This window comes from Parambassis ranga, chromosome 24, assembly GCF_900634625.1.
Source record: "Parambassis ranga chromosome 24, fParRan2.1, whole genome shotgun sequence".
In the NCBI taxonomy this organism is placed as follows: domain Eukaryota; kingdom Metazoa; phylum Chordata; class Actinopteri; family Ambassidae; genus Parambassis; species Parambassis ranga.
The window spans coordinates 11672466-11816061 of record NC_041043.1 but is presented as its reverse complement, the minus strand read 5'-3'; the positions used below and the strand labels follow the sequence as shown (position 1 = coordinate 11816061).

At 41.7% G+C, this 143596-nt stretch overlaps 7 protein-coding genes across 10 annotated transcripts; 2 read left to right on the top strand and 5 right to left on the bottom strand.

The window, feature by feature from the left end:
• Positions 1–22361: 22361 nt before the first annotated feature.
• Positions 22362–28877, bottom strand: scml4 (Scm polycomb group protein like 4). 2 transcript variants are annotated; one of them, XM_028397320.1, is made up of 6 exons: positions 28780–28877; positions 27818–28014; positions 26387–26516; positions 24290–24499; positions 23983–24128; positions 22362–23789 (listed from the first exon to the last, which is right to left on the bottom strand). In XM_028397320.1, exons 2-6 carry the CDS (start codon positions 28007–28009, stop codon positions 23664–23666), a joined length of 804 nt encoding a protein of 267 aa, XP_028253121.1. In that variant the 5' UTR covers positions 28010–28014; positions 28780–28877; the 3' UTR covers positions 22362–23663. The 2 variants fall into 2 exon arrangements, with proteins under 2 accessions (XP_028253121.1, XP_028253122.1); XM_028397321.1 differs by lacking the exon at positions 28780–28877 and adding an exon at positions 28109–28138.
• Positions 28878–36944: 8067 nt separating this feature from the next.
• Positions 36945–48325, bottom strand: sec63 (SEC63 homolog, protein translocation regulator). Of its 2 annotated transcripts, XM_028397500.1 has the most exons (21): positions 48063–48186; positions 47187–47286; positions 44877–44991; positions 44653–44765; positions 44482–44543; positions 44158–44216; positions 43975–44025; positions 43792–43900; positions 43539–43633; positions 43233–43365; positions 42777–42869; positions 42485–42630; positions 42257–42404; positions 42088–42170; positions 41880–41948; positions 41644–41799; positions 41377–41559; positions 41078–41278; positions 40037–40141; positions 39179–39362; positions 36945–39142 (listed from the first exon to the last, which is right to left on the bottom strand). In XM_028397500.1, exons 1-20 carry the CDS (start codon positions 48184–48186, stop codon positions 39225–39227), a joined length of 2283 nt encoding a protein of 760 aa, XP_028253301.1. In that variant the 3' UTR covers positions 36945–39142; positions 39179–39224. The 2 variants fall into 2 exon arrangements, with proteins under 2 accessions (XP_028253301.1, XP_028253302.1); XM_028397501.1 differs by having other exon boundaries at positions 36945–39362; positions 48063–48325.
• Positions 48326–48617: 292 nt separating this feature from the next.
• iyd (iodotyrosine deiodinase) lies at positions 48618–50378 on the bottom strand. The gene is made up of 5 exons (XM_028397502.1): positions 49931–50378; positions 49425–49622; positions 49160–49319; positions 48930–49086; positions 48618–48843 (listed from the first exon to the last, which is right to left on the bottom strand). The coding sequence occupies exons 1-5, from the start codon at positions 50118–50120 to the stop codon at positions 48661–48663; spliced, it is 888 nt and encodes a 295-aa protein (XP_028253303.1). The 5' UTR covers positions 50121–50378; the 3' UTR covers positions 48618–48660.
• Positions 50379–51304: 926 nt separating this feature from the next.
• ppp1r14c (protein phosphatase 1, regulatory (inhibitor) subunit 14C) lies at positions 51305–70952 on the top strand. Its single transcript, XM_028397824.1, has 4 exons — positions 51305–51648; positions 65529–65612; positions 66413–66445; positions 68493–70952. The coding sequence occupies exons 1-4, from the start codon at positions 51415–51417 to the stop codon at positions 68565–68567; spliced, it is 426 nt and encodes a 141-aa protein (XP_028253625.1). The 5' UTR covers positions 51305–51414; the 3' UTR covers positions 68568–70952.
• A 12011-nt stretch (positions 70953–82963) lies between these two features.
• tdh (L-threonine dehydrogenase) lies at positions 82964–87708 on the bottom strand. Of its 2 annotated transcripts, none has more exons than XM_028397681.1 (9): positions 87553–87708; positions 85906–86100; positions 85577–85619; positions 85328–85398; positions 84864–85013; positions 84607–84779; positions 84388–84478; positions 83900–84169; positions 82964–83807 (listed from the first exon to the last, which is right to left on the bottom strand). In XM_028397681.1, the coding sequence occupies exons 2-9, from the start codon at positions 86090–86092 to the stop codon at positions 83668–83670; spliced, it is 1125 nt and encodes a 374-aa protein (XP_028253482.1). In that variant the 5' UTR covers positions 86093–86100; positions 87553–87708; the 3' UTR covers positions 82964–83667. The 2 variants fall into 2 exon arrangements, with proteins under 2 accessions (XP_028253482.1, XP_028253483.1); XM_028397682.1 differs by lacking the exon at positions 87553–87708 and adding an exon at positions 86673–86756.
• Positions 87709–91781: 4073 nt separating this feature from the next.
• On the bottom strand, positions 91782–97474 carry mtmr9 (myotubularin related protein 9). Its single transcript, XM_028398091.1, has 11 exons — positions 97424–97474; positions 96834–97018; positions 96334–96442; positions 96123–96248; positions 95848–96021; positions 95521–95738; positions 95248–95409; positions 94998–95139; positions 94552–94772; positions 94272–94423; positions 91782–92042 (listed from the first exon to the last, which is right to left on the bottom strand). The coding sequence occupies exons 2-11, from the start codon at positions 97013–97015 to the stop codon at positions 91879–91881; spliced, it is 1650 nt and encodes a 549-aa protein (XP_028253892.1). The 5' UTR covers positions 97016–97018; positions 97424–97474; the 3' UTR covers positions 91782–91878.
• A 4115-nt stretch (positions 97475–101589) lies between these two features.
• Positions 101590–141160, top strand: xkr6b (XK, Kell blood group complex subunit-related family, member 6b). Its single transcript, XM_028397604.1, has 3 exons — positions 101590–102158; positions 139306–139502; positions 140190–141160. The coding sequence occupies exons 1-3, from the start codon at positions 101590–101592 to the stop codon at positions 141158–141160; spliced, it is 1737 nt and encodes a 578-aa protein (XP_028253405.1).
• The last annotated feature ends 2436 nt before the right edge of the window (positions 141161–143596 follow it).

Below are 143596 nucleotides of genomic sequence, written 5' to 3'. Positions count from 1 at the left end.
CATCTTAGGATGTTGTGTGTGTGGCGGTTCATCTTCAGCAAATAAAGCCCCCGTGCGTGCTGTTGTTTGTGTGAGTTTGCGTGGGTATTTGTGGTGTTTTGTAAGCGCGAGAAGGATCACAAATTCCTCTCAAAAGCTTCCCTCCCTCTTTTCTTTAGCAGTCTCATTTTGGCGCCGAATGCCAGCGCTGCCAACAGATCCTCTTTGTACTGTATGTCTTTGTGTAGAAACCCACACCCTGCATTTGCCCATTACACTCCAACTTCAATGCACTGCGTGTAGCGCATTTGTCCAAAATTCGGTAAACAAGGAAACCCCCGTGTTTCGTGGCTGCTTCCATCCTGTGGACTGCAGGAGACTCATTTAAATAGCTTTGACACAAATAGATGCTTGGATGGCCTTCGTGATATTTTCCTGATTTCTTGACCTTTCTTGATTTTTGGTTCAGCATTTTCTTCTTATTTTGCTGCTTATTAAATGAGTCAGCCCGCTGTTATGCTCTGTATAAATGTACTCTGATCTGTCAAACACCTGTAGACAGGTTGACTCATAGGTAGTCGTGCAGAATACAAAGTATTGTGTAGGCACATAAAAAGATGGAAAATCCAGCTGTGACAATAAGTGTGGAATTAAACACAGAGGAGGATTCAAACGTATTCAATGTTCTCTGCACTGTCGTCTGTCGTCTGTCTGTTGGGCTGTGTTCTGGATATTTCTGAGTTTCTGGGCGGGATGTTAGGGTTAAAGGACTCTTAGTGATGAGGTCGCATCACTGTCTCAGTCTCCGTCCTGACAGCTGGATCAAGTGCGTACTTCGGCTGTAGTCACACAATATTTGGTAATTTGGGGTTGTATGCCAGTGTGCTCATGTTATTTATGCATGAGTTTAGAACAGATGGTTTCTGATGCTGAACTCCCACGCTAGAAAGAAAAAAAATGGAAAGTCTCACTGCAAGGTTCTTCTTACGTTATAGCAACAAGATATTTTCATATGTTATAACAATACACTCTATTGTTCTACACTATTATCACAGTATAATGTGAGCCATTTTATGTTATAACAATAAATTATTACTTTATAGCCCAACACATGAGGCGGTGACGGAGGCGGAGTCACAATGTTTAATGTTATTAAATGAGTAATGATAGATGAAGTCTTGAGTGGAGGGCCAGAGGTGGACTACACTCATCCTAGAGCTGGCGCTTATCCTTGTTCTCATCACTTAGCCTTTATTTTAACCAAGAGAGACTCCCATGAATAGCATGGGAGTTCAGTGTGCTCACATACAGTGGAGTACCAAGGCCTACTTTGCAAAACGTTACTGAACTGCATAATCACAGAAAGAAAGAGAGAGAGAGAGAGAGAGAGAGAGAGAGAAATTAAACCTTTACTCTCGGTTTACTCTCACCTGAGAAAATACAAATGATCAACATTGGCTATTTCGGGCATGAGCATACTGTGACTGTGAATACATACAGATGTATGTAGGCTCTGTTCACAGGTGGCTGCATAGGTTATGTGTGTGTGTGTGTGCACACATTTTTTTAACGTGCAGTCATACATGTGCTGCATAAACAACCCCATTCTCTCCCATTTGTTTGATGTAGCTTATCGGATTGGCGTTGCTGCAGCACTGCTGAGAGAGGCTGACTTTGTTCGGGGGAATGACAGCATGCATTTATCACAAGTCTCTGCAAATTAGCATGCTAGCGTGCGTCGAGGCAGCTAGCGCTTGCTCCTGGGGCACCTGAGTTGTTATTGTGCATTGAGCGAAGGCATTATCACTGCCCTGACTTGGCGCTCTGACACAGGTTAGGGCTAATCATCCCCTCCGGGAGAATCAATAGCCAACGCAATTCACTGGGAAGGGTCGGCAGGGAGAGAAGAAAGCAAAGAGAGAAGAGGAGAGGTGGATAAAAAGGGATTTATCACGAAGCTTTGTTAAAGCATGCTGTTTATTACTACTGACATTTTTCCAAAACACATTTTTATAATGATTTCTGCACTGTCAGACAGCAGTTTGTTTGCCTTTGAATACAGAAAAAAACATCAACTTGCTGAGAAACATATTCAGGTTGTTCATCTTTATTGATGCTGTCATGTTGCTGGGATTCCTTAGTGGTGCATTCAAAGACTGCAAGGCAGCACCTTTAACAATATCCAATTCAAGCAAAACAAAAAAACCTTAAACTTCAACATTTTATCCAAAAGTCAAGCACTTTTGAAACCTTTAAAACTCAACATTCAAAGCATTTTTCAAAGATTTCAAGGTGTGGATAATCTGATGTATAATCTATAATCCATGTATTAACCTGTAATCTGGTGTTTCTGGTGACAGTGAACCCAAAAACCACTTAAAACAACAGTTTGTATACATGCAAAGGAATTTTACAGTGTAGCAACATGGTTAAATATAGTTAGTGATGGATTAACTCTCTCTTCAAGGTTTGTGCTAGTGGCCCAATCACATTATCATGAAAGAAATTAGTCATAGTTATGCACCTAAAACAATATAAACGTGTTTTTTTATTCCTGCATCTGGTGTTAATGTGTGGATACTAAAAAAAACACCATTACATTACATCCATATAAAAACATACTGGAGTTTGACGATCATAATCGTGGTGTAACTGCATGTGGAAAAGCTATTATTTATTATCAGATTCAAAGGAAAAGGATGAGAGTCCTCATATAAATAAAGATTTTCCTGATATTAAACGTGACACGGTGTTTGTTCGAGGGAAGATTTATCAGGAGGACACTTCTGTCTCCCACACAGGTGTGTTGCCTCAGCGGCTAATTAATAGCTAATCAGATTTGCCCATGTGTGATGTCAGCTCCGACAACACGCTCTCTAACTGCATACATCCTAATCTGTCAAAACGCCAGTCGTCTTACAGCCTATTAGTCTGCCTCCTTACAATATGGATAACGGTAATTCTGAATATTTTTATTCAAAAACTGATTTAATCAGATGATCAAATGATTTATTGATACCTAAGTGCGCACCCTGCCACACTATCCACTCTGTGGTCACTCTTGTTGTCCAAAGATCTCCGACCAGCAAGAAGTGGTATCGCTTTAGTCAGAGCAGAACAAACACCCAAACACCAAACTAAAAGCCCATGCAGGGACCAACAAAGGACTGGCAGTTAAGGGTGGACCTGGAAAAACAACTCTGATTCCCTGAAGACATCATGGAGAGATATTGTGTTGGTATTCCTTAAAGGAAGTGGCCATGCTGGAGGTAATGCTGCCCTAGTTAGAGCATATGACAAACATAAGAAGGAGGAAACCTGCTGAACGGGTGGAGTGGCGCAGACGGGGGTTAGCATGCTTGGTATCTGTCCAAGGAGGCTTTGCAGGAAGGCCTCCACTCCCTACTGGGCATCACTTGGGCACCCAAAAGACATCAGCAGAACTTCAGTGGCTGCAGAAAGAGCCTCAGGATGGCTGTGGATCAGGAGGGAGAAACCAAGGTCTAATGCTGGGAATGGATCCCTTCCAGTCAGCTTGCCAGAATAAGGGGAAGGTCTGAAGTTGAAAGGCCTGAATCCCTAGACGACGCCTGGTGCTTTCACTGATGATGTGTCTAAGTGGATTAGAAGATGTGTGCACATACTAGAAACTACATATGGCAGTTGAGATTGTTAACAGCTTTTTCCAGCAGTCTTCACCCGTAAAGTGTAACATGATGTCAATGATGTCAGTTCATGTGTGCATATTTCTCTGCATCACTATGTGTTCATTAGGGCGGGGTCTCCTAATGAGTGCAACTAAAAATGGTTACCATGTGATTGGGGTGTTTTTCCATGTAAAATGTGTCCATTGTTAAGCATTTGTGTGTCTTAAGATAATATGCCCTGAGCCCTTACACTGTGTACACTGTGTACTTCAGGTGAAATATGGTACAAATTGTGGTAATGCTAGCAGCTACATATGCTTTACTCTTATATAAGCCCCATAGGTCGTCATTCCTGCCTTCCACCATCAGAATCTTTAATTCATCTGTCTCTGTAAGAGCTGTGCTCACTGAGCTGGACTAATTAAAATAATCCTAATCTTAATCTTAATCTCTAAACAATAGTATAGTTGCATATGTGCTCTGATAAAATACTCTGCTTCTTGTTGGATACAAGCTAGCTATGTAACTTCCCTCAACAGTTGTTGTGTCATAGGCTAGTGCATACTGCTACTATACTAGGTATATGTCCCATCACAAATAGTAATTTAATGTAATCTATTGTTTTGTGCACATTCATCCACTTATTTTGTGAAATTTGTCACATTTGTTTCTTTGTTAAGGGGTTAGGGTAGAAGGGACTACAGATGGCTCTGATCCACAGTAGACCTTCACCCAGGATTTCTGGGTTCACATCCAGCCTGTTGTACTGTTGCTTTATTTTGGTGAAGTACTTCAGGACTGTTGCCACCACCAAAAAAAAGATACATTGAATTATGTCAATTTTTTACAGGAGAAAGTGCAGTGAAGGTAATTAAAAAAAAGAAAATGTGTCTATTTGACATTATGGGATGAGACCGGGTTTTCCGGCAATACATGTCACCAGGAAGTTCACCCCGCCTCCTTTTATAACTGTGTTGACAGGCAGTGCAGCAGGCACTCTAAACAGGCCGCCATTAATGCTGTAATTCAGCCAAATGGTTTTTTTCTTCTTTTGACAATAAAAGAAATCATTTTTTACTCCCTAATTAAATGAAATTTAAAAATGGTCTCGCGCTGTGGCTTTTGGGAAGGCCAATTATGCAAATGTATGATTTTTTTGGTTTCTTTCTTTTAATTATAACTTGCCCAATTTTTTTTGTTTTTCCCCTCAAGTTATTTTATTCAGAAGAACAGTGTACATAAATCTGTTTCAATCAAACAGAAACAGCACAAATCTAGAAGGTGCGGTCAGTGAGGCATAGCTGCTGTGCGCTTTTTTTTTTCAATAAAGCAAATTAAAGCAGACCACAGTGAATCTATATATATATATATATAAACATTCTATTGGCAGTGACAGAAACAAAACACACAGACCGGATAGCCAATCCTATCCCTCTGTCTATCTAACTGCATTTTTTTGGGCAACGTGCCTGAACCACCACAAATTAATTAGGCAAACAAAGTGCATGCTGGGGGAAAATTAGACCTCCATTTCTGCAGTGCATTCATCATTATTTTTCTCTTTTGTCTGTCTCTTTGGAGGTGCTGCTCCAGTGCTTGATGTTGCAGGCGACAGCCCCCATCTCCAGGGAGAAGAATAGTGCGCTGCGTGTTGGTGAATATTTTGTTCTGCCTCATCAGTACAATTTGTTTGTGTAAAGTTGAAAAGTGCCTATTGATGTGTTAGATATTTTTTTTTAAAAAATACTCAGAAAAGACAAAAAAAAAATTGCATCTGATGGGAACTTTAACGATTTCATCATTTAAAATAACTTTTCTTCCTGATTTCAATAATTTGGCCAATTGACTGGAACGGTTAAAGTCTTTTCAACTTGAGGCTGAGAAATAAAACGTTCATATGGGCAATTTCTGGCTGGCGCTCCGTCTTTGTCGAGAGGAACGTTCCTTGCATGTTGATGACCTCCATCAAATAAACTTGCCTGGGAAAAAAAACAAATTTGTCCTCATTTTCTGCATCATCACTGTTCATGATTTCGCCTTCACTGACACACACAAATACAACCGTAGTGTGTCGGTGTAAGACAGCAAACAACCTGAATGTGACAGCTAATAGAAGGTTTTTATATTAGACTGTAAAGACATGCTGGTAAATCCTGGTTTGGCAAGCCTCAGAGCAAACCAATCTGGTTCCAGCAGGGCCAGGACCCTTTAACGCTCCTGTCAATATTGAAATAGAAATGTAGAAAAAAATATATATATATATAATTAAATAAATAAATGAACATATGATAAAGGACGCACTGAGCACTATAATTACCATGCATAGCACCAACACAAAATCCCAGTGGGCAATGGTATTTGATGTTTTCACATATCAGCTGTGTGTGTGTGCATGTGTGTGTGTGTGCGTGTCAGCCATAATAACAGCTCCTCTTCATACCTGCTCACTAAATTATTCTATTTGTGATTAGCCTTCTCAATGAGTCACTCGCAGCACAAATTAATATAAACAAACACAGCGAGGGGAGAAAAAAAGGCAAAAAAGAGCCAATTAAAGGAATTTAAGAGCCAAAATCAGAAAAATATGGAAGCTGATGAAGCGTGAGGAAAGTGAAAAATGAACAACAGATTGTCTTCAGAAAGTAAATCGATAGTTTAGCTTTTCTCCTCATTTAACCTCAAATACAGCCAATATTATTATCATTATTGTTTTTTGTTTGGAGGATAGATTAGGACTCTTATTCATACTTACCAGCAGCACACCACCCTCAGAAAACAACAGACAAAAACAGGTGAAATGTGTTTATTGATATGAATCTATGATCTTTACCTAACCGCTGTTTTTAATGCTGTTTAAATATCCTGACCCCTCTTTCTGTCGGTGCTGTTTTCATTTGGTTCTTTGGCTTTTCTGCCTATTTTTTTGTATATTTGTATTTTCCTGCTTTATTTTGAAAGTCTAGTTTCTTGTGTATCTGTGTGTGTTTTCCTCCTTTGTGATTGCCTTCCAGTGTTTTTCACCTGTGTCTTGTTATCTTGTGTAGTTTAGTCTTGTGATCTCCTTTAGTCTTTGTCAGTTCATCCTGTTTGCTAGCTGTGGTGGTTCTGTCAATGTTCCTGTGTTGCTCCCGTGTTTTCCTTTTTTTCTCTAGTGACTCCCGTGTTATAGGTTTGTTCCTTTGTTCAGTTGCTCGCTCAGTTCTTTGTTTAGTTTTGCTTACTCCTGCTGCCTTAGTGGCTTTTGTATTATTTCAGTCCTGTTTATTTATTTATTTATTTTGAAGGATTTCTTCAGCTCGCTTTAGTCTGCATTTGGGTCCTAATTAAAACCTAACATTAACTGTCTAACCAGTAGTTTTGTTTTTTGTTTGTTTGTTTTTTCCAACCATGATTAAATTTTAAACCTTAACCACAGACAAAAACAAAACCAGCGGATGAAAGCAAAGCAGCTTGTGGTGTCAGGGGGACTAGAACCATGGATTCCTGAGTAAAGCCGGGCATACACTGTGCGGTTTTTTTTTTTTCTGATTTTGACCTGAATTTTGAGTTGTACGATTTTTTTGGCTCGGGCTGAATTTCAGCTTTGTCGTACATCTCTAATCGCACAGTGTACTGGGACTCTGAAAAAGTGATTAATGTCGCATGAATGGTGATCGGATGATCGGTGGAATTTCTGTTTGAAATTTTTGTCGCCCCTCCAGAGAGTATCCCACAATTTAAGCAGGAATGCGGCCCGAAGTCTGTGTGAGCAATGACATCTCAGCCGACCATTGCACCATCATGAGCTTTGACTTGACATGGCATGTGTTTTATTCGTACTGTGTGAGTTGGTGTTAAACACAGACTTCCCCAAAATCGCACAGTGTATTGGAGGCTTTAGTCTGCCCTGTCGCCATCTCTATTGGTTCTAAGATCAGATGACATCATGCATACGTCCCTTTAGCATAAACATAACCATGTATCATATCTGGCGGATGTGATATTAATAAAATATGGCTTTTTTCGTGAGGAGGTGTCTCTGACAGATAAGGAATAGACCAATGGATAAACAGAACCGCCCACTTGGCCAGCACAGAACAACACCAGTTCACAGCCAAGCTCTTTGTTTCATTGAGACTTGCGGAAGTGTCGCCATCTCTGAGACTTTAACTCACTATATTTTAATACATGTTTTTATGGGGGCCCTTGATCTTTAAGGATCAGTCAACTGGCTTTCATATTGATTGCATCACATAAATTAATGTGCATGGCTATGGTATATGCGTATGAAAATATACGATGGAGATGAGGAGTGTGGGAATGAAAGGCTCTCAAGTTTGTCTCGTTAAAGTTATAGCACTTTGGTAAATTAAGGATATTAAAACAGATTTGAATCATCAAAATATCTGCAGATGTGTGAGATACTTGAAACATTTCAACACATTCAGCTTCTGTCTTCAACACCTTTAACAGCTTTTCTCTTTCCAATAGATACCGCATTTAAGAAGAAGAAAACATCCACCTAATAGGCCGATGTTGCCAATTAAAATGAAAAAAATAGTTGGTATCGGTTGCTAATTTAATCAAATATTTAACTGTTAAATGGCTTTAGATAATGGTGACTGGAAGAGAACAGCAACAGATGTGCTCGACATGAAGAGACGTGACGCGGTATTCCCTGAGGAAAACAAAAACCCAGCTCGACTTATCACACTCTAACACCTTTAAGCTCCTCAAAACAAAATGTCTGCTGCTCAAGTGACAGTGTAGATAAGCATGCCTAAGCTCACCTACTCCCTTACAAAAAAAAAATAACTGTAATAGTCTGCGCTATTAAGCCGACAGCCTTAACTTTAGGGAGTTCTGGCGTATCATCTGTCTTCATTTGATTATCCAGACAGCCAGAAAGAGACACGCATTGTTATTGGGACATGCTGGGCTGAGGCTCGCCGACTTTTCAGGGAAGGAGGATGCGTTGTTTGCTGGAGTAATATGATGCCATATCAAAGCTGAAACATCATGAAACTAATGCAATCGGAGTAACAAGCAGCCTTTGATGCCCCGTTTGATGGCAAGCAGATGTTCTGCAGATGATAGCTCCGTGTGTGTGTGCACCGTACTCGTGCGTGTGTGTGCATGCCGCTACCTTTTTTTTTTTTTAACTAAAAGCCTAACACTTTCTGCCTCCTTTCTTTGTCTACAGCTGTAAGTGCTGCAGAAGGACGGGGATCGGGAAGTCAGAAAATGTAAGATCAAAGGTAAAAAGGGAAAGAGGGACACAAGATGAAAGAGGCCAATAAGGCAGGATACAGTTAAAATGAGTGGGTTTGTGCTTTTGCTTTCTGCCACAGCGAGGAAGCATTATCAACTTTTAGCTTCCGTGTCCCTCATAATACAGCCGAGATGTGAAAGCATCCATCATTTTTTAAAAACACCATTAAGAGTTGTGTGCAAATTATTTAAAATAATAATAATAATAACATCCAGGGTGGGTGCAAAGTGTGTTCATCCTCCCGGCAAACACAATAACGTCTGAGTGTGATTACACATCTGATTAATCTGCAACTTTGTCAAATTTGAAGATAAATGCACAGGGCTGATTATGATCAACCTTTTATCTCTTCTAAATGGGTCGCCCTCAAGGTTCAAGCTGAGATAGGTTTAGCTTTACAAATTGGCTGACTGCAAAAAAAAATGTACTTGAGTGGTGTTCCTTCCTGAATTCCTGAATGCTGGGCCAGGTACCCACACAAGGGATACAAAGTAGTTTTGTAAGAAATTTCATTATGCTGCCATTATTCATCACTCTCTCAAATGTATCCTTGCTCAAAGTCATCTTTGCCTAATTCCCTCAGCAGAACTGAGAAGGCTTTATTTTATTACAATCAGGACCATCAGAGGGTTCACTCAGTGAAGTGGTTTGGGATGGAAAAATACCTTTTTAAAAGGTTGATTAAATCATTAAATGAAGAACTGATTAAACTGTCGGTACTGTGGTGAAACGGAGAGCAGGACAAAAGGGGGAGGAGAATGCCAAAATCCATTTATTTACCCAGAGGCTCATTAATTCTATTCTCCCCTTTCTGTATGCACCACTGATCCAACTAAACAGTGGCTAAAACAAGTGGCAAGACAAAACAAGGCAATGGGATCTGGAGGGTAAACAAAGGAAATGAAATTAAAGGAGCAGAGAGGCTGTGTTAATATTGTGTATTATCACTGTAACCCATACATTCTGCACACTGGCCCTTTAAATAAATCAAAGGCCAAACTGGAAAATGTCTAATTAACACATAAGAGCTTGTTTTTGTTTAAAACTGATTTCTTGGCGACAACTTTTCGAAGTGCAGAATCTAATTTACTTCTTTGTTAGAATGAATCAATGTGAACAATGTTTTGATCTGTTGTTGCCTATAGCACCAATAGACTCTGCTACTGCAGCAAAAGCTGGCTGACATCCTCCCTCTAACTCATTTGTCGATGCTTATGGAGAAGTAACTCCATTTTGTTTTCTGTGAATTAGTTACATAGAATGGTAGCATGATCTTAACACTTTGATGAAGACATGATGGGTGTACTATGGGCACTGCAGGGTCAGATGTGTGGACAACATCTGATCCTATAATGTGTTTTTTTGGTGAGTATTCTACTCACATGGAATCTTAGATGAAGTATTAGGAGTTTAAAAAGGTTTGGAGAATGATGTCTGAAGTCTTGTCTGATCATGGACTGTACATAACTATGGACAGAATTCATGTGACATCACCCATCAGAAGTACAGGAATACAGGCAAAGAGGTGGAGCATGAGTGGAGCTGAGGTACAGCTGGGCTGCAGCAGACTGAATCAGTTCAATCAGATCAGACCTGATGAAGCTTCTTGGAGGAGCAGTGAATTGTCCAGTTGCCCTGCTTCAACCCTCTGAACACAAGGTTGAACTGATCACAATTAGGTGGTCAAAGGTCAAAGGTCACTGTGGCCATAGATAAAGAATTTTTACTCTAAAAAAAAAGCCAAAACACACACACAAAAAAACATTTTCTAAGTTTAGCATGAAAATGTTATGCAAAAGTGTCTGCTCTTTGTGTGTTACTTCTGCCTGTTAATGTAACCGAATAGAGCCAGGCTCTTGAAAGACAGTAAAATACTCGTTGCTGCATAGGCCTATAACATGTCCTATCTGCTTCAGTGTAGCCTGCCAAATGTATTGCTTATCCCAAATTTTAGTGTTAGCATACTTTTGTTCACTGTTGCAAAGTTCACCTCAGCATGATGATACTGCAGGTGCAATAAGATGGTCACAAACTGACTTATGGCCTGAATGATAAAAACAGCATATTTCAGAAGACAATAATCTTAGTCAGATCTTATAGTGGTCCTTTTGGGTGGTTTTGAAAGGGGAATTTCCTAAATTATTAAGGTAAAATTAATATATATATATATATATATATACATCCAAATGTCTGAGGTTATAAAGTTTAGAGCTGCAGTGATATGTGGCCCAGAGCTCCTGGATACGCAGCTTGAGAATGGTAAATATAATATAAAACACCAAAACCCCTTTTGTCCTTTGCAAGGGTAAGATCAGATATTGACAGGAACACTTTCTTTTAGGTTTCTTTCCCTCCTTTCTAAAAAAAATGAAGCAGACTTCCTTAAGTATTAATAATCATAACACAATACTATATTGATCCATGCTGAGAAATTCTCTTTTAGCCATCCCAAAGCTTTGAGCGAAAGAAAAGCAAAGAGTAAAAGAGAATAATGCTTCTCTGACTGGGCCAAGGATGACACTAAGATGCTCATTCAAAGACACTTGACAGTTCTGAGTGCTGGGGAAAAAAAGGGAAGAGAAATCCAGCCCTTTGATTAGCTGTTTGTGTGCTTGTGTGAAGCAAAGCAGGAGTGACATAGATTATTTACTCGGAGGAAAAAAAAACCATAGAGCGCAATTATGTATCTCTGTGAAGTGGCATTATGAGAAACGCGGTATAGAAATGTTATTTGTTCTCACTGCAATTGCTGGGGTGTTTAATATGATTGCAGGCATTTACTTTCACCATGCAGACCAACAGGAGGACTGTGTGTGCGTGCACGCTTGTACAGACATGTGTGTGTGTGTGTTTTATTTTTTCGAACACAATTAGGATGCACTTTAGATTCATTTTAGACTCACAAATTGCTGCGAGGTGAGAGTTGTGGGTCGCTTCAGCAAGTTAGACATGTAAACCCATCCCATCTCTCAATTCATGGTGCAGAACTCAATAATGACAATATGCAAAAAGCCTCAGAATCTAATTTCTCCTCTATCCATCTGAATTACAATGCCATCATTATTATTCCAATGTTGGAATTATACACTCCATCAGCTGGAATAAGCAGTTTCCACTGACGAGCTGACTTTGTGTATGCATATTACCCTTGTTAAAACTCTGGGTGTGTGTGTGTGTTCATGACACACAAACACAAGCATTCACACTCTCTCAATATAAAAGGTTAATTTCTAGGTTTGCAGTAATTATACAAAGGTCACTCTCCATGTCAACACGCATCTCTCTCAAAAAAACATTTAACAAATGTGCAAAAAAAGATGTTATGTGACACAATATATATGCAAGGAGTGGTGGAAACACAGAGTTTTCTTAGGTGTTAAAAACTGCAGTTCACTCCACAGCCTCTAGGGGCTGGCTCCAATAGTGAGTCAATCCCATAGACTCCCATGTCCCCAAAAGGCCAACTTTAAAACAAAAATCAACATGTTTACAGCCTGGTTTAAAACATGGTTTGGGTCTCTATTGACTTTTTGTGACAACTCTTTTAGAATTTTATGAGGACCTATTCTGATGCATAATTATGGGGTGACCTGATTGAGTGACAGACGAATGCCAACTCCATTCACGCTCCGCCTCTTTGCCTGCAATAGGGGTTTAGGCAGACTATGGCACTACAAACATGGTGACATTGTCACAGCCTTCCACAGGGAGTCATAACAGCTACAGTTGATGTCACAGAACCGTTATTCATTACAGTACCATGTCATAATTTTACCATCTGTTCCATAAATAACAGAAACAGGAGGTGACAATGCAACAAATCGTGGTGTTGTAAAACATCAGGTTTTCAGTGTGGCCACTGATTAGAGTGAAATGCCAGATGCATGTTCTGAGTTTACATTTTAGCAAAGGCTGTTGTAGTCTTGTAGGTGGAAATGAGCTAACTGGTGTGTGAGTGGGCTGTGAAACTCATCTCCTTGTAAGCTCATTGTAAGACTAAAGTTTCAGTTCCCTGTCATGACAACGAGACAAGGAGACAGAATGCCAGGGTGACAGAAAGACTCCAGGGAATCACTGCACCCAGCCGGGAAGTATGCCACCACATAAAACTACCGTACAATATATTTTTTTAACCCTTCAGCTCTCATAGAAATGATGATGACATAAATCAGCAAGCTCGGCAGGTAGATGATGAGATGACATGAGATGAGATGAGATGAGATGAGATGAGATGAGATGAGATGAGATGAGATGAGATGAGATGAGATGATGAGCACCAGAATGGGATTCAGCTTACTAAATACAGTAAAACTATTCACAACATGATACCTTACCACAGAAATGTGCAGGAGGAGCAGCACATTACATCATGTAAGTGCTCATATAGGGGACCATAAGGCTGCCTATAGCTGTAAAGGTCCAGCAGTGGGTGCTTCACTGCCACAAAATATAAATTAGCTGGCCTTATTTTTAAACAATAGAATAAAGCTTCTCATCTAATAGAAAAAAGAAGATGTACATTCCCTGAAATGTCAAACACTTTCTTTGACCTTTAAGTTGTTTTTTTGTTGCTGAACTGTAGCAGGATTCATCATTATGACCATCAGACTCGTGTACTGCACCAGCCGCTGTATTATTTTTGAAAAGGAATTTTAAAATGAACAAAAGCTTGTGATGTTTTACTTTACATTTGCTTGCATTTTTTGACGAGACTCCTGAAACTCTGTGTCCTTCAATAGCTCTTGGTTCTTGTATAATAATTCATTGTTGTCTGCTTTTTAGTACTATCTGGTCTGCTTTGTCAGGTCTGCATTTGCTTAATGGGTTTTACAGATGAACATGTTTGTTCCTCAGAGTGGAACACAGCCTCAGTCCAAGCTATTAGACTGAAAAAGGGACTGCATGGGCTCTGACTGAAATTCAACACAACAAGTGCTTCATTGCTATGACCTTAAAATGTATGGATTTTTCAAAAACGCAACACATTTATTGGAAGCATACTATGGTCAACACATTTGGAAACACGCTGTAATACACTGTGCTTCTTGATGTGGTGGTTCATGCTTTAAAGTCTGTAAAAGCACATGGCTCTCAAAGTGTTTTTACCTTATAACAGAAGGCCATAAGCAACAAACACTCTCTTAAGTGTGTCCAAATTGTTCAAGAGTACTCAGAACTAAAACCTCAGAGAGAGAGAAATGGGCGGATGTGAGCGGAGTGGACAGCCTGTACCATAAACAGTATATTTAATGCCACATCTGTCATTTGTTTGGTGCTTTTATCTTAGAGCATTTTGAGTGCATCCATTTAGTGTTTCCCTGAAGTGCCGGATGCTTTCCATTACACCGCCGGACGACATCTCAAAACAGCAAATTGACAGGAGAGAAAAAGATCCAGCTCATAAGTGAGGTGTGAATCATCCTGCATGTGGGAATCCAGCGAAGGTGAATCATCTGTTGATTAAAATGATTAAAGTTCTATTTGTAAGAGGTGTCTTATGTTCTTTAGTTCATGTTGCACTGTAGTAGACTCTCTGGTCTATAGAAGCTCTTCTTGTATGGATAGGCAAGACATTGTCTATAGAAAATATATTAAAATATTAAGCTAAAAAATTGACCAAGATGATAAGTTCCACCATATGTATGCATCAAAAATGATGTCAGCCTGCTACTGAGTGTATAACACGGACATGAATGTCTTCGATGTGAAGGTTTTTAATGTTAGAAACTGCTAGAAAAGCTGCTTTTCAATACTACATATAAAGTTTATTACTCAACTTTATATGTTTAACTCACATTAGGGATGGATTTTCTCTGTAATTACATGGAGGAATATGCAAATATATACATCAGTATCTGCATCACCTATTGGCCAAAATGAGCTGACCATTATTAGCATATCAGAAATTGTCAAAAAACAAACAAATAAATTACCTGCTTGTTAGCATCTGTGATGTCATTGTCGTATCTTTGTTTATTCATATAAATCAAAGATGTCTTCTTGGACAAAACCACCAAACATTAAGCATTAACTAACAACATATTAATTAGGGCCTATAAAGCCTCTCATTATTAGAAAGTTGTAATGAAATAACACAAAAACTACTTCTTGGTGTATTTCTTCAATGTCTGCAGCAGGATGCTCCACATGTTCTCCCAGTCTGTCATGGCGAGCACCATCTTCTTTGCTGAGGTGTGCTGGGGAACAGGCATTAAAGCAAAGGACGGCAACAGACTGGACAGACTCATCAAAAAGGCGGGGTCTGTTGTTGGTTTTAAGTTGGTGGCGAGGTGGCGAAGGAAAGAGTGCTGGCTAAACTGCTGTCAATCATGCACAGTCCCTCCCACCCTCTCCACAACACTGTGGGCAGACTGAGAAACAGCTTCAGCAACAGACTCCTGCTGCCCTGCTGCTCCAAGGAACGGTACAGGAAGTCATTCCTGCCGTCCGCCATCAGACTCTATAACTCATCTGTGACTGGCAGAGCTGTGTTCACAAACTTGGACTAAAGCATCATCACAGGTGTGTGTATGTGTATATATTTTTCTTGTATATATTTTATTTATTGTTCATTGATATGCCACTACTACAACTTAATTGTCCCCATGTGGATTAATGATATATTTCTTCAGGGGCAGCAGTGGCTCAGTGGTAGAGCAGGGTTGTCCAATAACTGGAAGGTTGGTGGTTCAATCCCTAGTCTTTGTTGTGTGTCCTTGAGCAAGGCACTTTACACACATTGCCTCCAGTGCACTCAACGGTGTGGTGCTCCTTGCTGGTCATTGTATGACACTGCTTGGCAGCAGCCTTAAGCAATTTCCCTTCTGGGATTATTAAAGTTTTCAAAATTAAATAATCTTAATTTGTACTTTAAATTACATTAGCAATGATTATTCTCTGTATCACTTTGTAAAACATCTTATTGAATTTGATGCTGCTCTCTCTCTCTCTCTCCCTTTTTCCTTCTTTTTTACATGAAAGCTTTCTGCAAACGGTGTTAGCAACTAAGCCCATACCAAATAAAGTGAGACATAATCTCATCACAATTTAAATGAAAAACCTTTGCAGCATATTATTCCAATCCACAGTTATTAATGTGAGCGTGGCCCTAGTCATCCATAAACATGTAAACACTCAGAGGTGTATTGGATTGACACTTGCTAAAGCCTGGAAGCTCCAGTGTTTGTTTGTGGTTTAACATTTATATACAGTATGTATGAGCTTGAAAAGCATTAGAGTGAGGTGTGTGTTTTTCTTTTGCTTTTACACATAAATACGCAAATCTCTGATAAAAAAAAAAAAATTTCAGACAAAATGTTGCAGATTGTGGGTGAATGTTTCACGTAGTTCTTATTCTTCTTATTAGTTTAGTCCTGGCTCAATTAGTTTAGAAGGATTGTCATGATTTTGTTATGTGATCCCTGAAGGAGAAGAAGACTCACATCAGGCCTACATCTAGTTTCTTAAAAGCACCACAGCTTGCTGTTTCTCTGCTCCACTGTCTATAGACTGTACAAATCCGCTCTTCCTCCTCCTCCTCCTCCTCCTCCTCCTCCTATTGCTTTGCAGTCACACGATGGCCAGAGGGCACAATCACACAACCAGAAAGTCAATCAGGAATCTTATTAAACATGACACTCACTGAGCACACTCAATATAGACGAAGGACATAGGCTCATAAGGTCTACGTGCCAATTAGGAAAATCAGATCAATCATAGAAGTCAACGTGAACTCTCTCTCACTCTTCCCCGCTCATCTCTTATTGCCTCTGTTTTATCTCCTCAAACCGCTAAACCCTCTCGTCTGCTTTGAAAATACTTCTTGGTTACACAGCGTGCTCCAAGATAAACAAGGAAAGCACAGTCGACATCCACACACACACACACACACACTCTGGCAACCTATTCATCACAATTTAGCCTCAGCATTGAGAGACAACAACAGCTTCAGAATACCATCCAAAACACAGAAAGCTACACACTTCTCCTCCCATGACACTCATTTAACCTCCATTTATCAGTGAGCTCTCTTTCACTTTTAAATCCGGCTAAGCTGTCGTCTGTCCTTTTTTTCCTTATTAAAATGTGACTCAGATATTCAAGTCAACAGCCTGAGAGTGTATTTTTGTAATAATAACCCATAAATTACTCCAGATTCTGCACAGAATGCATTGAGTATTCATCTGTTTATATATTGGCTGTGTTGTTTTTGATGCATTTCTAAAAATAACAATATTGTGTGTCCTAATCCTAATGGAAATGTCACACAGGAGGTGGTCTCAGATTAGAATCTTACTGTGTGTGTGTGTGAGTGTACAGTTCTCAGGCATTTTCACACAGTTTAGTGTAAAACCTTTGCATTAACGTCACAGAATTTGACCCAAAGTATGGAATGTTAAGTTAACTTTTAGTTTTCCTGCATCATCTTGCAAAAAAGGGCATCTGAATTCCAAAATCTTTGGATGGGTTTGAAACTCAGTAAAGATTAGTTACACACACACACACACAGCCTAACCTCTCCTGAAACCCCTTCAGCACCCTCTCCGCCCTCTTTCTCATCAAGCCGCTGATGGAGTGCCACAGGAAAAAAGGACTTTTTCAGGTCTTGTCAAAAGCTTGTTGAGACATAGTAATAGACCTGAGTGATGAAAAAAAGAGAGATTTGCTCACAAGATCTAATTTCAGAGCCAGTGACTAGAATGCTTTAGGCAAAAAGTTTGTGAGCATGAAGTATTGAAGAGCACCAGCGCCACCTATAGACAAGATGCGATGGTGTGCAGCAAAAATAAACACCAATAATTGTATATGAATCTGTATTTAAAACAACCCATGCAGCAAAAAAAAAGTTTTTACTTGTTTTTATATATGATATGTGGATTTATATGATCCACTGTGTAAAAACCTAATGTGAAATGTCAATAACTGGAGTAGACATTTTCTTGGAAGTAAGTACAAGTAACTTAAAACTATATCTAAAGTACCTGAGCATATTTTCTTTTGATCATATTTAAGAGCATGATTCTCTGTTGAGACATCTAATGCTGCTTAGATAAGCGTAGGTTGTGATTCTTTCTTTGAACCAGCAGATGGTGCAATAACACAAAACAAGACCTGTACAGTGTCCTGCTATTTAATTGCCATTCTAACACTAAATAGGCACCCATTACTTAACCCTCACATACTGTTCAGGTCAAGCTTGACCCATTTTGACATTTGACAGACAGTACAGTACAAAATGTTTGGGGACACTACAACAAGCAAATCATTCCTTAAATTATTCAGGGATTATTTAAGGAATGATTTAGCTTTTTATGTCTTTGTAAATATTCTAAATTAATATTATGATAGAGTAAACACACCTGATCCTGTCACTGTGAAATAAAAATAATCAAGAGTATAGTTTGAATAGTTTTATCATGACATTTGCATGACATCACAGTTTTCGCCACTAGGAGGCAGTATAGTTTATTTTAATTTATGTATTTTATTGTTATAATATTATTTTGTCTTTTTTAGTTAATACATTGAATATATGTATTAGTGAAATATTATTTTATTTTTTCTTAAATGTTAATTAAATGTCATTACTTTGTTTCATTTTGAATTATAATTTATCTTTCTTATTTTCCTGCCCATTTCGCCTGATGATGGGATCAATAACAAATGACTTTTTGATCATTTTATTTTATTTCTGTTTTTTTCAGACCCAGAAGTGAAAAGGACACACAGATTATACTACGTCGTTTGTGATTGTATGTTTCACATTGTTCTATCGTTCAATAATAATAATTTTTTTTTAAAAAAGTCCCGGATGTTGGGCGCACATCGCACCCAACGTCATCGCGTTGTATACGTTTGGCCGTGCTGCGCTGATGTGATGCTAGCTAGCTAGCAGCACTCCTCCCTCACAGGTGCTGCGCGTTCTGTTGGTGTACGCCTCCTGAAACAAGGCCAAGCCACGTAGTTTCGCACACATTTCGCACGTCAGTGGAGCTGACAGCGTCTGTGATGTACAAAGTAAGATTCTGGCATTTATATTAAACTAGTTTCCAGGAGCTCCACACATCTTTGCGGGTTTCTCTCCACCACAGGTGAGGACATCAGACACTCCACGCTGCGAGAAGTTTGTACACGGCAGAATCATTCAGTCCAATCTGCAAACAGAAGCTGGAACTCTTAGATAAAGGTTAGCGATGCCCTAATTGTGAGCTACGATAGCGGCTACTGCTAATTAACCATGCTTAATTGTGGTCAAGTGCGTTTGTGTGTAAGGCTAGTATAAGGCTTGTGTCATAAATGGTGGCCTAGTTGTTGACTTTTGTACCGTTGTATAATGCCAGAAGCCTGGTTCATACTAGTACATCATCGACTCTGTACCCCAGCAGATTCCCCCATGTAGCAGTATAAACCAGGCTTTTGGCCTACCTTAAACCTCACTGAATGAGAACTTCAGTGTTGTAGCTTAAATTGCTATAAAAGCTAGATAACGAATTAGCACAACTGGAAAATTTATAATACTATTTTTTTAATAATGTAATCTAAAAGTAAGGCTACAAATTGACATGACATTACAGACAACATAGACCCTGACCCGGTTTTAATAAAGTAGGCAAATTAAACTCCTCCTTCAGGTTCGAGTCTTGCCAACAACGGTGGTTTTTATCTTAGAGACAGATTATCCTGTCACCATTTATCAGACATCCACATATCTTAATCACTTAGTGGTTAATTCTAGAAAAAGAACTCGGGTCTCTTTTCTCTACCTCCTCCATGTAGAGGTAGACCACTATAGGTACGACAGGTGACTCCATCGTAGAGCAGAGCTTCTGCCTGTAAAGATTTTCATTGTACTTTGATTTATCACTGCTTGGAAGGCAGCTATGATCACATACTACACCACAACCAGTGCTAGTGCACTCAGTGCAGACACTTTGTCACTGCACAGAACACTGACTGGAAAATGTTATCAGTGCATTGTTTTTACAGGTGCTAAAGAAAATGTACCATTACTGCATTACACTGCCATCTTTTGGCCAAAAACTGGGACTAAAACTTAACTTGAGCCCAAGTTGTTAAAGAAAATATACAATTTGTATTTTAGTAACCGAGTGTTTGATGATTAAAACATCTGTGGTAACGCTGCTATATGCTGTATTTTTCATGCAGTGCTGGGTTGGTGCAGTGGATTGTTGTACAAGTCACAACTCACAAGTCACAACTCACAAGTCTTTGTCCTTAAGTCCTAAACTTTGAATTTTGAGTCCTTTTACATGTATTAAATAGTTATATGTACAGTTATAGTGCATTAAATTTAAATGATAAACCATATATACTTTTTAAATCTGCATTTTATTTATCAAAACTTCTTTGACAAAATAAGTTGCAAGTGAACTGAATGAAAAGTTGACAGCTCTGCTGAACTGACACATACAGTCTTGGTACCTGAAGAATAGCTTCCAAACACTGAAAAAGAAACGCAAACATTTATTTGACCAAATATGACCAAGAGAGGCTTGTCGGAGCATAAAACCACAGAAGAAGACAGATCCCCAAACGTCTTTCATATTAGTGTCTTTAGGCAAATCAGGGTCTGCTGAGAGTTTCATCTTCTTTCATGGAGATAAAACTTCATATGCACAGGGTGGCAGGTAGTGCAGCACACAGGAGGGCAACGTCCTCCTCTCCACAGTGACAGACATGTAGGACACCCAGGATCCAGCAGTGTAACAAAGTCCCAAACCTGAAAGGACACATGAGATTAATACAGGATTATAAACACAAACAGGATAACGTGGTCTTATTTCTTTAACAATATCGCCTACTAATTCAGTTAAAGGCTCTCCAAATACTTACAGACCTGAACTACACTCATTAACTAATGTGTTAATACAAGTTTGACGTTACCGTTCAAGCTAAATCCAGCTTCTTCTGTGTTTCTGACAGTTTGTCCTGCAGCCGTTTCTTCCTCCAGTCCAGAAACTTCCTCCTCATTCTGTTAGCCTGCCACCCGGCAACGAAGCCGGCAGCGAACGAAACCACCACGGCGACTTGTAGCGTCCTCTCCGAGAAGTCTGCCATGTTCACCTCTGGCTGACAGATGCACACGTTTGTGCGACAGCCGCAGGAAAATTATGGGTGCGCTTCATACCGGAAGTGAATTCGCTCAAATCGCGCGATATTTATTAAAGTCTCGCGGTCTTCAGTAGACGGCGCTGGAGCGAGGAAAAGCGGAAGTGACGGAAGTCAATACACCAGTAGAATTAATATATTGTTTTTATTTATTTAATTTTTTATTATGGAGTATTGTTTTTTCCCCCGAATTTTTATAATTAGAAATTTAGTTATAATTTTATAGGAGCTCTTACAAAATGTGTACTCAATAATGCTCATCACCACTTTTCACTTTTCACCTATCACTGGTATTTTCACCGGTGCTGAGTGTAAATGCGTCTTCTAGGAGTAGTAGTAACTTTCTGTTAAGATCATTTAATAGCCAATTACAGTAAACAAAACATTTGAATATGTAATTGGCCAGATAATCTATTTGTTAATAGCAATTTCCCCCTGGGATTAATAAAGTATTTTGTGATTTTCTGATTCTAATAATAATAGTATTATTATTAATATTATTGTTATTTTTTGTAACATTTTAAGTCAGTGCTTTTACAAAATACGGTGAGGTATAAATACAGCCCAACATTTTGCAGTTTATTTATTATATTATTTTATTATTGTTTTGTTATTTGTTTTCCTGTTTCTATATTATTTTTTATTACTTTATTCCAGATAAGGTGATTAATGCAAACAGGTTATCTGAATAATAGTTTGGATGAAGGTGTTTTTCATTACTCTTTCTTTCTCAGAGGTTTGATGCTCACAGGGTCATATCTAAAGGGTCAGAAATGTGTATCTCAGGCTATCACTTAGCTTCCTGTAGGAGCTGCAGTAATAAGCAGGGCTGATTGGGGGGTGCTGTGATTAATCGCAGGTGAGGGTCACCTTCCTGAAATTCATAATGAGTGCCACATAATTAATTAACCAACCAAATTAATAAATATAACAAAACCCAATTAATTCAAACTGTAAAATAGGAAAACATATTTTATGAATAAAATAAACATCAAATAGAAAGGAATGGATGAAAAAATGTTTTAATATAGCTCATCAATATGAAATGCAAAAACATTAGAGAATTTCTCATTTCTGGAACCTTGCAAATAGCTGAAATAAAGTCCACATATGAACTTTTAACACCCATTGATACACAGACATACTGTACATGCTGTATTTTACATTGGTCTTGTCAAGCAAATTTTCAGCAAATCACACAAAACACAAAGAATTAAAGAGAGTATCAAGAACTGTACAAGTTTAAAAAATGTGTTTCACTACATATTACTGCATATGACTGATTGTTCAAGTTGTCAATGCTGAATGATAATTTGGATACTGCAATATAAAAAAATGTTATGATCAATGCTCAGGGCGACTTAAAATAGTTTCAGTTTTCACAAATTGAAAAGATGAAACGCTGAGGCAGTGCGGAAAATTACAAACGAGGTATCGCATGAGAAAAAAGAGCAGGAAGTCACACAGAGATAAGGATGAAGTGAACGAGAAGAGTGATCACATTGTCAGGTGTTGTGGTTGTAGTGGGAGTCGCTGTGTCAGCGAGCACCAGAAGTTTTTCTTTTTTTTTCTTCTTTATTTTCTCCTTCCTCTCAAACCTCAAGTGAAACAGACACTTTTGCAAAGTGGCCCGTTGCTCAGTGTCTACTCTCCTTCCTGTCATGACAAGCAGTGTGTGATTGCAGTCATGTCTGACTGGAAACACAATTGCACTTTTGTGCTGTGGTTTGTGGTAAAAAAAAAAAGTTCTCGAGTTATATCTATTGTTTCAAACACAGCTTCACATGTTTCAGTACTCAGGGGGGAAAAAAAAAAGTTGAAAAATAAAATAGGTAGCACTTTCCTGTAGCTTTTAATACCCTTAGATGTAACTAGCTTGATGCTGTATGGTGTTAACATAAATGCTAGTGGACTTGCAGATGTTTTTTTGAAGAGGGGGTTGTTAAAGAGTCATCGAGGACCTGTATGTGTCCATTTGCAGGGGAATGCAAGGGAATAAACACCATAAACAAGAAGCACAGGAGTCGAAATAAGTAGAAATAAAGAAAACCTTTGGATGAGAGGTGAAGTTAGTTCAAAAACTTCACACCCAGATGACAGAAAGACTTCACAGACGGATAGGCTAATGCATATTTAAGGATAGGAGAGCCATGATATGTCCCACAATGGCAGAGCAGAGGCAGAAAAATACCCCGACTGCTGGACACAGTTTGAAATCCGAGTAGTGAAGAATGTTCAGTTGTCAGATACAGTTTGTATAAAGGAGTGAAACCCAGATAAACATCACACATTCAGAACAAAATGGATTATCTTAAAAGTACAGCAGCAAAATGTTTTTTAAGCATAAATATGATACTGAGGTAAAGCACCATACAAGTTTGTTAATATCCCTGTTTCTGGGCGTCTTCAGAAGTGTCCGTCATTACGATCTGCACACATTAATGCTGCTGAAAGACACAGTTAGTACAGGTTAATATACAGTAGCTGCCATCTGAGTGGAGCCGAACAGCCATTCATGTGTCCAGTAAACAGAGATGAAGCTGTAAGTAGTCTTAATATGTTGAATGGTGTTGGTAAGAACCACCGTGTATGCAGCCTGGAGGTTTTTTGTAAGCAGTGATGAGGTGGATCAAAGGGTTTGGATCATCTGTGCTGGATCACAATCGGTTTTGTTTGAGCCTCTCGATGTGGTAACAGAGTTTAAGCGCAGGTCCCAGCTTCAGTCCCAGATACTTCATCATCATCTCGCTCTTCAGCAGGAGAAGGGCGTCTCCGTCTATTTCCTGAAACACAGGACAATACAAGCAAAGTAAAGTTCATCTCTTGATCAGTCAGAGGTTAGTGATTCTAGTCCACCACTGGATGGTGGATAAACTGAGCTACAAAGTCACATAGCAGATTTCAATGTAGCCAACAGGTGGTCTGCCTATCGCTGATGAAGCTCTATTAAGGTACATTTAAGTAAACTGAACTCACATGCTTCCTGAATGTTTCAGCGTGAGGTCCCAGGGCTTGAGGGTCAGCATCTTTAATGAACCAGACCACATCCTCTACACCCCACCTGGAAGGGTCCTTACCAGTGGGACGTTTGCACTCTCCAGCGTCTGGCATTGGGCTGTAAGCTTGGAGGACAGGACACAGAGAAGACTTCACCACATTGGAAAAACAAACGGCAGGCATTTAAAGGTGACTGTATGTCTACTGCATTCATTGAAACAACGTCAAAACGTTGGACAAACAATGTATGTATCTATTGAGCATGTGTTTTGCATGGACGCCTCACCACTTCTGTTTCCATCCTGAAAACTTGCCGGGCTGGACGCTTGCCTGCACAGGCCTAAGGGAGTGGAGCAACTGCTGCCACGGTAACTGTAAGAATGCTTCATTTGGTACTGTGTCATGACATTGAAGGCAGAATCACTGGGATCCACAGCGTAGCGCTTGGAGTCCACTGGGGGGTCACAAAGAAAGTCATCCGGCATGGCTGTCTCAGCTGCAGGAGGAAGGACGGGAAATTGAATCGTTAATGTCCAAGAGTTAAAATCAAAGCAGCTGGACTCAAGGATGTTTTTTTGAAGACATTTCTTCCTCAGTTCTGCTGAAAAAAATTCTCGAGTCCAGTTGCCTCGACAGAACATGACCTGGATGAATGAGAGCATCCACAGACTTTAATGTCAATGGGCTTTCTTAAAAATTTGAATCTCGTTTAAGCCTTCGTTTAAAAACATATTATTAGATCAGTATTAGATGGACTTCCCTATGAGGATGATCATATTAGCATCATCATCAGGTCATCCACTTCCTCCAGTACTGCATAACATAAAATACAATAAAATCAAAATATTAAAAAAAAAAAAATACATGTTTAATGAGCCTGCTCAACAGCCAGAGCAACAAATCCACAGCTTATCTTCAGGGAAGCACCTTCAGTCTGCAGCTGTATGGATGTGAAAAGAAAACTAGTCTATAATCACTTTGAATCTCTTCCCTTTGTGCCCACCATTTCTCAGCTTGTCAATAGCACTTGCCTGCTGGTTAAACCGGAGCCAGGCAGTTATGGATTTACCTGATGACAGATTTATAAGAAGAAACCCCCCACCCCACCCGCGGCACTCAGACAACAATAACTGCAGCATCCAAAACTGTCAGTCATTTTTCAAATGAACCACATGAAACATGAAATAAATGAATAATAAAAGCAGTATTTAAATGAGTATACACACTGTTTTACCCCTCCAAATATACTGCATACACATAAGGGCTTGCACAGAAATAACACTCTCTCTGTCTGGGTGGCACCACAGGGTTTGTGGTCTGCGTGTGCACACTTTTCTCCTGAACGTCTACATTCCGACATCAAACACTTTTCATGATTTGTAAGAACAAAGAGCGAAACCGTGGTCCTTGACACATGAGATTCCCTGCTCCTCACTTCAAATACGCTGAAGGAAATAATTAAATATTTGCTTATTCAGAGCAGGACAAACCGTTTGGGGAGAAAATGGGAGAAAAAAATGAAAGAAGTCGTGGCTGTATGAATTCTTTTGTGGAAAGGCTTTCTCCAGAGCTTAGGTAAGATGAGGAAACAAAATATGTGACTGAGTTGTGTTTGCATATTATGAGATGTGCATAAGAAAACTGTGTGTGGCGTTTTTGATTTAACAGGCAGACAATTATCAGTCACTGGTGTATTTGAAGAACAAATGAGAGACAGACATCGCAGTGACGGTCGTAAAGACAGAAGTGTGTGTTTTTAGCTCTGAATTAAAGACACAGTCAGAGCAGGGTGACGGAGGAAAAGAAAAGATAACAAAAGAGAGGCAGAGAGGGCTCAGTTCACACCACGAAGATCCCGTTCAGACCAGTGTAACCAATCTGACTAGATTCAGGTCGTATCCCGCTCTAGCCGGATTGATTTTTTTTTTTTCCAATCTGAACAACGCAAATCCAGTTAAAGCCGTTCACTGAAATATGGCTAAGGTCTCAACGCGAATCCGGCTAGCGACGTCATACTTCCAGGTTTGCGATGACAGTATCCCTGTCGCATACAAAAGCCATGTGACACCTTGGGGTTTGGAGGACAGCAAAGACTCTGGATTGAGCGCGGACACACGTGTGCAACAGCCCGATTTGAAAACCGGTCTGAACGTATTCGGCTTAAAAGCTATCCAGATTCAATCCCACTCTAGGTGGATTGACTTTCCCCAGTCTGAATGGGGTCAAAGTCACAACAAAACCTCCAGCTGTGAATGTAAAAATATTAGAAGCCCCCTCTTACTGAAGAGCATTTGTATTTATACATATTTGTATATAACTCCCATGCCTCCCCAGCATCATCAGCACTTTTGTTTCCATACGTGTATGTGTGTGTGTCGTTTACCTGTGAGGACCTGCGGTGTGGCTGAATGGGGGACGATGGCAGCATCCTGTGGGATTGAGCCCATTTCAGGTTCTGGTGTGCTGCCAGGAGGAGAGTTGGCGAGCGGGGACATCACCATCCTGGGCTTCAGCTACACACAGATACACAATAATCAATGGTGTTCTTGTACACCTGGAATTCCCATAATGAAAAAACACATAACTGGGGGTAACAGGCCACTCTTCTCCACTTCTCTAATTTTTTTTTCTATTATCATGATGCCCAGAAAAACACAGGAACCAATTATAAAAAAAAACATGCCAGTACTTGAACAATACCAGTGTCAGTATATCAGTAACAATACATAAGTAAATTCCTTGGTGCTATGATAACGCTTTTACAGCTCTGATTTCAATAACTGCAGTTCCCCTTGTGGCCTCTGGGGGCTGAGTCAATCCCCGAATAATGATCCCCATGGTAAATGGTGTGGATTTATATAGCACTTCTCTACTTACTCAAAGCACTTTACACTACTTCACATTGACCCTTTTGCACACACAAGCACAAATACATTCACACACCAATGGTAGAACACTGTAGTTATAAGTGCCTTGCACAATGACACGTCAGCTTGCAGCTAGGGTGGGAATCGAACCGCCAACCATGCTTTTCCACCTGAGTCACAGCCGCCCATACATGTTTCCAGCCCGGTACAAAAAAACAGTTCTCCATTGATAAGTTCTCTTTTTATGACTACTCTTAATTGTTTTAATTACATTAAGGTTTTAAATATCACATAATAAGGGATGTGAGCACTTCGAGTGACAGCCGGCTGCCAAGTTACATTGACGACTGGACGTCCACCTTAGCTCCACTCACTCTCCACCTCTTCGCCTGAATTTGATTAACCAGGTGTTTAGGTGGACTCGGGGTGCTGCCAACAGAGCAACAGTCAGAGTCTCAAGAGGACTCAAAATGGCTCTTCAGAAACATATGGGTGACATCCTGGACACTTTATCCAAAGTTATATACAATCTCTAGTTACCTAAACAATTCAACTTTCAATGAACAATCAAATTCTAAATGAAGATCAAATTGCTTTTTCTACAGGCTGTTTTTCCTACTACAAAGTTGTACACTTTAACATGAAGGTCGCTGGGGATTGACTCACTTCTGAGGCCTTTTAAGGAACTGCACCTTTATTCTTTACAGATAAACCGAAATTACTGATATGAAAAAAAAAAGTCTAGGTTGTAGAATGGATTGATTGTCATATGATTGAAGATGTAAAATTCCTCCATTGGATACCTTTAATGTAGCACACATAGTAAGAAAGTAGCTGTAAATTGGTTTAGTACTGTAAACACACTGTTAAAACAGCCTGCGCAGGCACTGTTTGAAGAAGCAGTCAGTGTCATGTTTGAAATGCAAATCATACAACGACTGACTGACCTTAAAGCCAGGCTTCCTGCCTCTCTTCTTCGGCACTTTGAGCGGTGACAGAGTCTCCATGTAGTGACTCTGGAACTCCAGCTTACGGATAGGAGGCCGTCCTCTCTTCCTGCCGGGAACCTTACCCTGTGGCCCCACTATGAACTGGGGGTCGAGACTGGAAGTCTGCATCTCCGTGGGCAAGGTGCTCATCAGACCTGAGAGACACCACGAGATCATTAAACTGAAAGTAGGAAGTGGCGCCTTTTAAAGCATGCAGCGCAGTTTCAGAGCAGAAGGTTACACACTTACATACACCTGTGTGACAACCCCCTCCCAGCACAGACATGCACAGAAATGATAGGAAATAGTAGAAACAAAGCCACATAAAGCTCTGCACTCCAACACACCCCTCCCCCCTCTCCAGCTGCAAAGATTGCAATAAATATCATTACTGCACTGAGAGAGAGAGAGAGAGAGAGACAAAGCCTCTCTCTCACACACACACAGAAGAAATGAAAGTGTAGCACATATACCCACAACACCCACACAATCCAACAATCAGTTGCTGGATTGTGTGGGTGCACACACACACACACACACACACAGTGGATTCAAGTGTTTGTTTCTCTGCCATTCATCCACATGGCCCTGACTTTTACAACACAGCCTTCTACCACGATCACTTACCTGGCACAGCCTTTCAATATGCAGTTCCTGAGCTAATGAGCTGTGCTTTTACAGAAGCTGATGCTCCAATAATTAGCCTGTTTTATGCACATTACTCTCTTAATAATACAAGGCAACCCCGGCACACACACACACACACACATCCCCTTCTTGTGCTAACAAAGTATTTGGAGGAAAAACAGGAGCAGACACAGACAGACAGACAGACAGACCATGTACACATGCATACCGGCTTCCATCCTTTTTGCTTTTTTCTCACACACATACATAAATCATTTCTGTGCATTGCCTACCATGCACACAGCTGTTTGTCTGTGTAATGCTTCAGGTTTCTGGATATTCCCTCCAAGACAGATGTGCTGCTCTCTGCTGCTGCTGCTGCTGCTACACAACACTGTCAAGACACCGGCAACTCTGCGTGCCTCCCCTCCGTCCCCCTCTCTCTCTCTCTCTCACTCTCTCTTTCTCTCTTTCTCAATCTCCAACCACCTTCTTCCTCCAGCACAACCCCCACCTCCCCCACTATATCTACCCAAACCCCCCCCCCCTTTCCTGTGCGTTTGTGTGCGTGTCCCCCTTCAGTCGTCATAGCAACACGCCTCTAACATCCCGCGGCAGCCGGCAGACGTGCTGAGCTCAAAGTGATGTCTGTGTCTTTGTGTGTGTGTGTGTGTGTGGCTGTAATGTAATTACAGTTGCTGCAGCTCAGCTTGTCTTTAAAAAATGGGTGACAAGGGATTCAAGCTGTGCAGCGTTTGGGCTCCAAAACTCTAATCTGCACTATTTTTTTTAACGGGAAATTCAGGTGTAAACATGTGAAATCTGTCAGTTACTGCTGTCACACATCAAAAGCTTCCAGCAGAAGCCCGTCAGGATTCCTCTCCTCTGATTTTATTATTATTGTTATTATTATTTGTGATAAAAGATCACACTGCTGTCTTTTTATTTATAGACTTCTTCTGCCTCAGCTAATATATGCAGCTTTTGTTTTATCTATAATGAAAAAAAAACACACACACACAAAGAAGAAAGAGCAGCCAAAGGCAAGGCTGTGTGTGAGAGAAATATTTGCTCTTACAGGTTACAAGCGTTGAACTCAGCCTTTCCCCCCCTCGCTCCGCCACGTATCGATTACTTACGCTCAGGTTGCTATGCCAATTCTCTTTTAGAAGCTGTGGTTTTGGGGTTTTAACTCTCGATCAAAATTTAGGTTAACCTTTCAAAGGTTGGATCAAACGCCGGCGTGCCCTCTGTCCGCATGCACAGCCGGTGTGTAACAGGGATTTGTCAGGAGCAGCTCACGAGCTGCTTGAATGTTTAAACGTTACAGGCCAGACAAAAATCATAGTGTTTCATTACTGGAAGGCCTAAAAGAAGAGACACTAAACAGCAAGGTCAGGAGAATATAATACTGCAGTTCACACACTTAATCTGTGCTGACTGTGATGGCAGGAGGTGTGTGTGTGTGTGCAGAGACGAGCTCATAAATCATAAAAGTAATTACACGATGAGATTAATCCTGATGTCCCTCCTCCATCAGTCCTGTCCCATTACAGACTGAGAGAGAGAGCAGATAATCATCTTTTACTTAAAAAAAAAAAACATATAAAGGAGGGGGATCCCATTAACTGACTGCATCACTGACTGACATCAACAGACAATACTAGTTTTTGCTGGTGAGGAGGGAAAGATTTGCATCAGTGCGCTGCGACCGCCTAACACAATACATTTGGGACTGCAGCCTAATTTGTTTATGGCTAATTAAGCAATTAAGCTATCGGTGAACCCTGACGCCTGGTTTTATTCCACAGCTAACTGATAGTTGGATGCAGAGCATTACTGAAAAGCAGTTGGAGCACCGCCTTATAGCCACGCAGTAAATGCAGCAATGATCAGCAGTGATTAGCATAACTTAATCACTGGCTTCAGGGGGTGGAGGTTTGTATCTGTTTGCACTTATGCAGAAGGGAAACTGCAATGAAGTGAGTTATGCTAATGTATCCCTAAACTGCACACCTACACACATATAAACAAATAGCCTCATCGCTGCCACACACACACACACCAAAATGAATGCATACAATAATTGCATTTTAACTATATGCCCTTGCTTGGCTGTAGAATACATTACTGTGTCTGATTGTCTGCATGTGTGTGTTTGTGTAAGTGTGTGTTTGTACTTTTGTACATCTGTGTGTGTGTGTGTGTGTGTGTCCTCTAATCAATGCAACAATGTAACAAAGCCCCCCCCCCCCCCCCCCCCCGAATTTATTTACAGCTCAGGCAGGGCGTCACCATGGTAACAGACAGTGAAATCGGATCCTGCACCACAGTCATGTGATAAGGTGGGAATAAATAAACACGTAAACAACCATGTGTGCATCGAATAGGCTCACACACACACACCACACACACACACACACACACTGCACCTCCTCATCTCCACTCAGCCCTCTAATAACATAACACACTTCAGAAGAAAGAGGAGTGCTCTTTTCACCAAGTTTCAGAAGAATCAATAAAGAAAAATACATTTACACTTAAGTACTGTACTTAAGTGGAGTTTACAGCTTTACATGTTTAAAATTAGCCTTGTTCTTCTTCTTCCGTTTGTATTAACACCAAAATTGACATTGATATTTAACCTGGTGAGAAATAATGATTATTCCATCCTATTAAACATTTGTGTTAAGTTTGGTCATAATTACTTTTTAAATTCCTGAATTATGGGCAAAAACAAGTGCTGCAAATATAAGCTCATATAGCACCGAATCAATCAATCAATTAATCAATATTAAAGTGTCAACTTTAACTATTGCTAAATCAATGTTCAAAGACATGAAATCAATGTTAGTTCAACCTGAATTCAATAGTTAGTTAATATAAAAATAAAAAATGGTCTTTACATTGACACTTTCCATACAGACCAATTGGCAATTGCCACTTAAGCATCTGCATGACTGTATGACTGGGGGGCATTAATTCCTCAATCCGTGCATTTTATGGCCTTTTAAATCCATTTTTTCTTTTATTATTATTTATTCTCCTGATGCAACAGAGGCCCTAAATCATACTGCTTCTGCTAGATCTCATCAGACCTTAATTACAAAACAAATATGAAGAGTTGGTCTATGGAGAGAGACAAAGTATTGTTTGATCCTATTTGAGTTGTATGAGACAGATGATGCCAATTTAATTGTACAAATATAAATTATCCCTGCAACCTTTAACCCTTAAAATGTCATTGACTCCATGTGTTTCTAAGGTCACCATGACCTTTGACCCCTAAATTCTCTTGTTTTCATTCTTGAGGTGAAGTGAATGTATCAAAGAATAATGTGTAAATGGATCAGATAAGAAGTTAAAATAAAAACCTTTAGCTCCTTTACGCTAACACACACCGTTAGAATCAACTCGTACCTTGTGTGCAAGTGTCTGCTGTGTCCCTGTTTGATTCTGCGTCCAAATCCACCAAGTGCCAGCAGCCCCGCCCCCGCTGGTCGCGGCGATCCAGGCGCAAACGAAGGCGCACGCCTTTGCTCAGCACGCCGGGCAGCCAGGCGACAGGGGACGGAGGACGGACCACTTCCAGAGAGTGAGAGTCAGGGTTGAAATCCCGTCCTCCTCGCAGCCTCATGCCCTCACAGTCCACCAGTGGAGGACAAGATACATCACACTAAAAAAGGAAAAAACACTCAATGTAAAATAATTTCTATGAAACCAGCTAGAATTGAATATGATTAAGTGCTTCATTATTCTATTGATCAAGTCTGTGAATTCATTTCAGGCCTTTCAACCCTCAGGCAAAGACGAGTGACAAAGAGCGGGCAGACTGAAGACAGACAGAAATGGAGAAGAGAGTCATCGAAGAAGACAAAAACATCAGAGAGGTGAGGGTGGGTAATTACACAGAGCGTGTTCAGGGGTCACACTAGAGGCTAATGGGTGAATATGGCTCTGCTAATGATAAAAGTGTCTTTTGTGCTGTAAAGTGAATGCAGTGTGGCCTCCAGGGGGCTGGATTTACTGATTAACAAAGCTTCACTCTGCTCCATACTGAATGGAACAAAAGAAAGAAGGGAAGCCTGAAAACTTAGTTAGAGTTAATGGAAACGTTGCATTTATTAATTACCTCACTCTGCAAGCACATTTTACTGTGTGTTAATTACTGTTTACAGTTTACCAGAGGATTATTTATCACCACCAAGTTTAGACGTTTAAGGCTTATTTTGCTTTTCATAAATAATCTTACAGCCTGCAGTATGCGGCTTCTTCAATCCAAAGGATTATGTGTCAGTATGATGAGTCTATGACAGATACAGGAAACACTGACAAGACACAAAATCACTGTATTATTCAGGGTCGAGACTTTTACCGGCAAATATTACACATTCAACAATAAGTGGCGCTAGATACATGTAAAACAAGTGCACATCCTCCAGGATTGAAGCAGCATGGCCCCTATAAGCTGAGTGAGTGAACCAGCAACAGCAAAGTCCTTAAACGATACTTATGCAGCCAAAAAATACAGTGTCAGAGTGTAACTTCAGAAGACGGCACGCCCAAAGCGACTAAAAAATGCTAACAGTCTAAGAAAAGCGAACCGCGACACAGGCTAGCTGAGTGTTGATGTCACTTCTACTGTTAATGTAAATTACAGTAGGCCATGGAGAGCCTGTTATCAATTACAGATCATATATCTTATGGTATGCCATAACCGGTTTATTTTTAAATGTGACTGTATGTTTTGTCATAGCTTTAACACAGACATTTAATATGCTATATGAAAATGAAAAGTGAATGCAAATTAATAGTATCAAGAAAAAAGATTGGGGGGGTCTTACATTCATTTTATTTGGAACAAAACAGATATAAATCTGAATAATTCAAGAGTCAACTTTATGTGTTTTTGTTTGCAAAAGCCTTTTTAAATCCAAAGGGGGGGATAAAAAGCAGATGAAACACTCTCTTCAGAGCTTATCTGTCAAGTTCAATCAGGACTGAGATAAAAAAGTGCCCTCAACCTTGAAAAATTTCTTAACTAAAATAAAACAAAAAAAAGCACAAACATCAAACGGTTGTGCTGAAAACACATCCAAACACACCGCGCACCATTTAACAACAGCAGCTGTACACACACTCGTGTTTTATGTCCATTCAATCAAATCACTTGTGCTTTGGAGTCCCGCCAGGAGTGTACCTGATGTTTTTTTACAAAATCGAATCGAACATGCAGACACACTGTTTAGTCCTATGAGCTGTACAACACAACTGTAAAGCTGGAGACAGTGAGTGGGATGAAGGAAGTCTCCCTTTGACTGTAGGCTGTGAATAACTCAATTGTCAATCAACCTGCTGATGTCATGGCTTAATCCCTGCTCATGGTCAGCTCTTGCTTCCTCTTAAATTTAACATTTTTAAAACTGACCTCTGCATGAACAGTAGTGCTGGTGTTTTATTGTGAAAGAACCAATCATCTGTTTGCCTATTCAGTTCAGTAGGGACCACTGTGAACACACCCAAATCTACGTTAATTAAGTTATCGCAAATAAATCGTGCCGATCTTTGCCGGCTAAACAAACAAATTATAATTTGTGTCCAGCAAACATTTTATGTAATAAATTAATAAAACAGATCATTATATTTATAAGACAGCTTACGTAACTTCGGTTCCCATTCTTTGCGCCAGTCCACGCAATGCATTATGGTACATATCGCCAATATAGTGACCATTGGATTGACGCTACTTTTCCTGATGCATTGTGGGATACATTGAGGGCCCTATATGAGGCCTTATATAGCGAATAGGAAGTGATTTTGGACACAGCCAATGATATACACATATGAGCTCGTGATTGGCTGAGAGAGTCACATGGCCTTCTTCAGGTAAACACGCTGCAGTGCATTTTTTTTTATTGTTTAGCTGTATTTTACACACATGTTCTGTACTCTATCTAATCAATAGGCTATACCTTACTCTGTGATGTCCACAGCCATCCAAACTGATAATAATAAAGCAGAAATATAACAAAAAATTACAGAAATATACATAAAATTATATAAAAAAACAAAAACAAACAAGAAACATAAATAAATAAATATAATCAATTAATAGATATGGACAGCATAATGAAAATGACATGATTCAAACCAAGGTATTAATTGTTTTTTTTGTTTAAATTTAATTTAATTAAATTTGTTATTTCAAATAATATTTAGAGAGAGTTCAATGGCACATTGGTGTTTCAGTTTAATTATTTATTATTTATTTAATTAATACATTTTTAATTTTGGCACCTCCAGTCCTCCAGAGATAAGTTTAATATGTCATAATCTCATCATGACCTTGTCCATTCATGCTGTCTGTGTGATCATGTCGGGATTAAAGGGTGACTTTCAGCTGGAGTCGCTGCTGGTATTTACCTACAGTATCTCCATGTGCTCGGTTCATCCGCGGGAATCCATTTCTCCACAGCCGGCTGGCGGAGCGCAGACCCCCACACACAGCCGCTGCACGGAGCAGCGGGGACGGCAGGAAACACCAGGGGACCTTCGCTCCTTACAAGTCCCGGTTCCACCCCTGCAGATGCGGCAGGAAAACGAGCGAGTACCGTGGTCTGGTCTGCAGGTTGTTGGGGGAAGAAAAAAAAAAGCAGTCGCCGCAGTCTCACCTTCCTCCCTCCCTCACCTCACCTCACCCAAAAAAAAAAAAAACGACAGGAGTTGGAAGGTCCTCTCCAGCCTGCAGGGCGCAAGTTTAAGAGGAAAGAAAGTGGAGCGTGAATAGAAGCTGCTGCTGTTGGGTGGAGGATTTCCCTATCTGCGCCTCATTTACCTCCACTGCTCCACAACAGTCAGGAAAAGACCGCACTCCAGCTGAAGAGGTGCAGCCCCTTCCAGATAAGAAACACTCCACATGAAATAACACTGTCAGAATTTATCATGAAGCCTATTGGTGGCTCATTAGAAAGTGGATCTTTGGTGTCATGTCCCTTTACAGTGACAGTTGGCTCTTTATTGACCATGGAAGGAAATCTGATCACTGTGTTATCCTAACACAACTCCACTCTGGGCTCATCTCTCATCTCTGGACATGAAGTGCTCAGCTGACCACCAGCTTTTACAGGTCCCTCGGTCTAGGTACAAACAGTGGGGTGATGGTTCTGTAAAGCGCTTTGGTTGTAGTAAGGTGCTTTTTTTGTTCAGATGCAGTTTTATGAGCTCCTGTTGTGTTTCTATGTGCTAATTAGACAGAAGAGTCTTTCTCCTGGCCACCCTTCAAAACAAACTTGTTCTGTTATTATGTTCAGTGAGGCTTGTCGGCTCTGACATGTAGTTCTTGGGTTGTATTTCTCTGATCATTGCACAGTCTGACCTTGGGGGGGGGGACCTTCCTGGGGCATCCACTCCTGGGAAGATTGACAGCTGTTCTGAATGTTTTAAACAGTGGTGGAGGAAGTACTGAAGCTTGGTACTTAAGTAAAAGTACAATTATGCAGCAAAATATATACTTAAGTTAAAGTAGAAGTTCTACATCAACAATGTAGAACTTCTACATAAAAGTCTTAAGTACTTTTAAATGTACTTAAAGTATTAAAAGTACTCACATATTTGATACATGCTCGGGTTAAAATAATCAAAGAAATCATCTTAAAATTAAAATGGACCATGTGTAGTTAATTTACATGTTCAGTCCAGAAGCAGCTATGGACAGGTCTGTGTGTCATGAGGCAGGCTGTGGGCATCAAGTGAACAGAGAGGCTGCTAATAAAGCATTTTTACTGTGTAAGTATTCCTGCTGTAGATTCATGTTATGATTCATGTTAATCAGACATTAATGGATGGACCTGTGTTAGCAGACAGCAGCTAACTAGTTAGCTACCTGAGCCAGAGCACCATGACTGAGGCTCATTATAGAAACACAGTTGGCAGCGTGACACCACCTCCATGCAGAGTCTGACCTCACATCAGTCCAGCACTGTGTTCATCACATGTAACAAGTAACTACAAACACTGTAGAAATGTAGTGGAGTAGAAAGTACAGGTAACAGCTGCAAAATATAATGGAGTAAAAGTATAAAGTATGCACTATTATTTTTACTTAAGTATAAATGCATAAAAAATTACTTAAGTACAGTAACAAAGTACAAATACTTAGTTACTTTCCACCACTGGTTTTAAATAAATATAATATAATAATAAATAATCTTTCTCACTGTAGAAGTAGTTTAAAATGGTTGTTTTTGTCTTTCCCTCTCAGCATCGTGTTAACACACGCCTCCAGCATCTGCTTCTATAGAGGTCAGCACACCTTATACCCTATGGAAGCAGGAAGGAGCTCCTTAGTATTGCTACATAAATAATGTTACAGCAAAAAAAAAGTTACATGTGGTGTTAGTCTGATGTTATGTATGTTAACAAAGAAATAAAAGAGAAGAATGGTAAGAAACTAAAGCAGTTCATTTAAAAGTTTTTATTTGAAATGATTTTAAATACAAATAATATATTTTTTTTTTCCATTTACAATGACCTTTGTAAACAAAAGTGGCAGATAGATAGTCATTGGGTAGTCTGTCCAAACTGAGGCGGCCTGCTGGCCTGGTCGTCTGGATGAGAGATGGTGTCGTATTTAACCTCACTGCAGTTATTTTCTTTTTCTTTTTTTTTGTCCACACAGCATTAATCACTGATGCTACATTCTATTGCAGAGCGATAAATACTCAGAGTACAATATTACCTGTTAGCATACACCTGCTTTGAACACAATTATGGGGGAGGGGTGAGGGAGGGTATCGTTTGTGTGAGAGTGTGTGTAGTGTTAGGAGAGAATCGTGGAATCAACCAAATCTCCCCCACACTGACATGACACACTTCAAAAAATGAAAATAAAAAAAAAATGTTGGATGGATAAAAATAATCTGTCAAGCTGTTGACAGTGAGAGGCCCACAGAGCTACACAAAGAACCTTTTTTCCCCCCAGTCTAACGTGTAAAAATCATCATTAGAATGCAACAAAGACGAAGACTGATGTGTTATAACTACAGCTTAACTGAGACGAAAAGAAAAACTTTTTTGTTTTGTTTTTAATCAAAGAAATGTCTTTTTTTTCCTTAACCAGAAGTGCTTTTGACAGAAAAATGAAAAATCATCCAGAAAGAATTGATGGAACTAAAAACACTTTTTTCCATCAGAAATGGCAGTAATCACAAAAACTAAGCCTGTTCTGCTTGGAGAGACAAAAGGTGCTGGACAGAATGCGCTTAGTGTGTTCTCTGATCATGAGCTCTGTGTGTGTGTGTCTGTGTGTGTGTCAGGGACTTTGAATCCCTTTAACACACTTCTACATACAACATATAAGAGGCTTTGTGATGGCAGGAACAGTGATATGTATCCAAAGACAGAGAAGCTATCGATCACTATGAAGAAACAAATGACAACACTGTCGTTTTTTTTTTCTGCTTTTGTAGAAACCACCGGTGCATAGCACCCAAGGACTTATATGTTGTGGTATATTGGTTGTATTCATAAGGCCTTTTTTGGACAATGAGTATACACTGGAATGTGCTACAATTGTTAAAAAAAAAAAAAAAATAGATGAAGCTAGGATGTGGCTTTTCACTTCTCTGAAAAGCCACATGATTATATATCAGTATCTTAACCCCTTAAAAAGACTGAAAAGTATGAAGTATATGAAGAGTACTCATAATTCAAACAAACGTTAACACTGCAAGTCTTATCCATTCCCCCTCGATTACACTTGAAGTCGCAAGTTCTTTTATAATCCGCCTGCCTTTCGACGGTCAGAAAAATACATGGATAACAGAGGCTTAAAGAACAAAAACTGACTGAAGAGCAGTATTTATCATCTCCTTCAACACACAGTGAGGACATACGTACAAGTGAATGGCTGGTATGACAGCGAGGGACAAGAAAAGGAAAAAAAAAAAAAAAAAACTAGCCCCATGCTAAGAGAATTTCCCAAAATGGCTGGATGAAGACAGCTAAAGCTCACACTTCTGCGGTTTTAAGTGTACAATAGAAAGTATCATTGGTGTGGAAAACATCAGTGTCGAGTGATTTAAAAAAAAAAAAAAAAACAGGAGCGAGAGTATTGACATGAGGTCCATACGAGGTCATGTGTTTTTTTTTTTTTGTTTTTTGTTCAACGGAATTAACTGTTTTCACATCTCCCCCTCAAGAAAAGAAGAAAAGAGTAGTAGTAATAATAATAATAATAATAATAGGTCCTCCAGTCCACAGTGTGTCCATCTTTCATACCTGTACAAAGACATACAATACCCTATACACACACACACACACACACACTCACATGCTCACCCACTCACACAGGCCTGTTAGTATTCACAGAATTCCCTTCCGCCAGTGACGGAAAGCGAATGAACAAGTCTCTGTAGAAAAGAGAAATAAGGTCGGGGAGGGGGGAGAGAGGGGGAGTTTGGGTCACAGTCCAGGACATTTTAAAAGTAAAAGAGGAGGAGGGCTCTGAGTGTATAAACTGCCCCTGGTGATTGTGTGTGTGTGTGTTTGTGTGTGTGTGTATTGGGCACGGCTTCACTGCTCCTCGTTGGCTGCTCTTGACTTGAGTGCTGTTGTGGGGGTCAGGAGTGGATGGGTGGCCAGTTCATGGGAAGTGGGGAGGAGGAGGAGGAGGAGGAGGAGGAGGAGGAGGAGGAGGAGGAGGGTGGGGCGTCTGAGAGCATGTGCCTCGTTCACGCGTTCAGTCGTTGTCCTCGTCGTCATCTTCGCTCTCCTCGATGCCGTCGCTGTCCTCCTGCTCTTCGTCCTCTTCCTCCGTGTCGGGGATGTCCCACTGTGGGTGGTTGTCCATCATGGCCTTGGCCTCGTGGACCTCCAGCTAGGAAAACAAAAAATATGTGTTTAAACACAAAGGGGACTTCCCTCCAACCGTCATCCATTCTGTCACATGAGTATAATGTGTCTCATTATAACAAAACTTTTTACATTACAATGTGACACTGATCCATTTTTTTCTTTCTAGCATAGCAGTTTAGTGCATTAGTATACGTTTAGGTTTTTTGGCCTTGTTGTAGTAGTTATATCATCCAGTGAAACCATGCACAACCCATGTGTTGCGTTCAAAGACAATTGTAAAGTGTGACGATTTCACCTATTTTGAGAGTTTCTGGCTATGACGTCAAAAAAAATGCTTCAACAATCACGGAAAAATCAAACATTAAGTGCGCTTAAGTAGTTGTCAGGTGCTCAAGATAAAAACAAAACTACAATGCAATTCATGTTCTGTTTGGCATGCAGCAGATTTCCTTTTTCCAAACCCCTTGGCAGCAGTTAACACCATTGTTCAGCAAGCTTCTGCTACATTTTGGCCGCAGCTTGCGGTGTCTGTCATCCCAGCCACTTTGGCAGGAAAATAACCATTCTATCCACCACAGCTTACTCTGATCTGGTTCAAGAAATTGGTTCAGCAAACTACTCCTGCCAGTGGAGGGCATCCCCCTGTGAAATCACACACACACACACACACACAAACACACACAGCTTTGTAGTCACCTTGAGTGGTTTGATCTGATCCAGTCCCAGGTATGAATCAGAACGGAGGATAACAGAATATTGGTAGTTTCCTGTTTTGGAAGGTGCGGGGAACTTCAGCTCCACCTGAAAACACAACACACACACACACAAGTTACACCGTTTGATTCTCTAATGCATTGAATAAAAAAGAAAAACAGCTCTGCAGCAGCAGAGGAGCGCAGTGCAGTAGGTGACGACAAACAAACCACCACATGATGATGGGGTCCAACTGTAAATATTAGGCCAACATTACCTTAGGCTGTGATTACTGTGCTGAGCAATTACATATGGCAAACATCTAATTATCAGCACAATGAGGCTAATTATTATTCAGTGTGCGAGCAGAGATTGAGCTGTGAACATAGCTGCAATTTACTGCCCTGGCTTGTTGATGAAACAAGCCAAACCCCTCCGCCACCCCCTCCAAAATATGTCATGCTCACACATGCACGCAGCTTATAACCAGTCACACAACACGAATGACAGGAGGCACTGTTACAGACTAAGTGATGGTTTAGCTCAGTCATGCATGGGACGGTCACCTCTTGCCATTACATTCTTTCAGAGTGGAGGCAGCTAGTGGTGCAGAACTACACAGGCCTCATTAAGCTTTTACCTTGCTGTCAGTCTGCGCTGTTCCTGGAGAACAACGGGATCAGAGGTGCAAATTGTGCAAAACAATAAACACACAGGCACCAGCTGCACACACACACACACACACACACACACACACTCCTTGAGGAAATAATGACACACAGTGCAAAAGGTTGCCTAGCAACAGGATGTGCTACAGTGCACAGGAAACAAGAAGTTGTTAACACCTTGCCACTTCAGGTGGAGTATTATATGATAATACAATACAGTATGTACACACACACTAATGATTGTATAAGAGTGCACATTTCCGGGATAAGTGCTCTGTGTCTTTTCTTTTTCAAAATAAGGGCAAGGAGCCCTTCTTTTGTTCCACTGTAGTGTGTTACTCTCCTTACAAGAACACAAGTATGACGATAATCTCACCTCTTCTGTGTCTTTTAGTGTGCAGACGTGGTAGGGCATGGAGACGAGGGTCTGATCTCTGCGGTCTGCGATGTAGAGCCACCACCACTCCTGCTTCTCTTCGGGGAAGTAGAGACTGTAGACGGGGTGTGTCACCTTTGACTTGGTTTCTAGCAGGGCTCTCTCTCGCCGCTGGATGCTCTGCTGCAACGCCTCCCACTCCTAAAACGGCAAAAGTGTGTGGGCAAAGGGAGGGATAGGTCAGACACATGTATCATTCCACTCTTACAGGTCAACAGTAACATGTAACATTTCCTGACCTCCTCATCGTCGCCGGCCATCTCATCAACCTCTGTGTCACTTTGTTTGTCACTGTCTTCGTCTCTCTCGCTGGGAGAGTCTTTGTTGGCTTCGCCCTCGTCCGACTCGCTGCCTTTGTCAGAAACATCGTCCTCGTCTTCCTTTGCCGCCGCTGCTGTTGTTGTTGATGCTGCAACGACTTCCTGTGACACCAGCGTTGACATCAAGAATTTACAGTCTCATTTTTAATAGTAAAATATATAACTCACTAATAAGCAAACGCTTACGTTTCCTGCCACGTTGCCATTGGCCTGCTTCGTCTTGGCAGGAGCAGGAGTGGCCTTCTTCTTGGTTAATTTTTTCTTCTTGGACTTGGCTGCCTTTTTTGTGCCTTTATTCTTGTTCTGCCACACTTTGTTTTTGGCTTTACTCGCGTCTCCTTGCTGCATATTGACAACACTCTTTAAGCATACTTATCCGATTCATCCGAGCTGATGTGTTCATGTGTGCATCTTATGCTTACCGCTTCCTCTGTTGTGGTGGCCTCCTCTCCTCCACATGGTGTTGCCTCCTGCTCTTTCTCAAACATATCCTACACAAACACAGGTAACAAGAGGCTTCATAATCATGCACACGGTCAACACTGCCCCCTAGTGGTGTTCTATAGACATGTAAAATTAAGGCACAACTACAAAAACTTGTCATGTCAGCCAAAAGCGACCATGTCTTACCGCCATCCGTTTTCTGGTTAAGGTGACAGTTACTGTGACAATTGAGCCTGCTGTGATGTTGTTGCTGTCTTCATCATCAAGGACTAAAAAAAGGCAATAAGAGCGTTCAATACATACTCAGGCACAAATGCTGCAAAAACTGTTCCAACATGCATCTTTCAGGACTAACCCTGGAGCTTGGTATCCATGGTGATATGAGGGAAGCTGCCCAGCACAGCCATAACCTCATCATACTTCTCCTCCCCCAGGAAACGCAGCATGCTGCGTCTGTCGGAGTCCTTTAGACTCACCAGGTCCTGGAGGCTTCGCACCTTGTACTAACAAAAGGAGAGGATGGTTGAGAGAATATATAACCTTTACCACTTTCTTATTTGATATATAGACAGTTGGAAGGTACCTTCTTAGAAATGCAGTAACGGAGGTGCTCCTCCTCAAAATGAGGCAGCTGCAGCAGAGGTGACTTTGACTCCTGTAGGCCCTGCACTATCATCTGGGTCAGCTTCATACAGTTCTCTATGGTTATCAGCCGAGGAGCATGGAAACCTGAGGAGAGGCATGGCGGTGTGCAGAAATTAGGATATAGAGGCAACGAGGCATAATAACACGACTGAACTAAAAACATTTAAACAACTGTGCTACTTGTACTGTTGTGATTCAAAGCAAAAATGTTTGTATGAATGTATGCGTACCTCCTCTGCTGTTGGCCATCATAGTGAGCTGACAGCCCACATTGATCATCTCCTGGAGGAGAGCAGGACTTTTCCTTCCTACAAACCTCTGATCTGAAATGGAAACAAACGTAATATGATAACAGTCATAATTTCATGATGTGGCTAATTCAGACATATATACAGCATGTGGTAAAATGTGTTTTTACCATAGAAACCAATCAAAACTTCATCAGCTTGTGCAAGGTGTACATTTTTTTTTTTTTTTTTTTATAAATCAAGACATGTTAACAAACCTATCATGTTAACATAGAAAACTGACACCAGGGAAATGATCTAATCTCTGGATTGAGGGTAAACTTCATCCATCAGCACATATCATCTATTTATCATGCCAGATAATGTAGCCAGGATTTATAGTCAAACAAAGACACAGCTAATCATTAACATTTCTGTGAATATGTGAGCGCACCCTACCTTCCTCTAGCTCCTCTGACACATCCATGCGGGCCAGGTGAGCGAGCACTAAGACTCTGGCCTTCAAACTGTACGGGTAGCAGAACGGAGGCTCCTTCTTCTTCACATTAATATTTCCTAACTCACGGATCAACTGCAAGATAGGAAGGAGAGACTCATTATGACAGAATATACAGTCTTTTGTTTGGGTGACAATGAAAAAAAATCTAGCTAAAGTGTATGCTGTAGAGTGAGTCAGTTTGTCCTCAGAGCTCCTTGGGACAATAGAAAACATTTCCCTTTGAAAATTAGAAACGTGACGTTTACCTGTGGCACTTCAATGTTGTCTGTGGGTCTTATGGTGGCCTCTTTATTACTGCGAGGGTCAAACTCAAATGCTGCAGTCAAAACCATGACTAAACCTGTAGGTCAAAGTTAGACTAGATCAGAAACAGAAATGTAAAAGTATACAATAAATTTAAATGCTTAAAAGTTTCTTGTACTAGCTAACCAGGTTGAATAATCAAGTGCAGAAAAGTCGCGTATTAAGCTGTGCTGTGAATACAAAGGCAAAACTCACGCTTCATGTTCATGTTGGGCGTCTTGTACATGAAGTGCATAAAGAGTTGTGTCGTGTTAATGAGAATCTGGTCTCCACTGTATCGGATAGAACGGTACCACCATGTGCCCTAAAGAAAAAGAAGACTGTATGAAACCCAATGAACTGTACAGAACCTGGCTGGAAATGATGCTGAAAACTTACCACGACAACAGGAAGGATGACCATAAAGGCTAATCCATACACCAAGAGCACCTACAAAGGACAAACAGGAAGTTTGACATGTAATGTAAAACAGTTTGCAGAGAGGTTCTAGATACATTTTATTGATCGCATCAGAAATCACACCACCAATACATTTAGAAGTTAAAGAAAAAAAATATGTACCAGCATGGAGTTCTTCTGATCGACAATCCAGGCAGGCAGGGCGATACCAAAGCTGGTTGCTATAAAAAAGGGAGACATAAGAGACGTCTGTTTGCATGCTGAAGGAGATGTCCAGTAAAAGCACTGGGCTAATTACACAGTCTAAACAATAGATGCATGTGTGAACATAGGGATACTTTTAGCTCCCACTATGCATTATTGGGCATTCGTCTTCTATTGTTTAATACATTAATGGCTAGCAGAAGCTGACTCACCAGCTCACACATGAATAAACCCACAGAGTGTTAAAAAAAAAAGAAAAGAAAAGAGAGGAGCTTTACTTACCCCCTGGACCATCTGGATTACCGTATATTTCCCAGTTCTGTCGCGACTGTTCATTGGTCAGACTGCAGAAAAAGAGAAAGGAAATGAATGGATCAATACAAAGCTGTGTGCTGCAAAGTGTTTTCAATACCACATATATATGGCTGGTTTTTACAGCAACACAGTACTTACGCAGCATAGGCTTTGGCGATTCTCATAAATGTGGCCTCATCGCCACCTTTGTCAGGGTGGTACTTAAGTGACAGCACGCGATATTGCTTCTTGATTTCTGACAGCAATGCACCCTGGTGACAGAAATAAAGTCATGTTCAACAACAAAAAATTAAACTTGGGGATTTTATTGGCTTTCTCCAAATTTCAGACAATAAAAAAAAATGTCTTGTGTGTGTGTTTACCGGGTCCAAGTTAAGGACTTCATATGGGTTATACTCCTGGTACTCTCTGTCCAGCTTGGACACCTTGTAGGCTAGCAGCAGGAACACAGCCCACCCAAATAACAAGGCTGCTTTCCTGAAAATGTTAACACACAAACAGAACAACATGTCACACATAAACATCAATTTTGTGGATACGATGTCAGTATGTCTCATTTTAGAGACAGCATGGAGTTGAATGAGCAACGGTGCTGCTCAGTCTCTTTACATATGTACCGTAGGTAATAAAGAAAGTGGTCCAAACTTCTGTCCATACATTTCAGCGGTTCTGTGGTACTGAGGCAGCTTGATGACCCAATGATAAACCAGCTCCAACAAACCTGCTTGTAGTCAGCTGCAGAGCTATACTGCTCTGCCAGTGATTCTGTAACTGTAATGGAGGTACTGCTCCAATGTGTCACTGCTTGGGGGTTTGTCACTCATGACAGTATGTCGGCCAGAACACAACTTAATGATAAACATGAATAAAGAGGACACACAGGGTGGATTCTCCATCTCTTTACTCATGTAGATGGGAGGGAGTGGTGTAGAACAACAGAACAGTCATTAGTTGAACTCAAATTCCTTGAAGTAGTAATAATCATCACTACAGTCAAATGTATTCAAAATAAGTATTTCTCTTTTTTGCACAAAGCTCTAAGATTTATAAAATAACAACAAACATATCGGTAGCAAACCTCACATTTACCATAACATACAGTCTTTCTTATCACCTAATTATCCATCTATCACTATAGAATCAACATGTATTAACGATGTAGCATAAACAGCACCGCTAGGGTTGCTAATTAACCAAACTAACACATTATCAAGAGATTATGAGAGCACACAGGACGAAGAGGAACAATGTAACCGAGGCATCTGTCTCATTGAACACAAACACAGCCGCTTACTCGTGGGTCAGCAATGCACTCTACTGAGAAACCTCCACCCTCTTTCGGTGTCTGCCTCCCTTGCGGGCAGGTATGTGCACATTACATTAGTAACAATGCTGCTCATGGAAAATGTATCGGAGTAAAAGTATCCAACTCATCAAAATTAAGTAGTCAAGTAAAAGTAGAAGTAGGAGAGAAAAATAATATTCCAATAAAGTACAGATGCAACTTTTTAATACTGAAGTACAGTAGTCTTACTTCCTTACAAATATCTCTGGTACAAGGAATGATCCTGCTGCTGCTAGTCAGTATTTTATGCTTCATACTTCAGACTGTACACTAAAGCAAGCTTATATTAACACGTCGCACACAAGCAGAAGGGGAAGCAAGCTTCTGACATTGTTGTTGTTTGGTATTTATGCAGGGAGTTGAACTTGTTTCCATGACAATTGCAAAAAACCTATGGCCTGCTCTGCAGGATCTGTTGCCATGACAACAGCTCACTAGCCTGAGTTGTCTTGAGTAGCTCAACCAGAAAAATAATACACGATGGATTCCTATAATAAACACCATCGCTATGAAATCATCACAAGAAGGAATCGGATACAAGAGAGCCTGAGACAATCATTTTCATTCATTCCACCCTGATAAACAAGCTGTGTTTTTCCACCAGCTTCACACACAAATGCAATCAAGCAAGAGGGGGGGGTGGGTTATAAATGTTGGTTGCTGAAGTTCTGAGAGTAAACACAGGATGCAGGTCTAGTGGGTAGTGGGAGTGACGACAAACAGCTGAGCTGGTAACAACATAGAGTGGATAAACACAGTTTAGAAAACAGGGCAATGTTAATCTGACCGACTAAATGTTTACGTCAGCAGCAAGCATCACCAAGAGGAATTAATTTTCTGAAACTGTACAGACTCTGCAGCTCTATGTCTCAGCTTCACACAAGAGTGACATAACATCACTGTCCAGCTGGAATCACATGCTGACTGAACCTCCAGCGATGGGAGGAGAAGGTTCTCTGTGCACACAACTCAGGCAAGTCACATCCAAACAACAGGGATGCGACATTCAGCAACAACGTGAAACAAACAGCCACATAAACAAGCCAAGGATGTTATGGCCCTATCATCTGTCAACATTTAGTTTGTGAGAAAGGAATCCAAATGAAATATTCCAGTGCCATAAAACTAAACAATGAATAATTCAGGAGTCCAATAAACTCATGTTTACTCATGCAGACTATAATTAAGAGTGATCAGCTTACATTGCTTTGGAAGACTTTCTTGGAAAGTCATCCTATCAGTTGAAAGCTGCATGTGTCAACAAGCAGCCACTCTCTCTCTGTGTTTATTAACACAACAACAAAAAAATACAATTGACTGGACTCACTTTAGCGTTGGGACGATGCTCTGCTGTGACTTCATCAGCCGGAGCCGATACCACAGACACCTGCCATGTACCCTCCGAAGGCTCTTCAGACGAAGTTGTTCTGGAAAGAGGATGTAAGGAGACAGAGGTTACTGAAACATCTCACACTATCAAATCAAAGAACGATCAATACTGGTAATGCCCCAGTCAGCTGGGTAGGATTACACAGGATTGGAAAATGTGGCAGATATAATATCTAAGCACACATCAGGAGGGTGTGATCTGTAGCTTGATATTAATTAGGAAAATCTACGTTCTATACACATAACAGCAATAACATAGGCATAAGCATATGATGACTTGTCACATGCTATTTCTGGCAGCCCGGCTAGGTAAAGTTTGCCTCCATGAGTTACATAAGCCATGCTTTGTTGTTGACTGACAGTAAGCTTTACTTGTAGATAAGGACACATCAGGATAAGGTTAATGAATGCACAAAGGGAAGCATAAGAACCCTGTGAGGCTGACGCTGAAGCTTTAGCCTAACCAGCTCTATGTTTACCCACAGAAAAACGCAGCAGTAACTAAATTTAAAGAGAGACAATGCATGGTCGAGTATCAAAGCCAACGGGGTAACGGGTCAACACCTGCTGACATATACTGAGATTTAAACGGTGAATGAGACGTGGGCATCATCTTTGTAACGTGTGCTAGCTTACATTTATATGTTATGTGTCGCTGGGTTACAGTGAACGACAACTGCACGCACTCCCAAGTTCAGACTTACTGTTCGCCCACTAGAGAGCCTGCATAATATGTTGCTTGAACACTTTATGATACACTAACGGAGTTGTTAGTTAGCTCAAGTTAGCGCTTGAGCCAGTCATCAGGCCTTACCAGCATTCTGATCCCGGGGCCAGAGGTAATATGTGGCTGGGATCACAATAAGTCCGACGAAGGACGTTAGGAAATAGAAAAAGGTATTGCCGCTGTCATCGTACTGGAACTGTTGCCCGGCCATTTCGTAGCGGCGCTTAGGTCGCCCTTCTTCTCCACCGCTGCGCTTCCCCCTTCTAGCCCAATGTGTGAGACTTGATAGAGACTCGTTAGCTAGCCAGCTAGCACCAAGCCAGGAAAGCTCGATGCATTGGTGTACGTGGTGTACGCCTGCGCAATGTGGTCTCTCTTCTTCTTCGGTTGTTGTTGCAGCGTTGTTCACCGGTTATTACTGCCACCCAGAGGTGACAACAATGATAACACCAGCAGAATTATTGTGATTTTTAGTTTACACATGAAATTATAATTTTTGGATATTTTTTCTGACGTAAATGTGGAAAAACAATGTTGTGCTCATTTATAACTTCTTAGCCAAAGTAATATGGTTTTCTAAAAGTTGCCTTTTATAACATTTTAGACATTTTTCAGCCATAGCAAATAATTTCATGGAAAAAGTTTGGCTTTTAATATTTTATTTTATTTTGCCACATTGATTCTCTCATATGTGGACAATGATATCATCCAGATGTTTGCGTTTCAAGTCCGGCACAGTAGCATCCGAGGCAGGATAACCAACAGGAAGTAGCATCAGCAGCTTCTCATTGATTGGCCGTTTGAGGAGGAGCCTGAGCTTGGGGCCACAGTTGAGGGGCGTTGTGGTGACGGTAACAAGACCCACATTCTGATGAGTGAATGCACAGGAGTTCAGCTGCTTTGCCAGACATGATACTGCATTTCAAAATAAAATCCTCTGCTCCATTTTTTTACCTGTAATGCAGCCAGCAGGATTCCACAGGATATGGAGACACTGATTTCATTGTAGTAGTGTGTCTTTTTCTTGCTGTTCGGAAGGATTCCGTAGGTCTGCTTAAAGATAAGGATCAGGTATGGAGCAACATCCAGGTACTCCTTAATCCAGTTGGTCCTGCAGGAGCAATGACATTATGAGACAGTGGAGAGTATAAGGACTTCAAATGTGCGTAAGTACTGACGTTTACCTTAATTTGGCCAAATCATGGACCCACTTGTCCCCCATCCTCTGACGGTAGTTCATCTCCTCCTCCTCCTCCACTATCATTCTGATCTGGTGCTTCATCTCTGGATCGGAAACCACAACAAAGGTCCAGGGCTCTGTGTGTGCTCCACTGGGTGCTGTACCTGCTCAGAAAACACACAGGTGGAAGAAAGCGGATTTACAAAGTTACAAAATCCAACATTACATTAAAAAAAATATCTAAACTGATAGTTGACGATGTTTCCTGCCTGCGGTGCGGATGACATTATCAATGACTTCTCGTGGGACCTGCTCTGGGCTGATGAATCGGACAGACCTCCTCTGGTTCAATAAAGTGTAAAAATCCTGGGCTCTCTTTAGCATCGTCTCCTCTGGGTAACGTGATGGTGAATAGGGTACATGTGCAAGGTCTTCCTCCTCATGGCTGTCCACCCAATCAGCATCTTCTAAAAGGGTGAGAAATGAGACACCAGTGAGAATTATTATAAACCAGGCTACGTGCCAATTGTAGACATTAGGCTGCATCTCAGTGTCTGAATACATTATATGCACGCTGCAGGAACAACACCACTACACTACAATACCACATTTGTTTACATTGGATAAACACTAGTATACACAAAGAATGTCCTGCTTTTTCGACTGTGCACGCATATTTAAATAACTTTTTTGAATGCGTTCTGGATATGTTATACATATATTTTTAAAAAAGAGTCCTGCAATGCCTCATGAAAAGTTTGTGCTTAGCTCTCACCGCCTTCTCTCGCTGTGATTTCTGTATCGTCTTGCAAGTCCTGGTCCACCCACGGCCTAGACTCCACTTTGGACGCCACCACTTTAGTTTTGGAAGTCGAGCTGGTCTCCCGTGACTTCATGAACAAGAAGCCTACAACCAGACACAGGATCGCCGCCAGCACAGGCGTGAGGACGGACAGGAGAGCCATGACTGCGCAGGGAAAGAAGAGGAGGAGGAGGAGGAGGACGTGGGCACGTTTGTGTGGCTCAGATCCGATGTTATGAAACACTATAGGCCTAGTACTACTTGTAGTCTGGGGTGGGTCTTAACGCTGAGTCAGAGCTTCTTGAGGAGCAGTGGCCCATCAGCTCGCAGCTCTGTTGTTGTTTTTCTGCGTGAACTTGGTGCGTAATGCCACAGCGCTATAGAACAGCTGCGCTCCCATTGGCTGATGGCGTAAAAGTCAAAACTACCATAGACTGTTCACCAGATCATCGGCAGTCAGACCAAAGTCCTGCTATAAAGTTAATATTCCACCTGAGGTCTGTCTGTTTATACATGGCCAAGGCTAAGGTTCACAGTCAGGTCACTGGTTCACTATAAGTGTGATTAATTTTGGCTTCCTCAATACAATAATTATTGTGTTGATTTCATTTTCATAAGCATATAATCTACACTACAATGAGAAAACTACATACTGTTGTGATTACACAGCCAAGTGTTCAAATGGTGGATTTGAGATGGCCAACAGGTGGCGCAACAGAGCCACTGCAAATCTGCAATTTTGGAATTGAACCCAGTGAACTGATGAGATGTATTAACTCATCCACCACCAAGTGTCACTTTCTACAGCCCCATATCTCACCAGGCCACATAAATGTCTTATAATGTTCCTAAAATAAAGATATTACTGCAGAAATCCGGGAAGTCCCTCTGCTGAAACAGAGCAGCATCGGTTCCAGTTCACAGATAAGCACCATTGAGGGAATTCGGTTCACACACTGCAAAAAATGGCACATTTGTTTTAAAAAAGAACTGCGGCTACTATTTAAAAGCTTTAGAACATGTGCTCGGCCCATTTAAGGGTGCATTTTGGATTAGGTTAAACTGTGCAGAACTTCAGTCTGTTCACTTGCAGGATTTTTGATAATCCATCGTCTTCAAGTCAGTTTTTTTAATTCCCTGTGTGAAATGGAGATGAACAGCAGTAATCCCACGCCACTCTAAATATATTTTAGGCTATCATCCATTAGGTGAAAGTTGATTTCAGTTTCCACACCAGACAACTGCCTCAGATGCTCATTTCTTGCAGTGTTCGCTCCGCCTCCTCGGCTGTCTCCGGCGCTGCGCTTTAAATAGCAGCTGTTTAAAAGCTCCTCACATTTCTCCTGTCTGCTGTGCAGCACGCAGTCCCCACTCAGCACCGCAGTCCTCCCCCCTCGTTTTTTTCATCCACACACACACACATTTATTTGACAAAAAGCCTTCACATTTCACCCGCTATGTCGGCCGCCAGCACCGAGACCAGTGCCCCTCTGCCTACAGCCGGAAGCCGCGTCTTCTTCCAGTCTGCACCCGGAGTGGGCTGCGTGGGGTCCAGCCCCATCACCGGGGACGACCCGGTCCAGAAGAAGCAGGGCAAAGTGACGGTCAAGTATGACAGGAAAGAGCTGCGGAAAAGACTTGTGCTGGAGGAGTGGATCATTGAGCAGCTCAGCGAGTTGTATGACTGCGAGGTGAGTCTAAACTCTAAAGTCAGCGGTGCGCACCGGTCATCCATATATTCAGAGGCAGCTCTGCTGATTTTAAACTGTCTTTGCATCAGGATAGGGTACACCCAGAGGGCACTAACATCCTACACCAAGCTTAGTCTTCTCTAGCAGTGACAGGGCAGCAGGGAGAAGGGGAGTGCGAGAGAAACCGCACGGTTGCGCTTTTACGCACCAGTCGATGCGGTGTTTTTCTGACCAGCACCGATCAGGGTGCCCACTGTCTGATTCCGTTTGAGTACTCACTGTAACTGACATTATTGGATGTTAAAACCTCACCGTTCAAGAGACCAAAGACCACAGTGGATTGTGGACATTGTGTCATTTTAGCGCTTCATTTGATGCCTGTACATTTCTGACCTTTTAAACCCCGCACACCTTTTAAAAGAGCATCTGTCGCGAGATATTGACAGATCAATTATTTTGCGCGCTCACGCATTATTTAACATTTAAGGAGGGGAGGAAGGCGCCGGGAGTGTGTGGACAGACAGAGAGAGTGGGAATGGAGTTATCCTATAGTGTGTGTGTGTGTGTGTGCGCCTGTCGCTAGTTACAGTATGCTGCCACAAAGAGCCAAGTATGGGGGGGAGGGGGCTGGTTATGAAGAAAGAAGGGCAGTGGGTTAAGGATGTGCTGATGCTGTGACTCTCCTCACCAGCCAATCACCTCCTCTGACTCTGACCCCCCCTTTCCTTTATATACAGCCAAGGGTCTCCATAAACACACACACACACACATGCATATACATGCACAACAACACACAGCCTATGCCATACTGTAAGTCTGCCACTGCAGCCAATCAGAGCTGAAACAACTGGTGTGAGCATGCAATCACACGTGCATGCACACATGAACCTGCCAGACACCACCAGTGTGTGTTTGTGAACATCAGCCATAAAAATGCAGCATCCCAGACCATGTTGATACAATGTGTGAGGGGAAACACTTTGACACTCTCTATTGGAGAAACATGCACATATGTGCATCACCAACTGCCATAAAATACCAAAAAAAGAGAGCCACATAAAACACACTAGTGTTTTTTACAGCTTGTTTTTTTTACAAGCTTCCTACTGCCTTTATAACCCCGATGTGATTCTCACTCAAGTTGAGAAGAGCTGTATAGCTTGTGGACTGGTTTACATTTCAAAGCATGGTTCAACTCTCTTGGCAACATGTCAGCAGGTGCGCTTGATCTACAAGTCACATGATGCCCCCCCCCCTTACCTCCCTCACACATATATACAAAACTATTTGATGTCTGGATGAGCGGCTGGAGTGCACCAGCCTAGCACTGATCCCAGACAGTTCATTTGCCTTTGCAGTCTGGCCTGCAGATTTGTTTAATGCAAATGGTCATTTAGATGGATAGTGAAAAAACACTCTATAGGAATTATATATGAGTAAAGCATCCATGCAGTTCAGATTTTTAGTATAGATATTCTCAGCAGCATGACATCTCCTCATATTTTGTCTTTCACACTGCAAATGGGATAATATCACATGATGATCCCCTGGCTCTCTGGCTTTTTTTTTTTTTTTTTTTTACCAGCCTGACATCACAGTTAATGCTTGGCGGTCTGAAAGAAGCTAGGACTGATGTATATTATTACCATTTGACACATTGTCACTCTGCTGAAAGTCTTTTCTTTTATTTGTGAAGCCGTCCGTTCATTCATGAATAGCAGTGGTTGAGCAGGTGGATTTTATTGCAGCTCCAATGGTGTTTGCTCACATGACTGTAAACAGGATGTCGCACCCTTCACAAGACCGTTACCTCCATGCTGAGACCTTAGATAGACACTGCTCTGCTGTGTGTGTGTGTATGTGTGCTTTTTGTTGTGCAATAAAGAGAGGGTGCTGATGTAACCATGCTGGTCCAGCTTAAAGGTCAGCCACTGTATCAGTTTCATGAGAGCACCTGATACTGGAGTGAAAAGGAGCAAAGAGATGTGTGTATGAGTGTGTGTCTTAGTTGTTGTGTGGTGATGCTGAAAAGTGGAGAAAGGGTTAATTTAGATAGAATTTTTAGTTTTTCTTTCTTCTGTTTGCGTTACTTGTTTGTGGATCAGTAAAGGAATGAAGTCAGACCAAAACTGGTTTTCTCACAGAGTCAATGTGAAACCTATGGAAGCGCTGAACTGCCACAGTAGAAAAAAAAGATTTAATCACTAATGCTATCACGTTATAACGGCATATTATCTCGTTATAACGACAAACCGTATCTCATTATAACGTCAAAACATATCACGTTATAACATGATAAGACGCTATCTCGTTATAACGAGATACATTTTATTGCTGTAATAAAAAATGAACTGTTTATAAGTAGCCTAACCTAACCAGTTTGACATTATAACGAGATCATATATCGTTATAACGAGATCATATGTTGTTATAACGTGATAACATTTGACGTTATAATGAGATAGCGATTAGTTTTTTTTTCTACTGTGGCAGTTCAGTGCTTCCGTAGAAACCCTCAAAAGCTGATCACAAAACCTAAGAGATGACCTGAGCTGTATTCAAAACAGGTGGAAAAAGCCCTCAAACTGCTGGATTTGTCCAACATATTGGCTGAACCCTTGACTCACTCTCCACCTCACCCCCCCCCCCCACCCCCTCTCTCTGGGCCATAGGATAACAGAAGGTGAGTTTTTTGTCAGAGATGGATTCCCCTCTGCTCTCCTGGGATATGTTGCCTCTGTTCATTTTGCTGTTCAAAGGACACAGGAGAAGAGAAAAAGCTGAGAGAAGGGAGGAGGGGTGACTTAGAGAGAGGAGAGAGAGGATCATAAGTGCTCCCACTACAGCTCTTTATACAGCTGAAGCATTGACTGCAGCATATTATTCTCACCTTGTCGTTTTTAGTTACTTTATCTTGTTGTCCAAATGAACAGAAGTTGCTACGTGCTATTTATGCTCCTTACTACCTATGATTTGATTTTGTAGTTGCATTTTTGTCTTAAAATGTAACTAATGTTTTGCTACACCTGCCAGTACATACACCATGACAGACTGTATTGGAGTACAGCTTAATGCTGAGGTCAAGTCTAGGTGATTAAAAGGCACAACGTGGCAGCACAGCAATGAGTCTGTCTGTCTGAGCACCTCCAAGCAATCAATGAAGGTTGCTGAGGAGGAGATTTCTCTCTCCTGCAGACACAGAAAGCTGCAGACATGGAGTTGTTTTACTTTCAGGTGTTATCTGTGATGTTTTGGTGAAGGTTCTCAGTCTTCCAGGTCATTTTAAGCAAGAGTTTAAAGCGAGGCTAGTAGCTTCCTCAGTTTGAACTATTTGGTAGAGCGTATACGTTTTTGTGTGGTTAAGGGGATCTATGGATCTGTAGATCCGTGTGACAGTCCCATGACCTACATGAGTGCTTTGTTCTTACTGGCTGATTTGGCTCTAATGTGAATAACAACCCAAGGATTGCTAGGAGATGGTGTTGTGGAAACAGCTAACAATCAATCGCTGTCATGTAACAGATGCAAAGAGTTTGTGCTTTTGTGGTGCTTGTAGAAAGCAGTTTGGAGTCCAAGCGCTATGACACACTATGAGCTACTTTGATATATTTTTATATGTCACCCCTCTTTACACCAATATTATCTTTTACCAATATTTGACACATGTGGTTGCACCAGAAAAGCCAGCTGTCATGTTGACATCGCTGCCTATTGCAGCTGCCGAGTCATGTGTCGTGGTAATGAAAGCCAATTGTGCCCTTTTCCACTAAATTTAGTGGGGTTTTTTTCTTCCTATGTGAAATGGACAAGGAGTGAGTACATCTGTTGTCGGGGTGCACACAGCAGAATGAGGGGAGAGAGAGACAGAGACACACACAATCATGTCCTACTTTCCTGTGGCTCGGCTTAAATAGAGCCCCACTCAATGAAGCTTATTCATGTGCATAAGCACAGACACTGTCGGCATACAGCACTCTGCCTGCAGGCTGTGTATGTGTGTGTGTGTGTGTTTACGTCTGTGTCCACGGGGGTGTTTGTGTGTGTGTGTGTGTGTGTGTCTAAGGCGGATGATTTTCCAATGCTCTTTGTGCAGATATGGGGTGCTGGTACTTTCCATGAATTGATGAGGACATACACACATGCTCACAGGTCAGTGTACACATTTGGAGCAAATGGAGCAAATGAATCTTAGAGAGGGAGCACCTTTTTTGTGTCTGCTGTTCTCTTTGGATGACCGCAGGAGGGGCGGTTGGTTAATTTCCACTCTTTGTTGTGTAGGAGTATCTCGAGACAGCAGTTATGTGTGTGCAGTGGACAAGGGAATTTGGGTTTTGTTGTCGACTTCTCTTCTCCCCTCTAGCATCAACGCTGGCTTCTCTGCAGAACATCTTTACCTCTCTCTCTGTGTCTGCATCATTATCCCCTCCTCCCTCAGCATCTCCTGTGACACAGTCAATAACATTTCCCCTCGTTTGCCTTTCATGTTGGGAAGCAAGGAAGAAGGATGTATCATGTGAGCCTCATGTGGCAGGCAGTGGACAAGTCATTAGGTTTAGAAATAGCATACCAGGGATAAACACAAATATTGACACACAAAGAAGGGCGCATTGTGTTACCATCAGTGTTACTGGATATACTGACCAGGTCCAAGCAGACATTAGTGTAAGATTAAAGGCATGATGAATCTATATTTTCTCTTTTAATGGCTCCTTTAAATGCGCATCAATCGCCTATGACGGCTGATAGATGTGGCTCACCTCAGTAATCAATTGAACGTGCCTGATTGATGACAGGAAGTGGTGATTAGCTCATTATTTGTACAAAAAATAATGCTCTTTATAAACATGGATCTAGCATCACCACCCTATTATGAAAGCCAGACTTGACCGATCCAACCGCTGGAGAGATTTAGCTGGTCAATTGCATGTTTGTTTTAACGAGCGACCCTGATGTGTTTATGGATCTGTCGAGGAAGGTCATTGTTGTTGTGTTTGTTGTTGCCTGCGCTCCTTTGGAAAGGCGCACATTTATTCAATCTGCCATTTAAAATCGCATAGACTGAAATAGATTTTGTCCAAGCACGTGTTGACACGTTTCACATAGCACCCGCATGCGCTGCCGAAACAAATCCGACGCGTTGACAAGACGGCCTCTTAGCAAGCAGATATCCACCAGCTGTTGAAACAGTCATAAACACAGTGGCAGCAGAAAGGTGTCTAATTTCTCTTTCAAAAGGTTACAGTGTTTTTGTCATCTCTCCTCACTTTCCATCCTGCTGTGTACATGTATCATCCAGTCTCAACTTCTGACTCACTGGGACAGCCGCCCACCTACTTTTTTTTTTCCATCTCATCCTCTTTGTGTGTTTCCCTTGAGCATCTACTCTACTGGCATCACCCCAGCATTAACACAGACCTGGGAAGTCAGACTTTCCGAGTTCACAGTAGGATTTCAGCTGAGACGCCCACACAAGTTACTCAAGGAGTCATCAATCTCCACCTCAAAATCCCAGATAGCTGCTCCGCACTTTAACAGCAAGGGGAAATACAGCTGCAGTTTTATCTGTGTATGTTTTCAAGATGCCAGAAAAACCTGCATCTAATCCTCATGATAAGATACACATATGATCCCCACCAGATACGGGACTACCAAACAGAAATTTGTCTGTTTTCAAGGGCTGAAATATAGACCTCATGTCACATCTCCTGGTGCGGATGGGCTGAGAAAGCCCGGTTTACCGTGCAGCCTCTGGGGGCTGGCTCCAGAAGGGAGTCAGTTCCCATTGACTTCATCCTCCGATGTCAAAATGTCCAACTCACAGCAAATATAGTCGTTTACAACCTGGTACAAAAAATGTTTTGGTCTAAGCTGATAGGTTTGCCTGATGTGTTCTAATTATATTAACTGACTACTTTGAGTGACAGGCAGGTGACCCTCACTTCAGCAGCTCTCCACCCATCTCTGTGACTATGATGTTGCCAACATGTCGACGGTCAGAGCCTCCAACAGGGACTGAAAAATGGCTCCTCACAAACCTCTGGGTCATGTGAGTGCAGTCTGGACACATGATTTGAGCACAGACAGTTGCCATTGTTGAATGTCACCTTTCTTGCCAATAGGCAGACAAATATTGACTTTTACCAAAGCACAGTCAATATATGGTTTTATCGTCAGTTTCCACTAAGAAATATCCTTCTGCATAGAAGAATAAGTTATTGCCTGACATGCCTTTCATATAAATAATCTAGATTTTCAATCTCAGACGAGACGTGTTCTATATGCTAAAAACTGATTAAAGATTGATCGGAAAAAGAGGACAAGCAGCTTCATAGTGTGCGAGCAGCGCTCTGCTAAAGGCAGAGATGTTGAGTTTTCACATTCACACACTGACTTTCTTGTCTTCCTATGACATCTCCTCCCATCCCAAGATAATCCAGTTAGTCACTGGTTTTATTGTCAGAGGCCTGCAACAATTTATAAACTGGCTGTGCACAAACACTGACTCACTCTTTATGGCTGGCGCTGCCGACGAGAAGATGCAAAACACTGTCTTCATTCACACGTGTCTGAGAGAGGAAGACTGAGATGAAGGCAGGAGGAGGAGAAGGAGGAGTATTGTTTTGACTTTAAAAAAGTCAAACGGGTGTGTTCATACAGAATGTGGGTGTGTTGTCTACTCTGCGTGCTCCGTCTTTTCATGTGCTGAAAGACTGCGTGTTTGAAAGCTGTCAGTAAACACAACACAGTAAACACATTTATCTAGAGTCAGGCATTCGCCTCAGAATTGACATTAAATCCATCCAACATCTTAATCAGCTAGTTAGCATACTAGCCGCTGGCTGCCCAACTGGCTGACTGTCTGCTCCCTGACCCTGCCGCTATTGACGTTTTCTGTCTAGTTTGGCTGGAAGCTGAGGGCAAAGGTCCAAGTGGGCCCCAGCTGTCAATACATAAGCCTCAGGGTGCAACTGTCCGCCTGGTAAATACAGTAAAATAAATCATCACAAAACTGTGATATAATGTCACAAAAACAGATGTTGGTAGTTTTATGGTCAACAATCCACAGTAATACTCACTCCTGGGTTTAAATCAGGACTTTAAAGAAAAAAAGAAAGAAATACTGACTGTAGGTAGAATAATTTAAAAGATGGACATATAAAGCGCCATCCTACCAGAGACAGTGATGTCACAAGGTTGGCTAGGGTTGAAGTAGCTAGCTTTTTTTTGAGTCAATAACAAGTGAAAAAACTGTTTCCTCACCCGTACACCAATGCTAAATGGTAACACACTGTGTTGGTACAGTTAAAGGTAGTGTAGGAGATTTGAAAACTCAGTCAGCCAGATTTCGAAAGTAAACACATGCCCCTTTTCTCTCAGAGCTCACCCCGAAGCCATGCCTCCCAATCACATGAATTCCCAATTACCTGAAGACGAGCTGCGGTCTGTGACTTCGGCCATCATGCACGTACCTCTCTGGTGCGCGCACAGCAGGAAGAGAGTGACAACCAGCCAACTCCTAGCGGAGGGTCCACCCGGAGGATTGGCTGATGTTTTTAGCGTTTTATAGCTTCCACAGATGATTCATATTCTTCGTTTTAAAGCGAAACTGCCGAACTAATTGGTTGCTATCGGATTGTAAAGAGAAGTTACGCTAATTTAACAAAAAGTACATCAGAATAAAATCTCTTACCCTACCTTTAACAAATGCCCATCACATGTTTACAACAAACACCGGCATTACATTAACCGATATGTTGTTTTAGCACCTGTAGCCAATGAACTAATCACCAACTAAGAGACAAAGCATAAAAGTGGACAATCTTCCCCTGTATAGTGCCATCTTGACCCCCAAAAATGTGATCGCTACATCAAGTTGCAATACAAATGTGACATTGCTTTTAGCTTGGTAGTGACTGCTGGTTAGCCAATGCCAGGTCCTGTTAGACTTTACCAACCAAGTGACATCACTGTCTCCTCAGGGTAAAGATTGTTCTATCTATCGATCAATCTATCGATCAATCCTCAATAGGTGAGAAATGCAATGCTGCTCAAGCCAGCAGAGGCTGGATGCACCAAAAACCTAAGGAGCATCCAGCCTCTGATCTTATGAGAAATGTGCATGTAGACATGTATCATACTTAGTGTTGTGTGTAAGCTGCAGACAGAGGCCACGAGGACCGGCACTGATGACTGCAGTGCTATTTATGTATTGGAATCTCAAGTCAAACTGTGAAGAAGAGAAGGGTGAATGATCACGACTTTTACATCTGAATGAGCTTCCAAAATTCAGCATGCATAATCAGTGTTATTTTTAACTGGAATGTTCCTTTGAGGTTTACTTCCTCTGTTCGTGCCTCTTTTATTCTACCAGTTCTCCCCTCTGATATACGGTGTCCTCTAGAGTACAGCTGAATCAGCGTGGGAAAGAGGTTTTTGCTGCAGCAGCTAACTATTTTCAGTGAAGTCACATCAGATGCTGTATGGTTTTCAGCAAACTGCATTGCTGGAGGGCAAATAGGGAGGTGAGGGAAAGCAGGGGGAGGGATGCAAAAAGGGGGAGAAACAGCCCGTCTAAGTATTTTCCTTCATTCTCCTATTTGTTGACTGCCCTCTGCTCATAGTTACTGTCCCGTCCTCATGTTGTGTTCTGTACTACCTGCTCCTTTAACTTATTCTCCGAAGATGAATTCATCCCACCTTGAGGTCCTCCTCACTTTGATGTGACACAGAGGAAGAAAGCTGAGCTGTGAGGTTTTAGTGTTGCACAATCCTCCTCTTCTTTCCCTTCTGCATCCTCATCACAGTGACCCACTTATCTGTGCACACCCCATCTCTGTGTATCTTACATGCAGCTCTTATGTATTCAAATCACTGCTCTTACACATCATCCCTTCCTGTTTTTCTTTCTTTTTTTGTGCAGCCAGTTTATTACCCTCTGATTTAACATGTATCTGAGGTTATCCCATTGTTTGACTTATTACGTCTTTCTGTTGTACTCCACTCTTTAAAAAAACATTTCCTTGGTTGCAGTACTCTCTCAACATACTATTAAAAATTCATCTTATTTACCTCATGTCTCATCATCTCTTTCTCTCTGCAAATAATCTACCTGTTTCTTTCAGTATACATTACATGCAAAGACAGATTGCCCTTGCAGCTGTGGCTCTGTCTCTCTCTCTCTCTCTCTCTCTCTCTCTCTCTCTCTCTCTCTCTGTCTCTCTCTCTCTCTTATTAACACACACGCACACAGGTGCCTGGAGACAACACTCCATTTTCAGCATCTGCTGTCATGATGCTCCAGACAGAATCTCTCTGTGTGGCCGCCTGCAGGTTGCACTGATGCAATATAGTGCTAAAATAATCAATGGCATCATATAATACTGTTTCAGAAATGACATGATTCAAAGGTACACTAAGATGCATGTTTTAGCACTGAAATCATCTAGTTGTGGGAATTGTTGCTAACATTATGCATTATAGTTTGATGTATTACTGCATGTATGCATAGTAACATGTCTGTATAATGCAGAATTTATATGCAGTTAGCTACACATGGATTTCTGTGTTTATTTAACACTTAAAGTGATGTGAAGGGATGATGTTGTGAATCACTGAAGGACATGTAGTGACCACCCATTTAGGAAGAGAACATAAATGTCTGCGTCCTCATTTTTACTAAAATAGGCTCAGCAGCATGTCCATAAGTGTCTGTTTTAGGAGACCAAATGTACCGTATGCAAAACATATAGTGTGTATTATAATATTGTCATCCTCATATTGGCTTTGGGACTTATTTTAATTAAATTTAACATAATCAGTTGTCCTTTCTTTGTTTTTACTTGATTAAATTTGAAGCACATGCACCGTCACTGGAGGATTACAATAAGTTAGTTTGATCTTTGTTGGAGACTGCTAGGCTAGTTAGCGAACAGATTTTAATCAGGTCATGTTTGGTATGATGCCTAGAAAAAGCAGCACCACTGAGGCTGTTTTAGAAACAACCAACATGTCCGTGCCAAATTTCAGGTTATGTTTTCATGCTGATTTTTCCATGAAGTGTTGAAAACCAGCCCAGTGACACATCTGGTGTGATAATCATGCAGGTCCATCAAACGTGTTCCATCAACAAGACAATTTCTGAAGGGAAAGCCTAAGCTCTCCAGGAAGCCTAAGCTATACTTGTTCAATAACTGGTAGTTCTGGTTCCTATAAGTGGGTTATGAATAGGAATGATCATGAATCACTTGGCCGAGTGAAGTGATTCCCTGTCACAGGGAGTTTGACTCTTCGTTCATAGAAAGTGTTTGAATAGAGTTTGTGGTGAGTCACAGGGTCGGGCTGCTTACATTAGCTTTGATTCACCTCATCAACAGATGAACCAGACTGAAAGCGCTGCCGGCTGCTTCGCTGTCGGTGAATACAAGTCTGACACACATGCATGCACAAGCTGCACACATGGCCTGGCAGTCTCACTCTCTTAGGCTCTCTCACACAGTTCCCTTCATTGCAACAAACACTTTGCTCCTTGTTATATCTTGCGCGCACACACACACACACACACACACACACACACACACACACACACACACACACACTAGCCCTCTTTCCCTTTCTTCATCCTAAAACCTCTCCCTAACACAAATTAGCCCTCATCTGTGACCAGTGCTGACTCCTCTATTCCTCTTTCTTGTCATTTCTGGGTGTCTTTAGCTGCCCGTCTTCTGACATTGCGTGCTGTCATTTTGTCAACCTTGACGGCTGCTGGTGAGACGGAAAATTATTTCCTGAGTGCTGGTGTGACCTTGACTATTTTAGGCTCTCAATCACCTTAGCAGAACAACATCTGCAGTGTTTACGTGTATGTTAAGTGCGTGTCTGTGGTATATTTAACACACTTTCTTGGTAGCTCTCACAGGGAGACAAAGCCTGTGGTGAGCATTTCTCTGCAGAGGATTGATAGTGGCAAAACAAAGCTCGGTGTGTGTGTGTGTGAGAGAGAATCTGCACGTCTTTGCAATTGCCTGCAGTCATGCTTCACGCACAGGCCATGTTTGTAGTCATCACCAATCACAGTGACAGAGGGTGAAGGACTGCCTGCTGACAAGTAGAATAGTCAGGGACACACAACTCACATGTGAATGATTAGATAGATAGATAGATAGATAGATAGATAGATAGATAGATAGATAGATAGATAGATAGATAGATAGATAGATAGATAGATAGATACCCTCAAACCCCTTATGTAGGTCAGTGTGTTCACTTCACTCTCCTTCGACACCATCACTCATTCTAATTCACTTTTTCATCTCTATTATTAGGTTAAACAGTCTCTGTGTATAAAAGCAGCAGACCATAGGCAGGACATCACTCTCTAACTCTTTAAGCATTCTTGACTGAGGCTGTGATCTCTGCTCACAGATCAGAATTTGCAGGTAGCAAGCTGCTGTCAGGTGTAAACAATTCGACCTTTCAGGAATGGAGCTCAACGATTCATTGTTGAAATTCTGCTTTGAATCTTTAACGGGTTTGCCCCACGGGTATGAAACCATCATCAAAATCATCAAACCTTCAACGTTTTTCTCATAAAGACGGATTATGTCTCAAACTTTCACTGCCTCGCAACAGAAAGTCAAGTACTTTTTAGCACACTTTTAAGCCGTAGGATATTTTTGTTGTGTTTTGCTCATCAGAACAGGCTGTTTTTAACTAAATGTGACATGCTCGGCAACCTTTAAAACATGGTGACAGTTGTGTCGTAGCCTAATTCCAAAACAACATGGTAATAACTCAATAATATCATAAACCTCACAACTTGTCCTCATGAAAAACTGGTTAATGTTAGAAAAAACAAGGTAAACAGACAAATTCATAACATTTTCAAATTCACAGTCCCCCTTTTTGGCTGCCATCAGGACAACTCCCGGCCGGGGATGCAGCCGGAGAAATACGCTGACAGGTTCTATTTTTAAGGACTGAAATATCAAGCTCATGCTACATTTTTCTGGTGAAGACAAACTGAACTTCACCAGTCAGTGACTACTACACCTGGGAAGCTAGGTTAGTTAGCCTTTAGCAGTAGTGTATCTGGTGTTGTTTTTTTTTTATCCAAAACATGCTTTAACAATAATTTCATTATGAAATACATATGAGCAGTACCAGAGATATGTTCTTGCAAATGTTGCTTGCTTGTTTTTCTATCAAAAGTTGCACATTTATAATAATCATTTCATAAACAAATGTCAAAAAGTCACCCTCTCCTTAGTTCCAAATAGCTCATCCCTCCTCCGGTGTACCCTTGGTAACACACACACACACACACATGCTCACACACTAATAGACGACAGATATGTTTTACGACATCTCCTGATGAAGCTGCCTTTCTTTTTAGTTTATTTAACGAAGTGGGGATTTTAGAGCCAGACCCCGTCACTAAGTCTAAGACAGATTTCAGAGAAGGAGGTTGAACGGTACACCCATCTGTAGAGAGACTGAGGTGCTTAAAATGCAGGTTGTGTAAATGCCTCTTAACGGCTCAGGAATAAAGATGAAGGTGGCGTCGCCTTTTGAGTGTCAAATGCAGATGAGATGTGTGTGTGTGGGGGAGATTTTGGCTGTTAAACAACAGTTATGAGGTTATGGAAGCAGGTGCTATATACATTGTACATTTGATGATGATGCTGTTAAACAATGCTGTCAAACATAGTGCACACAATGTACCACATTTCATATTGTAATTTCAAAGGTGTAATTGTGAGCTAATTCTATTCTGTGCACATCCAACCCACCCACACAAAACTGCACACTGTGACTGAGCTTTTAATGCTGAGAGCTAAAATCACAACATCCTTCCATCCTCCCTGATCCTGTGTCTGAACACCACTGCATGCTGCAGGCTAACCCATGCAAGAGGCTTAAACACACACACACACACACACACATAACCAAGAACTAGTCACTTACTATTTTAACTTCCTATCAAGGAAGGACCAGAGATCATCCTACAATTTTATGGTAATTTATGAAGTAAGAAGGTGTTAATGCTGTGAGTCACATTCATTGCTACAGTGGGGTTTGATCACCACAGCCTGGGGCTGAAGGCTGAGATAAGCATTAGGCTTTTTTTTAAGATTAGAAGTGATTTATTTTGGTGTAGGTTATGGCCCATTTCAGAAGCATATTAGAAACTTAGAAGATGACAGCGATCTTTCAGAGAAGATGTAGATGCATCACAGGGACATATGGTTAATAAAAGGGAAATGACAGAAAGCAGGCCTGTGATGCAGTCTTTTTATACCATATATTGTACTTTAACTATGCCACAACGCCTTTACTCTCTACAGAGCCTCTATTACCTGCATTAAACAATAATGCTTCAATATGGATGCAGACATTGGATGGCAGCTCTTGCTTCTACTTTGCTGCAGTTTGTCAGTGGGTTAAGGCAACCATTTTGGCTAAAGAGACTGCAGTAGTACATGCTTACTTCGGCTTTAATTCCCAGAAGGGAGAATGTGGAAGTCACATCATGCGGTAGCTGGGAGGGAAGGGTTGATCCCTTCCCTCCCTGTATTCCTCCCTGTATGTTCCTTAAGCACAAGGCTTGTGGTGATATAAAATGAAGCAGTGGAACACAGGACCTTTGAAGTGGTCCTGAGCTGAATACAGCCTCTAACCACTGAGCCACTAAATGGCCCGGCCCTGATGCAATGACATTTCCATATGATGCATGCTGCTAATAGGCGAGTGCTGAGGTCGTTCAAAGCCTGAAGAGCAGAGGCACAGACACAGTGTTTAAATGAAGATGTGTACTGTTTAATCTCTTTATTGTGCTCCGGTTTTAGCAGCTCGCTAACTAAGCATATTTTTTTGTATTCCAGGAGGAGGAGATGCCGGAGGTAGAGATAGACATCGATGACCTGCTGGAGGTCAACAGTGATGACGAGAGAGCCAGCAAACTGCAGGTATGTTCTTAATAATAATATAACCATGACTGATTTTGTGATTGATCATGTTTATTTGCGTCAAACTACCGCTGTACAGAAACATTAGTCATGGATGGCTACGGGCATACACACAGATTCTAACTAATAACTAATAATACAATGACACTGCATCAGTTTGTGCTGCCGGGAACACATTTGCATTTATCCTGCCCACTCACATCTTTTTTATTAATTTCGTTTGCACCTTAAATGTTGCTTTTTGTTCTGTCTGCATTCAGAAAGTCTGGCAGATGGATGGCAGTGCCTGATAATGCTTTAATTGCATTCCAGTGTAATATTTGTGGGGTACTGTGTGGGTAAAGGCTTTTTGCATTTTTCCCCCTTTAACCATACACAGGTGCCTACTCTGCGCCTTTGCAGTGTACAACTGGTGTGATATCACCCATGTCAAATGGTAGATGGACAACAAAAAGCTTTCACTGGGGTTTGTTAATATTATGTTTTAGTTCGCTGTTTACTTTTTTTAAGTATTTGATTCCTTTAAAATTGCTCAAGCCCAACTCCACCTGACTTTCTTCAAACACATGCAAAGCTGCCTGGATATGGTCGACTGGTGACAGGCATGGCGTGCAAAGACCAAGTGGAAAGTAATTTTCAGATTTGAGCCCATTAAGTGTACAGAAACCTCCCTGTAAGCCATACTACTACGACAATGGTTCACTTATTTGTAGAGTTTGTGTGTCATATTTAAGTTTTTACATAATATATATTTAAAGCCTCAACTGTCTCTGTTTTCTTCTTCTGTGCTCTTTACACAGGAATCATTAATAGACTGCTACAAACCAACAGAGGTGAGTTTGTTTAGCGTGGCTTTCGTCTACGAATCAAATGAACTGTTCAATATCAATAACCTAGCAGCTCAGACAGTATTGATGCTCTCATGCATGGTTCAATTTTCAGTGCACAGCACAATAACACGTCCTTTTCCATTCAACCTGACCTGAATACAACTGAGTCCTAAAAGGACAAGAAGCTACACATAAACACCACTTGTTTTCAGTATATTTAGTATGTGTGTCATGTGCATGTGTGTGCATAGAGGTGCTAAGTGTGTGAGTTTAAGCTATTTTGGTGATTAAAGGTGGTGCCGACCAATCACATTACCACTACATGCAGCGATCTCGACCCAGTCTGGACTCCCCATCTGTCATCTGTATGTGCGTGTCTGTGTGTCTGGCATTAGGGCCAGCCTGTGACAACCACTACAAGGTCACTGGTGTCCAAAGCTACACCATTGTCCAGCCACTACACCTACTACGTAGCCCCTGTACACTTAACACACAAACACACTGTAATCCCTTGAGTTTGTAGCGGAACAGATTCCATTTTGAGCACAATCCGGCACAGACGTCATTCATCAACTGGGGAGAAAACAGTTAGAGGCGCAGAGGAAAAGTGAATGTGACAAAAGGAAGCGGGTGACGAAGGGAGGCTGAAAGAATGAGAGCGAAGTACTCTGGGAAAATAACGGGATGAAGTCAGGAAGTGGAGATGTTACACAGAGATGGGAAATGAGGGATGTAGAGGGATATATGTAGAGACAGCTCGAGGGAAAGAGACGGCTCGAGGAGGAGGAGGAACAAACGGAGAGAGGGGGGAGGCGGCAGTAATTAGGTCATGTGAAGTGTCACCCCTGGAATAATGAAGGTGTTTATAGTCCAGCATATTCTCCAGCCCAGTCACACTATCATGTGCCTTGGATTAAACTTCTCTGTCTTACTTATGCTTAATGCAGCATTTCCCTCTTGTGATTTAAATTGTTTCATAAATGGTGCTTATCTTCTTTAATTTCCTGACATTACACCAAGATTCAGCATATTTTAGGTGACTAATTTGACCTAAGGTTGACGTACACATGTGCAGAACATCTATTTGAATGATTACACACACATAGTTTGGAGCCAATAATAATTGTGGTGCAATATGGTGGTATGGTATGGTGGTAATTAGCATCATCTAATCTAAGAGTCCCAAAGTCCAGTGGTGCTCATTGTGACACTCATGATGACGTTATCTCTGCTGTTGAACACTCTCTTGAAGGGACCTGTAGGCCACAAATTTATCAATCAACCTTTGTGCTTCTGTGTAATCTGTGCCTTGTATCCAAGAATTAATGTGTCCATGCTCATCTGTGGTATAAACTGATTTATCAATATCCCAATACCATGCATTTTGCAGATATGTAGTAATGAAAGTTACTCTTTCTCATCATTTTTCGATAATAATTTCACGATATGTTTTTAGCCCTCCCATATCTGTCAGTTTAGCATAGCTTAGCTTAGCATCAGAAGCACAAAAGTAACAAAATCTAACCACTAGTGACTTTTTGAAGTTACATATACATACATGAACATGTTGAATTTTACCTTTGGGGGTGAGCAAACCAATTCTATATACACATACATACATAGATTCCAAGCAAAATACTATTATCTTGATTATCCTGGCACTATATAGTGACTGATTTCTCCACTCCAGACTACAACAAACACGGTGAGGCAATATGGTGGGCTTGGTGGAGAAGGGCCCACTCCCTATGTGGATACAAAAAGCCAACAAAACAATAATGATTCATAGTTAGAGGTGATTATACAATAATGGAACTACTTTTGTTCTTGATAATAGATCCCCCTAAATCCTACACACTGGTCTAGGCATGCTTTCTAGTAATTAAGCTAAACTAAGCTAAGCTAAACTGGCTGCATCTTCATATTTGTGTGGCATCTATTTTCTCATCAAGAAAGCTAATAAGGATATTTAATAATATGTACAAATCATGAGTTATATATAATATTTTCTCGGCTGTCTAAGTGATTTTTTTCCCTCTTCTCCCTGCAGGACTTTGTCCGCGAGTTGCTGGGCAGGATAAGGGGAATGAGAAAACTCAGTGCTCCAACCAAGAAGGGCCTATAATGGCTTTTCACGTCAACCATCAATCAACCATAAACTACATCATCTCAGCGCCACCTAACCTAACCTACTCAATATGGACTCTCATCACACAGAATAATTTATCAAAACATAACTATTCTGCAACCTGCAAACATGCACCATAAGAATCACATAGCACTAGACATTCATTATAGCACACTCACTAATAGAGTAATGATATGTATTATATACTATTTGACTGTTGAGAGATGAATACCGATAAGCCAGCGTGTTTATTAAATAGCCACAATAACAACATGTCGAGCCCTGGAATGTGTGCCAGAACTGCAACCATGCTTTTTACATGTACACCACCTAACTCACCATTTCAGAGCCGTGTTAAAACTCTTCAGACTGATCCTACAAGACAAACAGCCATACAGACGCCAACAAATCCTAAAAAATGGCAGGTGGTACTACAAAAAAAGAATAATAATAATAATAATAAAAAGTTGCAGTAGGTGTGAATTTAGCTGTAGCACTGTAGTGCTTCACGATTATGTCACTTTTTTTTTTATTGAGGTGTTTTGCTGTTACGTCTTTTAAAAAAACAAAAAGTACTGTATGTTGACATTTATTGTTCATGTGCTTAAATTGTGGTTTTTGTTCCAGTTCCACCCCTGATTATTCTCACTCCGACAGTGCTTGCATATTTATAAGGGAGCCGTCATTTTGTTTCATTCAAAGAAGTGTCAATTCTGTCTTTTTTGTGACGCTCAAACTCATCACAGCAAGGCATGATGGGTGTTGTAGTTCTCCGTTCAAGAGACTACAAACACCTGTATGATTGGCAAGCCTTTCACTTATCATGTTATGTGATGTTGTTCATGCTCTTCTTCATCAGAATACATATCAGTTGGTCCTTTAGGTTTTTAAGCACAAAGCCCAAATCTTGATGTTGTAACTCACCGGTTCACCCCCCAATAACTTTTTTTTCTGATAGTGGCTGATGTTGCCTTTAAGGACATTCAGGATCAGCTCTCTCTTTTTTTTTTTTTTTTAACTCAGCACTGAACCTTAACTTACTGACAACCTAATACAGTTGTGTCAGAACCTGAGGACAACTTGAAACACTTCAACCTGTCGAGTCCTGTAAGGGAAGGTGTGCCAAAACTGGGAGTACTACATCCTAAATGTCAATATATAACGTCATGAAGGCATTAGTGTGACACAGCATTAGAGATTATATCGTTTGTAAAACATCTTTGATTTTTTTTTTTTTAAAGATGTTTAAAACCTTTTCAGGTTGCAGAAAAATATGTTGTAATCACATAATAGCGGGTTTAATAGACGGGATTTAATTATTATTATTTATTGTTGTTCATAACCTTCTCTGCACCGACACACACACACACTCGATAACCTGTAAAGCTCTGGTACAATCATGACTCCGTTATGGGTTGGGCCCAGCTTTGTTCCTGAGCAGTGAACTCTCATGTGAACTGACTGGAATGGAGCAGACCTAAACCTGCGATGTGATACAGTATACCCTCAGCTGCCAAAGACAAAAGCAGGGCAATGTTTGATTTTTAACATAACACTTGCAAAAGCACCCGTCTTGCATGCTAACAAGAGAGAGAAAACATTGATAAAGAATATATTATTAACCTATAGTCAAGCAAAAAATACTTTTTTGACTTAGCTACCATGTATGACTTTGTAGAACTTTTTTTGTTTTTTGAGTTGAGTCAACGTGGCTGTCACGTTGGAGAGAATCCAGGAAATTTAAAAAAAAAAAATTAAAAATGGTGCTGTTTTTGATGTTCTTCCCAGAATTTGGTTGTATAAAAGGTTTTCACTGTGGACTAATGCTAGAGAAATGTGTCTGCGAGAAATGTGTCTGTCTTTATTATCAGAGTGCACCTCTCTTTCTCTCAATGGGTGTCACCACACACCACACACACACACTGACCCGGCAAAGGTTAATTTAGTCTTTTCCAGCTCAGTAAATAATATGAAGAGAAAGTCAAGGAGGAGGAAGCCATTATGAGAGGATTCACGTCGAGGTACTCTATAGTACTGTTTCCCTGGAGAAACAGTTCAAGAGGCTAATATTTTATAATTTATGGGAGTATTTTGAAAAAGTGTCCATACTAGAAAGCTTTACGTTTGCATGTATTTTTAAAGTAGCATGTTGAGGGGAACATTTTTTGGCCTAAAGTTTTTATTTCATAAAATAAAACACTTTCCTTTTTTTATATACCTTTATTATGATTATTATTAGAACTAAAAATGTTGAGTTTTTCAGCTGCAATTTTGTTTATCTGTACATCCACGATAAGCGTTCTTGTTTTTAAAAATGTAATGTGGTGTGTGGTTTGTTTTTGCCGATAATAAAAATGCAGAATGACTCTGTACTGTTTAAAAGACAAGCCAATTTTTTTTTCAACATAATATACAAGGTAGCAATGATTCGGGTGAAATCTATGTCTTCTTTTCGCGTGACTGTGTTGCTGCATGAGAGGCGTATCATAGGAGCATCATGGTTGCCAATGTGTTCCTTCTCAGTGCCACATACTGTAGTCTGGCTTTTGTTTTTAGTGGGACACTCCTGTACGCTGTCTGATTCTGTAAAGAGCTCATCAGGGTGTGACATTATTGCTCAGTGTGTGCATGAGTAGCCTTTTTCTGCAGCATGTCGAGCCCCATATGGACTAACCTACTGGCCTACTGTACAGTGTTGCTAGGCAGAAAGTGTCCATTGATCTCAAGGGAAGATTTATGACTGTGTTTATAAGGGAGGGGAGAGAAAAATCTGAAAATTATTATTATCATCTTGGATCTGCAATGAAATATGTCAGCCGATCTGTAAATGAAGCTCTTATATTTGAAAGAATATAGGCCAGTTTACAGAGACAGACAGAGGGAGACATATTCAGTGAATATGCCATGGCTTTTATTCCCGCAGAGAATGTGATAATGAAGGTCTTCTGATTCACTGACACATATTCCCAAACAGCCTTGTGGATTTCACTGCAGGAAACAGAATTGCACACACACACACTGATGCTGCTGCTGCTGCTGCTGTTGCTGCTGTTGCTGAGTGTTATGAGGAACATAAAGCCAAAGCCAATGCCAGAGCAACCGTGCAGTGAAACAGGGGCTGTGTGTGCCTTTAAATTCCATGACCCACTTTTCACAGCTGGGGCTGGCTGGCTGGCTGGCAGGGAGTGCTCGTGCACGCTGCCTTGAATAATTGGAACTGCAAGGTGAATGTGAGGAGAATAGTTAAGGACGGGAGCTTCCCTCCCTCCCTCCCTCCCTCTCGCCCGCTAGCCAGCGTGCTCGGTTCAGTCAGCTGGCTGCACACCAGCAAATCTCAACACCAGCACAGTCCTCGAGTTGCTGTCGGTCATGGTTGTTTCGAAACATTTAAAGTGATGTGAAGGGAAGACAGAAGAAAGGAAATTGAACGGAAGTATGAAATTAAATGAGGTTGGCAGAGGAGTGAGAGGGTGCCATTTTGACGAGCTGTTACCAGATTTTACTGTCATTACGTACATTTTCAAAGAATACAGCACAATACTGTAGATGATCAACATAACAGGCTGCTGTAAATTCTAAGTGTGCCCATCCCCCCTCTTCTCATTCTGCCACCGCTCTCTGTACGAGTCCCCTTTTTCTTTTTCCCCCCCACTTCTCCCCTGTGAATGCAGTGATCCATCATGCCAGCACTACACAGACACACAGAATATAAAAAAGACAGATATGACCAGGGAGGTAAAAAAAAAAAGAGAGATGAGACGTTCAATGACAGCGGCATCAGCATGTCTATCTCATCCTGCCGAATCCACTGCTGTGGAACCTCAGTGCAGCATCAGACTAATGCCGGGGCCAACATGTCACACTGTTATATAGCCTGTTCATTCATTCACATGACAGCCAAATTCAGCCGTCACTTATTACACAGGCAAGAGAAAAAGACAAGGAGGGTGATGTTTTCTTTCCAGTGGCACTAGATTAGCTACTATCAGACATGCTGCCAGAACCAGAAAAACAGATCTGAACGACACAAACAGCAGCACACAGAAGACCTAAAAGTTACTCCAAGCTGTCAAACTTCCTGTAGGATTATGTGTTTTGGTTTCTCAATAAATTTTTTACTCTATTTTAACATTAAGTACAACCAAATCCCTGGGAAAAAAACTCCTTTCATCACTTTATAAATACTATATCACACACACATGCACATGTTCCACTTACACAGCTTGTGTGTGTGTGTGTGTGTGTGTGTGCAGTGTATCTCATGGGAAATCTCTTTAATTTCACTAGACTGAGCCCATTCAATTTTCCACTCCAGACATAAATGTTACAACTATTGCACTTAAAGCATTAAGACATGTAGGCACGTAAAGGATCGCACAAGAGTTTGCTGCCAATACCGACTATTTCCACTACTGTTACTACTATAGCTAGAGGCAAACACACAGACTGAAAATGTAGGAGTTGCTATGAAGCAGCAGGATTTAGTGGGAATAAGTCCAAAGTAATTATACTATTACATATTTACATGCTGCAGAAGAGATACATCAATGCTTTTCTTCAGTAAATAGTTCCATATAACACTCAATGTAATAGTAAGGAGACCCCCATACAGCCCCAAGATGTTCACAGTTCAGCTTTGCTTTCAGCTTTTCTAACACAATATGAGACAGTAAACACAACTGTTACAAACACTGTGTGTAGACAATACTCCTGCGACCACCCAAGGGATTAATGGAGGGATTTAGAATTAATAGCACAATTTACTTGGGTCACATATGCCCGTTGGCCTGTTTGTGTTTGTTTTCGAGGTTTGTTTTCTTTGTTTTGATTGGCCCCTTTCTGTGCATGGGCCAACCCAGAGACTGGTCAGCTGTGAGGAGGGAGGTCTCGTGCATGGATACAGCAAGCAAGTGTGCGTCTTTGTGTCAAGTCTATGTAGACAACATGGGGATGATTGTGGTGTGTGTGTGTGGAGGGGGGGTGTCTTGTCTATCTGCAGGGGGTGAGTTCAGATCATTCTCAATTATGCCATCTGTTTCTAGTGAATTGTGTAGACAAGAGGCTATTTTAATTGAGCAAAACAACAGGCTACATGCTTAATATCCTAAAAAATGCAACAAACAACTAAGAAAAAAGTGCAATTAGTTACAAAAAAATTAAAATAATAATAATAATAATAATTTGTTGCTATGTAAAGATGTCTCAGTCTGTGTCTGCTGCTTAAAAGGCGATATGAGGATTAAAAAGGGCGACAGAGATTGAAGCAGCAGACACAAAGAGACAGATGGAGACTTGAAGGAAAAGTGAAACAGTATTACAGCATATAATATACTGCGGACTGCAATTGCTGTGATAATTAGCCTCAAACGCAACTAGTGAATAAATTCAAACACATGATCATGCTGACTGATTATAATACATAGCTGCATTCATTCTGGCTTATTTCCAGGTGTTGTACATCGCAGCATGTTTTCTTATTCTGGTCTGCTCCTCGCTGGCCTCTACAAAAAAATAAATAAATCTTAAGATCAAACACGGTCACCAGAAAAAAAAAAATGTGTTCTGTGTGAAAACATGCAGCCAAGCTGCTGAGGTGGTATTGCTGAGTGCCTTGTAGGAGGTGATGTGTTACTATCTATCAACGCATTTCTCTGCAGATGTAGTTGAAATGAACCAGTGCAGCCCATTACATCCTGGGCTTTTTACACCGCATAATTAGCTCCTATAAGCTCATTTTACTTTAAAAGTTGTTGATGTAAGAATCTTTGTTAATGGTGACCCTGTGTTGTTTGGTCATACTCTACAAAGTCTGCTCATGTGCTTTCTAGGCAACACTTCTGGCCAGGATATATATTTGGATATATTGCCCTTATCGCCTGCTTAAAGACCCCTTATAAACATTTTTACTCAGTCACCCGCACATTGTTAGCACTGTGGTTGTACATTAACACACACCTTTCTGTCAAAGTTCAAACAACACTCTTTTAGCTTAAAGATTTGGATTGTTGCCCTGTTTGTTCAATGCTACATGGAGTTTGAAGGAGCTTTAAATAATATGATGCTTGTTTGTTTTTGTTTTGCTGATCCTGTCTGGTAAATCAGCTTAATCTAGAAATTGATCAGATTTATGTACGGATGTCAACGGGTTCGAGAGTCCTGGTCCTTCTGCAAGCGCACATGCAGACACATAGTGGGAGCATTATTTTAATCCAGATCAGCCCAGAAGGAGCAAGAGGCCGCTTGTCTCCTCAAAATCAATCAGTTCCTCGATCTGCTTATCCCCCCTCCACCCCAGGATGATTACAGTCCTCTGCATTAGTTAGGAGCCCTGAGCATTAATCAAATGAGGATCGGCATCACAAACTGGGGGAATGTCTGACATTCATTCCTTTCAAATCACACAATTAGGTCAGACAAACAACCTCTTCTGTCTCGCTCTCTCTAAGGAAGCGGTTTTTATACTACCTCGTGGCGTGATTGGAGGATGTGTCTGTAGAGTCTTGCTCCCCTGGGAACCAATTACAAGGCAGTTTGTGCAGGCTTTCATATCGTGAACACACATGACCTTGAACCTCACCCTGAGCTTAACCACCACCCACCGAATTAACCTTCTCAGCTCCACAAGCATCAAACAAACAAACAAACAAACAAAAGCAGAAGCGAGCTGAATTTCCTTCACAAGCATCATTTGTCTCTGTGAACCTCCCTCCACTGTCAGACACCACAGGGGCACTCTGCAGTGTTTACCCGTCTATATATTTGTCAGTACGTGAGTATACCTACAGGCCAATCTCTGTCTTCCACCTCCTCCATCAGTAGAATTGTCAAACAGCTGGTTGCCATGGTAGCGGTTTCCTGTGCACCAATGAGTAGCCATGTTACTGAGGGTCCAGAGAGGATTGGGGGGGGGGGGCACATTCTGGCAAAAAGCAGCGATATGAGCTGAGATTTGCATACATTTATCCAGGAGCAATGTAACTGGGTTTACTTAAAATTATGCAAGTATCTGTGTGTCTGCTGCTGACATTTTAGAATGTGTGGTAAGGTGTGATATAATCTGTGTAATTATATTTACAACATCACCCTTTAATTTGTACATCCTCATAAATTATCAATGAAGCATGATGATGAGAAAGATATTGAATGTAATTTTGATGAATCAAGTAATATGAATGTTGGAAGAGAGCTCCCTCTGCTGGTAGTATGGTGCACCTCAATCTTTATTTATATAGCACTTCTCATACAATTATATTTGTGAGCTAATTTTTGAGAGCTACATAAACATGCATAAATAAGAAGTCTGTGACAGACCGTGTCTTTTTGATGCTTCATTTTCTAAGTATTATTTTAAAAGTGCCTGTTCAACCACGACAGCACGCTGTAGCTGACCTGAGGCGTCACACTGCTTGGTCTGACATGAACTTGCTGTTCGTTTGTCTGCTGACAGAGGGCAGTCACACACCTGCTTCAACAGGAGGAAGAGGAAGCGGAAGCGGAAGCTGACAGCTGGTGTAGGCAGCAGGTATGCATGTAGCTGCACTGGCTGAAGGTGTGCTAACAGTCTCCAGTAAGCATTGTAGCGATCCTGCAGTGATGTTTTGTTAAATGTTGGTCTGTTGTACTGCTGTTCAGATGTTGTCTGATTGCTGTTTGTTTAAGGTCAGGATTGCATATGGCTGAGAAGGTGGGGGATGCTCTTGTGTGTTTGTGAGCGCGAATGAGAAGACAGCCTGAGTTATAGTTAGTTCGCCTGTTCTCTGCTGTTGTGTGTGGTTACGACCAACAGAAACAGATTTAGATTCCTCTAATAAAGCTAGTTTGCCGCTTTCCAGTCCGGTTCTTCTTTACTACAATATTGCTAGTCGCGGTTGCTAGCTTTAGCCGAAGCTAATAGCGGCTAACGTGTGGCTAGTCTATGTAGCAGGCTGCGGTGTATTCCATGTCGATCTGTTTTTTTGGTAAGTTTTGGTAGCATTTACTGCCTGTTTTGGACTTTATCACTTGGGCAGTCTGCTCTAGCACCATGTAGCACTCATACAGTGTTCGTACCGACCTCAAAGTGTCATCTCTGGCTGTTTTGGTGGCGTGTGCCGCTCTGTGGCTCCATGTCTCTGTTATTGATGATGTTTTGTTGTTTGTTTGCATTTACTTCCTGTTTGTTTCTGTAACATTTGGCTGACTGGGACACATTTTTATTTCTGATATAACCAAGCAGCTATTACTATTTAATTTCACATGCTATTTTTGTCATTTCTTTATGCATTATGATTTAAGACTCCAATAAGTTCCATTAAACATACAGTGAGTTATTCAAAATTCATGGTAAAGCTTTTTTTATTTATGGCGTCCTCCCACCTTACCCACATGTATTTGTTAACAACAGCAGAATGACACAGTGTTAAGGCATTGCACTCTGGTTTAATCAACAATTGTACAGCAGGCTGTACATGGACTAGCTCCATTATCTCTGCAGGGACTGATTGTACTGTATGTTACTAATGGAACACTCAGATCCCACCGTGCAGGTTTACTTGTATGATTCATGTCATAAACTGTGTTTGCTGTCTTCCTTGTAGTTTTGTGCCTCTTTCTCTCTCTCTCTCTTTGTGGGTCTCTGCCTCCAGACCTGCATGCTGACCTGCACTCCGGCCCCTGAATATTCCAATGCTTATTCACTACACCAGTCTCAGTTTCATCTTGCTTGGCAACATCAACTACCTGTAATGTTTGATGTTTGCTGCATGTTTGTTCCCCCCCCCCCCCTCTCTCTCTCTCTCTCCTTCATCCTCTCTGTCCTGTCTCCCTCTTCTTCTCCTCCTCTACCTGGCCGACTGTCAGCAGGAAGGTTCTCCTTATGAGCGGGGTCCTGTTCAAGGTTTCTTTCTATTAAAGGGAAGTTTTTCCTTGCCACTGTTGCTCTTATAATAATAATAATAATAATAATAATAATAATAATACATCAAATTTATATAGGGCTTTTCTCATTTTTTTTTCTCATTCACACCACATTCACACAGAGTGGCATTGGTAAACTACAGATGTAGCCACAGCTCCCCAGGGGGAGACTGACAGAGACGTGGCTGCCAAGGAGCGCCAAGGCCTCTCCGACCACTGCCGATTCATTCATACATTCATACACCAGTGCACTGGAGGCAATGTGGGTAAAGTGCCGGACCCACGGACACACAACAATGACTAGGGCAGAGCTGGGATCGAACCGCCAACGTTCCGATTATTGGACAACCATTGCTTAAAGGGGGTTCAGGCACTTTGAGACAATTCTGCTTGTAAAATGTGCTATATAAATAAAGCTAAATTGAATTATTCACAAGCTACAGGGGGTCGTGCCACTCTTCTAAAGGATTGACTGGGTTTAGCTATTAACTAAGAAGGGCCGCTGCCTCTTGAGGCCTCCATGCTGAGCTGGCACAGAGGCAGCACACAACCGCTCACACCACCACCTGTTCTTTCATCTTCATTTTTCTAACCTCTTTGCATTCCTAACCACACCTTAAATTTCTAAAGGCTGCATGTGTGTCTGTGTGTGTCAGTTATGGCACGTCCACCACACTGCCTTTTATGCAGCAACTTCAAATCAGTTTTCATGTTTGACATGAACTCATCGGGGTTCATCTGTCCCAGATCATGGCTCCCCACATGAATGACCAAAATGTCAGGGACATGTTGGTGTCTGGAGAACTGTATGTTGAAACAGTCATGGTGCAACTTCTAAAAAAAATGGTCTATTGCAAACTCTGATGTTTCAGGCTTACCTAACAGGGCTGGAACCCACACAAGGGTTAAAGAGGCCATGATCAAATCCAGTAGAAGCATCTTCTGGACGAGTTTGAATAAAGTCAGTAAAGTTATCTTGTGCTGCGTGATGGTTGTCTGGCCTTCTTTTAGTTTCATACTCACTCTCCCCTGGGTAAAGTGGGCCTCTCTAAAGGGGCATCCTAAAAGTATCTCTGGAGATCAGCCAGTTATTTTTATTCCTAATGGCTGCTGTATGTGGTCCACCATCATGATGTTGTCTGGCTTTACGTCTGTATGAATGATTCCTAAGTTCTTCAGATGGAGTAAAGCTGTAGCGACTAAAAATACAAAATATTTTCTATGTGGCACATTCATTGTGAATATAAGTAAACTAAATGATATGTAACTTTGGTATATTTTTTAATCTGACTGCACTTGTTTGTCTTTGCCAGCAGAGGGCGCCATAGTCAAGGAGCCGTAACCTGAAGTCATCCTGGAAGTGCAGGGTCACCTCGGTTCAATGACACAGAGCAGCCTCACATACCGTACTCTGAGTCTGACTGCAGGACGATAAAACGTCTCTGAAATGGTCATTATAGTTTAGCTAATATAAACCCACACATCCAAATTAAACAAAACCTTGCAATGATTTTTAGAGATGGAACATCATTATCAATCATTGGACTATTTTTTTTCTTTCTCATCCAAAAACACTTCACCTCTGAAACAGAAGCTTACAAGCAGCACTTGAATGCAGCAGGTTTAACCGCCACAGCCACAAAGTAAACAGCTGTAGCTGAAATATTGACCAAGTGGATTCATAAATATGCATTAGTGCTGTTTGAAAGGTGCCAGAAGGATGTTACAGTGTGACACGTTTTGAGTATGAAGAGTTATGCAGTAAGTTTTGGCTGAGAATAAGTAAATGCCCTTGGGTTAATCGCATAAAAAAACCTTTCTGGGAACATTTACCAGCCCTATCAGTGGGAAAACATTTAGTCTTGATATGAAGCAATTCTTGTGCGCCCAAGGCAAAGACTAAACCTAACATGTATGCTTTTTTATTTGCAGCTTAGTTCTTTGAAATCATGTCTAGATTTCTTTTTTTTTAATGGCTGACAGGTCATTCTCAGGATGTGTTGCATAGCAAAGGAGGACTATTATGACTCTTTCCCCCTTAAGTGACTGCATGAAGCTAAAAATGAGGCTAAGTGAATGTTTTCTTTAGCTTGAGTTTTCCAAGTAAACCTTAGTAACGTATGCACATAATATTGTAGATCCATTGTCTCATTAAATTTAAGGTTTTTTTTTTATTTAATTCAACGTTGTTGTATGGTTTTGGATGCAGTGCCTTGACTTTATTTTGTTTGAATAAATTTAACAAAGACTACCAAGACCATCTGAAGCTTATTATGTATTTTAAACCCGATTTTCCATCTTCATTTCTTGTTGTAGGGTAGGCTATGGTCTGCCACTAACATCAGTTACAACAGTGTCATGGCGCCCTCTGTGGTGAACGTGTTTGCAGTTTGCTCCTGCTTCTTGATTCTAGCAGACTTGCCCATTCATAGCCTACTGCCTACAGATCTAGCTTTAAAAAGGTAAAGGAAGTTATTGCCTTTGCGCCCAGGTAGTACTGCTATAACTTTGCAAAAAAAGAGAAAATTATATCTTGAAAGGTAATACAGATCTGGCTGTAAATATATTATTCATATTCATGCCTTGATTTTGTCATTAGTCTGTCTTAGCCAGGAGAACAATGTGCCGAGGACTGCACCTCTTCATTAGTGAGTATGAGAAACATGTACTGCCTTACACACTGGTAGGCTTACATGTCACAGTACCTTTGTCCTATTAGCCCAGCTTGTCTCAGAGGGATTAAGGACGAGGTTAACTTGTTCCAGAGTCAGGCATCACTTTGGATTTATACTGGTTGGTGTGAAGCTCTAATCTGATCCCAAAACTGTTGTTGTTGTTGTTAAGGTTAGCACCTCGGGGCATGGGATTAGGGAGAGGTTGTGTAACAGTGGTCTGGAACTGGATCAGTGACAGTAAAAGCTGTCATTATGATAAAACACCAAAGAACTGTACCTTTCCTGTGTGACAGTGGCTGACATGGTGCAGTCTTTGTGTGATTTCAAATGGTAAAAAAAATGCTTACATGTTCAAACTGTGCACTGACGTTTGTATACAGGTCAGCTGAGGTCACAGGAAAATATATGGGGGTCATAAATGTGTGTCAGTATTGATTTTTTTCTGATAAATGTGCGGTCAGCCCTCCAGTTTAGTGGAGCAGTGCAAAAAAAATCAATGATTTAGACAATTGAAAAGCAGGAAATCCTCTGAATTGTTTGAAGTCTGAAGGACAAGGAGCTACTTTACAGTACAGGCCTCTACAGTTTCCTCTTGAGTTCAGAGAGGGTGGGACTTGGAGCCTGGTGGTGTCCTGGGCTCCATTACTATGGCAACAGGTCCTTTAACAGCTGTGACACAGAGTGCCTTCAGCTCATCATCTTTGGCTCGCTGCCCACCACCTTCCTCGCTTTCTTCTTCTTCCTTTATGTCTCCTCCTTCACTTTCAGCCAAACAAATCCGCCGGACACTGTGTGCGAATCTTATTACTTGATGAACAAAACACTGAGGCACGGGCAGTCTGAGGAAGCCCTCTGATTGGCTGGTGTGAGGCCCAGGCTGCAGTGTTACATAAGACTGCAGGCGAGGTCTCCTTACAAGAAGGAGGACGTGAAAGTAAAAACTTCTCACTGCAAACTTTCTGTATTAGACAGGAAATGACAGAAAGTCTTGCTTGAAAAAAAGAACCTGCAGATAACTTTGCATTTATGGAGACATCTTATCAAGCATGAGGCCTTGTTGTCTTCCTCTGTGGTACAAGCTGCAGAGAAACAAAGATGATATCTACGCTGATCTGTTCAGAGTCAACAGGATGTGGGAACGGTCAGATTACAGGGTGAAATCATAGGAAAGTGTAGAAGAAGAGTCTGCTCTTTGTGAGGTTTAGTAAGGAATCCACCTTCAGTTTCAGAGTGAGAAGGTGCTCATTAGGAATAAGAGAAACACTCGACGCACTTCTGCACAACTACAAACTAAACAAAACAAGGTCACACCTCGTGCAAGCTGCCCTTCAAAAGAATGGCTGTCAGACGTGCAGTGAAGGATGCCATTGTGCTCACAGTCACAGTTTGTGATCCCATTATGGTGAAGAAAATACAGTATCTGTGCTTCAGTGGCGTTATTGATGTGCTGACGAGGACACTTTTTAAATCTGGGATGCTGTTATGTGCTTTCTCCTGAGTTTAATTACCACAGCTCCAAAGCCAAATATGCACACCTATATATACACACACACACACACTGTATGTGTCAGTACATGCAGTTTCCATAGAAAAAAAAAAGGAGAAACCACTCAGAGAAGTTGCATCAGACAGAAACAGTGAAGTCAGAGAGAGTTCATTCCAGTCAGTTTTGCTGCTGGCTGAAATGTTAAAGCTTTGTGCACATTTGTAGTTTTAGAGATTTTCCTATATGTATAAAGTCTCTAGTTTGTGCAGTATATAATGGAGTTTATTGCCTATAATGCGGACACAGACAGTGCAAGAACACTTCTAATGGTTATGCTTCACACCTTTAGTCCTCCAGAAAGCGTTGAAATGAAGAGTTAGAAGTCTGAGGGTGACAAATCAGCTGACTAGGGCGGGTGTTGGATGAGTTCAACACCACATTCTTGGATGGCAGCCAGCACGGCTGTGAGGCTGTGGACCTGTGGGTGTGAGTTTTCTGCTCAGTATCCTGGTGGAAAAGGACCAGTCCTGCACTTTTACAGGTGCTGTCCCAGGCCCCTGTGAAAGTGTGACAGATGAGGGGTTTCCACTGTGCCTGTGCTGTTTCTCTGGTCACACGCTGCTGAAGAAACCCTCACATTGTGTCATTCTTGATCTATGGATGTACGGGTGCCGCTACTACCCTCCTGTGTTGTGACAGCAACAGACTTTCCAAGACAAAGGTCATCTTCTAGGCTCTTTGCCACATATAAATTCAGCAAAAAAAGGTTTATCAATAATTAATGCAATCCTTTTTCTGCAGAGAATCCCATTTGTTCCATCAATATGGGTATATTGATTATAATATGCATACTTTTACCTACAACCATTCATTGTGACAATGCCATCAGCTCGTGCAGCTCAATCCCTCTACTTAAAATGAAATTATTTAAGTCTCTTTAGTATTGATTAATCCATGTTTTAAAAGAGGAGAGTTCAAGTGGAGTTCACCTGCTGCGAGGACATTTTGTTCTCACATGTTTGGCAAGGCAGGCCCTGCTCTGTACGAGAAGCTAACAACTGAGGCTACGTGCGCCGTGAGAGAGTCTTCACGAGGGTTCGAAAATAACCACAGAAACAGATCGAGGTATGTGGAAAAATGATTTATTGTCAAAGCTTGCCGTGCGATTGAAAGAACAGACAGAAGCCACCAAGACGCGCGTCGCACCACATTCAGCATTTCTTCACAGAAACACAGTTTTAAATGTGGCACGCGGTGTCACTTTTCCCTTTTTTTGTGTCAGCATAATGGAAAAAAAAATAAAATAAAATAACATGAAGACATCGTAGAAACAAAAGTGTTAAGAAATGCTTTTACTTAACTGAAGCTCCCACATATTTTAACACTAACAGAATAAATAACGTGGAATAAACAGAACAATTCTTGCGCCACACTACTCGGAATACAGTCATGCTGCATCAGATAATCACCCCCGCAGGTCATTAGGTTCATTTATTAGTTCCTTCAAGGAAGCTTGTGTACTTTCAGACCTCTTGTTTGATTTTTAAGCCCTTTTTTTAGCCTTTAGGCATACCTGAATGTTAAAACCTAAGCTAAACCTGGCTTGTGTGGATTTTCAAAATAAAAGACCTCTTTTTCTTCTTCTTCTTCTTCTTCTTCTTCACAGGAAACATTGCAGAATGTTGTGAAAAATCTTTTTTTCCCCTCCTCACAGGCCAAGTTGACATCCCTCATACTGTTGCCTGCTCTTCACCCAGATCTCCAAGCAGAAAAAAGGGGGAAAAGAGAGCAAAGCAGGGGTAGATAGAGAGGAGCGTAGGTGTGTGGGGGGCGTTTAAAGGATTGTCTAGCCTGCAATGACCTTTTACATTCTGGAGACACGGCAGACCTCGTGCCAGGCAAGGAGAGAGAGAGAGAGAGAGAGAGAGAGAGAGAGCCCTTCTCAGTTTACAGAGAGAACAACTATGTACAGGCCATGTTTCTCTATTCTCTTTGGTCAGTCTTTGCAATATGTACAAATCAAATCCTCAGACTGATGCGTTCAGTTAGCATGAGCCATGCGAGTTTCTGCACCAAAGTAATTCAGCATCGTCTGGACCAGCTCTGGCAGGTCGTAGTCGTGTTTCCAGCCCCAGTCCTTCCGCGCGTTGGAGTCATTGAAGTTCATTGGCCAGCTGTCGGCTAAAACAAAAAGGAAACATAAGAGGAGCATAAGATTTTAAAAGTAAAGGTGTTGTTCATGAGAATTAAAACATTTGAATGTTTGTGCCTACCGATTGCCTGTCGTACGAGGTCGACGCAATACGTGACCTCCAGCTCTGGCATCTGCTTCTGGAGCTCCTGAGCCAGCTCTTCCGGTGTAAAACTCATGGCGTTGATGTTGTAGGTCCTCATGGTGAGCGTGTCAGCCGGCGCCTCCATCACCTCAAGCGTGGCACGCAGGCAGTCGTCGATGTACATCATAGGCAGCCGTGTGTCTGGTTTCAAGTTGCACTCGAACTTGCCGGATTTGATTGCATCGTGGAAAATCTGGACAGCGTAGTCTGGTCAGGGACAGAAAACAAACTTTGTCATTACACTAATTCTGTATTGACACTGCTAGTTATGTAAAAACCCCCAAAAAAACAAACTGATGTGAGGAATTTGGGTGTGGTGGCATCAACCGATTACGACCGGCTGTTACATAACATGCTTGTGAAATAAGAGGAGGCTAACAGGAATAGATTAAATCTGAAACCTTATATACAGTCAGCTCGCATACCTGTGGTGCCGCCTCCGGGCATGGAGTCAGCTGAGATGATTCCTGGGTAGCGGAGACAGCGGAAGTCGAGCCCGTAGCGGTGATGGTAGTACTGTTGAAGAACAGAAAGGAGAGGAGATTTAAATGACTTTAGACATCCGTTTTGTCCTTAGTTAAGCAGTTAGTGATGAAAGAACATAATCTTTGAATAACAGTCTAACTGGAAATCCAAGCTCTCACCTCTCCCATCAACTCTGCGTGAACTTTGGACACACCATAGATGGTGCGAGGTCTCTGCACACACAGGTCTGGCGTAGGGTTGCGGGGTGAAGTTGGACCGAAGGCGCCGATGGTGCTGGGGACAAACAGACGCAGACCGTGCTCGGCTGCAATGTCCAGGATGTTGTGAAGCCCTAAAAAAAAAAAAACAAATCATCGTCATGTGAGTGCTCACAAGAGTGAAACCTTAACGCTCAGGTGAGGAAAATAAGACTGACCTGTGATGTTAACCGAGCGAGCCAAGGCCACATTAGCCTCTCCAACAGCGCTGAGGAGGGCGCTGTAGTGAACCAGCCAAGTGATGCGATTGTTTACCACAATTTCCCGAAGGTTCTTGTAGTCCAGGATGTCTGAGTAGATGAAGGGACCTGGTGGTGGTGAGATGAGTATGGTCATACATTTATAGACATGTTGCTTGTTTGTCTGGGACAGTGTGTCACATATTGATTTGGAGTGGTTTATCAGCAGCATGTTACAGGTCACGTTATGCAGAAACACAGTGTAGCTATGGTGCAACCTTTATTGCCAAATGCATGAATTTTTGAAGGGCTCTAGAATTAGTCATTCTACGGGAAGTTTGTAAGCAAACAACAATGACTTGCCATTTTAGTGACCATTAAATTTAAATATCCACATTTTATAATCAATCAAAGGTCAGTGTAAACATCTCAAGTTTACTCACCACTGTGGAAAACGTTGCTTGGAGGTTTCCTGATGTCAGACAGAATGACGTTGTTCTTTCCAAACCTCTTCCTGGGAAAAAAAAAATTGAACAAGTTTGATCAGCTTTGAATGCTGATGTGAAGGATTGCTCTGAATTGCTCTGATTCTCCAGCAATTCAGAGCTTTGTATGCCTCTGTGTGTCAGCCTGTCACCGTGGTAACAGCAGAGGAGACCTCAAAAACCACTCCAACTTTCCTTTCAACTTACCTCAACAATTTGGCCAGTCCCACTCCGAGCTGTCCCAGGCCCCCTGCATTGGATAAAAGGACATATAAACCTAATGCTTAGAGGCACACATTAAATTCAGCTAATATTCAAGAAGATTATCAAGTAGAAAAAGATTGCCAGGTTGACACCCACGCTTTTGTTTAACATAACTCTGCTCTTCTTGCCAAACTTGTTATAGGACCTGCGGGGCATATTTTGTCTAAGCTCATGATCTATCATCATCATCATCTTTCTCTTGGCTGTTGTGCATATTAAGATAAAATCTGATGTTTAATATTGAACGTAAACAAAGAGAAGAGGTTGCATACCTGTGATGAGCACTTTGGGGTGGTCAGTTTCTGAGAAGGAAACAGAATGGAAGCTGGCGTCAGATGTCACCTGCCGTGGGGAGAAGCTGATGTTGCGTACAGCCACTGTGAGGGGCTGGCAGCCGCACCCGGGGGTGCTGAGCAGGGCCTGCTTGGCAACCTTGCTGAGGGTTCTGATGACAGGCATGCTGGTACCTGCAAGATAGAAAGAACGTGCTTTTTATTTTTTTGGAGGTGATATTCAATCCACTTTACTTTCCTGCAAAAGAAGGCGGAATGGAATCTTTTGTGTAAACTGCCATCACCTGATAAGTTCTGCGTCAAAATAATTTGGGCACCTCTCCAGACTTCAGGCGCCAAGAGAATAAACACTTTGCTACACGACGAAACTGGCACTTAATCCGTATCCGTTTCTGGGTTTGCAAATTATCTGTAAACGTGTGAGTTGTAACACCAACAGGGTTGACACGTCGGCTGCATTCGAATGCAAATGACAACCTCTCCAGAAAAAAGACGCACACTAGATCGCATAGCGACGCCAAACATCCAACAGCGATCATCTTTCAATCACAGCAAAGTAACTGTAAAACTTTTGTTTCATATTTAGAAGTTTCGAAACAAGTCAGCAAAACAAAAGCAGCTGTCAAAACGTGTGCGTGTACATTTGACGCTGCGCTAAAAAAAAACACTTTTTTTTATGTTTTTGCTTTTGTTTTGATTAGGCGTCTAAACTTTTACGCAACGTTTCATTTCAGATGAGGACTTACCGAAAGAGCTGGGGGCTTCCAAAAAAAGGAAGGAAGAGAGTAACTTGAGAGTATTTATACTGCCCTGCCTTCAACGACAGCCAATCAGGGAGAGAGGGCGTACAGTGACATACAGTACCAGACGAAAACAGTGCCAAGATCAGGCCGACATTCAGGATTTGGACATATTTTTGGAACACAACTATACAAGGTCGCTTCACTTTGACTCCATAGAGGAATGTTATTATGTCATTTAATTGCAAAACGTGGATTATAGATATCAATAATAATGCTTTTTTTAGACATCCTTGCGTAAAACACATCCATGCGCGCTGTGCATGTGCTTTTCTCTGTTGTGTGTCTGAACCAGTTGCGTAATGGGGGGGTCTCAGACATGCATGCCCCCCCACACCCCCACCCCCCTTTTTCTTTTGCTGAGGCAGCACATCTAGCCTATGAATCATGTTATTAATCATACTATTGATTAATTGAATGATATATAATTTTAAGGGTGGAGGTGAACTCTCTGCAAGAGGCTGGCAAAATTGTGAATGAGTGAGAACAGCCGTAGAACACCCGCATAAAGGATGAGTGAGACAGATAAATGAATGCAGGCCAGTGCGCCGGAGTAAAGCCGTCTGCCTGGCACGCTGACTGCAGCCTGATCATACTAATAATACTAATACTATTTTTTTTTTTTTTTTTTTTTTTGCCAAATAATGTGAAGGTCTCAACTGGAGATCACAGTAAAGCCATTGTCATCAATAAAAAAAGCACGTGGTCGCGGTAGATTATTTAGGGTTACACATATGATTATAATATCAAATTAAAACATTTAATTTAAATAAATGCTAAATAAAAGTGAGGCATAAATGTCTCATAGCAGGAGCAGTTTACTCACCGGTTAGTCTACAGGAGAACAAGCAGTAAAACAGCCTGTCTGATGTGTGAGAATGAGAGTCGGCTTCCTGCTTTGAGCTGATCCGCGCTCTGACGTGATGCCCGTGTTATCTTCGTCAAGTGTTGCATCAGCTGCGTCCTCAAGCTATATATCAGCGACCATCTGGTTTCAGGGGAAGCCGGCTTCCTCTCTGATTGGTGGAGCTCCGGAGGTGCGGTCCTCCTTCACAGACCACTCCCTCTCTCTCCTTTCAGCACCCTGCGCCCCGCTGGCTGGCTGCGTCCTCCTTGTTTTGTGTGTCCAGGCCAGTCACTGCTGATCAAACCTGAGACCATGGATTCATTTTTTTACGTAAAGAAGTCATATCAGCTGACTAAGCCATGTGACAACTGGTTACTGGTACTGGGTGTAGGCACTGATGTGGCCTCTGTTGTGTAAGAATAAAGCAGAACAAGGTGACAGAGAGACAAACGCACTTCATTAAACAGTCCAAAAATTATTACTTTATAGTGACATCAGCATTTTTATGTAAATAATTCTGTTGTCTAAAGTGTCTAAAGTGAGTTTATTTAAGATTTTAAAGCTAAATAAAGCATCAAAAGGTGAAGAAAATTCCCTTGAGTGTTTGTTGTGATCTTCAAATCTGTGTCCTCACGTCACGTGTCTATAGATATACAGGTCAAGGATGACAAAAACACTCCACTTCCGTTAGTGTAATATGATGTGTGTGTGTATGTATGTATATACACCCTCTGTTTGACTCTGAGCTGTGTTTGCAGTAGATAGAAGAGAGCCAAACAGACGGATGATTGAGGTGAGCACAGGGTGGGCATGAAATCTCTCCTGTTATGTGACTGGTGGAGGTGTGCACACCCCCATGTCTGTCGTCACTTAGTAGATAAAAAAAAAAAGTTAATCTGTAAACTGACACATTTTTTTTTCTTACTGGAAACAAATGCTGCAAATCTCTGAGGAACATTTTCCCAGGCAACGTGAGAGGAAAGTGACACCTGATAACTGTGAGATGATTGCCATGATAACAGATTAAAATTCAGACTTGTTGCTTCAGAAAGTGAAATAATCATCATTTTAAAGGTCCATGTACAGTCCGTCCTTGCCTCTGGTGGCTCTTGAGGGATCTTTTGTGGTTAGTTTCGGTTACAAAATCAGTGTAGTGACAGACACAAGGCCACGTTGATAGAGTGATGGAAGCGCTGTAAACACTCTGGCTGCCATTACATGCCTCCATGAAGCAGCTGATCCCGGGCTATTTATTCCCCCCCAAGCAGCTCATCAGATGATTGTATCGTCAGAGCACTGGAAGCATATTTATTGCGGTGTTGTTGACTAATCTCTGGGTGAGCCATAGAGGGAAGTGGCTCCACTTTCAGATTCGGTCTGAATCCTTAGAAAGTTTTCAGTTTTACAGTATTACTGTTATATTTTCATCTTACGCTGCATAAATATGACACAACATCAAACTCAGCTGATTTTCACATACTAAACCCTGTCATTTATGCATATGTGAGTGGCAATAATCTGTGAATTTAAAGGATTAGCAGTCTATTTGAAGGCCAAATTCATCTGTTCAGAGGGGTTTTCAGTCAATGGAAGATGTCAGTGAGCGCCCCGTTTATCTAAACAACAGTGATCTATCAAAGTCTGATCTTCATACAAACAGTTGTTGCTGCTCATCGGGCTGGAAAGGGTTACACAATCATCTCTAAAGAGTTTGGGCTTCAGAAATCCACAGACAGTGCACAAATTCAAGTCCATTGTTACCCTCCAAAGGAGTGGAACAAAGATCACTCTCTCACATTGTCTAATGTTAATGTTCATGGATCCACCAACAGGCTGAGCTGCAAGGAGAAAGTCGCTGCTCTCCAAAAGATCATGTGGACAGATCAGGGAAGATATTTTGAGCACAGATGAGATCAGAATATAACTATTTATCTTAAATGAGAAGCCTGATGTTGGTAGACACAATGACACTACATGAACCTGTCCTTCCTGTTCAACCTGTTGGTGGTGGTGTCATGGTTTGAGCCTGTTTTGCTGCATTTGAGCCAGTATGGCCTGTCAGCATTGGTTGCAACAATGAATTCTGAATTTGACAAATAAATGTTGGACATCTGCAAATCAGCTGATGTCTTGGTTCATATTCATGTAGAAATATAAAAAAAAACTAGAAAAGGGTTTGATTAAAGTTTGATTGCTGCAGCTGAAGCATTGCTTTGAATGCTGATGTGAAGGATTTGCTCTGAATTGCTGGAGAATCAGAGCTTTGTATGCCTCTGTGTGTCAGCCTGTCACCATGGTAACAGCATAGAAGACCTCAAAAACCACTCCAACTTTGAGAGCCTGGCAAAAATTCTGAATACATGTTTGATAGAGCAGCATCTAATCAGCGTTTTAAGACTAAAATGGAGTCTGTAGCTTGAAATTTGTAGGAGGAGATACATTTGGCAGATGACACCGAAATTGATTAATATTTGAAAAACTATAAATTAAATAAAAAACGTCCTCTGTGAGATGAACATTTTGATAGTTGAATGGCTGAAATCGGTCAATGTATGCTGAAGATACGCTGCGCTTACAGAAGACAAACTTACAGAAGAATAAAAAAGAAGAAAGAGGGTGAAGAACAAGAGTCTTATTGCCTAGCAACGGCAATCAAACTAATTAAAACTTAATTTTTACACAAAGACCTACTGAATATTTTTTTATTTTGTGCAATAATTTTAATGGCTTGAAAACTTAAAAAAAAAACAATCTTCTGAGTAAGATATATATTTTACAAGCATCTGATCAGCATTGATAAAAGTACAGACATGTTTACTCTGATTTTACAGTAAGGCATTGCACAAAATTAAAACAAAAAAAAATGATATGTCCACATAGTGCGATCAATCTTTTTTTTTGACAAAGCAACAATCGGTTAGTGACACTGTGCAGAGCGCAAGCATAATAAATCTGTATAAATTACACCATTATACTGGTTGTTCCATTTGTGCACACACAAAGCTTTAAGGTGTTTTTTTGGCTGAAGAAGCAAATAATGCACACATGAAAAAACACACATGTAAACTTTCCCTTTGTAAAGTAGTGGCTGGAGTGAGTTCAGCTTAGTGTGATTCTGAAAGCAGAAGTAGATTTGATGCATTGAAATCGAGAAAGAGATAATGCTTTGTGATGTATTTACAGTGATGCATAAAGCTTTCTGTATAATATTACCACAGACAGCAGAGAAACACGAGCTTAAAGTTTCTATTTGAACAGAATTTAGGTCAAAATGTTTGTAACTGCAGGTTTAAAATGATCTAATATGGCTGCTGCACAATAACACAACTAAGGGTTAATTAATATTAATTAAAAAATATTGTTATGTTATGCTGGAATTGTATAATAGCGTTCAACTATACTCACACCATAAAGCATCACTTTATATTGCTTCTAATATTTGGGATAAACTCTTGTTGCCATGACACCTCATCATGACCCAGAGTTTCATAATGACACTCAAGCATATTTTCATAGTGATTCACGAGGTCAGAAGTTCACTGCGCCGTTTGCATTAAACACGCTGAACTTATCTGAATAATTTATGACCAAACTACCAACTGGAATGTCAAGTATTGATCAAGAATATTTTGGTCATGTATATATATTCTAATTTATTCTTATACAAACCTCCCCCTCTTCTTGTACACTACAGCCTTTGCTAACCCTTCCTACGCGCATTATGTCATCTCAATGTGCAGCAAAAGTCACATGCTGCCTTATAGCAGCCCTATATGTTGCCATAGGTACCTCTGCAGTTCCTCAGTGCTGAAACATTCAGCAAGCATGTATGGTGGAAAGGTACCCTGTGGAAGTTAACGTGAGGTTTCTCCCCTTCTAGAACAAAATAAATGCCAATGTACGTACATAAGAGTCTAATGTGTTAACCCTTCCTACTGCGATGTGTAGAAAGTTGAACTCGCTGAACGTAAAGACATGTGTGTATGTAAATGACAGTATGTGTGTGGGCAGCAGGCAAAGCTCAGTTTAAGGAACAGTTGTTAAGTTCTGCATGCACACTGATATAAGAAGTATGCCATGGTTGTGTTGTGTCACTCCTGCCTAGTTTGTACTGAGATAACATAGTAAAATGCATGTTTTAGTCCATTCAGTCATGTTCACTGTGTGAGGAGTAAGTAAGTAGAACTGACTGATAAGATTTGATTTTCTTTATTTAAACCTAAGCTGATTTTGATCTGTTTGTACTTAGTTCTGTTCACATTTTCTACCTCTCGCTTCCTTTCACGGGCGCCTTCGTCCCTCTTTCTATGGCGTATGCAGCAGAGGGTCTTCAGTCTCCAGCTGTGCCAGCTGTCTGCGCAGGGTGTTTACTTTGTTCTGAAGTTCCTTGTTGTATTCAATTATATGCACCATTTCCTCATAGGCTTCATCCAAGCATTTGGAGGAGCGATTCCAGCGAAGAAACACACCTGACAGTAAAAGAGAAGAATATTACTAACAGTAACCCAAAAAAAGAGCTTTTATCTTCTAAATCATGACACCAATTACTGTAAACTATTTAAAAATCAATTAATAAACCACAAAACCAAAAGAACTGCAGCTACACAAAAGGAGAGGGATGATACGAGTTGACAAACATAGCTTTGATTGTGGGAACTGACAGCAATGACTCATGTTCTGTAGGACTGCACTGTACCACCATGAACCAAAGGGACTTGCTGGTAATGATTTCAAATGATTTCAAAACTGCTAAAAAATTTACAAGAAAAATCTTCATCTTCTCTACTCTTCCTGAAGTGTTAAAGTTAAAATATTAATTCTACCAAATTTATAGGACTGAACCTACAGGAGTGAATCTGGAGAGCAGGACCTCTCCCCGTGGGGTCTTTAAAGTGGGACCAGGAGTGTGCGTCATGTACCTCTTGAAAGATCTGCATCAGCAGCATGCCACGTGCTCACGTTCTCAAATGTCATGTTCCGCTTCATACAGAATGAGGCTGTGACGCTAAGGTTTTAAGGCAGCACGGGAGGCCCCGCACACAGAATGCCTGAACCTGCTGACCCCTCATCTGTCTAGACTCCCCTTCCCCCTTCAACTTTATGAATGGACGAGCTTAGGGACGCTTTTCAAACTCATTAAACTGATTTCATCAAAATTCAAAATATTCAGATTAAGTTTTTTTTTGTCAATTTAGCCATTCAAAGTTAAGGATTTTCACAATTTAACATTTTCGGTACTTATTATGTCCATTCCTGTCAATTAAACACATGTTTAATGTTAAAATTACTTTACAACAATGACTCCTGTGTAGAGTGGGTTCTCCCGGTGCGTGTGGAGGTTTTGTATGGGTACTCCGGCTTCCTCTCACATACCAAACCTAATATTATGTTAAATAGGGACTCTAAATTGGCTGTAGATGTGTAGATGTCTGTATGTTAGCCCTGCGATAGAATGGTGACCTGTCCAGAGTGTACCCCTGCTCCTGCCCATTGACAGCTAGGATAGGCTCCAGCCTTCCATGACATTATAGTACAGGATAAAGCGGGTGAATCAATGCCTGTCTATTATTTGCAACACTATCCTACTCTGAAACACTAATGACTCCCATCGTTGGCAAGATTAGATGAATAATATTTATGGAAATGCTAAGCATAGTTTAGAAAGAAAAAGAAGCACACATTCATGCAAGATAATGCCAATAAAAAAATCTTGGCTATATTCTATTAATTAAAACGATTCTTACAGTATTAATCATGTTATAATATTCACTATGAAAAGCACTACCTACATTATAAATGAAGCGTTAAGTTGTTGCTCTACACACCGGCCTAGAAGTGAGTTGCAGGACTAAGATTAGCATGCATACGACTGCTAACTGAGAACTGGTAGTGAACTGTTATTATCCAGCCTCACAGGGCTCAGGTATCAGCCCCGCACGGACACACATCAGTGATGGGATATCACTGGATGTACAACACGAGAGGCATTCAGAGAAGGCCAGAAACTTTTTTTAGACCTAATAGGAAGATCATTAGTCTATTTTAAGTTATATTTGTACTGCTGGAACATGCTAATGGAACAGACTATTTTCCATTGTTTTTAACACACTGTATAGAGCGTATTTGTCATACATTTAATCATCTGTAACTGGAAAAGAGAGAAATGAAAGCAGATTGTGTTGTTTCTTATCTCAATGCATTTTCCTGAAAATAACACATATATACTGTACCTTTGAACAGTTAGTGAGGGTTGACACTTCTTAGGTTCACTCAGTTAATCAAGAGTCTAAATTACCAAATCAATGGTGCCCCCTTCTGGTAAGATGACAGAATGACCAAAATGCAATCCCAGCTGAGGTGATCAAAGATGAATGTACAGCACAACACTCGCCGCTGTGGCAGTATTTTTCCCCATAACTAACAGTAATGCACTCACCTACACAAGTTTCAAGTTTGAGCTTGCCTTGGCTTTAAGCATAAATCCAAACCCACACTGCCATGACAACCATGGGCCAGTGTAAGCAAACAGCACACTTTATGTGTTACATAAGAACATCAGTCTAGACAACACCCATTCAGAAAGTCAGAAATTCAAACTTTACTACATGTACTCTTAAATTTGAACTTATTCTGTTATTTTTTTCACTTATACACCATTCGACCTAATGTATTCAAACACTCTTTGATGTGCTTCTTACCTTCCCATAGCAGCAAACTCTGAGGGGCCACAGAGGGCCAGATTACAAGACTGTTAGCCTCGTAAAGAGGGTTGGTCAGACGCTCCAGTTCCTGTGGTCGATTCACCCACGACCAAAGGGACACGGTCTTCTCAGGCAGAGACAGTTTAGCCCTATCAAAAAGACACCAAGGTGTCAGGTTAGTCAATTAGAGCAGTGGTATATGGGCAATTAAGGTGAAGAGAATGTTTTTATTTTCTTCTATAAACTCGTACTTTTACACCGACATCATCCGACTTACCTCTCGGCTGCACTGTTGCCCAAGAAAGTACCAAACTGAGAAGCATAGGCGTGTTCGAAGAGCAGCACCAAGAAACTCTCACTGAATTCAAAGGAGCAGGGAAACTGCCGAAGGATCTGCCACACACAGTCCAAGAACAGCAGGAAGACAGGAGCCTCTTGGCGAGGCTTGGTGTTGGAGTAGGCAGACTGGGCGCAGCGCTGCTGGAACGGGTGACCTGCCTGTGTAGGTGGTCAAGATGAGAGGGGGGACTGTTAGAAAAAATACTAAGGCTGTAACCATAAAGAAATGAAGATGCTTTCTTTAACCTAATATGGGGCAAACATGGTCCCTTTGTAAAACTACAGAGTTGCAAAACAAGTGCTTTACATTATTACTCACAACAAATCTTAAAAAAGGGGAAATGACACATTTTAGGTGCTGCATCATGCCTCAGAGAAGCTTACCTGAAGCCACTCCCGCTCCACTAGACCCTGAAAGCCTTTGATGGTCCTGCAAGCCGGATCAAGGATGATCTGAGCCAAGGAGGTCACCTGCAGGGTGGAGTCTGCGCCTTCTGTACCATGAACGAGCACCGATGCTCCCTCCCTGAGACACAAATGCTTATAGTTCATCAGCAAGTCACCTGCTTCTCTGAGTATTTACCAGTCCGTGATTATTACAAGAAGCAAATGACATCACAGCACATCCCCTGACCTGTCGATGCACTGTGCAGCCAGGCAAGCAGTGGTGAGGATCTCCTTGACATTAGTCTGCCAGCTGGAAGCCTCTAGCTTGCTTAACCAGCGATCCATGTTGTGGGATTGATCATTACATGCCTCCACCAGCTTAATCAAGCTCTCCTGGAGGACATTAGACCTGGAAATGACAGACATATCACACTGCTAACAGAAATGTCTAAATAGGTCCTACAAATTAATACATAGCAAATATGGTGTCAACACTTGTAGCCTTCCTGTAGCCTCTAACCTTTCAATGGCTTTGTGGATCCTCCTCCACTGTGGGTAGTTAGCCTCCGACTCAAATCCTCCACCTCGAGCTTTGGCCTGCTGAGCAACACTGATAGTGCGAGTATCAATGATGTACCCACGTTTTCCAGGCCGCAGAGTGGCATTGATCAGCTTCTCATCTTCCTTACACCGTCGCCCATTGGTGCCGGTGAGTGGCTGTCCTGCTCGCATCATCACCTGATGATAGAAGAAGTGATTTAAGGACAAGAAATGTCACTTTAACTTCCATCTCCCTAAAAAAGCATAGTGCAGATGAAACAGAGCCAGAGGTTTGCTCCATGCTTACCATGCCATTCTTCTTGTGATAGTAACTAAGTACTGGGAAACGGCCACCATGGCGGAAAGTAGCTACTTTTCTCAGCGTGTCATCATCTACATCTTTGGGTACAGCGACAAGAGGAGGATATGATGGACACACGGTGAAGTCCTTGTTGACTTCACTCAGCCTCCATTCATCTGTCTGAGAGAGGGAAGTGTGCCGCATTAAGAGAAGGAATGGCAACAGTGAATTACAACAGACTAACAATACAATCGATCAAGATATATTGTCATTAATCATACCATGGACTCCAAATCTTTAAAGGCATCCTGTGGTAAAAATGAATTCCATCCATCCTCTATGACTTCAAACATCGGCCGGTAAAAGAAAGGGTACATCAGGGACACTGAATCCAGTGTGGACAGAGTCTTGAAGGGAATTAAAAAGTATTTTACTTGGTCGTAAAAAAGGACAATTAATGACTTAGTGGTGATTTGCTTTTTTTTTTTTTACCTCAATAGAGCTGGCAATGTTAAGACACTCCTCCATGCCAGGAATGTCGAGCTGGATCACCCTCAAGTCTTTGCATTTGACTATGATGCTTCCCAAAGACCCCACAAATCTAAAAGACGGTATCAAGATACGAGAGGATGGATGTCATGGAACAGAGAGAAAGACAATTACTGAGCAATCCAGCCTGATGAGTGCTCAAACTGCACACACATCATTCCCAACTGCTAGAAGAACAACTGTAACTTGTGGAAAAAAAACAGCTGTGGTGACATCCTAATGTCCAACTTCCTGTCAAAGCTTTCTGTTCCTCATCAATGTAACTGTCAAGTATTTGAACAGTGAAGTGATGAAGCATGCAATCACATGAAAGCTGCATTGTAAAAAAGGATAACCATGGTTCAGAACAACTCTTAATTCATTCTACTTCAAAATTATTTCTGCAAAGACATGCATCTCTACAGTAAAAGAACACTGTGTGTGAAAGTCTACAAGATATCCACCTCTTCTCTATGGAATCAATGTTTGAGTGAAGCAGCCACAACTCCTCTGTGTTGTCCTGTCTGGAGGAAAGAATCAGGTGATGACCAGTCAAGCACAAAGTTCCTTCCACAATGGGCATAAAAGGTCGGTGCAAAACAACCCCATCCACTCTGGGTGTCTTTATGAGCTCTGCGAACTCCATGATCTGACGGGAGAAACATAATTATCATGATTGTGATGATTGTGTTGTTAATGAATATGGACAATGCTAGTAATTAGCTCAATTTCCTCTTCTTATGACAGTCTAATCCTATCTTAACTGTTTTACTATTAAAGGAAGTCATCGTACAAGTCGCTGTCAACTCATATTTAATAAGAAAATCCTGCAACAATCGGTCAGCTACATGAAATTAGCTTAGTTTAAGGAAATGAAGCGATTGACGTTAGCTAACAAGCTAATCGCGACGGAAATAGGAGCATTTTGCAACGAAGAAATGTTCGTTTTTTTAGATTGACACCAAAATACATTTATCACACATATTATAAACACAGAGAATAATTCAGATTTCACAATGTTCGTCGACTTAAGGAAAAAAAATCGAACAATTACCTGATAATCTATTATTTGGACGTAGGGAAGGGCTGGTCCGTTCACAAAAACACACCGACTAGAAACAACTGACGTGTGAAAGTGGGCCGGCGCCTATTTACATTACAAACGTCTTAGTTTTTAATTTAAAGTAGTTAAAGAGCTGCCGGTGGATTTTCATTAACACTAGAGATTTAAGACTAAAGAGTTGATGACATCTACAAAGAGACAGTGAGGTAAAATTCACCTTTTCGTTATTTTTAAACAGTAATTTGCTCCCAAAGAGTTCCTTTTAACTGTACACTCCAGCGAAATTATTTCATTAGATTCGTCATATTTTACAACATTTTGACTAATTGTGGTGTAAACATCTAAAAGGCAGGATAATTTAAATAAGGAGCAGATGGTGCACAAAAACAAACAAGTTTTATTAATAAATTAAAACCTAAGCATCTTTACATAATTTCGTCTCATATAGGCTATTTGTAAAAGTGCTCTGTATAAAACCTAATCCAAGCATCCACCATCTGCTTTATAAACCATCAACTAATAACTTCAAGCACCAGGTGGTGCAATTGGAACATTTTGCTTTACATTTCCAGAGGCCTGAGCTGGATCACCTTGATTTTCCTTGGTAGATACTGAATAAATTGTTCTGTTGTAAAGGAATGTGTCAGTGTGTGTAGGGAGTAAGCAGCATGCAACCTAGTACTGGAGGCTTACTATTAACAGGCAACAAAATAATGACAAATTGGCCCAACATCTAAGCATAAATCCACTATTAGAGAAAAAAGATGAAGTCTAATACTCATTTACATAGTGTAAATAAATTATCTGAGTGTTTCTGTCATCACTGGAATAAAAAGGGGAAAATGAAAGAGTTTGAATGACTGAACAAATTAATATAATAGTCATATATTGAGAGAATGGGTCTTAAAAAAGGCCTTCACGTAGACAGTGCCAGATTGAGGTTAAGAGGGAGGGCAGTGGATGGAATCCCTTGGAGGAGTGTGGGCAGCTTGGTGAAGCATGAAGTCATGTGTAACTTGAAAAATGGAGACCCACATAGAGAGAGGGAGAGAAGAGGAGGCTTGACTGTGAAGGAAGAGCCAGAAGGCTACAAGCAGTGGCAGACCACACAGAACAGACTTACACACATGGCCGAGAAGGAGGAGGTGACATATACTAAAAAGTTACTGACTTAATTTTATAGACACTGAACAAATACTCAGGACAATATAAAGCTACGCAGACTAATAGTGGTGATATCGAGAGTAGCTGCTAAGAGCTTAAATGAGCTGGCGTCCTTAAAAGCAGCTGGAAGTCGAGGGTAGGGAAAAAAAGCTTTAAGATGTTTTTTTAAAAAACTCTTGGGACGCTGAAGACGCCTGCCTGCTGAGATCTTAAGGCACAGGAAGGAGCACACATCAACCTTGAATGGTAGACTCCCTAAAGACATGCACACTTTTGGAAAGAGTAGAAGAAGAAGAGCAGATGGCTTGGCAGAGGCGATCATGGGCCAGTTTGTTTTAGACATATCAGAGCAGTGTGTGTGTGTGTGTGTGTGTGGGTGAGTGTGAGTAAGTGTGTGTCTATGATGTATTGCAAATCAGCCCAGTATTTTGCTTCACTTGCAGCCTGTCTGAGCTTCACAATAGATGGTTTGCTCTGGGCCATTCAAGCCCACATCATAGACAGCTCTGCAAAAGAAGCCAAGGCTCAATTGAATGTGAAACTCCATCTTGCTTTACAAACCAAATAACTGCAGTTCTTCTGAGGGGAAACATGCTAGCCCTATATATATATATATATATATATATATATATATATATATATATATATATATATATATATATATATATATATATACATACATATATATATATATATATATATATATATATATATATACATATATATATATATATATATATATATATATATATATATATATATAGAAAGTTGAGACAAATCTGTGCATGTCCACGAAATATGTTGAATGTTGAATAGATAAAAATGATTGAAACATATGTGAGCAATTTGGGAAAAAAAAAATACTTCCGTAATTTGTGAACAACACGGCCCCCATTTTCCATTAAAAGTGCACTGATAGACATTAATGAGTAACCAGCAAATCTGTCCCTCCCCCACATCACATAATAAAAGATCAAGTTTTGACGTTCATTGATGAGTTCTAAACATTTTTAGAACATCGTCATCATCAAAACTTGACAATGTGTACCCCACATCTACACAATTACTCACTCAAGCCCTTTATTCACTTTCTAATAAAGACAATCTCATCCATGAATCACTCCTCTCCTTTAACCTTCTGTTCTTGTTGTTCATTGGAGGTCTTGTTTATGTGATGCTATTTCAGTCATGTCCAGTGAATCAGAACAGTCTGTCGAGGCGGATGATGATAATAATAATGACTTAAACGTGGGTGAAGAGTTTAATATTCAAAATCTGTTGTGAGAAATGTCTTCATCTCTACACTTCCATGCCTTATTGCCTCTGAATGAACGCCTGGAGAGGCTCCTGGCACGAATACTGGCATGCTAAATTTGTTCATTTTCAGATGTGGTAATTGAATGTAGCTTTAACTTAATGCTTAGATGTATTCGTCCAGTCATCACAGGGTTTTTTTTAGTTTGAGACATACAGCCAGTTGCACCACACACCTCAAAGTGGGGAAAATTGCATTTATTTCATTATTTAGCATGTGTAGCATAGCATGCAGTCTTTTTATTAAAACACACAAGTAGGACAAAACCGGCTATGTACTCTTATGATTTTCACATCCATTTTCTTAACTCTATAGCTGCCTAACTATAAGTGTGGGTGCTTTGTGGGATTTGATGTAACCTTATGAATGTTATTTACTACAGTAGGAGTAAAAATAAAAAATAAAAATAGATTTGACTTGTTAGCGTCTCACTGCCACTTGTATTGATTACACCTCTGAAGCACAAAACATAAAACAGCTTAGCCCACAATGCATCATTGATTCGCTCCACCTGAACCCTTCATCTGAAATGAACCTGCTCTGCTCTGTGGATTCTTTATCAGTGGGCACACACACACACACACACAATAACGACCCAGTGTCACAGCCTAACCTTAACATGAGTCCAAAATTAACCCCAAACTAAGACTTAACCCTTAAACTGCCATTTGAAGGGAGTTTACAAACTGATGTTTACTCCAAATAGAATTGTGCAAATACACACACACACACAAAACTAAAGGGAGGACTGGTCACATGTGGTCTTAAACTCAAACTGGTCCCCAAATAAAGTCTGCTGTACCCACTCCCTGCATCTCTGGGGGCATTTCAGCACTGGACAGCTCCCATCAAATCCAAACAGGCTGAGCTGAGCTGAGCTGAGCAGGCAGCATGATCCAATCAATCTCACACTGGATGTGTCCCTGCATGGCAGCTCCGTGGGCACAGTCTAATCACAGTTGTTGAGCCTGGAGCTTGTACATGCAATCGGGAGGGGGAAAAATGCTGCTTTTTAGTAAAAGCTTAACTCCTCGACTGCTATTGAAACATGTATTTTCTATCATCGTAATAACATTATAGCCTACACCCTACATAAACCTGGAGCTGGATGTTTGGAAACTTAAAACAAGACACTAGATGGCAACCAAGTTGAGCTGGAAAGGCTGTGTGTAAATGTGTGTGTGTGTGTGTGTGTGTGTGTGAGAGAGAGAGAGAGAGGGAGCGTGTGAAAAGAAAAAGGGAGAGAGACTTGGAGAGGTGGGGGGGATGAATTACGTCGGCGTGGGACAGTGGAGGGACGGTCTGCTCATGGTACTCAGCTTGCAGCTGGAGGCGAGCTGCAGAGAGGGGAAACAACTGAACAGCAGGGAATGAGATTAATGCACAGGTAAAAATTGTTCATCACAGTTGGACGCATGAGTTACAAATTAAATTGTTTGAACTTGCAGATTAGATTATTGTTACCAGGTGGGAATAGATCTGCAGTGGAGGGAAAGCAAGAAAAGATGTGCTGCGTCTGTGGCGCCACCGGTGCGCTATCTGGGGACAGAGTGAGCGACGGCGACGCGCTGACACCCCGCTTTTAGATGGCTCCAACATTTGGGGTGCAAAACAGGTGTCAGGGAAGTGTCGTCACGAACCCCGGAAGCCGGAGGAGGTGGGAACATCAGAGGGAAAGATGGCAGCGAAATCCGATGGTCGCGGGGTCGTCACCGGTTTCGCCCAGCTGCACAACCTGGACGAGGTGGTGGGGACGGGAGAGGACGACACTCGGAACGGCAGCTCATTCCACATCTGCCACTGCTGCAACACCTCGTCGTGCTACTGGGGCTGCCGGAGCGCCTGCCTGCATTACCTCCGGGGGAAGGGAAAGGGGAAGGGGAGAGATGCAGCGCGACCACCGCAGGAGGAGCGCCTCTGGCTGGACTGCCTGTGGATCATCCTGGCACTGCTGGTGTTCTTCTGGGACGTGGGGACCGATTTGTGGCTGGCCATCGATTATTACCACAAACAGGACTTCCTGTGGTCGGGCCTGACCCTTTTCTTCGTGTTGGTGCCCTCGGTTCTGGTCCAGATCCTGAGCTTCAGGTGGTTTGTCCAGGATTACACTGGGGGCGGACTGGGCTCCGTGGAGGGGCTGAGTAGTCGTAGAGCTACAGTCAGTTTGCAAAGAGACAGATGCTGCCGCCTCTCTGTCTGGGTCTGGCAGACCATCATACACATCTTTCAGATGGGACAAGTGTGGAGGTAAGTCAAACTTTGAGTTTAGCCTTTTTTAAAAGAATCTGTTAAAAGTCCCCAATGCGCAGCGTTTCCAGCTCCTCTCACTCTCACTATCCCTTCCAACAGCCTGCTAACCTCTTCTTGACTGTCACCTGGTATAACCCGATCTTGTGTACATGACTGGGGTAAAAAATCAGCACCGTGGTGATGCCATTACGCTCCCCTTCCCAGTCTCCACATGCATTTCACTTTATGCACATTTAGCCACATCTTACGCGTTTAGGCAACATATCACCTCCTCTCATCCAAATGTGTCCAAATCTGCACGCAAAATTGCACCTCTGTGATTGTTTAATCACAGTGCGCCATTGCGCTTGTGTGGGAAGGGAAGAGAGCTGTTTGTTCAGAGGGACAGGTAATAGTCCAAGGCATATATATATATATATATGTGTGTGTGTATATGTGTCTGCGTATGTCTGAGTGTGTGTGTCAGGCGCGCCGTTCACATCACCACAGTGCTCACTCGCCTCGATTCACCCGCTCTCCCCTCCCCGCATCAGATACTCCATCCAGAGGCCAGACGAGCATCTGTTTTCACGGCTCACAAAAATACATCTTCCCCCCACAGACATGATGTCATCGATTCCTCTGCGACGCTCGAAATCTTTAATGCCCAAATCCGTGTTTTTTTTTTGTCTGGACATACATACAAATTGATGCGTCGGTAATACTCAAGGTGTATAGGTCTATACGCGCGTAATTCTGTGACATGTAGCGGCTACAGTATGTGACACTGATGCGCGCAGCTCATCTACTCTGTTTAGGCTGTTCAGTCGCAGCTTCTGAGCAGCGAGTTGTTTTTGGTGCAGACAGACGCAGTGGCTGGCATTTAATGGGAAAAAGTAACGCATGACAGCTGCTCCGATAGGTCTGCCAGCGTGGAGAAAAAAAATGTAAAGCAGCACACTGTGAGACAGCCAGATGAGGAGAAAGAGGAGGGGGGTTAAATGATTTCATCCTGACTTTTAAGGGTTTGAGGTCGACATCCAGATTGTTTTGTGCATCCGACTCAAAAATTGATCACTGATCTATTATTTGCATTTGACGGCAGCCCTCTCTGCTCCTCATCAGACAAATGGATTTTCTAAGCCCGTGTTGTAGTGAAATGCATGAGAACATTTGTGCTACGGGCTAAATTACTCACATGCTGAGGCCAGGAGTAAAATCCGAGCTGAAACTCACTGACCTTTTTTGAAACCCTTTGTTTCTCCTATATCCTCTTACAGTCTAAAAATGAGCCCAATTCTATGTGCTTCAAAAAGTGCATCCATTTTTTTACACTGGAGTTAAATTTAGAGCTTGCTGGTGGATCCCTCCAGTCAAGATGGGCTTTCCCAGTATGAGAAAATCCACTGTCCATTCCCCATCACACTCATTCTGAGCTGCACCTGCAGTTGTATTGGCTCAAGTTTATTGATTATTTTGCTCATATCTATAGTTGGAAGAAGACACGAAGAGCACCGTGATCTGTCTCCACATTCTAAGACAGTGGTTTTTGTTGGTGGTTATAGTGGTAAAGCAAATCCCTGCCTGATCCCATCTCAAGATGCCTGACCTGAGTCACATGACATTAAATTAACATGACATCTCACACAATTCTTGTATTTTAAGGTCATCATATTATGCATAGAATGGTGCAGATGCATGTGACAAGGACGTGACAACATGAAAGTTGTTAGGATTATGTAGGATTTTTTTGTCAAGTTTCTAGCAATGTATTTTACAAACCTTAATGTCAAAGCTGCAGCTTTGCTCCATGTGACCGCCTGCTCATGCACTCTCTGCTACATGTGCTGCCGTCAGTGCTGAGTAAACTACTGGAGTCGGAGCTCACTCTGCACTTTTAAAGCAACGGATGTAAAAAAAAAAAAAACAAAAACACCTAAAGCAAATGAAACCCAAAGGAAACCACAACCCGAGTTGCTTATAAGGATCTTGAGGAAACATAATGTGTTGGTGTTTATGTTGTGACAGCACAGAGCCTGAGGTGAGAGATCATTGTCTGGCCTCTTTTTCCCTTTGGACATGATCCGGCTGGCCGCTGGTGTGGAGTTGAGGGTCAAAAGCTGCTCTTGTCAGCTTAGTGAGAGTTCACAGCCTAAGACCTACAGGGCTAACAGCTGATATGGAGATTATTAGAGACCCTGTGAGGCCACACTGCCAACAGGTGACATATGTTGTTGTTTATTAGTGTTTATTTTTAAATAAGGATTTATTTCCTGTTTTTATGTTGTGGGAAAAGGAGTTCAAAACAAGATTAAATTTGCCAACTGATCATGAAAAATTTCTATTTTCAACACTTCTCCGTTCAATTAGCTGATTTTCTTTCCTTCTGAGCACCTGAGGGCCGAGCTGATGACAGAATCGCGAGCTTGTTTTGCAGTTATCTCCTTGTTAATTGTTGACAGAACGGGGAGGATTCCTCTCCCATCTGCAATCCCTCTATGTCACTGGCTTTCCACGGCTCTTTCATGTCCATCCTCCCTATGAATCACCAGCACTGCTGATTGGTGTCTCCTTAAGCTTTTAGAGATTCTGCTCACATACGCTCTGGCCCACAGCAGATCACACATACACAGAGGTCTCCTGGCGGCAGGATGGACAGCTTAATCAGTGTAAGCCCAAATTAGCGTCTGACTGAGTATAAGAACTGCATCCATCTCCTCCCCCGCAAGCATTCCACGTCCAAAGTTTTGGGAGCTCTTTGTTGTTGGGAATTCCCAGTAGAACTGGGTGCTGTGCTCCTTTCCTTTTAATGTCTAATAGCTGGGTTGTATAACAGGCCCATTTCTGTAGGGTCCTTCCACAGTGGCCATTAAATAATGAGGACATCTCTCTAATCCTTGTAAACCAAACTACAGTCAGTAATGTAATTTAGTGTACTTGACATCTGGGAAAACATCTATGGCACTCCAAAGTGTGTGCATTCAAAAGGAGTGGGTGTGTTTTTTGGGCACACCTGATGCTTTTTGTAACATTTAAGATGAACGCACCCACTTTGGCAAAGGTTGAGTTGCATGATCGGTCATGTGTTTCGTATAAGTCATTTTACTCATTTAAACAGAGCAGGCTAAGCCATCCATATCCTCTCAACCTTTCTACATAATCTATTTTGGAAGGCTAGAGAAAGTTGTACATGTTATAATGCAGACAGCATTAGACAGCATAGGTCTTCCTGTGGTGTTACCATATTGTGCTGCTTTCTCTATGGGAGCTATCCAGTGCTGAAATCCTGACTTAAAATTCCACTGCACTTCCTTAGTATTTTTAACAGCCCTGTGTCAGAGTATACTCACTCAGTATTACAGGGTGTGTACTCAGAAGAGTGTGTATTGATTTTTTACTGTCTCCTAGGCAAATACAACACTGTGTTGCACGGCATCATAACCGCAGTGAGGGACGATATCCAGAAGATTCATGTCATGTTTTGATATGCTGAATGATATTAGGTTTAATGTTGTTTTCAGTGCACATTCGGGCACCTATTGGGTAGTAAAGAGTTGGATATGGGATTTACATGACACTTTTACACTTGCTTCTGTGACATTGTTAAAAAACACCAAATATTATTATACATGAGACTGGCATACTAAAAATGCTCTGTGGTTCTGTTGGTCTACATAAGCCGGTAAACCTTCGAGGAATATTGACTGGCGTATTTTTAAAAATTCTTCTTATTGATTCAGGGGGGAGGGGGGGGGGGGATTCCTCTATCCGCAGCTGTACAAAATCTTTTTAACACAAATCTGGTCGGTTGGATTGCGCTTTAATCCGGAGCGGGCCTACCACCAAGCAACAGGAAGAAATCGCCTCATGCTTGACATCTGCCTCTGTCTCCCAGCCTGGTAAATATTAATACAGACTCTGAAGGAGTCTGCAAAAGCCTCTCTTTGGCTGGCTGGGCTGCTTGTAGTTGCCAAAAAAAAGGTTTGTAGATGCAGTGAAGCGAGACAGTGAGATGATACAATGCAACCAGCTGCCTTGTCGAGAAAAAAAAATCAGCTGAGAGGGGGGGTGAAAGAAAGGAAAAGATGTAGGACTTGGATAAATTGGTGATGATCCATATAATTATGTATTGAAAGCTTAAAATGGCGAAGTATGGGAACATCATGTTCTTTCCACAGTGGAATATTTTTGGAATGAAAGGGAAGGATATACAGCTGGGCTGCTTGTTCTGTTTGCTTGGGAATCTCCATGAAAATAACAACAGTTTCCTATTGTTGAGACACATAATAATAATAATACGCCGCATTGATGTTTTCATACTTTATTTTAAAGAGATAACACGTACATTCAAATACAAGCAGAGCCACTAATGCATTTTTTTGTTCTTTAGAAAAACAAAAACAAAAAAAAAGATGAAAAGAGCACACAGAAAGTAAATACTTATTTCTTATTAAGGCCCACATCTAACTGTGTTATTTACAGACAGCGCATTAAACTTCCATTGGTGCTGCGGAACATATCAGTGTAACGCTGCTCATTTTCCCATTAGCCATGATAACAGGGAAGAAACCTTTAAAGCCAGCTCTCCAAGAAAACCCCCAATTACACGACAGAGGAGCTGATCAAAATGCAAGAAAAAGCCGGCTTTCTTGGGAGCGTTTCGCAGCTGGGGGTGAAGAGACTGAAAGCCGTAAATGGCTGAGAAATCTGTGCTTCAGTTATTCGAGTAGCAGAAAGAGGATTCAGGAAAAAAAAAGGGTGGATTCAATTGCTGTTTGAGTTCAGGCTGGGTTATTGAATTGCTAGAAAGCATGTAGCGTGCAGTATTTGAATCCACATGTTGCCGCTCTTGATTAACAGATGATTAAACCTGTGTGTAAATGGGACTATGATTTAACCTCCTCAGGCCTGCCTCGTGAGCAACGTATTGTTTAAAGGTGTCACATCTACATCACCGGTCAGCAGACAGAAAAGGCATATCAACCACACGGGGACAGAGAGAGACAGACATTTGTATGCGGCTCACACACACACACACACACAATAAGAGTACGTGAAAACACACAAAACTACACCTCAGGGGAGTGGAGAGTAACTCTTCTTTTATATACCTCTTTATATGCCGTCTCACATCACGGCCTCTCTCACAGCCACACAGAAACACACACCTTGGCAGAAGCACACATTTCCATGTCCTGTTTCTTCAGGCACTTAGATCAGTGTGAGGCAGTGAAGCCAGTGGACAGTGGACTCCTCCCACATCGCTCTCTGTCTCTCCTTTTTCATGTCCTGCACTTTTACTCTTACACTAACAGAGAAGCAATTCCCCTAATGTTTGACTGGGGAACTGCAGTTAAAGCAACAGTGGCAATGTAAAACTCCCCTTTAACAGTACATCATGTTGGGCCTCAAATGTTGGGTAGCATAGCTAAGATGATGGCTAAGAGCTAACAGCTTGGAGTGTTGGTCCTGTAGCACACTATGGCTCAGACTGATTACAGGCTTTGTTAACCCTAACCCTAATCCTGGCCTCAACCCTAACACTAATCCTAAACCTAACCCTAACCAAGGGTTAACTAGGGCCAAAAGCCTCAACTGAGACATCTACGGAATGGTCTCGGGAAGTGGAATTAAGTTCTCCTGTCTTAATGTAACCCTAGCCCTAGCCTGAAGCAGGAAGGTTGGAAGTTGATCATAAAGGTGGAGGCGGTGTCTGTCTGAACATGTGAGTGTATTTCTCCAGCCGCATCTCTATGTGTTCAGGGGTGGAGGAAATTTTCCTGATGGCAGATGACCGAGCAACAGGAGTGGTTTCCCTTAAAATTTCCCTTTAAAATGTTAAAACCAAGTGAATGACACACTGTCCCACACCCAGTCTTATGCTCAAAGGGTTATCTATATTAACCCCATCTGCCTCCATCAATGCAGCTTTAAGGTTGGCAGTTTAATGGGATGATAGGTAGAGCAGGGCCCTACTAACCACATGAGTTAATCCTACATACATTGTACTGCCCAAAAGGTGGATATGTAATAATCTGTTACCACAAAGGTATTCCTAACTCCTGATTAAAGGACCTACTGACAGCTGTTTAGGAAAATGAAGATGTGTATTGTTGTATAAGTATTGTTGTTTCAGCCCTATCGTTTATATTGGATTCGACACACCGGATTGAGTGTTTCTCAGTTTGCTTTTCTGTATGTTAACATGTTTATACACTCCTATTCTGCTACTCGCTACAGTTGTAACTCGCTGTACTTGGCTCATAATGATTTAGGATTTATTGACTTTGAAGTCTGCTGTTTGCTCAGCGTGGTGTGTGCCTAGTTCTGTTTGGCAATTATACTGGCTCAGTTCAATTCTCAGTCCTTCCTATGCGACTGTCTGTTGTTTCCATTCCCCTCTAAAAAAAATCCAAGTCAGCCCTGTCATCACTTCTCCTCTGAGTGTTTTTACATGTAGTGTGATGTATATATTTCCACACTACTCTGCTGCTTACCCGGCTCCAGAGCATCTCCTGTGTGAGTCAAAATACTCACAAACGAAGGCCATTTTTCATCTGTGGTCCCGTGGCTAACACTTGCATTTCTAATATATGTTTATGGCTCCTTTTTTTCTGCTGAAATAGGTGAGGCCAACACTCCCAGATGCCCTATTTCAGATCATCATGTGTCCTCCCTGTATCCTCTCTCTCTACCCATTAGCGCTCTTCATAAGCTTAAGCCACCACATTACCATCTGTCTTCCCTGCAACGTTAACATATGTTTTTATTTTTATCCCTAGCTATCGCTTACACCTTTTAATGTTCTCGGGCTCCCTGTGAAAAGCCTGTTATCTCCCCCCTTCATCCATCCTGGAAGGAGACACTGTGCTCTGTGTGTTTCTCTATCTTATCCTCTCTGTTGTAGTTAGAAGGGATGAGGCTCTCTACTACGTGTGCTCAAAAGCTGTGTCCCTTACCACTAGTTAAAGTCATCATGCTACCTCCCTCCCCTCCATCTTTCTCTTTATGTCTGTGCCTCTCTCCCTGCGTTGCCTTCACATAAAGCTGCACTTGACCTCCATTTCTGTCAAGGAAACTGGAGCATCTGGCTCCTGCCCCATTACAACTCAACATTTCCCTCCCTGCCTCCCTTATCTTGCCATACCACCCATCTTATACTCCCTGCAGAGCCCATTTCCAGATCTCCCACATTCCCTTCTTCATTCCTGCTCTCTGTTTCTGACAAAACATCTCATTTCTGCAGACAAACTGTTACACCTCTGTTCCTGAAGCCAACCTGTGGCTTAATGGCTCTCCTCTCATACTACATGCCATTCCTTTGGATTCTTTATGCTGAGCTCAAAAGACTGTGCACAATAGGGTGAATCAATACAGATGCAGCAGAAATGAAGGGTTACAACCTTGATTATAACATTTCAAGAGGTGCGTTAAGTAAGATTTCGAGTAACTCGTGGTCTGTGAAAGGATTTCTCTGCTATCGCAGATCCTGCTGAGTATAAACACCCTCACCGCGCAGTGTGTAGCAGCTTTCAGCAACTCAAACTAATGTTAATTATGTGAGAATCTGCATTTAGCCCAAGTACGACACAATGTACGCTGTTCAGTGTGAAGGAACAGGTGAAGAAATAGATAGTGATATTTTTTAGGTGAAGATTACATTAGAAATTGATGATTGATAAATGGTGGACTTATGTTTGTGGATAGACAAAAACAAAACAATCAGCAGACCACAACAGGACACAAGATACATGGAGGCTTAGAACACACAATAATGCACCAGTGTGATCAAACTGGTTTAAAGACTAAAAACACAGATAGTACCACATCAGTGTCCATTAAAGGTAGGGTAGGAGATTTCATTCTGATGCATGTACCTCTCTGGTGCGCGCAGAACAAAAAGAGAATGACAACTAGCCAATACTCCACGCAGGGTCCACCTGGAGGATTGGCTGATGTTTTTAGCGTTTCATAGCTTCCACAGATGATTCATCTTCTTCGTTTTAATGCAAAACTGCCAAACTAATTGGTTGCTATCAGATTGTAAAGAGAAGTTACACTAATTTAACAAAAAGTGCATCAGAATGAAATCTTGATCTTGAGAATCTTCATCAACATTTGTTATTTTTTGGAAAATGGACACCAACGTGGTGCTATGGATCGGTCTTATATACTCTTTTTGTTTGTCTTTATACCAGCTTGTAACTAGTTTGTTACATTTTGTGTGCCACCACAACATTTCTCCTTGATCTTTGACCCTCTTGCACAAATTCAATGTCAGATTTGGATTGTTAGATAGCTGATAAAACTGTTATTGCTACACATTTGTCACCTCAGAAGCTGCACAAACTGCAACTAGTATCCCTCAGACCAATTACATTCAGGATTTATTATAAGGAGTTTTACTGTTTTTATTGTTATTGTAACTTGCCCAATAAAGTGTCCACATAAACAGCATAGTATTATCTAAACAGAGAATGCTGTTACATTTTCAAAGATTTCCCTGCTCTTTGATGCCGTCTGTGGTTTTATTCATATCTGGTCTGTGCCTGTGGAAGCTGCATCTGCAGTGTTCAGTGAAGACCACCATTGTTTGAGTCTAATCATGGCCGACGCTCCAGGCGTCAGTTTGATAAACAGACAATCTCTGCTTATAAATAATTGAACAGCCCCGTTAGTTCTCTTGCTCTCGCAGTGTCACACACTCGTGGGGTATTCGCAGTCATCGCTTCTCATTCTCATATTTGCGTGGTGATACCCTGCTTAGCGAGCTGTTACACTCACCGAGAAACTGGGAATACTAAGATAGGCTGCGTGCGGAGTTAAAAGAGCACACTCCTTTCAGAAAATCCTCGCAGTTCTGCAGAGTGTGCACACTGTCTCGGCTTACTACAGGGAGTCACCCTGCTAAAAAGGGACAAAAACATGCAAACTCAGTATTTATGCTAAGCTAATCTAACCCACCTTTATAGATATAACACATACGACAGTGACTCTAAAGAGAGCAGCACTAATAATGCAAAGCCAAATGTTGGATTATGTTACTGTGCGCCGTATATGTAAATCCACACGCACCCTGGCGCCCTGTAGTCATTTGGGTCTTTCACATGTGACACTTCCTGAAAGAAAAATCACATGTGGCCCACATAATGTTCGGGGTCTGCTCATATTTAGAACAGCCCACATTCAGGCCTCCTGCTCAGTATAGTCCATCACTGCCCTTCCCGTGTCCTTCTTTTTTCCTTCCCTATGATTGTGTTCGGATAGCTTTTTTCCTTCGTTCAGGTGAGTGTGGCGTTTCCTACGAGCTAAATTGGTTCTTGTTTGGGGAGGATCTGAGAGGTCATCAGCTCAGGAGACCAACAGTGATCAGATAGATGTCATACATCACCACCACTTCAGGCCTGACAGGGAATGAGTTCACTGAGGTGAGCTTCACATGTTGAGACTCAGAAGTGTTTTCTTTGTTTACTGGTTATTGTTTTTCATCCCTCCTCCTGTTCCTCTGGCTATTTCTGCTTCTATTTATGTTTGCTCTTCACTTCCTTTTATTTCCCTCTTTGCCTCCATCACTCTTTTTCTTCTCTTATCTTTTGTTTTGTTTCTGCAGTGTCCTCTCTCTCTCTCTCACACACACTGTCTGTTTGTCCTCATAGTGGATTATATATTAGCAATAGCCTGTGTACTTTGGGCCTTGCAGGGTATTTAAATACACTGTGGTCTTGCTTCCTATGTACTACTGCACATACAGTAAAAGTATACAATGTGACTTAACTCTTACAGCCACCTGCCTCTTACTCATGCTCTAGATGTGTAAGTGTGTTTGCATGCATGTGAACTTGTGAGTGTGAATACATGCATAGGAGGTGCGAATGTTCCTTTGCCTTATGCTGGGGTGAGTGTTGAGAAGCACTCCGCTCATCTCATATGGTATAGTGTGAAGCATCGGATGCTTTGCTCTGCAGAAAGATGCAGATCCTCCCTAGTTGAAGTGGAAAATCAAACCTACTACCATTTTCAATATGTAAGAAGAGGTATGCAAAAGATACTATTAGGTTACAATGTCACCATCTTGGCTGTTCTATAGAAGCTTTATATACATAAATATATGATATAATAGTGTATACGCTCATATTTCTAAAGCACCATTATATGATCAGCCAGTATGGGATTGTTCTTCTTTGCACTTCCTCTGCTGTAGTTTGAAGATGAAATGGAGTCAGTGAGATATTTTCAGCCACCGTGTCTGAGTGGATTAGTCCAGTACTCCTTTAAGGGACGTTCAAAAACTGCTGCTGTGACTCTCTTGTGCCTCCATATGGATTACAGGTTTGGAAGAAACAACAAAAATATGCTATGAAGATGTAAGATACAGTTGATTGGCTGCTAGTTTGTGGAGAATTCAGACAGTTTCAATTTTTTTTCTTTCCTGTTTGATGAATAAACATATGGTGTAATTTTCCTCCTTTTGTTCCACCTACACACATCATGTCTGCAATACTGACATGGCAACCTCCGGGGTTGAAAAATGAAGCTGACGTGTTAAAATGTCCAAATAAACATGTCTTAGAAGGTAAAAGGTACAACTGCTCTGAGTTACACATGGGTGGCTATGTGGGCATCACCTCACCTCTGTTAGTCAACATCACAGGAGGGTCCATCTTTATGTACAGTCTGATTGTTTTGTTTTTATATCTGGTGTGTGTCTGTGCCTCTTAGAGTAACCCTGTTGGTTTGTCCATTTGTCTAAGTGTGAGTTTTCTTTCACAAATTGTCTGAGGTTAAAACATACAGATCAATAAGGGCAACTTTAAATATATATAGAAGTGTAACAATCCTGAATAACTATATGGTTAATTTACACATTTCTTAACCTCGCTGAGCAGTCAGACACATTTTCCTAACACTCTTCGCCTCTATAGCTGCCTTTTTTTTTTGTTTTGGTTTCACCCTGAAAATTGATGGCAACCCCGCTTCCTGTGTTTGCCTTCCCTCTCACATTTTGCAATAAATGGATTTATGCTCTGTGGAGTTTTATGTAGAACGCGCCAAGATTAGCGGGATGTTTAATCATGGAGCCTTTTGAAATAAGCTTAACATTTATCCGAGTGCAAGGCGGGGGAAAGAAAAAAAAAATATAGCACGGGAATTCTTTTCATCTGCACTGAGGAGAAAGGTCCCTGAGAATTAAAATAAATAAATAAATAAATAAATAAATCAAGCATTGCCGTCAAATGTTTGAGTGTCTGGTTATTGATTTATTCTGGACTTTTTGATGCAGGTTTTTTTAGTGAAGGACTTTGAGGCTTTTCCCACATCATTTTCATCCCAGAGAGAGAGAGAGAGAGAGAGAGAGAGAGAGAGAGAGGTTTTTAGTTGTTCATTTATTTATTTTTGTCCTCTTTGGCATTTTTCCCTCACTGCCACAAGAGATTGTCGACTGGGCTTTTCTTTTTTTTCTTTCTCTTTTTTGGCATGACTGAGCTCTCCTCTCTCTCACCTCCCCACAGGGCACAAATCTCTGCCCTTTGAAGACAAGACAATGCAACAAAACACGCAGCACCATGCAGCATTGTCACTACATACTTTAAAATATATTGTCACTTTGGCGTTTTAACAGCTGATTTACTCTAATAATTGATTGCTAAAAGTTCAGTTTCTCTCATAACATATGACATGAAGGAAGCTAACACTTTTCAGTGATATGGAAGATTTAATCTTGGTATTTATTCTTAACCAAAGCCCCTCATCTATTACACAGAATGGCAATTTTTCACTTTAATGTCATATAACTGAGCAGGGCCACAAACTTATCAATCACTCCCTAGTCCCATTTATTTGGATATTATGACTTCACCATACCTGCTACATTAATATACCGAGCCAAATGCTACTCATCATCAGTCATTTTAACACTTTAGATGTGTGTGTCTGTGTGTGTGTGTGTGTGTGTACATTCTGGCTCCGCTCTGGATTTGGACTGTTGATGATGATTTGATGTGTCAGGTTTCATTTACACCTGTCCCTGCCAGAGACACTGTGAAATTAATTGAGCCAAAACATGAATTTGCTTAAGGTGTTTCAAAACATCCAAGCGGTCATTAACATGCCAACCATGCTTCTTTTTCTTTTTTTAAATCTGAGAGATGGACAAAGACAGAGAGAGGACGAAGACATCACTCAGTGGAAAATGATTAAGGTTGTAAAATCGAGCTGCTTTTTTAAGGGAGACGTTCCGTATTCACTTTAGTGAGAGTTATTAAATAGATCATCTGGCAGTACAGTAATAATGCAATTAATTATTTGCCACTGAACATCTTTAATTAGGTCTTACAACAGAAAATGTGACACTCAGCTGGGGGAACTTATAATGGAGAAGGAGGCGCTGGCATTGATTTAGGCACTTAATAATTTTTAAGTATCTGTGGGACCATCTGTGCCAGGGCTGACGCCCTCTGGCCTGTCAGTTGTTTTGCCTTTTGCTTCTCTCTCCAGTGTGGTCTTGGCTCCTCCTACTTTGTTGAGGGATTGTTTTCACCTGCTTTAATTGGTTATAAGTGAGGCTCTACTCAAGATGGCTCCCTGTCTTGTCTGTGGCCTGTTGTGTGACCTGGTGCTTCCCTGATGAGTAGGGCTGGTGCCATATAGGCACTCATAGGCTGGTTTTGGTTGCTTGTAAACTAGTGATGGGAAGTCCAGCTCTTTTCAAAGATTTGGCTGTTTTGGCTCGGCTCCCTCTGAAGATCCGTATGCCTGGTCCACACCACTACACTCACTGTCTTCAGAGCATCTGCCCCCCCCTCCTACTTTCATATAATGATATGATCCTAGTGCGTCCACACATGTGATTGGCCATATGGTGTGCCCATCAAAATAAACTGCCTGCATGCATTTTCAGCAGAGCTGAGCAGGAGCAGCCGAAGAGTCGGATTTCTCTGACAAGAGTCGGCTCTTCTGGTTCACTACAAAGAATCGGCTCTTCGAGCGGGCTCGTTCATAAATGACACATCACTATTGTAAAGAGTTTTGCTGTTGTTTTCTGGCCGCCTGGCATTTAAAGCAGTTTACCTGACATATTCTGCTGTAAAGTTGGGCTTTTTAACTATACTAGGATTCTTTTTGACACTTTTGAGCTCTGGAGGTCACCGTTTGTGAGACAGGAAGCGGTGGTGGAGTGAGACAGAGGGACGACTCTTTTGAAGTTGAAGTGAATTTAAAGTAATTGCCTGTAGATGTGAGGAAAAAACATGACAAGGTCAATCAGCTGTATTCTAGCAAAATACTCGTATTATAGTCTAATTTTTAGAACCCATTAATTTGACAGTGGTAGTGAAGATTGCTTCCTTTCCATTACTGTCTACATGCCCTGTAGTCAGAGAGCTGAAATATAGACATGTGTATTGAGAACTGTTAATGAGGTAATGCCCTGCTGCAAACTGTGACCTAGATTTACAGTATCCAGCACTGACCAGTCAGACCAACACTGCTGTACAGTGGCGGTGCTCCGCTTTCATTTGAAACCGCTTCAACCATGCGAAACAAAATGAAGAACAAAAAAAGCCGCTCTAACTCACTCTCTCTCCTTTTTTTCTGCCTAGTGCCCACATCAGAGTATGTCTCAGGAGGACGCAACCCTTTGGTTAGCAACAGATAAACCTTACATTCACAGCCAGAATATCTGGACACCATGGGTTAAAACCATAGACAGAACATCACTATGGTCCAACCGTCGCAGTCCACCTAAACTCCAAATAAAGGCAAAAAAATTTTTGTGATATTTTCCTGGTGAGGATGGTTTAGATTACGCAGGCAAAGAAAATAAAAGGGTTTACTGTCAGCACAGAATGTATGTCCAGTCTAGAACACCACTCTAAAGTCTACTGGGGTATTCCCCAAGGTCATATAATGCTGTTTTATAAGTGCTACGCCCAGGCCGGACACAAGGGATCAATTGATAGAATGCCCACAACCCACAGTGGATTCTCCCAGTCTATAATTTCAGGGACAAAATTCACCTGTCCGGCACCTTTTGGCCTGTTTTAGGACCAAATATTTCTGTTTTTTCAAAAAACTCCAGATATCCTCTCTGTAATCGGGCTGATTGATTTGTTTTGTCTTGGTATATCTAGTTTTTTTTTTGGTGTTTTAGTAGAGGAACTCACATGCACCCAGTTGTGTCCAGTGAGGTGGAAAACGATGTCTGCTCACCGCCATCCACCTGTCTGACCTGCTGACCATGATGCTACAATGTACAGCCTTGTCACAGGATGACCTCAGTGACTCACTGCAGTCTGAGCAATCTGCCTTTGCAGCCCACTGACATAAGTTCTGTCTCACCGAGCCTGTCTGCCATCCTTGTCCCCCCCCAATTGCTTTCTTTCCTTCTATTTAACAACAAAAAAACTACAGTAGTGTGTTTTTTTGTTGTTGTTTTATTTCAAACAATTCTTCTCCTCCTCTCTTTATTTCCTTTTTTCTTTCCCTCCCCTCTGTCTCTCATTCCTCTGTTGCTTTTCCCAGACCCCCCCCCAGTGGGCCTTGGTGGGCAGCAGGCGATGACAGTTGTATTAGCAGTCGATTTCGAGGTCACTTTCGCTCAGCCCCACTGAGACTCAGTAACAGTTTCTGAGCCACAGAAACAAAGAGAGGAGGAGGAACGGCCAGTAGTGAATGGAAAATATTGGAAAACACAAAGACACAGGTGTGTATGTGTAGGTGAGGAGGAGAAAGATAACAAATAAAAGTTATGGTATGAGTGTATCTGAGGTAATACAAGAGGAAATCATTATTTCTAAGTGTACAGAATGTTTTATTTCCTACTGTGCAGAGTAAATAAAAAAACAATCGACGTTAGGCTTGGATGCTTTTCATGACACAATCAGTGAACTCCACCTACATATGTTTATGTTTATTTGCTGTAGTCCCTTCAGCCTGAAAAAGGAGAGTGTGAGACCTATAGCGCCTGTGTATGTGGGTGTAAAAATCCAATGTAGAGAGCCCCGCCATCTCTTGATTGACGTTTAATCACCATAGCAACAAGTAGGCTGCAAGTGACGGCTCCCCCGAGAGCTTTTAGTCGCCAGGTTGCAAGAAATGAGGAGAGTGAGGATTTTTTTTTTCCTTCTTCTCGTCACCGCTGTCTGTATTCTGCAGATTTTTATCTAAGGGGACTGCTACCGAAACCCTCCAAACCCAGATGTCTACCCCCTCCTCCTCCTCCTCCTCCACCACCTCCTCCTCCTTCCGCTGTCTTCTCATCCCCAAACCAGCTGTTGACCCACTATTCAAATGCAGCCGTGAGTCATGATTAAGTGTTAGACGACAATCAGCACAAGCTTGTTGGATTGTTGCAGTCCTGGTTGTCGCTGCGTTTTGGGTGCTAAACGCCATCACTAATTGTTTCCTCTCTCAGTGGGACGTCGGCTTCCAGCAGCATTGTGTTGATTACGAGGTTCTGTGGTAGATTTCAGGTTCAGGATGAACAACACGATGACGATGTGCGACACTCTCTGGCTTCCAGATGGTGTTTGTCTCTGCATTGTCATCTGGTTCTGTAGTGTTGACTCATCCCACTGTCTCTCCCACTGCTTGTCCCACTGCTTGCCCCCCCTCTCCTTCCTGTGTCTTAATGTTGTTGTTTTTTTCTCCCCCTTCTCTCAGGCACTTGTCTCCCTGTAAAGCTTTTCACTAGATGTGGGATCAGTGCGAACTGTTGAGCAAACAGCTATGTGAGCAATCACTGTGACATTTGTGCACGGAATCCTAGAGAGGGGAGGAAAGCAGGTGGTGGGAGGAGGGGAATCCCTCAAAATCTGAACTGTAGTGCGAGGTTTGTTTTCCTGCTCGGCTTTTCTCGCTGTCTGTCTGTCTTGCAAACTTGGTATCATTAAATGTGTCTATTCACAAACTCACAGAATAGTCACATCTAGTTACCATAGCATCCACTTGTAAGCAAAAAAGACTCCTGCTGTGTGGTCCAAGTGCGGGGGCGTTTGGAGCCCTCTGCAGATGGTGTCATTCCAACACGCTACACAGCAGGGGTCCACTCAACTTATGGACGAGTCAGGGCGGGCAGATACTCCAGTTTGTTCTTTTTTGTCTTTTGTACAAGATGTTTTGACTTCGTCTGCTTATTCCGCAGGGTGATGAGAGGCAGAGAGTTTCTCAGTCCGCTGCTTAAGGCAGACAGAGAGTGCAATATAAAAATAACTCCAGCCTGTGATTACAGACAAGTGTTTGGCAACATATTCATGATGTTGGACATAAAAAAATAGGCAGTAGAGCAATGCTTACTAAAATAAAAATGTTATAATAATCCATCTAAAGCATCCCTTAAAAATCCTGTCAGCTATTTGATGTCCAGCCATTAAACAAGATGCATTTAAGAACACCTCTTTTCATGAAAATAAATTAATGAGTGAGAAATCAGAGTGCATGCTGGGTGTGTATGGTGTATTTTTTTGACATTTTAAGTGGAGACCAGAACCTCCTATAAATGGTGCGCCTCCGCTGGATCAGTGCACACAGTATGACGGGCTATATACTAATGAGCTACAGTACATATCCAGCTGTTCAATCTTACTTTAATTGTATTTCCTGAACTGTATCTAGAGCTTAAGGGTGGAGAGCACCATGTGAAGATCCTGTGACATGGGTGTCTTTAAGGTTTCGCTTCCAACCCATGAATCTCTCTTCTCTCGCTTCTTCTTCTTTTTTTTTTTTTTTTTTAGATGTCAGGTATCGTTTTTGGTTACAGGCATCTCCTCGGGGAATTGAGTAAAGCAAAGGCCCGAGGCTGTGCTGTTACCAAGCCAGTTCTCCGATTCTCCCTGGAAATTACAGTTTCCCTCACAGTCGCTCAGTCACGCACAGCTTGGTGGAGACACAGGAAATTGACAAGGGACACATGGGTGTGAGATTAGATGGATGATGCTGGACTGCAGCCTGCTATTACAACACTGAATCACCTATTTTTCTCCTGATGCAGTGCTATACAATATAACACATTCTCTATGTTATGTAGATCTGCTGTGAGACACTGACGCTGCACTTCACGGCCACATTAGTGACGGGCAGTGGTGGAAAGTAACCAAGTATTTGTACTTCGTTACTGTACTTAAGTAATTTTTTATGTATTCATACTTTACTTAGGTAAAAATAATTATTTTATAAGCATACTTTATACTTTTTACTCCATTACATTTTGCAGCTGTTACCTGTACTTTCTACTCCACTACATTTCTACAGTGTTTGTAGTTACTTGTTACATTTGATGAACACAGTGCTGGACTGATGTGAGGTCAGACTCTGCATGGAGGTGGTGTCACGCTGCCAGCTGTGTTTCTATAATGAGCCTCAGTCGTTATGCCGGTGCTCTGGCTCAGTTAGCTCAGCTGGTTCCTCTGCAGGTCCACAATACATGTCAGTGTAAAATGCACTCAAAATAAAGAACATGAGTTGAGGAGACAGTGCTGATGTAGTCATTGCTAATGCTACAACCAGCAGAAACGCTGCAAAATCTGCACCTTGCTGAACCGCTTCAGCAGCCTCCGGGTTAATTTAGGAATGTATTTAATTTCGATTAAAACAATATAACAAACACTCGATAAAGAAAACATTTCCTTGGCTAAACTTCACTTGAGTTGAGCAGCCTTCAAACACATTGGTTGCCAACACAATAGCATCATAATGCTGCCAAAAAGCGAAGGGAAAAAAGCCAATGCATCCTATTATGTTTTTTTTAAAAAGAATCCCCTTTAGATGTCTTCCATTGTTGCGCTATTCAATTTGAATTTACTGCAGGCAGGATCTGCCTTAACCAGATCCTCTTATGTTTGAAGAGCTAATTAATAGTGACTCGGCAGTGGGAGAAAGTCCTTTTTGTTCAATTTTGTTCATACAAGCTGAAAAATGGATGAAAGATACATCCTTTTTTTTGTACTTGTACAATTCGCACAATATAAAAATATTTTGATTTAACATAGCCTTGGCCTAAAGACACAACCCTACACAGCAAAATAAAAAGGACACAATATTCATCTAATCATGCACATACATTGTTGGACCGTTCTGTTTAAAGACTATAAAGATACAACGTGCAGTTGATGTTTATTCCTTCATGGTGTCATTTGCATGCTGTTGCATCACTTTTCCAGCATTAGGAAAACATCAAGGAAAGATAAGCGACAAAGCAGTTTTTCATCTTGCTGTTTCTTCTCTAGTCTCTTTCACTGAGTGGTGACAAAATTGGGTAAAAAAAGGCTGAGAGAGAACAGATGAGAGATGCAGAAGGAAAGAAACACGAGGTAAAAAGAAAAAATGAAGAGAAATTGGATGGGATGACTGAGAGCGGAAAGCAAAGTAATAAGGAAGGTAAAAACACAGTCAGGTTCAGAGTGGGTCACAACCAGAGGAGCCATGAAAGAGACTTTCTAAAGCCTCTTTGCTCCGTGCGTACACGTTTTGATCTCAGTCTCTCTGCCTCATGAATGCCTTCTGCTCTTGCTGTGAATTTTGACTTTTAAATGTTGTGATTACATCTTTTTAGAATTTATACACAGCGTGACTCAGTGGAGATATTCTTGTCATGGTTGTGGTGGAAAATATTTATTGTTCTACCTTCAGCAGCAATAACTTGAAGTAATGGTATCCTGTGTGACTTCATCAGTCTCTCACATTGTTGTGGAAGTCCATTTTCCTTCTTGGGCACCGCTTTCTTAAGGTCCTGGCACAGCATTTCATTTGGGTTGTGGTCTAGACTTTGACTAGAATTATTTTTCGGCCATGCTGATGTATCATTGTCCTGCTACATGACCAACCTTTAACTGTCAGACAGATGGCCCCACATTGGCCTTTAGACTACTGTGGTATGCAGAGGAGTTCATGGTTGACTCAATGACTGCAAAGGTGTCAGGGTCCTGTGGCTGCAAAACAAGCCCACCCCTCCACCGGTCTGCTTGGCAGTGGTGTTATTTCTCTAAGAACTCGTTCACACTGGGGTAATCAATTCGGCTAGGGCGGAATTCGGGCCGTATCTGGATAAATGAACAACGCGAAGCTGGATATTTCTGGATTGATTTTAATCTAGCTGGATTGGCTGACATCTGGCTCAGGTCTGAACGCAAGTGTCTGGGTTGCATACAAAAGCCATATGTAAACAACCGCTGAACTACGACAGCTTTGCCCCGAGTTTATTTTCGACAGGGCTACAAAGGAATAAACTGCTTTTTTAAACTGAGAAAAAAAACGGAATGAGCGACACAGGACAAAAAATAAACGCACAATGCATGTGTGACGCATGCGCACACACGGTCATACCACGGCCTGAACGGACTCTGTATATTACGAGGCGCCACCTCGTTGGTGGAGGACAACAAACAAGCCAGGTTAAGCTGGATCGAGCGCAGACACTCGTATGTGATAGCTAGATTTGAAAATAGGTCTGAACTTATCCAGCTTAAAGGCTATCTGGATTCAATCCTACTCTAGCTGGAATGATTTTCTCCAGTGTTAACGGGGCCTAACAGAGTTGCTTACATCTTGCCCTCTAGGCATTGTGTTAACATACATGTGTGAATGCTGTATGTTGGTAATGCTAAGCTAAAAATAATTCCTGATCAATAAGTTACTTTGCTTTGTTCAGCTTTGGGTATTGTTGAAAGTTGAATTTTAGACTGTTTCTCCTCTGAGGGCAGACTACATGACACATTGAAATTATTATATCAATGCAATAGTTCAGTCCAGGGCTAGCTTAGCTGTTTAGCATGTTGATGCTCAGCAACCAGTAAGTTTTAAATAGAAACAGAAACCTTTTTTTCCAGTTCAAGACAGTTCTCAGTCCAGCTTGTCCTTCAGATTTGTGTGATGGTGCTGTACACACAGTGGTGCACATGGTGGTCTCTGGTCCGATTTTGGGTCAGCGCACAGCCTCACAAGGTGAGCAGCTGCCATTGAAGCTGCCACTAATGACTTATTGACTGGGTGCCACTGAGCATGCTTTATCCAGGGTGCTTCAAAGGTAAAGCTGGCAGGGTTGTGATGTGTTGTTCGATGGGACAGGACTGTTTGAAGTCAACCCTCGCCTTGTCTTGTGTCTCCGACACAGACAGAGGAAGCGTGGCAGGAAAAGGTGCTGAAGCTGTACAGAAACATTGGAGCTGACTCTTCTGTGGTATATGCTGAATGTTTTGAGCTGCAGTGTGCACACGCACCTTTGTTTGTGTATTTACTGAATAGTGTGTCTCTTTGCAGTGCATGTGTGTGTGTGTGTGTGTGTGATGGCACATGTATTATACTGCTGCATATATCCCGGCCCTGCTTTAGGAAGGCAAGCCGACCGTAACATATTGAGCCTTTCTGAAAAGATTTCTCCCTCTTGTGTGCTGCCTTTGATGAAACTGTGTCACAGACTGGAGATGCAGCTGTTTGATCTGGTCTGATGTGAACTGGGGAGGTGACGTGAGTGCAAACAGACACAAGTTTGCACACACACACCAGCTAATTATCCACTCCCAGATGTTTAGTTTTGCGATGCGTAGCGACGCTGTTGCTGAGGGAATCCTGATAAAGGGGCATCGAGTGATAAAGGTCACCAGAATGATGAGCGTATTTATTAACTGGAAAAAAAAAAAGAGAAAACATTTGAGTGAAGTGAGGTGACTGCTGATGATCAGGTTGCTTCTCCACAGTGGTAAATATTCTTAATTTTAAATTACATTAACAGTTGACACACTATGCTTGAGGTTTTCCTAAGATCAATAGTTGTTACCCTGTATGGCTGCCTGGACAAACACATGTACCACCATACTGTGGCTCTTCTGGTTCAGCTGTCCACTTAAGATACAGATCGACACTCCCCTGTCAGAGACAAGCACCTTAGCCCACAGTGAGGGATACGACAGAGACGTCAGCGCGTCCTCGCTCAGTCTCCCTCCTCATTCTGTTTCTCTGGCTCTGCTGCTGTCTGTCTGTCTGTCTGTCGCTCTGTCTCTTTCAGCTTTCTCATGCTTCCAGGGTGCTGATATTGACAGCTTGTTTCTACCCCCCCCCCCCCGCAAAGTGCTGAGTTTTCGAGAGACTGTCGCTTCCCATTTGCTATTTAATATTTCAGTGAGAGGTGTTTCTGGTTGTTGTTGCTGTAGGGTCTGCTACAGGGATTGGGCTTTGGTGACGGGGGGAAAAGAAAATAATGTGAGCTGTGGGATGTAGAGGCTGATATGAAAAAGTTTGAATGAAAAAAAATTATATTTTGATGATTGTTAGAGTACTTCGGTCTCTTTATTTTAAACTAAATGTGACGTACAATGTGCAAAAATGTCCCTTACACCGCTGCTAGCATTTGTTGAGGGATTTACTATTTTAAATTAGAGCTTACCCCTCCTTGGACCGCCACCTTATTGTGGTGGAGGGGTTTGAGTGCCCAGATGATCCTAGGAGCTATGTTGTCGGGGGCTTAATGCCCCTAGCAAGGGTCTCCCAAGGTCCAAACAGGTCCTGGGCGACGAGTTAGACTAAGAGCGGTCCCAAAACCCCTTATGATGTGCAGATTACCAAGGTCAGTGGTGTCGCCAGAGATGGTGCAGCCAGAGCCCCACCCTGGAGCCAGGCCTGGGGTTTGGGGCTCGAATGTGAGCGCCTGGTGGCTGGGCCGAAGGAGCCACGTGGGGCCGACCTCTGGTGGGGTCATAACCTGCAGGAGGAACCGTAATGGGCCAGTGCATGGAGGATCGGGTGGCAGTCGACGGCTCTGGGGACAGCATGACTTGACAACAAACTTCAAAACGCACAAACATGTTGAGAGGTTCTAACTTGAATCAGAATCAGAATTACTTTATTTATCCCCAAGGGGAAATTCTTTTTTTGTTACAGACAATAGAAATCAAAGATAAATTGAAGTATGAAATATAAATATATAATAAATATCTAAATACCTAGATAGCATTTAAATCCCTGAGTTGTATCTAAAGAACATATTTACTACTGTAATACATAGTAAACAGCATGACATGAATGTACCAGTATGAATGTACAGTGTCTGAGTTACAGTTCAGAGTTCAGTAGTTTGATTGAGAAAGGCAGGAATGACTTCCTGTGTCTCTCGGTGGTGCATCGTGGGAGTCGGAGTCTGTTGCTAAACGAGCTCCTGTAGCTGGTCAGCACAGTGTGGAGCAGGTGAGAGGGACAGTCCAGACAACATCCTCCTCTGACACACCTCTGTCAGAGAGTCCAGGTCCTCTCCTACAACATGACCAGCCTTCAATGTAACATTGTGTCAGAGAAATTCCCTTTTTTTTATATAGTGGGTTCCTTGCATGTCAGTGTAAATGAGACGTGCACTTTTATATTGTACATTCCCCTCTCTTGAAGGGCACTTACAGCCTTTAGGCCCCGCATGCTCTGTGAGCCGTTTAGCTAACAGACATTTTTCAGTGTCCAAATGAGTGAAGCTCATAGAAGGTTTCACATCAGCTCCGCTTTGATCATTTTCATGTGCAGATCAATTCTGCTAAATAATTTAAAGCTATCACAATGTCGATATAGCAAGACGGGAGAAAAAAAAATCCTGTTTCGGCCTCTGATTTTTCAAAGGCCGCGTGCCGCTTCGAACAGCAGCCTGTGTGATTTAGATTTCCCTCCTTGATGTTAAAGCGCGAGTCGTTTTTTTTTTTTTTTGTGTGTGTGCCTTCCCTCCCTGAGAGTGCCGGAGTAATAGCAGCTGCTCAGTCCTGATTAGAGCCATCGTCCTTCCAGAGCCAAGCCCACACATCTCTGTCCTACTTTCTCTTTCTCTCCTCCTCCTCCTGATCTTCCTCTCTCTCCCCAGCTCCTAAAGTCATGCTCCAACCGCTGTTTCAGACTCAGAATCACACTCCATACCATGTTTTTTCTCTCTGTTGACGTCCCCATCCCTTCTTTTTTTTTTTTTTTTTTTTTTTTTTTTTTTTTTTTACCCTTGTCAGTTGTCCACCCACCCATAACTTCTTTTCCTGTGAGTTGGATCTGCAGAGTTTCCAGCTTGCAAATAGAAAACACACATATTTGTTCTTGTGCTGTAGCACAGTCAGTCCAGGTTGTGTTATATCTAAGTGCCAAAACCAAGGCACCTGAACATGCTTAGCTTTTTTTCACCTCTCACCTCTCACTCCATTCTGTCTGCCTTGTTAGGAGCTGCAGGTTTTTTGAATTTAAATCTATCGTCGCCTGCCTGAAACACTACACTACAACTACTGAGGCATAAATGTGCAAATACAGTACATGCATGCAGGCGTAAGGACCCACACAAAGTTCATGTAAGGATAGAATTCTGTTTTCTGAAAACATACACCTACACACACACCTACAGACATGTAAACACACAACAGTCATGAGTCACAGTAACCCTGCTGGGTACCAGTGTATGCAGATAAGCAACAATAAATCTAGATTAAATCTCAGCTGTGGGTCTGAGGCTCTTTACGTTGAGTTAGCTCTTAGTGTGCTGTGATTGGTCCTGACCTTGCAACATGTGACTGGGCCAACAGCAAGCTTCATATTTATACTGTGCACCTGTGTGGGCTGCACCTGCGAATGTTTTGTGTGTGTGATAAGAATTTCTGCTGTGCTTTTGACATCAAGTGAAAAAACAGGTTATTATTAAATAACCTTGTGAAGCTTCACGTTGCCTCATAGAGCTACTTCTACTGTACAATTTACTGAATGTGTGTGTGTGTGTGTGTGTGACGGGCAGAGAGCAGAGCTGCTGCAAGTTATAAGTTCTGATCATCTTTTACTGGCGCTTCTTTTTGTGTATGCTGTCTGTTTTTTTTTTTGCAAAATGATGCCCAGACGAGCTGAAGCAGCTCCTGTGACTCAAATTACCCGAGGGTCAGGGTGAGTTGAGCAGCTTTATGTCAGATGGGATGCTTTTTATGAAAAAAAAAATAAAACCACATTCCTCCATTTTGAAGACTCCAATGAAACTTTAGTAGGCTGCAAAAAATTGGCACACGAACCCCGGTAATCTGGTTCCTCACACAGAGGAGTTGATTGTCAGTCATACGGGACTCATACAGCTTTTTCCGTGGTCAGATTTGAGTACTTTAAAGGATCATTTTCAAGGTTTCCCTGTAGTAAAGTAGTATTAGTATTATTATGACATCATGTCTTAAGCGAGGCTGGGCTGTCTGGTTCAGGTTCTTAATCTGCATAAGTATCATATAATAAGTGTGTTGTTATTGGACTTAATGCTTGATTTCATTTAAAAAAAAAAAATAAAAAATTAAAGACACTAAAATTGCAGTGTTCCATGCCAAATGACTCATTCCAGACTTGGAAAACACATTAATAACTTCAGCCAGGGATTCCCAAAGCAACACAGATTTGGCCGCTTAGTCTTATCGACAGATCCAAAAAAGATGCTGCATAATGATTTAACCTTTAAAGGCTTTGCAGAAAATAAAAGCCAAGGGGAAAGCCTAAAGACAAAAAAAAAACAACAACAACAACATAAAAACAGGAAATGGGGAAGGAACAATTATCGAACAAGCATGGAGGAGTGAGAGCCGCCTTCTCGTTGTCTTCTCGTTGTCCCCTGGGCTAAGTAGGAGCAGGTTGTTCAGCCTAAGCTTGGACATGTTTAGGGGTTTTGTGAATGAAATGGACGCCTTGGCGCGGTGCCCGTACATTACACAGCTAGGTTTTCCTCCTGCCTTCCTCTTCATCCCTCCTCCGCTGCCCTCACTCCCTCCTATTCATCAGGAGACTTCCCAGACTGCAACATGTTGGAATCCAGTTACCATCACTTAGCAACTCCCAGGAGCACATCAGCTCTCTCGATGCTCTCTCGCTCTCTTTGTCTTCACGTCTCTCTCTATTGCATTTCTTCTTATGAATATGTTTTAAATTACTGTTAGAATATAGTGTTGCCAGACAGTGTGGACACCAAGTATATGTGCAATATGTCCTTTTTTGTAAACATGTTAAAGAATAAAAACAATAACTTTTAAATTAGTTTTCATGATATTAAGGCAATAAGAATAAAAAAATCAATATCATCTTAGATGTATCTATTTCACCCTGACCATTACTTACTGCTTCTTCTCATTCACTCTCTCAGTCACCATTATGGGCTGACACACACACACAACCTCATTTAAGCTCTCATCCAAACAACCACATGGCCTCTCTTCTTTCATCCTCTCTCTCTCTCTCTCTCTCTTTCTCTGTGTGTCCTCTTGCTGAACTTTAAGTGCTCTGCAGCGGAAATGGCCAACCTGTGTTTCACATGACAGGGAACAAGCTTTAATGGAGAGAAACATGGTTCCATTCAGGTTTACTAGTGTACCGGTTCATCCAGATGGAAGAGATCTAAATGTCTCTGTGAAGTGTTACTGTCATATACAAGCTAAACAATCCTGAGCCACCAAATTCTTAAATGGCATCTTATTAATAGATCAAATGATTGCATAGCAAATAAGACCTCATTTTATTGTTATTTTACATATTTTCAGTCACCGTTGTTGCACCTAGCAGCTAAAATGTGTAAATATTCTCCTCAAGAGTTAGTGGAGATTATAAGTGGAGACCTGACATTTGGCAGGTTGCCCTTTTTTCACCTAAAAAAAGGGTTGTTCAAGTTTTTAAGTCTCTTAACTAAAGTAACCTTATATTAGTCGTTGCCTGTCTTTGAGCACAGAAACAGTGCCAGAAATGTCAAATACTACAGCTTAGAAAAGTCAATAAATGTCTTACACACTCGTCTTAATGACAGATGTTTGCAGCAAGAAGAGACAGATGTCATCCCACTGTCAATCTTTGACTGATGGCGTGACATTATGACAACCACGTGTCCGATATCAGAATCAGAAATACTTTATTAATCCCAGGCGGAAGTCTAACTTCCTGGATGTAATTTAGGATATAGCACAACCGATAGGAATGAGCTAATCCTGTTATTTAAATGTGTGCATGTACACCAGGTTACTTTAGCATCCCAGCCATATATATTATTATTATATTAGCCACAAATGTGTTAACAAGCTATAGTGAGGCTCTTGCAAAAATATCATTGTGCATGCACTCTACAGCATCTTCATACAATACAAAGTCAATGGAGACGGAGTGATGGAGTGTTTTACCCTCCCAAGGTGGGCGGGGCCTCATTGCACTCGGTTGCTATTGACAACTGAATCCTTCCAGGTGGAGGTTTCCAAAAAAAAAACAAAAAAACATCATCATTAAAAAAAGTAGTACCAGAGTCCAACATTATAAATACTTTTGAGCTCCCACTCCCACACAGCTTTAAATTCCTCCACAGCTCACATTTCACAGTCCATCATGCTCCATCACTAACTGTGTGCGAGCCTTCATATCTGTCAGAATGTGTATTTTTTGGCAACCCTGTAAGGTTACACCAGTTTCTGTAATCCACTTCATAATAAAACACATATCACTCTTGTCACTCTGTCAATGCATCGTAGCAGCTATGCTGTGCCCCCCCACTCCCACCCCCAGCACAGAATATGTATCTTATCGCACATCACAGCTGCTTTCTTTTTAGCCCTGAGGCACAGACAAGATGAGGCGATCTTAGACGCGCTGCTTCTATTGATGACAAGGGATGTTTGCATCTGCTCAGACAGCCAATCAGTTACTGTGTGTGCTGATTAAAGGACCCTCAGAGGAAGAGGAAGAGACCTAGATCCAGTGTCTGGAAGGGGGGGGGCTTTGCTCTGTCAGCATCCCAGCATAGATTCATGTAGCAAAGGAAGGGTTCTCAGGATACCACTATTGATCTTCACCCCCCCATCCCATCTCTTTTCTATCTAACCATCCACCCCCCACCCCACCCCACCCACAGCCAAGAAAGATAAGGCAGAACCCAAGAGTTATCATCCTATACATGTGTCTGCTAACTGTGTGTGTGTGTGTTCATATGTTTGTGTGTGTGCATTTTAACATGCTGGAAAAGCTGACACCATGAATCTACTGTCTCAGAGGATTTATATCATCTTGTGTAAGCCAATGTTTGGGTGATGGGAGGAAGCTGTTTATAGGGGTGAAAATGCTGCGACTAGCAGGAGAGATTTTTTTTTTTCCCACCACAGCTTTGTGTGTCAGTCACCATATCTCTTCTGCCTGCTGTGCTGCCCTACTGTTATAGTACCTGTGTGTGACTTTGAAGTACCCCATCATTACTAAAATATCTCTGGATTAGTTGTTCAGCTGGCCTCATGATGTGCTTTCTGTTTCACTGTCTGTCTGTCTGTCTGTCTGCTCCTCTTGCTCCTGCCGGGCTGATATTTTGATCTGTCACAACAAGTTTGGCTCAGCAGGCCTGACGGTGACGAGCAGTCGGGGGCTCACACATATGCTTCGTGTCATTGGATCCCCTCAGGTTAGCATGGTGGCTCAGGGCTTTCCCATAGTGATACTGCGTGATGGTGTGAGGCCTGGTGTAAAAAATCTGATTGTGTGAGTGTGAGTGCGTGAGTCTGTGTTTTATTGCTTTAGAAAGCCAGGGAGGTGTGTGCGCAGATGTTTTAGCAGGATTGACAGGTGTTTTTATGTGTAAAACCCTGAGGGTACGACATGTTAAGCTTAATTTGTGTGCATTATTATTTTGTCTGTGTAAGGAAGACAGAGTCTGTGTGCACAATTATGCAGTTGTGTAAGAGTGAAGTCCATGCGACAGCAGTGTCACTTATGATGGATGAGGTGACATAATGCATGACAATAACAAGGTAGCTCACTTTCCTCTCATGCATTCACACTTTTCTCAACACTTGTCTTCAACAAATGAACATGTTATGTGAATAATCTCTGCCTCTTTGCACAGTTCTGCAACTGCTATAGGTATATTCCCCAAATAGGGAGATTAATATATCAATGGCTGTCTTGATCATAGTTAAACATACACATGTGCTGATGTGTGTGTCTGCATCTGTGAGTGAGAGAGCACGAGCGTGGTTCTGAGAAGCCGCCTCCTTTATTTGCATGTCTGGAGTGAACATCTATCATCATCATCAAGACGCTGCAAAACAGCGAAGCAGGCAGGCGCCGCCGACGCTCTCAGGAGAAAGACCCAACACACTTTCAAACCATTACTGCTGCGGTATCAAACGTTTCCTTAATGCCTTCACCTGGGGGAGAGAGACGCACACTACGCTCGTGTGTGCATGCTACAGATGCAAATAGACAGATGTCGTTTTATCATTATATTTTTTCCCCCTTTCCTCTTGCTGACTGACTATATTTTCCAATTATTTACCTTGTCACACACACACACAAACTCCAGCTTTATGGAAACTCCTCAACAAACCTTGCTCAGCACTAAATAATAAAATTCAAATTATCCATAAAACTCCCTCCTTCTTCATCTACATCTTTTTTTTTTAATGCTTATGGCCAGAGTGGCTCAATCCATTTTTTAGGAGATAGAGGGGATTACAGAGAAGGAGGGGAGCACTGAAATGGTACCGCCTGATAGATAGAGGAGCGAGAGACAGTGTATGTGAGCTGAATAGTAAAGAGAGCCCCCGAGACGAAGAGGGGGTGCACGGTAGGAGAGAGGGAGTGAGCGCGAAGAAGGGAGGAGTGTGGTGGGGTGGAGGCACAGAGCCAGAAAATTGCATTGCGTGCTCAGTGATTAGTTTACCTCCTGGGTCTCATTCTCTCTCTCTCTCTCTCTCTCCCCCTACCTTCCTCCTCTCACTCTCCAGGTTCCTTTCTACCTAGTAGTAGCCTTTCCTTGTGTCTTTGTCTTGCCACTTTGGCTGTCTCTCGCCTTCCTTCCACTTCCTCTGTCACTACATCACGCTGTCACTTCTCTTCTCTCTTATTCTCTCCACCTCCTCCTCCTCGTTGCCTGCTCCCTTCCACTTTCTTGGCGGTTATCTCCACTGCCTCTCCTCTCTATCTCTGTCTCAGCCCCCTCGTCTGCCCGCTCGCCGCCACCTCCCCCTCCTCCTCTTTTCCTTCATGTGTGCTGACTTGGCTCTCGCCTCCATTCTTGTGTTATCTTCAGGGCTTGAAAAATGCAAAATGCCACCTAAACTGCAAGCAAACTCATCAAACCATGAAGAAAAAGTGCACTGTGAGGTGATTATGTTTTTTTTTTGTTTTTTTTGTGGTATGGGATAAGTGGTAGTGACATAAACGAAAAATTTACACAGAGAACTTTCAATCATTCGAGGAAGTATTTAAACACCGTAAGCCAGCCCTGCTAATTATAGTCTTAAGAGTAATAAACACGAGCTTCATAACACAACAGACGTGCTGACACTGGATGAAAACCAGCCTCCACATGGCCCCCTTTTTTTTATTTTGGTTTGGTACTCTTTGAAAAGCAAGTGGGTCAACCCTTTTCTTCCTAATCCGTACATAATCTTGCCTTTCCTCTACAGCTGAAGAGCAGCAACAAAACAGTGCAGGAGGGGCAGGGAGGCAGAGAGTGGATGACAGCAGGAAAGAAAGAGAGAGAGAGAGAGTAATTCACTTAAGGCTGTCAGGGTGTTCCTACTCCCATCCACCCTTCCAACCTAAACCTAAAAAAAAAAACATTTGAACACAAAGCAACAAATCGTTGTTACTGTCAGAACCTCCTATCCTAATATTTAAACTCACACTGTCAAATTTGTCTCACTTGTGAAGGTTGTGTGAAGTGTGTGTGTGTGTGCCTGGAGTAAAAATTCTACTATCAAGAGCTGTGAAAGGAACTAGATCCGATGTGCTGTGTGTTTGGGAATGTAATTCAGAAATATCTCCGCAGCTGCGACTTTAACCTTTTAAAAGCAAAGAGCAAATCAAAAAATCCATGTTCTGAAAAAAAGTCAAATCAAAATGAATAAATATGGAGAGTGGAGCATATTGAGGTATAACGTGTACACATACTATTAAAGACAACTCATGTGTAAGTTATTTTTAGGCAGAAAAATTCTCCTCAATAAGAGACATATCTTTAGATTGTCAAAAACAGCTGGTGTGGAGTAGGCTGTAATTCTTTTAACTCTTTAAAACTAAAGTGGTTATTAAAGGTATGGTGTGTATTTCCATCTCTGTTTGATGATACTGGCGAAAGCTGCATTGTGTAGTTTTAATTTTAGCTGTTGAATAAAATCAATCATTTAATTATGCCTGCCCTTCATTTCATTACCCATCTGGATATTAGATAACGCAGCCCTAGTGCTATTGATAGCTGCTAATGCACAGCTGAGGTGATCAATATCCTGCTGTATCTGAAAGGCAAGGCAACATCTAACATCTCTTCACTTTAGCACCCAATCTGCACATCCTTATCCGTATCACGCTTTAGTCCATTATCAGAGAATGGACCCGAATTATCTTCAATCAGACTGAATGTCTGGCTGTCATCCATCCGAATGCAGCAGAGGCCTTGATCGTGTGACCTGTGTACATCTTTTTTCTTCCTCCTCCTCCTCCTCTTCCGCCTCCTTCTTCGTCAAACCCAGTCACCTTTTCCCCCAATTTCCTTTTTTACCCCCTTCACCCTGCTTATCTCCTATCTTAGTGGTCGCACTCAGTCACATGATCACAGCTCAGTGAGTTGAGGTACCTGAGGACCGTTGCTAATGGTGACAAATGACTGGCTTTGCAGAAAGCAAAAAGGAAAGTGTACAGCAGAGAGGAAAGCTAATATAGGCCTTGCATGGTGGGAGTCGGTGTTTGCTGTCTGCACAGAGAAGAGAAAGCTTTTTGACACCGTCACATGAGATGTGAAATTACAGCTTTCTTCATCATCTAAACCTTGTAATTATGGGAAAAGTTAGCACTTAAAGAAAAACACTTAATTCGCTTTTTCTAACAGACTTTGTACCAGGAGACCACTGGAGCTCATCCTATAGCTGTCAACAGGTCGCCAGTGAACTGCAGGGCTAATATAGAGACAACCAACCTGTCACACTTACACCTGTAGATAACCTTACATACATTGTTTGGTATGTACGAGGAAGCCAGAGTACCTCGAGATACAAACCAGGAACCTTCTTGCTGTGAGGTGATAGTTCTAACCACTGCACCACTGTACCACCCCATTTATCCAGGTCCTGTTAAACTCTTAGGCCCCGTTCACACTGGAGAAAGTCAATTCAGCTATAGTGGGATTGAATCCGGATAGCCTTTAAACTGGATACGTTCAGACCTATTTTCAAATCGAGCTAGCACACACGCGTGTCCGCGCTCAATCCAGCTTTTAACCCAGCTTGTTTGTTGTCCTCCAAAACGCTAGGTGGTGCCTCGTAATACACAGAGTCAGTTCAGGTGTGTATGCATTTTATTTGGTTCAAAAATAAACTCGGGGCAAAGCTGTTGTAGTTCGACGGTTGTTTACATGCGGCTTTTGTATGCGACCCGGACACTGTCCCTGTGAACCGAAAGTATGATGTCACTAGCGCGATTCGCTAGCCACCATTCAGACCTGAGCCAGATGTAAGCCAAATGTAAGTCAATCAGGCTAGATCTAGCTCCGAGAGGTGGATTGAAATCAATCCAGATATATCCAGATTTGTGTTGTTCAGACTGAGAAAAAACTATCCGGATTGATTTCCCCAGTATTAACGGTTGGCCTACATGCATCTTTTCTACCTCTGCATGAAAATTATCTTCTGGATCATGTTGCTATTCAAGTGCCACCATGAGAGGCAGAACTTTTTCTCTCTGTAACTCTCATAATGACAACCAAGAGCTTAATTTGACATAATTGCAACCTGTCATCTGTTTGAAGGTTGAATCCTGTTCAATAAAGTCTGTCCTGATTAACTAATATTCATCTGAAAAGCAAAAGGTCTGTCATCAATGACAAACAGATCACATGAAATGTGTATGTAAGACGCGTTATAATTACAGTGATAACATTTAGTCAAGATGTCAGACCTGGTTAACCATGGCAAACTCCAAAAGCTGACACGGCGGGGCAGACTTGACACAGCATCTCTCATCTCAGCCTGCCGCTCCCCATCGCTTTCAGCTTGCATCACATCAGCCCAGTCCCCATTCAACACTCCAGCACCTCTGTCAGTGTAGGAATCGCCCGAAGGCACCGGTCACAGACCGCTGTGTGTTTGTACGGTGACTCGCCTGGGATCTAAAGTCAGCTAGCCTTTCATCTGAGGCTATTCACCGCCATAAGGAGGATAAAGACGAATCATAGGATCACTGGTTCGATGTTAAAGTTGAGCCACAAAGTATTTCCAGGAAAGCACAAAGAAAATCCTATAAAAATCCTGTAAATGTTAACGTTTTTTCTCTCTCTCTCTCTCTCTCTCTCTACCATAGAGGCTGACATGTTGATGAGATGTTTGCTGTAACAGTTTGATTTGGCACTGTACAAATTGGCAAATGATGAATAACACAACACTGACGTCACTCTTAGGCTTCTGCCAGAGCTGTGATACTTTCATTCAGTGGAAAGAACCACATGATTCGTGATATGGCCACCTGAAGTGACCCTCAGCAAGACAGAAACCGTCCCAGACAGCTTTTCTTGTGCTGACACTTACTGCTGACCACAGTATGACTGAATAAAAGAACAATGTTTTCATTTAAAAGCCAAGTATTGCTAGATAAGGTTGAACATTGTGGAATGTTCTGAGGATTGGAGTCAAGTGGTTATTTGAGGAATTAGGTTTCATTTTTTAAGGATATATATCCATTTATTTGGACAACATAAAGTTCTTTCCAGTTGCCACATGCAGAGATTGAATTCTGAACTGTAAAGAAAAGGTTGAATGTTGGGTAGAGTAAGAATAAGAGAGTACAGATACCAAGAAAAGGAGGGAGAGAAAAATAAATGTCCCTGATAAAGGAGGTTTAACCCTCATTGAGAGTCGATGTGCGGCCCCTGAGAGTGACTCAGGGTGTGACTCATAGCAGCTGGCAATGCCTCTACCTTACACACACACACACACTTTTCATGCCCTCAGGCATTGTGTATGTTATATGTCCACTGTGCGTAGTGTTCTGCCAGGTTCCACCTGTTACAGATGATGCATAATCTCTGCTTCATGCTGCTGTAATAGTACTTGTGATCTTCTTATGAATCAGCTTATGACAAGCTATGAATGCAGTTTGAGCTGCTTAGCCTTCCCACGAGCATGACTTAGAAGACAGATGCTCTTAAACTCGGCTAGGTGTGTGTGTGTGTGTGTGAGTGAGAGAGATCCTTCTAACCACCCACTCAAGGGATTAGTGTAAGGGTGGTTGGATGACTCATCGGTCAATGACTTTGGAGGAGAGGAAGGAACAACATGGCCAAGTCTTCCACATGGCGCGTGTTTGTCATTCCACCTGTCCCTCACTGTGGTTCATGCTCCAATCTCACGATGTCTACTCATGCGCTCATCATTGTAGTCTTATATCAACACGTCTTTAGTCAAATTAAAATCCTGTGACTGTAGATAGACCCATGCATGCGTGTAGCAGCGGTGGTTTAATGGTCGCTCCGCGACTCGACAGCAACGGCAGACGGCTGGGTTTGGAACATGACCCCGGCACCGCGTCGGGCTGTTAGGCCATGCGTATGCTGCCTAACGAGCCATGAGTGATCGCTATGATCTTGCCACAAATAATTCATGAGGAGCCCTGTAGAGGAGCCATGGAGCTTAAAGGGAAGAGGGAGAAGTAGACCACAGCCTAAGTGGAGTGAGGGTGGAGGGCGAGGGGAGAAAGACAGAGAGACATCCATCTGACAAATGTATCTGAAATAGAAAGGAAATCCCTTATTACCTACAGCGCTGACAAGATGTTGTACTCGTTGTGTGTTTGTGTTTTTGGGAGCCATTTGTTACTACATCTGAAAAGGCACAGTGGGAGTGTTAACAGTGTGCATCACAATCACAGAATCTGTGTGAGCTTCTTATGAATGAAAGAGAGAATGTGTTATGTGCAGTGTATCAGAGATGTGATGGAGTGAGCTCCTATTTTTCTGACAGCCCCCCAAAAATCAAAGTGTTTAACTGTACAAGTTGTATTCAAACACTAATACAAGTTAAAAGTGAGCAACTGACAACAATTCATGCAATCATAAAGTCTTATTTTTGTCAAGTGAGGAAGCGATTGGAAAACATCAAACCATAGATCCATACCTCATCATTCAATGCTATTATATGTTTAGCTCCTTTCTAAACATCACAACCACTGACTGCATATAAACATGGACAAACCATCATTACCCATGACATCAGCCACAGGTTTCCCAAAGAGCTTGGTTCTGGCAGTCACCATTTTGACCGTGCCTGACTCTGCTTATCCATCAGTCAACTCTATAACACGTACAGAGGTGCAGCATCAAGTCATCACAGGTGGCTGCACATGCACCTGTCACTCAAACAACACTATAAGAACCCTACAGCTGTCATTGCTGTAAGGATCAAAGTATTTCTTTGGTGAACGTGCTGCTAAAAGGTCTATGTGCATTTACCCAGCAGACCTTTATAGCCTCTAGGGGCTGGCTCTCCACCTCTTTGCATATACTTTGCTAGTAGTTTAGGCAGACTGTGATGCTGCCAACATGGGGATAGTCAAGGCCTCCCACATAGACTCACAATGGCTCTTCAGAAACCTATGGCTCACAGAAGCTCAGAGCATAGTTATATACAGTTTATGGGACTGTGGGAGTCAAACATGGTGACTCAAGAGGTTACAGACTGACTTTGGGTATTAAAGCATTACTACATCTGATGCACAGATGTCAATGCTTTACTTCATTCAATACTTTATGGCACAAAATGAGCATATTAATATGCTAAACTGAGATGGTAAATATGTTTTACCATCACACACCACCATGTTATTATAGTCACTTAACTCAGAGTCCAAACTGCAAACATGTCTGCAGCCTCTTGTGATTTCAAAGTGAGGCAGCTACGAAGGCCTTGAAGATTACTGTTACTGATGGAGGCACTACAGACCAGTGAGACGTAACAGTGTAACACAGACTAATGGAAACTGGGGAATGGAGACAAAGGGCCTGGGTGGGTCTCTGTGGCATGTCATTAGTGAGGGAGTGGGGTTGACTTGTTCCATCTGACATTTACCAGTCTGACTGAAAATGTCACGGAATGTCAGCCTTTACCTCTGGATATAACAGTGCCTCTTACAGCCCAGAGCTACTGATCCACCCAAAAACTTTTTTTTTCCACTCCCATGTCCACTGTCCCAAGAAGGATCAGTATCTCTTTGCTCCTTGGTTTCACTGTCCTTACACTAACAGCCATTCCATAATAGAAATGCAACAACCTGCATACCGCAAGAGCTACTCTAACACTGTAGCTGCTCTGTGATATTGTAGTTCTGCAGACCTCTTTTTTTGCATCAGCATTTGATTTCTTCAGTTTGTTTCCCCACCTTTGGGGGTAACTGGTTGCTTTTGCATGTTAATAAATTGACTAACTGACAGTCTGGGCCATGCAGGGGTTTACCAGCTTTGTCAGAAAAATAACACGGAGCTTGTTTTTTTTTTTTTTTTACAGGCAGCTAAATATATAACTTCCCAGTTTGTGGATCATTTCTATACCAACCTTGAATCCATTTTATTAGAGATCACCACACACAAAAAATGTCTAAACATTTTCTCATGTTCCTGGTTAATTATATAAGACAAAGCGTGTAAAGAAAGCCATTAACTGTCATACTTGCTTAAATAAACATGAATATCGTTATGTACCACATGTTTTATCACATTGAACAGTGTTAATTGGAGGCGTCTGGAAAAGAACTGGTGAACAATAACCAAAAGCAATCAGACCTTTTCTGACAATGCATTCTTTACAGAGCGCTGTTCTGAAACTCATTTCAAATTAAGCAGCAATGTCTCCTCCAATAGCCAATGTATAAGCTAATTATGTCAGAAACCACTCATGAGCATTTTCCTGGGTTGTCTCTCACTTTCAGAACCTGAATTTAGATCCTTGGCCTCTCAGTTTGTTTTGGGGAGTGCTACTGTCTAGTCTATTTCTGTCCTTGCTACACTATTGTCCTCGGTTGACTGCCTTCACATCAAGTGCTGGATTTATTTGGCCACTCTGCCAGCTCAGGCAGATAGACCCTGCAGCTACCACCCAAGCTGAAGTCTCTGTTAAGATAACTATAAACCACACTAACGATCCTACTGGTTTAAAAGAGTAGCAGCCAGAGTTTGACGACCAAAAATTCGTTTACAGGTCATGGAGGATTAAAACCAGCCAAACTGAGCTTCCAAGTGAATTGTTGTCCTGAAGTCACTTTGATCCCCCAGATAAATGTCGTCTTCGTCATTGTTTGCTATTGTCTGTGTACCTTAATTGGCAGCCACAACTGCAGTGTTAGATTTCAAAACAAATCCATACCCATGGAAGATAATGATCTTAATTAGCTGTCGCTCAGCCCTGAACATATTCGTTTTTGTTTTTTTTTGCTCAGCAGTACACAGCGACTCTCTGGGCTTTTACTTAAAAAGTGGTGCGGCTTTGATTGCAACAGGAGCATGATTCAATTAGCTGCCACTTCTCAGCTGCATTGCTTACCACCACCACCACCCCCCCACCCCTCCCTTGCTTCACCACTTCACCATTATGAAAGAAGCCCTTCAGTGATGAAAATAGCCATTGCACCGGCTGACAACATGAGGCATGCGGTGCACTTAAGATGATGATTATTGCTTTGCTTTGCTTAGTATATGAATCCAAGTTCAATAACTGCACTCTGAGAGGCCAGAGAGATGACTGTGAAATGTTTTTAAATTGGGTCGTACTAATGATGCTTCTCCCAGCGCTGCTTCACACAAGACTGTTAAGAGTCAATATGTTATTGTGCAAGTAGATTTTTTAAAAGTACTTTTTTATATTTGTAAAAAATGTTGGTCAAGATTATACCTCAAATACTTTAGACGCATGCTTGATGTGTTTGTACCAAGTTGGGTGACTTTTTTCATTCATAGATATAAAAATATAAAAATGTACTTTTACCTTTAACTTACAGCTTTTTATTTTTTCCTTACCATTGCATTTGGATACTGTGTGTTTTATGTGTTGAAAACTGTAGCTAAGAATGCCCTCTAGTGTTGTTTAGCCTGACTCTACACTATGCATGTATGAGTAACAAAACATTGCTCTTTTTTTGTGTTCATCCAGCTCATTATTTAGTCTTGTAAGATACAAAGATCTTCACCGTTCCATTTCTTTCTCGTTCTCTACAGGTACATCCGCACCATGTACCTCGGCATACAAAGTCACCGGCAGAAGGAGAACCAGCGGCGTTTTTACTGGGCTATGATGTACGAGTATGCCGATGTCAACATGCTGCGACTGCTAGAGACCTTCTTAGAAAGCGCCCCTCAGCTGGTGCTGCAGCTCTGCATCATGATCCAGAGCAACAAGGCTGAGTGGCTGCAGTGTAAGGATCTCCATGAGGCTCTATATGAGCAAGTTGGATATTTTTTTAAAGAAAGTGGAGATATGTCTTTTTCTGCATTTTATGTCACACTTGAGCTGCTGAAATGATTCCATAATATACACCTGAGGTCATCACTTTATTTACTGTTACTGACACTCTCCTCTATTATATCCAGTTTCCCGTGTTCATCACTCTTGTTATTCAAACCTTTTTTACAATCCCAGTTTCCTCATGCATTACAGTTCCCCAAGGGAGACAATTCAATCATAAACAAGTGATACCCTCCTCGGCTGCGGTGCCTATAGAAATGCCATCCAATACATTTGCTAAAGGGGCACCGTGCTGCTGCTCTGCAGATAATCCTCTATCATTTTTCATGCAGCAGGTTTCTCCTCTGACATATCTGCTGTCTCTACTGTTATACATGTCTTAAGGAAACAGAATTGGTGCACTAAATGTGTCCACTGGATGACGTGTAATAATATGCCTTTCAAAAAAGTGACGGATTGCTCCGGCTCAAATTAAACATACAGTTTACTGTAAGTGGAGAAGCAGCCAGGTCAACATAAAACCATAATTTATATGCTTGACAGATGAGACTCGATCTCTTCTTTTGGTTTTCTAATGTTTTTAAAACCATCTATCAGTGTGTGACATCATTTTTTCTCTCTTTGCTGTATTCCCCAGGTCTTTCTGCCATGTCCTCCCTCCTGTCCCTGGCCTGGGTGCTAGCCTCTTACCACAAACTTCTGCGTGATTCACGTGATGACAAGAAGAGCATGAGTTACCGAGGTGCCCTGGTGCATCTCTTTTGGCGCCTTTTTACCATCTCTTCACGGGTGCTCTCTTTTGCCCTGTTTGCCTCCGTTTTCCACATCTACTTTGGCATTTTTGTGGTGCTCCATTGGTGCGCCATGGCTTTCTGGGTCATCCATGGTGGCACTGACTTCTGCATGTCCAAATGGGAGGAGGTACTGTTCAACATGGTGGTAGGCGTGGTCTATGTCTTCTGTTGGTTCAATGTACGTGAGGGCCGGACGCGGTACAGAATGGTGGCCTATTATATAGTAGTACTGTTAGAGAACGCCATCCTCAGCTCCCTTTGGTATGCGTACCGCGACCCAGCCACCACTGACGCCTATGCCTCTTTTGCCCTCTGTGGCGTCTTCCTGTGCTTTGCCTCAGGTGTGGCCTGTATGGTTCTATATTACGGGGTCCTACATCCAATGGGCCCCCGACTGAGGGTGCTGGCCAGCTCCTGCTGTGCTGAGCTGTTGTGGGGCCTTCCATTACCCCCTGAAGCTGAGCCGATGGCTCCCACACCAGGGCCCCGTGGATCCCAGGCCACCCCCACACGGGGTCTGGCAGGGGAACATGTGGAGTCAGATGAAACAGCCACGGACACCTGCCTTCCAGTTTTCCAGGTGAGGTCTACAGAGCCTGTGGATGCAGCCGGTAGGCCCATCCGGCCCGAAGGTCCACTCATCAAGATAGACATGCCCAGAAAACGCTACCCAGCCTGGGATGCACATTTTGTGGATCGGCGCCTGCGCAGGACCATAAATGTGCTGCAGTACATTAGCCCCAATGCGGTGGGCATCAGGTATAGGGACGGTCCACTTCTTTATGAACTCCTGCAGTACGAATCCTCCCTCTGAAGGCATCTCCCACAGCTCTGTCACCCTCTCTGAAACACAATGATGCACACACAGTTCCTTTTTCTCTTTTTTGTCCTTCCTCTCTTTCCTTCTCTCCTCTTTGATCAATTTCCCTGCAGGAGATGTGTGTTTTGTCTACGGAAAATCTGTTAAGACGGTCTAAACACACAGTCATGATTTATTTTTAGAAAAAAAAACACAGCACAGAAAGAGAAAATTATGAACCTACAGTATCTTATGTGATATATAAAGACGTCTCATATAAATCCCTATCTAGGGCTCTGTATGAGTGTGTAGATAACATATGAATGTTTCATTATGAAATGTGTTTAATGCATTATACTGTATTGTGAATACTTGTGAAGGGCATATTGTATGTCCCTTTGACATGGGACTGGCGCAAAGCCTGATGGGAATGATGGAGGAGAGTCTCAGAGAGGGCAGGTCTTTGCACATCCCAACATTTACTGCCATTATTTGTGTAAATCATTGATATATATATATATATATATATATATATATATAGACAATGACAATGTTTACTAAAACCTTAGCCCTTTGAATTAAAAAACAGCACTAAGACTTCTAACATGATATGGACACAATCAAAGATGCATCCAAGAAAGGCAACTCCAGTATCCCAACTGTACTATTTTCAAAATACTAGAGCGAATTCATGTTCAGAAGAAAAAGAAGCACACTGACCTTCAATTAGTCTCACCCACACGGTGAAATTTTACAGTGCAGACCGCCATCTAGTGGAGGCAAACCGAAGCAGCACGCCTTTCCCATTTAGTTGTGACAGCACAAAAATATTTAAGACAACCTGAGATGGAACAAAATGAAAGGAATGTAGTAGAAATGAGCACAAAAGTTTTCTAAATTTATGAGTATGACATAATTTTTTAAAACATTCCAAAGAGTTTTTTTAAAGGTGTTTATGAAAAGTATGTTAACGTGCACTTTTTTTTTAAAAAGTGCAAAGACAGCCTTCAAAGAATCCTCCACCATTCCCTTTAGAATCTTTGAAAGTACACCCCCTACACCCCCAACCCTCTTTTCCAACCTCCCTGGTTTGTTTTTTTCTTCTCTAAAACATTTTAAGTTTGATCAATATATGCTCACTGGGTGCAAAGACATGTAAAAAAAAAAATCTGATGATCTAAAAAAGTTATTTCTATGCTATTATACTTCAGTGCATATTTGTGTCCACATTTATAGTCATTGACATATATTTTGCCAGAACACACACTTTTTTACATAACAAAATATAGCAGTGTTCAAAGGTATACTCCTCAACATCAGCGTGTGTACAGGGCGACTGACCTGCTAGCGCAGTCGAAAACAAAGCCAAATCAAATCTTACAGTACTGTCTTTCCAATTTATTTGCCCCCTTGAACCAGCTGAATGAGTTTGTACAAAATGTGTGACATTTATAGGCCTGGTGTGCGGCAGTTACACATAGCTCTCACTCTCTGCAGAGTCTGCAGAGATCTCTCCACTACCGATAACCCAAGGGACGACCACTGTATTCACTCAAAACTACAAATATATAAAAACATGCCTTCTAAGTCAAAGGAGCTTGACAACAAAACAATTTCCAGAGAGGGCTATTAAACAATTCATGACAAAAACAATGAATGCATTTCATACTCCAGTTTTACCTATTTACTCAACAGTTCATCTGAATATATAATGTGTGTTTTTTACATTGTAGTGTTTGGCATGAGTTTAGTATGAGGCATTAGAACAAATGAACCCAACAGGGGATGTCCAAGAGCCCAACACAACACAGAGATATATTTTTACCGGGCTCACAGGCTTTCTGCTTAGCTGTGGCCTCACGTGCCTGCTAACATCGTACTGTAAAAAGGCAGACGCCACGTAAGTCCAGGTTAAAGGTGACAGAGGGCTTTTGCCAGGGCTGGAAATGAACATGAGGACAGATTCTGCAAAAAGGGCCTGACTGTGAGACTGGATGTTTACCTCTTATATAGCATGTACTGTACAACCCTACAGTATGAACTGTTATCACAGTGTGCTTGCACAGTTGTGGGTCTGTCTGCGTGTGTGTCCTCAGCCCTTTCCCCACGGGTCTGTTTTCTCGACAAATTGTTCGGCTCCATCCCTGGTTGCTGCTCCGCCCTCTTCCCCCACCCCATCTCTAACGGTGCTGGGCCTTGGCACACTCCAGTGAAACACTCTCACTCTCTCTGGTAACTGAACAAAGGGGTTGAGGCTGAACAAACGGGAGATCCTGACATGAGAACATGCAATGAGGTACACTGCCATAACCAAGAGCTTCAACATCCAGGGTCTGCCACCCTTTCGGCTTAAAAGTGATGTTCAGCCCTGAGTAACTGAGAACTGTTGGGTCAGCTAGGGTGGAGTGAACACACCAACACACCATATGTATAAATATACATGCATATGCA

What these genes read in the sequence shown, in the direction of transcription:
- iyd (XM_028397502.1), bottom strand. Translation starts at nt 50,120, where the DNA reads ATGGCTCTCCTGTCCGTCCTCACGCCTGTGCTGGCGGCGATCCTGTGT. An exon ending in TAATGTCATCCGCACCGCAG is followed by an intron (nt 49,320 to 49,424) that starts GCAGGAAACATC and finishes TTTTCTGAGCAG; the next exon opens with GTACAGCACCCAGTGGAGCA. An exon ending in TCCTGCTGGCTGCATTACAG is followed by an intron (nt 48,844 to 48,929) that starts GTAAAAAAATGG and finishes TTCACTCATCAG; the next exon opens with AATGTGGGTCTTGTTACCGT.
- sec63 (XM_028397501.1), bottom strand. Translation starts at nt 48,186, where the DNA reads ATGGCCGGGCAACAGTTCCAGTACGATGACAGCGGCAATACCTTTTTC. An exon ending in TCATCCTTCCTGTTGTCGTG is followed by an intron (nt 43,901 to 43,974) that starts GTAAGTTTTCAG and finishes CTTTTTCTTTAG; the next exon opens with GGCACATGGTGGTACCGTTC. An exon ending in CATGGATACCAAGCTCCAGG is followed by an intron (nt 42,171 to 42,256) that starts GTTAGTCCTGAA and finishes GCCTTTTTTTAG; the next exon opens with TCCTTGATGATGAAGACAGC.
- mtmr9 (XM_028398091.1), bottom strand. Translation starts at nt 97,015, where the DNA reads ATGGAGTTCGCAGAGCTCATAAAGACACCCAGAGTGGATGGGGTTGTT. An exon ending in TTAAAGATTTGGAGTCCATG is followed by an intron (nt 96,022 to 96,122) that starts GTATGATTAATG and finishes TCCCTCTCTCAG; the next exon opens with ACAGATGAATGGAGGCTGAG. An exon ending in ATCACAAGAAGAATGGCATG is followed by an intron (nt 95,739 to 95,847) that starts GTAAGCATGGAG and finishes TTCTATCATCAG; the next exon opens with GTGATGATGCGAGCAGGACA.
- ppp1r14c (XM_028397824.1), top strand. Translation starts at nt 51,415, where the DNA reads ATGTCGGCCGCCAGCACCGAGACCAGTGCCCCTCTGCCTACAGCCGGA. An exon ending in AGAGAGCCAGCAAACTGCAG is followed by an intron (nt 65,613 to 66,412) that starts GTATGTTCTTAA and finishes CTCTTTACACAG; the next exon opens with GAATCATTAATAGACTGCTA. An exon ending in ACTGCTACAAACCAACAGAG is followed by an intron (nt 66,446 to 68,492) that starts GTGAGTTTGTTT and finishes TTCTCCCTGCAG; the next exon opens with GACTTTGTCCGCGAGTTGCT.
- xkr6b (XM_028397604.1), top strand. Translation starts at nt 101,590, where the DNA reads ATGGCAGCGAAATCCGATGGTCGCGGGGTCGTCACCGGTTTCGCCCAG. An exon ending in CAGATGGGACAAGTGTGGAG is followed by an intron (nt 102,159 to 139,305) that starts GTAAGTCAAACT and finishes CGTTCTCTACAG; the next exon opens with GTACATCCGCACCATGTACC. An exon ending in CAAGGCTGAGTGGCTGCAGT is followed by an intron (nt 139,503 to 140,189) that starts GTAAGGATCTCC and finishes TGTATTCCCCAG; the next exon opens with GTCTTTCTGCCATGTCCTCC.
- scml4 (XM_028397320.1), bottom strand. Translation starts at nt 28,009, where the DNA reads ATGAGCACCTTGCCCACGGAGATGCAGACTTCCAGTCTCGACCCCCAG. An exon ending in GCAGGAAGCCTGGCTTTAAG is followed by an intron (nt 26,517 to 27,817) that starts GTCAGTCAGTCG and finishes ATCTGTGTGTAG; the next exon opens with CTGAAGCCCAGGATGGTGAT. An exon ending in CTGAAACATTCAGGAAGCAT is followed by an intron (nt 23,790 to 23,982) that starts GTGAGTTCAGTT and finishes CCTGTGTTTCAG; the next exon opens with GAAATAGACGGAGACGCCCT.
- tdh (XM_028397681.1), bottom strand. Translation starts at nt 86,092, where the DNA reads ATGCCTGTCATCAGAACCCTCAGCAAGGTTGCCAAGCAGGCCCTGCTC. An exon ending in GGACTGGCCAAATTGTTGAG is followed by an intron (nt 85,399 to 85,576) that starts GTAAGTTGAAAG and finishes TTTTTTTCCCAG; the next exon opens with GAAGAGGTTTGGAAAGAACA. An exon ending in CCTCGTACGACAGGCAATCG is followed by an intron (nt 83,808 to 83,899) that starts GTAGGCACAAAC and finishes TTTTTGTTTTAG; the next exon opens with CCGACAGCTGGCCAATGAAC.